Genomic DNA, 144,179 nt, shown 5'->3' with positions numbered 1-144,179 from the left:
AGTGTACAGTTCAGTGGCATTAGGAACTTTCACATTGTTGTGCAACCATCATCACCATCATTACTCCCCAGAACCTTTTCATTTTCCCAAACTGAAACTCCATGCCCATTAAACAATAATTTTCCAATCCACTGCTCCTCAGCCCTGGCAACCATTATTCTCCTTTCTGTTTCTATGAATTTGACTCCTCCTGGTACCTCATATAATAAAATCATACAATATGTGTCCTTTTGTCACTAACCTATTTCACTGAAAACAAACTTCCCAACATTCATCCATGCTGTAGCTTATGTCAGAACATCTTTCCTTTTTAAAACTGAATAACACTTCATTATACGTATACACCACATTTTGTTTATCGATTTCTCTATTAATGGACATTTGGGTTGTTTCCACCTTTGTCTATTGTGAATAACGCTGTTATGAATGCAGGTACAAAAAAAATCTCTTTGAGTTCCCTGCTTTCACTTCTTTTGGTATATACCCAGGAGTGGAATTGGTGTATCATATGGTAATTTTATGACTAATTTTTTTTCAGAATTGCCGCACTGTTTTCCACAGCAGTTACACCATTTTATATTCCCACCAGCAATGTAGAAGGGTTCCAATTCCTCCATACCCTTAATAACACTTGGATTTTGTTTTTGTTTTTGCTTTTTGATAATAAGCATCCTAAAAGATGTATAGTGGTATCTTACTGTGGCTTTGATTTGATTTTTTTCCTGATGATTGATGATTTTGAGTACCTTTCATGTGTTTATTGGCCTTTTGTATATTTTCTTTGGAGAAATGTCTGTTTAAAACCTTTGCCTATTTATTAATCAGATTATTTTCTTGTTATTGAGTTCTAAGAGTTCTCTCTATATTCTGGGTATCATTCTCTTATCAAACATATGATTTACAAATATTTTCTCCCATTTCTATGGGTTGCCTTTTCACTCTGTTGATAATGTCGTTTGATACAAAAAGTTTTTAGTTTTGATGAAGTCCAACTTAATTTTTTTCTTTTGCTGCCTGTGTTTTTGCTGCTATATGCAAATAATCACTGCCAAATCCAATGTTATGAAGGTTTCCCGCTTTGTTTTCTTCTAAGAGTTTTACAGTTTAAGCTCTTATATTTGGGTCTTTAATCCACTTTGAGTTTATTTATTCTTAAAGTAATTTTAAAATTTTAATTGAAAAACACATAAAAATTACCACCTTAACCATTTCAAGTATATAGTCCAATAGTTCATATATATTTGCACTGTTGTGTTACCGATCTCCAGAACTTTTTTGTCTGATGGTACTTGGTAACCACCATTCTACTATCTGTATCAGTGAATTTTACTACTTTAGATATCTCACATGAGTGGAATCATATAGTGTTTGTTCTTTTGTGTCTGGCTTATTTCACGTAGCATAATGTTTTCAAGGTTCATCTGAGTTGTAGCATGTGACAGCATTTCCATTTTTAAGGCTGCACAGTATTTCATTGTGTTTATACACCACATTTGGTTTATCAGCTCATCCACTGATGGACATTTGGGTTGCTTCCACCTTTGGCTATTGTGAATAGTACTGTTCTGAACATGGGTGTACAAATATTTCTTTGAGATCCTGCTTTCGATTATTTTGGATTATACCTAGAAGTGGGATCACTGGATCATATGGTAGTTCCACTTCTAATTTTTTTGAGGAAACACTGTAGTGTTTTTCATAGTGGTTGTTCCATTTTTCAATCCTCCCAACAATGCAAAATGGTCCAGCTTCTCCACATCCCTGCCAATACTTGTTATTTTCTGTGGCTTTTTTTTTTTGGTAGTATCTATCCTAATGGTATAAAGTAATATCTCATTATGAGTTTGATTTGCATTTTTTGTGGTGATTAGTGATACTGAGGATCTTTTCATAGTCTTGTTGGCCATTTGTGTATCTACTTTGGAGAAGTGTCTATTCAGTTTCTTTGCCCATTTTCTCATTGGGTTATTTGATTTTTTTGTTGTTTAGTTGTAAGAGTTCTTTATTTATTCTGGATATTAACCCTTATTAGGTTACAATTTGCAAATATTTTCTCCCATTCTGTAGGTTGCCTTCCATTCTGTTAATTCTGTCCTTTGATGCACAAAAGTTTAAACTTTTGATTTGTCCCAGTTGTCTATTTTCTTCTTTTGTTGCTTGTGCTTTTGGTGTCATATTCAAGAAATTGTCAAGTTCAATGTCATGAAGATTTTCCCCTGTGTTTTCTTCAAGGAGTTTTATATTTTTAGGTCTTACATTGAGGTATTTAATTCATTTAGAGTTAAAGTTTGTTTACGGTATAAATAAGAATCCAGCTTTCTTTTTTTGTACTTGAATAGTCACTGTCCTTTCCCCATTGAATGCTCTTGGCACCCTTGTTGAAAATTATTTGACATTTATTTCTGGGTAATTTATTCTATTCCATTGATCTATATGTCTGTCTGTATGCCAGTACCATTTTTTTTAACATGCTAGCTTTGAAGTTAAGTTTTGTAATCAGAAAGTGTGACATCTCCAACTTTATCCTTCTTTTTCAAGATTGTTTTGGCAATTTGTGGGTCTCGAGATTTTATGTGAATTTTAGGATGAATTTTTTTATCTCTGCAAAAAATGTCATTGGGATTTGGATAGGGGTCACATTGAATTTATAGATTGTTTTGAGTGATATACACATCTTAACAATACTAAGTCTTCCAATCCAGAAACATGAGGTGTTGCTTCATTTATTTGTGCTGTTAATTTCTTTCAGCAATGTTTTGTAGTTTTCAGTATATACAAGATTTTTGGGAGGTCCTGTTAAACAGCAAAATTACCAACAAGTACAAAATTTGGGCAGTGGCACTAATAAACTGCAAATGGTACACTTAATTACTATATAACAGGTGAAGCATTGCCTTGTTCCACCTCAGATGAGACCATATACCTTGGATGACTCAAATTTTTCCCTCCTCTGCACATGTCCACAAATGACTGAGAAAGTGAGATGATCATTGATTTGGGGGTTACAAATAAATTATAGTAACTAGGTGAATTAACAAATATGGAATCTGCAAATAAGAAGGATCAATTATATGGAGAAGTAAAGTGCATGTGACCATAGCACAGAAGCTGGGAGGGAAAGACAGAAGAATGCTGTTATAAGGATCTCCTGCAATAGATTAAGTTCTTACAATGTATGTGGTATAATATTACTTGGAGGGAGACTGACAGTAAGGATGCATACTGTAAACCCCAAAGCAACAATCAAACCAAGTCAAACCAAAGCAGAATAAATGACAAGAGGCATAATGAATAGGCTACCAAGGACGGTAAGATGGAATAATAAAAAGTAATTCTAGAGGGGTATCAAGGAATAAAGGAACGAAAAAGTTCATTAGTGAAGGCATAATGATTGAAGAAAGAAATACAGCAAATTTGACGTGTTGTTTCATATTCTGAGCATATTATGAGAAGGACAACTGGAATTCCTTATGGGAGGACAGCAGGGACAGGCAGTCTTTCTACTCGTGTCCTGGTCTCCTCTTCCCAAGGATGGTGATGAGTCTGTCCTCCCCTCCTGTAATCCTAATGACCAAAAGCTCACATTGTTGAGGGACGACTGGCCTGGGAAATGGCAGCTTTTAGTCTAGGAAAACTTTTTTTCCCCATGTGATTAGTTTGTGATAATTAGCTGGTGTTATCAAGCAGAAATGGCTTTAGCTATGTTTTAAATAAACGATGCCAGGCTACTGAGTAATACCAACATATTTCCATAGGATTAACTGAAAGCAAACTTCAAAAAACTGCTCCTGGACTTATGCCCAGAGCCAATGTGTATAGCTTCTCTAAATAGATGAGGATTATATTAGTAAATATGAAAAGTGCAGCTCAAAGAGTCCAAAGACATGGCTTTAGAAATTATACTTTTTAAAATGCCTGAAAATGTCGTCACCCAAATACAGAGATAATGCTTACTGAGACAGAGTTTTAGAAATGTGAAGTAATGTGTGTAAAATTGCTTCTTAAAACAGTAAACAACTAAGAAAATAATCACAAAGAATAAGCTTAATCAAAGAGTAAGAATAATCACAAAATGATTTTGGCTTTTATGACCTGTTCAGTTTTGAGAAGCATAGGAACAAGTTCACACTCAGAATGCATTCTTGGTCAGTGTCAGGGTTACTTTTATAATTATTTTTGAATTTTAGCTTCCTCTTCCCATACATACAGAGATATTCAAGACATGGGTACATACCAAATGTTTGTGTTTTCTAAAAAAACTTTCCTCCATGTTGAAAGCTTTATAGCACCAAACAATTTCCTTTTAATTGTTTTGGTTTCCTAGACTTTCCTTGTGGAGTTGAAGTTGGTAAATCTCTTTCTCAAAGCACACTGCACCAGGTCTGGTCTTAGAGGTAGCCATACCTTAGCCAAAATTCCTTTCTAAACTTCTATTTCTGATAAAAATTTTTAGTATGCTAGAAACAGAAAGAAATTGTTTTGAATTAATAAAGGATATTTGTCAGAAACTCATATCTTATTGAATGGTGAAACATTCACACTATCCTCATTAAAGTAGGGAACAAGAAAAGCTGCCCGTTTTAATCATTTTACTTAACCATTTTCTGTAGGTTCTAGCAAGCCATAAGAAAAGAAAGTGAATCAAGAACTACCAATATTAAAAAGGAAGTGATTAAATTATATATTATAGTTTCTATTTGAATATAAGTTATCTATAACATAATTAATACACTATAATCATATTATTAATTTATTTCTTATATTAATTATATAATATGACATAATTATTATATATAATCATGATGTATTATATATGTATACACAAAGAGTTAAACTGTTACTCAGAAGCATAGGAAAAGTTTCCAGAATAGTTTCCAAACTTTTGAACTCAGCAGTGCAATAGCATTTCTCAAAAACCTTATTCAATGCGCAGAGGGTATGGACTTTCAGTTTACTGAGAAATTCACACATCTGTAAGAAATTGTGCAAATGAAACTGAAATCACAGGAGGTGCATAGTCACAATGTACCAAATGTGTAGCTAAAAAGATTATACATTTTATTTTAATTATTTGTTGGGAAATAGTTCATTGTCTATAATGTATGAATTTTTGTTTTAATCTGTCAACTTCTGAGGAAGGGAGTATAAGAGGACACAATTTTTTAAGGTATATTTTATAACCCCTAGAACCCTTTGATCAGAGGAGTTAACAACAAAACATATCTATAGAACTGAAATTCAGAATACAGTATTAAAAAAAAAAGTGATTTTTGTGGGCCTAAGTGGATTTTGAATTTACAGTCTTGTTCTCTAATAGACCTTGAATTTAAAATAAAGAAATAGGATATCTTTTTTCTTTATATTGCTTTTGAAGCACTACAAATGAAATTATATCTTCCTTAGAACACTCATAAAGCTATACAATTTCATAAGCTATATTTGAAAATAAGGGTTACTTTCAAGCTTATCAAGAACTTCAAAACATTTCACCTTCTTTAAGGTGGAATTTGTGCATGAAAAGAGCATTATATAGAAAATAAGGGCCTACCTGGCTTTTTGCTCTGGCTCCTTTTCATATGAGCTGTGTGTCCTTGGGCAACTGTTTAATCTCTCTGATCTTCAGTTTTCTTCATCTGTAAAGTTGAGGGAGTGGTGGAAATTAAATGAGATGATACATGCACAGTGCTTTGTAAGCTACAAAACACTGTACAAATACTGAATTATGAGCCAGGTTTTTTCAAATTCCAACAGCTATGAGAAGAATAAAAATAGAAGACACAATATTTATATTATCTGTTTTATGCAATGAACAAGAAGATGGCCAGGATGGTGAAAGATGTCAAGACCTTAGTCATCAGAGATGTGGTTGAAGGAACTAAGGCTGTTAATCTGAAATATCTGTTTCATCCAGACATGTTATCACCTCTCCTCACCCATTTTCCTCTCATAATAACATTCCCTTAGTCTAAAAATCAGAAAGAGCAAAGGCTTACATGTTCAGGTGAGGTCCTTAGCTGACTTCTTTGTGCTTACAGAATCCTTTCAATCTGTAAGAGGGGTAGGGGGCATTTGGATATAGTCTTAAAACAAAAGTCAACAAGCAGATCTTGGGGGCAAGCTGAAGAAAACGGAAATGGAGCAGGAGGACATCAGACAGAAGTTGAACCTCTGAGGCACACTTGGACTGAAGGTATTGAGTGGCAGGTCTGGATGCCCTGGGGAATTCTCAGAAGACGATGGCTAGCAATGGTAATGTGGTATGGGAAGCTGATGTCTAGTTAGAAAATTACTCAGGAATGCACAAATTAAGATTGATGTTTGGAGCTCCAATTTCCATACTTTCTATTGTTTCTCTTCTCTCATAATAACCAGTCTCTCTTTCTACCTCTAATTCAATCAAGTAAGACACAGTGAGTTTAATGAGTTTTGATTTTTCCCAGTCAGGAAGACCTGTCAATATTTCATAGGTAAGCAGAAAGAGGCAGTAAAATAGCCCTATTAAAATATTTTAGTCACTTCTGAGGAACCAAAGACAGGTTCCTTTTTGCAAAGCTTTATTCTCTTTGTATGAATTTCTCTCTTTGCTGATTTGTCTTTTGTGATTACTCAAAGATCAGGCAGCTCACATAATGCACATGAGTCAGTTTTATGGAGACAGCGGGGCAGCCTGTTGGCTTGTCTTCATAGCTGTCAAGCTGTAATTAATTTGTCAAAAAAATTTCAGCTGGCTACCTGTTTACAGCACAAGCAAGTGGTTGCTGGTATCAAACTATTTGTGAATACAGAATTTTTGCACATTTCTTTGGCTAAAATGGCATCATTTATAAAAAGACTATTGGTATATATTCCTAGAAAAATTTGTTGTATTTCAAATGGACTTAAAAAAAAAAACACTCTTCACACCAAAGTCTTATTTGCTATTTAAAGACCTATTTGTTTTAGCTGCCTACCTGTGTTGGGTGACAAAGGACAGTACCTCTTCCTGTAAACCATTTTAATATTCCTGTTTCTCAAGAGAAATTTTCCCTAAGTAAACATGATTATTGGTGCTGGGGTGCTGTATTTTGTAATTATAGTTTAAAAATCACTCCTTGTCTTACATTCCTCTTCATATATATATGCTATATAATCTATATGTATGATATATAGTCCATATTTTTTTCATCTTTTCATACATCCTACATGCAGAGAACCACAATTCTACAAATGACTGAAGTGAACATATTTTATGATATATTTATTTCTGTCTCCAAGCTCTGAGAGAAAAACTGGCTAGAAGCCAATGACTATTAAGAACTCATTTCTTGCCAAGCAGCTACTGTATTTCTTCAAAACATCATAGACTTGCTTGTAACAACTTGGAAAGTAGATTAAAATCACTACCATCCTTTCCCACCCCACCAGCAATTTTACATTTCAATGCCTCCACTGAACACTTTAGGAATAATCCACAGGACTCAGAATTTTCAAATTTAATTTGCAGGCTAGAAAGTTGAACGATAGGGATGTAAACTCTTGGAAGGTTTAACTAAACTCCTTTTCCTTCTGCCCCTAAGTGTAGGCATTCCCTAAGATTCTGTCCTTCTCTTGTTCTTCATTCTTCTTCAGGGCTCTCACTTCTCCCATGGGATCAATGATGCCTTTTACAAGGACAATTGACAGATCTAAGATCTCTTTTTCCCGGTGGTAAAATATATACAACATAAAATTTATCATGTTAATCATTTTTCCAGTGTTTCCTTCAGAGGCATTACATACATTCAAATTGTTGTGCAACCATCACCACCATTCATCTCCAGAAGTTTTTGTCTTCCCAAATTGAAACTCTATCCATTAAACAATCATTCTTCATTCTCTCCTCCCCACAGCCCCTGGCAACCACCATTCTACTTTCTGTCTCCATGAATTTGACTACTGTAGGAACCTCATGTAAGTGGAATCATACAGTATTTACCTTTTTGTGAATGGCTTTTTCACTTAGTATAATGTCTTTCAAGGTTCATTCATATTTGTAGCATGTTTCAGACTTCTATTCCTTTTTAAGGCTGAATATTTCATTGTATGTATATGCTACCTTGCTTATCCACTCATTTGTTGATGGACATCTGGGTTGTTTCCACCTTTTGGCTATTGTGGATAATGCTGCTGTGAACATGGGTGTACAAGTATCTATTTTAATGTCTCTTCTAGCAACCTCTGTCCTGAGCATCATGGCCACATTTCCAAATGTTGCTGGATACTTTTGCTTAGCTGTGCCATGGCTGATCACTCCTTCTAAATGAAACCCATTCCCCTAGCAACTCAGGCTTAAGACATACAAGGTATCTTTTACTTTTCATCCACTTTTAGCAACACTACCTAAACACAGCCCTTAATATTTCTGATTAATATATTAATATCCTTAATTAATTAATTAGAAACCTCCATTAAATAGGCTGTGTGTTTTCCTGCCCCAATATCATAGCTATGCCATTATCTGTACTTGGAGAACCCTTCTTTCCCTCTGCATCTCTCACCATCTCCTTTAGACATTTCCTGTGCACTCTAGCACACACTAATTTCTCCCTTTCCTCCATCTCTTTAGCAATTATTACAAATTTTTCTTCTGGTCCTAGGCAAATAACTGCCTTGGAATTATTTGTCCATCTTGGAGATTGTACATCTTGGAGAGCAAGGACTACATCACTTACTTATCAATTCTACAGTGACTGGCTATCTACTATGTTTTTGGCTCTGTGCAAGCGTTATAAACTGGCATGCAGCATGCTTTTAAGATGCTCACATTTAAGTGAAGATGTAACACAAAAGCAAATCATTACAATTCAACATAAAAATGGCTTTAGTGTTAATGCTTTTTCAAGAAAATTTTTATTGAAGTATAGTCAGTTACAATGTATCAATTTCTGGTGTACAGCATAATGTTCCAGTCATGTATATATATACATATATTTGTTTTCATGTTCTTTTTCATTAAAGGTTATTACAAGGTATTGAATGTAGTTCCCTGTGCTATACAGAAGAAACTTTTAAAAAGTCTACTTTTACAGACAGTGGCTAACATTTGCAAATCTCAAACACCCAAAATTTATCCCTTCCCTTCCCTTTTCCCTCAGTAACCATTAGATTGTTTACTATGTCTATGAGTCTGTTTCTGTTTTGTAGATTGTAGTTTTGATTTGCATTTCTCTAATAATTAGCAATATTGAGCAGAAATGGCTTTAGAAAAGCCTTGGGCAGAAAAAGAGTCCCTAACTCTACCTGAAGGAATTGAAGGCGGCTTATATTTCTTGACATTTCCACAATGACAAATGGCCTGCTGAAAATCAGAGAAGTTCCTTGTAGGTGATAATTCATGATTTTCACAATGGCTTTTTTTGGTATCCCTAGAGAAGCCATTAGCCTTTTCATGCATTTGCCTCCAGGATCTAGCCGTACGTTTTGAACTACTAATTGTTAGGGGAAACAGTCTGGACCTAAGGAATTGGAATGATAACTCTCACCCACAATTTCACTTTATGATGGATACATGTAAATGCCCCTCCCTGGGAGGCAGTGCCCCTGTGGGCAGAGAAGGGTCAGGATACAAGGTCTACATCCCAGAATCCTAGACGGTTGATGCGGGACGTGTGATTTGGAGAGTAACACAGGTGGCAGCACTCAGGTATCACTCAGTTCTCAAGAGAAGGCAGGGTACAAATTAGAGATTGTTTTTTTTTTTTTTCTTCAGGGATTCCAGATATATTTTCTGGAGAGAAAGATATAATAATAGTGATAAACTTTATATGCTTGCTGACTATTTTTTTTCCCTTAGTGCCTATCAGATTGTCTGGCACATAACAGTTCCTCAAATACTGCTGTAGAAATTCCAAAAATTATCCTACTTGAATTCACTACAATTTCAGGGAGTCTAACTCAACCTTTTCATCTGTTTATTGTCTTTTTACAATCTCCTAGGTTATCTAATTAAGTGTTGCCATTATGAGTTCAAGTTCTCAACTATAATATCCTCCATGTAAAATTATAAAGTATTGATCTAACTTTGTCCTGATTTCTGGACATTCTTTAACTGTGATAGATTATGTCATTTCTGATGGGGGTGGGAAACTGATAAAGAGCTATCTTCACTCCACTTCTCTTCTCAGGAGACCCACACCCCAAAGCCTGCTCAATACAGCTGGTTTCATAGGTTAAAGAAGGATAAACCTTTTCTTGCCTCTGAAACAAAAAGCAAGCTTGAAAATCTGCCCCTACTGGGACATCATCCCAGCTCATTAATGCTGTGCCTACTGATGGTCCTCACCTGTCTGTTCAGTTAAATGTGAGGCTGTTCATTTCTCCATCCATCAACAATCACTTGAAAGTCTACATGAGGGGCCCTGGATAAATCAAACAAATGGTGTTTACCTTTACGGAGCTGATAATCCCGTGGAGGACACAGACAAAGTTAAGTCACAAGAGAAAAGAAATTAGAAACTGTGATAAGTTCTATGAAGGAAGCACAGATGCCAGTGACAGAGAAAAAGAAAAAAAGGGTCCTCTGAGTTTGCTCAGAGAAGGGCGTTCCAAGGAGGTGACATTTAAGTTGACAGAAAGATGAGAAGGTGTCAGACATCCTTCAAGTAGAGGGAAGATTGTCCCACGGAAGACAGAGCAGTGTGTGTGAGGGCCCTGGTGGGGTGGGCTGGTAGAGAGGGGAGCTACAGAGCACAAACCCAGAGCACAAGGGGCAGTATGTTATGGTTGATAAAGAGTACAGACTGGTACCAGAATCCCCAGGTTCGAGTCCCAATTCAGTCTCTTACTAATGTTGTAACCTCATATGAGTTGCAAGTTCCATGCCTCTGTTTCCTTATCTATAAAAAGGGAATTAAAAATAATACCTATCTTACAGGATTTCAAGAGAAGCCATAGTTTTTTATATAAAATTTCCCAATTTTTAAACTTTGTCCACTAATTTTAAAAGAATGTTTAAAGATACTGAGCGAGTGAAAGCTGTTTTTGAATTCATTATGGCTTGAGGCTTACCAGTTTGCAGCCTTTTTAAATTCAGGGCCTCCTGTGCCATACTACATGGTTTTGATTTTTCCCTCATGTGTTGTGGGAATTCACTGAGGTGACATGGCTCCATCTATGTTTTAAAGATGCTGTGACTGTCTACCAGAAATGGGTTAGAGAGGGCAACAGTGAGGCAGTAAGACCTTGGAGGCCTTTGATGCAGTTTCTGGAAGGACCCCAGAACACTTTAATGACCTAACTCAGCTTTCTTTCCCCAGTTGCTTTCGTTTCTATCTGACCCATCCAGAGTCCCTTTAGTCCAGAGTCATTCATTGTGAGATTGTCCCAGACCTTCAGTCGTTCACTTAAAAAAGAAAAAAGACTATATATATATTTTTAGAACAGGTTTAGGCTCATAGCAAATTTGAGCATAAGGTACAGATTTTCCACATGCCCTCAGCCCCTGTACATGCATAGTGTCCCCCATTTTCAACCTCTCCTACTAGAGGGGTGCATTTGTTCCAGCTGATGAACCCACACTGACACATCACTGTCACCCTAAGTCCCTAGCTCACATTAGGGTTCACTCTTGGTATTATCCACCCTATGGGTTTGGATAACTGTGTAATGCCACCATTATAGCATCATACATTCAACATGAGAATTCACACATGGTAAAATTATTTGTCTCTAAGTCTCACTGATTTTATGGTAGACTAGGAATTTTCAACAATCACGAGACTTATTAGGAAAATTTTACAAATGAGAAAATCTAACTACAACTAATTTTGCAACGCAGTGAAATGTGTGTGAATACTAAGTAATAGTGATATAATGCAATGTTTTTTAAACATTTAATTACCATTCATTCATTTTGATTTTATTAATTAAAAAAAATTCAGGTCTGAAATTTCTTCCATGCACCCTGAGCCCCCGAGAACCTTAGGCTTTGAGCCCAGTGGCCTGAAGCATGGGCTAGCTCCACACTCCCCAGTCCCAGTTCTCCCAGTCTGTCTATCCCACCTCTCCCAGTCCCTGCAGGCTGGAGCCATGTTCTGAATCTCTGCCCAGGGCTGGGCCTCTATAGCTTTGCCTTCCTTTTGCCAGCTGCAGGAGGCTGGAGGTTTGCCCCACAGTTCAAGGGACAGAGTCCTAGGAAACCATCCCAGAAGATCTGACCTGCTCACCTGCCTCCTCAGTATTGTCAGCCACTGGATCCCCCTCCCCTTAGCCTGGGAACCCGGGGGCCAGTAAAGGCCCAAGGGCCAGATCTATTATGCTTCTTGGACACTGTGCCTGCCCAGGCAGCACCATTTCAGTTATCCAGCCTCCCTTCAACTCTGAAACTCAAGGTTGAAATGGAACCATTCTGCCTTCTCTGAATCCTTTTTCCCACTTCCTCTCCAACTGACCATCTGGGACTGAGTTCCTTTACATTTGCTTGTGGGATTATTTGGATTGAAGTCTGTCTCCTTTGCTATAGTATAAACTCTGCAACGTCAGGGTCCAAAACGGGTTTCGCACAGCATTATATCCCAGTCTAACACAACGCTAGGTACTCAGTAGGTTCTCAAAAAATATTTATAAGATAAATGGATGATACTGAGATGCTTTTTCTATTCTGCCTTGTTCTCTTTTGTCTCTTCCCCTTTCCATGTTCTCCCAGTTCCTCTACTTTCTTGTCTTCCTCAAATTCTTAATCTAATCTCTTTACCTGACAAGAGATATTTTCGCTTTCCTTGTTAATGTATTTTGAAGCAGAGAACTGCTATTTTTCCCTCCAAATTTTTGTCTTCCTTTTCAAATGCGTAGTCTTATAATGCTGTTCCCCCACAAAAGTAACTTCAGCAAATGGAATCATGAAATGGATGCATAATACTTTGAAACACAGTAACATTGAAAGAAAAAATGAGAGGAAAAAGAGAAGAACTCTGCTTTGATCTGGAAAAAAGACAGTGGGAAATATGTGCCAAATTTTTAAAACTTAGAAACTAGAACATTCTGATGTTCTAAGTCTCTAAAAAGTTTATAAATATATTTTCCTTTGGAAACTGGTTGCATGTGAAATTATTTTCATGCTTCAAATTCATTTTGGTCTTTTAGCCTAAGTAAGCTACTGAAGCAGAAATTGTTAGAAAATTCTTGTCAGGGTTAGATATGGCAATAATCCATTAATCTATGCCTCTTTAAGATGAGACTATTTCTGGAGTAAAAGTTTTTAATTCCTAAAATGTTTGTCATCTGAGGACCTCCAATTAACAGCAGATACAAATGATTTTACTTTCTTGTGGACAAAATGTAATATTTTGTATTAGTAGTGTTTCTTCTGGAAGCTCTAGCCAAGTTCACTGTCAGCCTTGTGAGGCAGGGAGGGACGTATGCACTTAGACCAAGAGACTTTCTATTTTGCAAGGGAAGCAGTGGATACCAAAAAGTAAAGTTACCCGACAGCATTTTTTAGAGGAACAAATAAAACTATGGAGAACTCTAGGAAAGCCCAGATTTCCCTTCTGGGGATCATTAACTCTGAGGAATTAATGGAAAAGTGAAAGCTTGGTTTGTCCACATTGCCAAGTTTTTTAATCCTTTATCTTACTTAGAATACTGGACTATTCCCTACTCTTTTATACTATTAGGGCATACATTTAGAGAAGCTTTCCTGGCATTTGGTGTCAGTCAAACATGGAGAAAGCGGAGTGTGGCAGAAGCAGTAGGCAGCTGAGTTCCCTCGAGTCCTGGCTCTGCCAAAAATGGGCTGTGTGTCCTCGGACACGTCATTCACTCCTCCAACCTCAGCTCCTTGACCAGTAAGAAGAGGTGGAACAAATGATCATGAAGCCATTTTTTTTAGTTGTAACCATCAACACCCTGACTCTTTTCCTTTATTTACTTTTTTGTTTTGTTTTGTTTGGGGGGGGTAATTAGGTTTATTTATTTATTATTATATTTAATGGAAGCACTGGAGATTGAACCCAGGACCTCGTGCATGCTAAGCACACACTCTACCACTGAGCCACTCCCCCCAGGAGGCTGTTTTGTTCTTTATAATGGGCTTACAAGAGACACCTCATGAGAGAAGATGTGAAGTCACAATTGATACACATGCCTTTCTCCCTTCTGATTTTGTTGGGCATCTAATGACTCCTTGGTTCTAAAAAATGTTCTGCTTTTTGTGTTTCCTCACAAAAAAGGAGCAGCTAACCACCAGGCTGGGTCATAAAAGAGTGGCCATCCTGCTCAGCAGTGGGAAATCCTTTTGTGCGTCAGGGGCAGAATTGCTGGCTGACAGGTAAAGGCACTGCATGGGGTGCCTGAAAGTTGTTGCCCGGATTAACCAGCTGCCAGGATCTTGACTGCACACCATGGGGACAGTGAATGGCTGCCTTTCACTCTGCTTCGCTGTTAAATCATACCAATGTATGTGTACCAAATTTCTAGAGAAAAACGTGTACAGTATGGGGAACATAGTGACACCCAAAGGCACTGTCCTAGTGAGATCTGAATGGGCACAGAGGAATGTGCTCTTTCTCTTTGGGGTGTGTAGCTTGTCCTCCTTTTTTTTTTTTTTTCTTTTCTTCTTTCCTTTCTTCCCCAGACAAATAACTAAAATTGCTCTCAGCAAAACTGGGAACTCCACTGGTTTTTAACACTGAAGTGTTCAGTCATAGCTGGATTTCAGGTCTCAAATAATGTCACCAGAGTCCAGTCCAACTCTTGGCTAGACTTTTCCCTATGTTGGCCTTGCCATCAAACAGACCCTTCTTGGAAAAGTGAAGGCCAGTGGAACAGCCGGCCTAATCTTCAAAACTTGCACTTAGCAGCACAGAGAGTACCCACTGCCTGGTCCCTTCAGCAAAAGTTGTGGGACTGGCTCAGAGCCGGGCTGATTGGGTGAAATGCCATCCCTGAACCAGTCACAGTGGCTGGGGAGGGAGGCAGGGTGCATGGTTGCTCTGGTTGTCTGCATCTTAGTTAAAGATCAACACAAATATCTGAGATTGTGGTCGACTCCACCTATCTCAGTTGCAGGGACTGAGAGTCACGGGGGAAGGGGTAACATGTCCAGAGAGAAAGAAGGGATGCCATCACCCCAAGGACAGTGAATTAATGCTGGGCAGGCTAAGAGAAGAAATACTCACATTATCCCACAATATGAATCTCTTCATTGAGAACAATAAGTGAAGGAGGACTAGGCAAGCAGAGAGGACCAGGGGATTAACACGTATAGGTTGGATCCTTCACTAACCCGGGATTACCTTGGATCAAGTACTAAATCAGCTGTCCACATCTCTCATTACTGTCATCATATTACAAATTAGAATTCTTACAAATCCTTAGGAAAGCTGCTCCTTACAATGAGTACACAGAGTTTTAGTACACTATTGTTTAAATGTTGAAAAGGGTTTCTTTTTTTCTTCTTTCACTGCATTTTGTCTTTTCATGGTGTGCAATTTTGCTGCATTTATAATCATTATGTACTTTGTTTTGAGAGAAAGCATTTTGTCATAAAAGCTTTTCATACAACCAGAGGAATGATCAGCTTCACTATCAATATTCTACCACAACCTGTTTTTTTCCCTTGAGATTATTGAAAATTAGTTGCAAAACTCAGATATATAGCAATTGAAAAAGAAAACTGAAAGCAATTAGATTCTCTTAATCTAGAAATAATTAATTTGTGCATGACAATATTACATACTATAAAAGAGACTCCATGTATTCCTCTTCCTTTTCCTTTCATAGTTATCATTTAAATCTAGCTTTGTTTGTGATATAATAATGTAGAGCTTGTGCACAAAGTGAGACTAAATTAACGCAAAGACTTCCCTTATGAATAGGAAAAAATGAATGTTTTTTTTTTAATTTAAAGGAAACTGTATTTAAAATGAAATTTTTGGAAAATATAATAAAGTCAAATATAAATATTGTGAACAGATGTTTCTTAAGAAACTTCTGAAATGAATAGTCACCATCTGGAACCATTTACAATGAGAAGAAGGTAAGCATGCACCTGCTCCTTTCTTTAAAAAGATGTTATCTCTGTACCAAATTATAAACAAGTATGGCACTTTCCATAAAAATGCAATATTCAATTTGCCAAACTGTTTAGAAAAATATTGACAAGAATGTCGATGGTTTATAAAAGTGTGCTTCTAAAAGGCTTAGTCTGTTTTCAGATTTCTTTGCTTACATGTAATTGTTAAAATTTAATACTCTTCAAAGTGGGTGCATGTTCTACATTTTTAAAGACAAGCACAAACCTGGACGGACACTGCTACTGCCACTGCCGCCACCTCACTCAAGATGTCGATTTGCCCTGGACCACAATTTAGATCCTCCACAATATGAATTGAACCTATAATCCTTACAGCTTTGATAGAGTAACTGCTTTAGTGGCTGCCTTAATGGCTTCCTGTATCCACATCCTTTGCGATATGTCATTGCAGCAACTTGCACAAAGAGGTGGAGTCTTTTCCCCCATTCTTTGAAGCAAGGTTGCACTTGTGACTTGCTTTGGCCAACAGAACAAAGGAGAAGGGGCCGCGTACCAGCTCCAGGCAAAGACCTCCAGAGCCTTTGTATACCTTGATCTTCTTTCCTGGAGCCCTTCCACAGCCCTGTGAATGAGCCCGGGCTAGCCTGCTGGACGATGAGACCACATGGAGGAGGGTCCAGGTATTCCTGCAAAGGCCATCCTAGAACAACTCACAGCCAACCAATTCCCCATCCTGTGAGAAGGACAGCCAAAATCAGCAGAGTTGCCTGTACCACAGTCCTTAGCCTTTTGCCTACACAAGGCTTTTCATTTCTCCACGACTAATGAATGACAGGGGGTGATGCAAGTTGCTAAAGGATTTTGAGAGCCTCTGGCTGCTGTCCTGGAGGCAGGTACAGCTGCAGGGATATAGTTTAAATGTGAAGATGCTGGAATTTATAGGTAGATCTTGATATGCAGGTTGGAGGCTCTACATACATGAAATAGGAAAAACACACTGAGTGGATGTAGGAATATGGTTAATTTGCTGACGAGGATAATCTTTTAATAATTTCAGCATATTTTTAAATATAATTATAACTGAAGCTAATCTCTGCTGAAATCCATTCTTTCTAAAAGTAAATTCTTATTTCTGAAGTTGATTCCACATACTACGTATTCTTTTAAAATATTCAATTATTACTTATGAATTAATTCTACTTGTTTCCTAGCTAATTCAGCTTTATTAGAGTAGGTTTACTATAATTGTGTTGTGTTAACTCCATTATCAGACTGACCTGATAGCTATTAAAGCTGAATGTCAAAGAATAAAGCAATCAGAGGTTATTTTTTGTATTTGTGATGATCATTGCTAGTTATTTCCCTGGCATTCATCTTCCACTTTCCCTCTATCCATACTCCAAAATTTCTTTCCCCAAGTCTTATGATTTGGGTGGGAAAAATCTTACTACAGATTCCAGGGATGGGCTGATTGGCTTATATCCCATGGCCTCGTGTGTTGGTTCTGGGGTGAAGCAAAACACAGTCAAAGTTAATAAAATACAAGGAGATGCTTGTTGGACTTCCAATGTGGAGAAGCTTGCCTGTTTCCCTGCATGGTGTGAGGAACGGAATTATGGAAGTTATTTTTCTGTAAGAGTTGCAGAGGGCCACAAAATGGAGCCTAAGGATTAGGCTATACCACAGAAAGCAAGTAAGAGAGATAGGAAAAAAAAAAAAAGCTCCTTGGAAACATTGTTTAAGGGGCTGGATACAGCTTTGCCTGAAGTTAACATTGCTTCTGGAGTTTTTGTCCCTGGCAAGGCCCATTAACAATTCCCAGGAAATAAAAATGGAATCTGAGTAATAAAATAAAGTCTAACCTTTTTTTTCCTTTGTGCTTCACCTAGTTTCACTAGCTCGTCTGGTGCTGTGTGCAGAGGCCTCCCATAGCCCTTCAGACCAGAGATCCTCCTGCAGAATGGCTGCATTGACAGCTCAGTTGTTGGGGGGGGGGGGCGTGTGCAGAAGCGTGCACCTGGCACTGAGCTCATCCCTCGAGAACTCCACCCCCTCCCCCTTCTGGCTGATGAGAACCCTATAAAGCAGCCCCCACTACGGCTGCCTGGAGAGCGCGGACCCCAGAGCGTGAGCTCACACCTCTCCATTCTTTGATCCAAGAATAAAGCTTTCTTTTGCCTCTGAATCTCAGTTGCTGCCACCACACCAGGGCTTTTGCCCCCCTCATTGACCTCCAGGCTCAACGGAAGCCTTCTCCATAGTCACTTTAATCTGGTAGAGGAAAGTGGGCAGCCCTGTGAGCATACAGGCGAGATGAGGAAAAGGTCCAGGTAACGAGGACCACCTGACAGATGGAATGAGGACACTTGATGCAAAGTCAGGAAAGGTCCTCGGGGACGCCTGAGTGTAAAAGGGTCTCAAGTAGGTAGTGACGGGTGACTTGACCTCTCTTCCAGTTAGCTCTGTTCCCTCTGAAGGGAGTTGGGGTGCCCTGTGAGCCACTTGTAAGACCAGGAAACCCGGCTAAGGAAGCCCTGTGAGCTGCTGGCAAGAAGAGGAAATTCCAGACTGCCTGACCACTGTTCTTAATCCTCAGGGCTCCTCCCCCCTCTGCTTGAGAGTGAGGCTTGGGTGATTCTTACTCCACCGAGGTCCCCCTGGCTCTCCTCCCAGCTTCAGCACAAAGCGTCAACTGCCCGAGCGATCTTGTGGGTACCCTGTGGGATTCCCTTGCATTCTTAGCCCTCACGTGGTGGGAGATCCAGAAATTCCCTCTGAAAACAGAGCCACTGTGCTGCTCCCTAACGGACCACAGGAGTGGGGAACTGGAGGTGCAGGGGCTCAGGCCCTGAAGCCTCCTGCAGCACATTCTGAATGAGGGACTTACATCTCAAGCATGGGCCATTACAAATTCAAGGGGGACCCTCAGTTATATCAGAGTCCGCACCACTTGGACGCCTCCTATTTGGGCCTTTGAGGAATCCAAGAACAGTTGGTTCTCGTTCCAAATTCCCGAACTGGAAATCTTCTTTGGGTCAAATCTTGTGGTATTTGCCTGCCAACAAATCACTCCAACTGAGGGGTAGTTGAAAGCAAATCCAAAACAGAACATCTAAGGTATGGGCAATCCATTACGGTATATTTTTCAAAATTGGAAGTTTTTCAGGTATCATTCCCTGACCCAAAAACATTTAATCTTCCTGTGTAATACAGCCTGGCTCCAATGCCAGCTGGGAGAAGGGGAAAGTTGGTTCATCAATGGGTCTCTAAATATTACAGCACCATTTTATAATTGGACCTGCTATGCCAGACACAAAGGAAATGGGATGGAACTCCCCATAATGAGTTTTTCATGGCCTTATATATCCGAGTAAAGGCCTTCAAAAAGGATATGGGCTCTCCTCCACTGAGGTAATACCAGTCCTTGACCCTCCTCCTGAAGACCTTCTTGATCTCCTCCCCAGCCCTCCTCTTCCCTGCCACCTTCCTTCATATGTCCTGATTTGTGCCACCAGACAGAGGAACCCCCTCCAGACCAGCCCCCTGCCCCAGAACCCAGCAGCAAGTACAGGAAGCAGGACTGATCCCGGCCAGGGCCCAATAACCCACTAAGAAAAGTATCCCTTTGGCCAGGTTCCTGATGGAGGAGGACACATCCAGGTGTACGTCTTGTTTACCACTTCCTACATGTGTAACCGGAAAAGTCATAGTAAGGGGTTGAGGGAGAATCCAGAGGAGTCCTGAATCTAATTAGAAGAATCTTTCAGACCCATGACCCTACCTGGGCTGACATCCAGAGCCTCCTCAGTGTAGTCCTACCAGAGAAGAAAGGGCAAGAGGAAAGTAAAGCAGCAGACAAAATGCAGGTCATGCTATTTTCAGACTGGAGAACCAAGCAGTCCCAGATTACAAATGTAACTGGGACCACTGAGACACTGAGGAAGGGAGAGGCAGACAGAGGCTGACCCATTATAACAGCAAGATCCTAAAGGGAATCCAGGCAGCAGGAAAGAAGCCTGTCCATTGGAATAAGCTGAAGGAAACCAATCAGGAGCCAAGGAAAACCTTTCAGCATTCCTAGAGAGCCTCAGGGAATGCCTCGGAATCTACACTTCCACTGACCCTGCGTCATTGGAAGGGAATGCAATCCTGAAGTCATAATTCGTTTCCCAAAGTGCCCCCCAACCTTAGGTGTAAACTTCAGGAACTGGAATTAGAACTGTTGTCGAACCCAAGTTTGTGTGCTCAAAGCACAGTGAGGCCAAGCAATCTGAAACATCAGAGTCTGGAGCAGGGAAAGGTTTACTGCAAGGGCCAATCAAGGAGAGTGGGTGACTTGTGCTCAAAAAGCTGCAACTCCCCAATGGGCTTCGGGAAGAGGTTTTATATGCAAATTTTGGGGGAAGGCTGCTGTGTGTGTGTGTGTGTGTGTGTGTGTGTGTGTGTGTGTGTCCTTCCTCTGATTGGTTAGTGGTGAGGTAACAAACAGTTCAATCATCAGCCTTCTGGTTCTGACTAGTCGGGGGTCCACCGGCTTGTGCTCAGCCTGAAGTTACCATCGTCTACCTGCGTGGCCGCCTTAGTTCCTGTAGAAGACTCAGAGATCTGTGTCAGATTATATACGTCCCTTGAGGAGGAACCAGGACCTTGCCCCATCACTGCACTATTGTTTCTTGATTGCCTTTCCTTTGATTCTGCGTTTCTTCACTTCTCTAATTCATAATTGATTGAATCTGACCTTTGGAACTCAGGGAAGGTCTAAAAGGCTGAAAGCCTTTTTCCTACAAATGAGGAATGGAGGACACTGAAAAGCTTCTGTACCCAGGAGGGTCCCACAGGGTTCTGCTCAGTTTCAGAGCCAGACACCCCTACCTCTCGTCTGGTTGAGGTTGCCTACTGGGTGTTGAGTAACCAAGATATAGAGGAGGAAAAGCCAGGGAATAAAAAGGCCTGGAGCAAGCCCACCTACTGGCTGTTGCCCTCCAATGCCAATCAGTCCTCAGGGAAATCTAGCCCTGTGGAGACTCAGCTCTGTGAGCGACCCCCGCCTCGCACCAAGAGATAGCAAGCCAAGGAAACTAAGACCCAATCAGTGCACCAAATGTAAACAAAAGGGACTCTGGAAGGGAGAATGCCCTCACCGTGCCAGAAGGGGGGATGGAAATGGCAGAGCCCAGCCACTACCCTTGAAGGCAGATGGTCCAAAGAGATGAAGAATGATGGGTCTGGGGGCTTCTAAGCTGGCACTCTGACTGACCCCGAGGAGCCCTGGTTGATGTTGGACATAAAGGGAAAGCCTGTGAAATTCTTAGTCAACACCAGATCAGGAAAACCTAGTCACAAGATTTGTAAAATTATGACAGTATTAAGGAAGGCCCAAGACCAGGCATTCATAGAGCCATTAGGATGCAAATTGGATGAATACACTGTCACCTATTTTTTCCTCTATTTTCTGGAATGCTCTATACCCCTGCTAGGAAGGGCTATCTTACATAAATTGAGAGCTACTATCCTCCTAACAGGAGACAAACTGGAGACTGATATCCCCTTAGACAAAGGGCACAAGATGATGATGTTAATGGCTGAGGACAAACCTCCCTAGACAGAGCACACTGACTCCCCTGGAGTAAATCTCGAGGTCTGGGTCCAGGGATGGGTGAGACAAGCTCTAGGAGCCATCTAACACCCACCTAAAACCCGGACATACATGGCCCAGTAGCAGACAGTACCCTCTCCATCGGGAAGCCTTGTGGGCATTGCCCCTGTTATACAGGCCTGATGGACCAGGGCTTATTAGACCACGCCAATCAGCCTGTAACAGCCCATTCTCCTCGTAAACCCAGCTGAAGAGTGCTGGATGGTACAGGACCTCGGGGCAGTCAGTGAAGCCACTAAAGATATACATCCAGTAGTTTCTAATCCCTACACCCTGCTGGCCACTCTACTGTCTACTAGAACCTAATATTCTGTGTTAAATTTAAAAGATGCCTTCTTCTGTATTCCATTAGCCCCAGAATCACAGGAAATTTTTGCTTTTGAGTGGCAGGACCCAAATATGCAACCACAGCAACAATACTTCTGGACAGTTCTGCCCCAAGGTTTCAAAAATCCCCTCAACCATCTTTAGGGAAACTTTAGCTAATGACCTAAAAGATCTACATCTGGAGGAGGGAACCCTCCTCCAGTAAGTGGATGACACTCTGATTGCCAGCCCTACTCCGGAGGCCTCTGACAAAGATTCTGTAACCACCCTGAACCTCCTAGCTGATAAAAGATATAAGGTGTCCAAGAAAAAGTCTTAAATCTCAAAAGCTAGGTGACCTACCTAGGCTTCATTCTCACGGAAGATCAGAGAAGCCTACCCCAGGAAGGGAAAGAGGCCATTTGCAGCCTCACCTCTCCTAAAACTGGAAGACAGCTTAGGGGTTTCCTGGGGGTGGCTGGGTTTTGCCGCATCTGGATCCCTAACTATGGTCCAATAGCAAGGGCTCTATATGAAAAATTGAAAGGAAAGGATGATGATCCTTTTGAGTGGAATTCAGAATGTGAAGGGACCTTTCAAACATTAAAAAAGTGATTACTTCAAGCCCCTGCCCTGGCCCTCCCAGACTCAGCTAAACCTTTTAATCTTTATACTCATGAGAGAAGGGGAATCACCCTTGGGGATATTAGCTCAAAGACTGGATCCCTTAGTTGTGTGGTTGCTTATTTCTCTAAACAATTAGATCAAACGGTTAAGGGATGGCCTTCTTGCCTCTGGGCAGGAGCAGCTACTACAGCCCGGTTAAAGGAGGCTGAAAAGTTAATAGTCAATCAATGATATGGACGCCACACCAGGTTCAGGCTTTAGTAAGTTGTAAACGAACAGAATGGCTAACCCTCAGAAAGCCAATTCAAGTTCAGGCTGTGCTTTTAAACAGCCCATTAGTGACACACTTGCAGAAACACGGATGGACCTAGAGATATCATACTAAGTGAAGTAAGTAAGACAAAGACAAACATCATGTGATATCACTTATATATGAAATCTTGGGAGAAGGGTATAGCTCAAGTGGTAGAGCACACACTCAGCACCCAGGAGGTCAGGGGTTCAAACTCCAGTACCTTCTTCAAGCAGAAATCAGTGAAGAAGCCTAATGACCTCCCCCTCATATATATGAAATCTTTTAAAAATGGCACAAATGAACTTATTTATAAAACAGAAATGGATTCACAGACACAGAAAGCATACTTATGGTTATGGGGTGGGGAAGAGGGAGGGATAAATTAGGAGTTTGGGATTAGCAGATACAAACTACTATATATAAAATAGATAAACAACAAGGTCCTACTGTTTAGCACAGGGAACTATATTCAACATCTTATAATAACCTATAATGATAAAGAATATGAAAAAGAATATATATATATAACTGAATCACTATGCTGCACACCAGAAATTAACACAACATTGTAAATCAACTGTACTTTAACTTAAAAAAAAAAACCAAACAGCACAAAGAACCTGTCACGCACTAAATCCTGCCACCCTGCTACCCTTAGAAATGGGGCCCCTGCAGTATGATTGTACAGAAACCATAGCGATGATCTATCCCTGTTGCTCTGACCTGGAAAGTGAGCATCTCCCAAACACTGATGAGGACTGGTTCACAGATGGGGGCAGTTTTAGGAGAGAGGGAAAAAAAAGCTGCTATACAAAGTGATCTCCCAGACTCAGGTCATAGAGGCATGAAGCCTACCCCCAGGGACTTCTGCCTAAAAGGCTGAAGTGGTAGCCCTCACCTAAGCCTTATAGGTCAGGATAGGGAAGGTTTTAAGTGTTTACACAGACTCCCAGTATGTGTACGCCATCCTATGCACACATGGGGCTACTGGAAGGGAAGAGGTATACTGACTGCAGAGAATAAGCAGGTGAAACATGGCTTGATCGTCTTGAGACTCCTAGAAGCAGTGCAACTTCTGAAAAAAGTGGGAGTGATTCACTGCTAGGGTCATCATAAAGAGAATACAGAGGTAAATAAAGGGAAACAAAGCAGATGGAACTACCAAAAAAAAAAAAAAAAAGGCAGCCCTAGATCCAGTAACTTGGCAACTAACCTTCATACCTGAGAGGCCAGATCCATCTAACGACTCCACAGTCAATACAGAGGAAGAATTAGACAAAGCCCAGAGACGGGGCTTCAGTAGAGATCTAGGAGGCCATGCGTGGCTAGTTAATGAGCATGGGCAATACTTTCCCCAAACTGCAGACTGTCAAGGGAGGCTTGTATAGGTACTTGTTACGGGAGGGAAGCCCGATGTAACTGGTTAGTTGAGATCATGGTAACTCCTGGCATGAAAAGTATACTCGGTCGAATAGTTGAGACCTGCTGCATCTGCACAATGAACAGCGCCAACACCAGACTCCCCAGAGGCCCCCAGATAAAGCCCATTCAGACCAGAGGGACATATCCTGAGGAACACTGGCAGACTGATTTTGCCGTCATGCTGAGACATGACAATACCAGCACTTTTAGGTATCTCTTGGTGCTAGTGGACATGTTTTCAAGGTGGGTAGACTCTTTCCCCACTAGAATGGAAATGGAAACGGCAGCCTAAATGACTAAAGTATTACTAAAAGAGATAATCCCCAGGTTTGGGCTCCCAGGATCCCTACAGAGTAATAATGACCCAGCATTCCTTCTTCCAGTGACAAAAGGGATAACAGGTGCCCAAGGCATAAAATGGACCATGTACTCAGCCTTGAGACCTCATCATGGGGGAAAGTAGAGCGATCCAGTCAGACCTTATAATGGTCCTTAGCCAACTGTGTCAGGGGAACTCAAGAAGATTGGATCAAGTTACTCCCAATTGCCTTTCTCTGTATGTGGTTAGCCCCAAGGGATACATTATAGTTAAATTTGAACTCATAGATGGTAGACCCATCCCCCAAGCCCGAGAGAAGGGACACCTTAGACCCCTTGAAATGGAACAACTCAATATGCCCTCCAGGTAGGAGAAACCGTGAAAGCCCTCCCTGCATGTGGTAACCAGGTGCTGCCTGCACCCACTGACCTGGCCCTCCCCTTCTGGCCAGGAGACTGGGTGCATCTGAAAACCTGGAAAACCAGCAGCCCATGAGATCAGCTCACTCCTAAGTGTAACGGAGCCCACCTTGGTGACGCTAACCAGCCATTCTGCCCTGAAGTTGCAGGGGATCACTCCGTGTGTACATCACAGTCGAGTGAAGAGGGTCCCTGAGCTCCAACCTCCAGAGAGACAACCTGGGGCAACAGACCCTCTTAACTACTGGTTTGAGCCTCTCTCTGAAACTTCTCTTCCTGAAAAACAATAAAAGTGTCCCATAAGGACAGACTACTAATTATAGGAATCAATGCACTAATAGGGGTGCTAGTGACGTTGGCCAGGTGAACTGTATATAACTCTGTTACCATAAAAAAGAAAGGTAACAGCCACGATGATGTTGGTGGCCCATGTGACCAGTCTTGACTTCAAGCTATTACAAAAGTCCACTGCCTTCCTGGCCGGTATGGTTGGATAACCAAATTGCCCTAGATTATCTGTTAGCTCCCCAGGGAGGGGCATGCACTGGCCATTGTGCTGTTTTGATGTAAGTGGACTAATTTATGAAAGCACAGACAACTGGAAAAAGCAACTTGGCTGGCAGAAACCAGGCTGCATATTCTGGATGAACTAACATGGAGTGAGGGTAATCAGGGCCTCTCCGGTGTCACCGGGTTCCTACCTCTCCTGTGCCCTTAATGACCATTATTGTCTTGCTAATGTTTGGGCCTCACAACCTAAATCATCTGGTGTTCTGTGTCTCTAAAGATTAGACAAATGGTGGCGGCTCAGGGATACAGAGAGTCAGGGCTGAGTACTGGTGACAACCCAACACATCTAAAGGCAGCTGGCGGAAAGCTCTGCTCCTCTCCCCAGGGTTAGGACGATGCCCCAAATCAGCAGGAATCAATTACAGAAGACGGACTTGCACCTCTGAAGAATGAGGAGCAGGACAACAGGCAGGGGAGGGATTTGTCACCAGCAGAGCCCATTAATAATTACAGGAAATAAAACTAGAATCCGGGTAATAAACAAAGTCTAACCTTTTCATCCTTTTCTTTGTGCTTGGTCCAGTTTCACTTGCTCACAGGGAGCTGCTTGCAGAGTTCTCGCACCCAGCCCTTCAGGCCAGAGTTCCTAGTGCCAAACGGCTGCATGGACGCCTCAGCGCGGTGGGCTGCGTGCAGAAGAGCTGCACACGACACCCTGATTCAAGATGGCAGCCGTGTGCAGAGCCGCTGCGCCTGGCACCGCGACCTGAAGGGGGAGCAGCCCCACTGCGCCTGCGCCTGTGCCTGCGCCGCGCCTGCGCCCGCCCACCGGGAAGTGCGCCCCTCACTGCTGCGGAGAACCCTGCGAAGAGTCCCGCCCACGGCCTACGGGGAGATGGTGGACTCTGAGAGCTGAACCTCCCCATTTTTTGATCTAAGCATAAAGCTTTCCTCTGCTTCTGAACAGAACTCAGTCTCATTCTATTGGCACGAGTGACACAAGACAGGAGGACCCTGGTTGGCGACCAAATTGGGGGCATCGGTAACATTTTCACTTACGCGACTAGTAAATCCCCTTTATTATTTAAGCCAAAATGAGTTGTTTTCTTCAGTTACAACCGAAAGATGAATGACTGATATGCTCTCTCTCCCATTTCTAGCTTTGCTTTAAGCCCCCTAGTTCAGGGTCTTTCTTCTTGCTTGGACTATTGCAGGAGCCTCTTAATTACTCTCCTTACTTCTAATCTGTGTCCCTGTGATTTATAGTTTGTTACTGGGTTAATACCTTTTAGGCACAGCTATAATCAAACCCTTTTGCCCCCAAATAGTGGTGGTTCCCCAGTGTCTACTGCGTTAAAAACAAACATCTTTTGACATTCTAGGCTGCTCAGTGTGTGCCAGCAGTACTCCTTAGGGCTTCCTTTGACTTCCACTCCATGTTGGTAAGTACAGAAGCTGTTTTTGTATTCTTTTCTTTATTTAACAGCTCAGTAGTGTTTTTAATGTCGATTGCTCTCTCCTAAGACATTTCTCCTCCCTTTGTTTCTGTGATGCAGCATTCTCCACTTTTGGTCTTCTCCATCTATTCAATCATTAAATGTTGGATTTTTTCCAGATTGTTTTCTAGGACTGTTGCTCCTCTCAGTCCATACACATTTGCTGAGCTTCTCAACTCCTATGACCTAAAACTCCTTTTAAATGCCAATGACTCTAAATCTAAGCCTTCAACTGGACTTCACTAAGTTTCAGACACTGACAGCCACTTGCCCACTGGACATCTTAATCTCAGACTCATCACTTTCTCCTCAAACTTGCACTTCCTCTAGGATTCCTAGCCCCATGAATAGTTCTCACCATCTATCTAGGGGCTCAAGTCTGAAATTTGGAAGTTATGCTTGGCTCTTCCATCTCCCTAATCCTTCAAATAATTGAACACCAGATCCTGTCAACTCTACTGGCTAAAGATCTTTTTCTGTTCCTACTGTCATCCTCCAGTACAAGCCAAAATCCCCTGTCTCTGTCCTACTAACTAGACTCTTAACTGGTTTCCCTACTTCTACTCTGTCTCCTTTCTTCCCTCTCTCCACCTGAGCTATCTTTTAAAAATGCAAAATATGATCATGCCACTCTCTTGCATGCAATCTCTTAATGACTGCCCAATGCCCTTAGAAACAGGTCCAAATTCATACCACAGCCCATAAGGCTCCAATGAGCCAGCCCCTGCCGACCTCTCCAACCTCACCCTGGGGCTATTCCCCCTTTCTTTTACCCGGCTTACCACACTCTGCTTTGTCCTGAGGCTACACCAAGGCTGTTTTCTGTACCATCGATATTCTTACTAGCATTTCTGCTGCCTAACCCCAAGGGCCCAGCATAGGCATCATTCCCTAACGCCCCCAAATTGTCGGCAAACCTCTTCCTACCCTGAATCTCACTGCACCTCACTTTGTCTAAGAATCATCACAGTTGTGAAGACCTGTTCAAGGTCTGTCTACTCTCCTGGACTTTAAGCTCTGTGAGGGTGGAGACTGTGTCTGTTTTGTAACCTTTGCCTCTAAAACTTTCTTTTTCATTGGAAAGAAAATGAAATTTAAAAAAAAACGTAAAAATTTCATGTTTATATAAACATAAAGAATGAGAAATAAGCTTAAAAGGAAGGTAAATGTTGTGCATAAAGTGAATTTCCTAAATATATACCTAGCTTGTAAAATAAAGAGGTGTATACAGATGCCCTTTAAAAAAATATTTAAAACCCATTATTTAAATAAGTCTCTTATAAGGCAATAAACTGGGGAAAGCAAAGAAGTAAAAATTCTCAAACCTCTCAAACATTTCTGGTTTTTGTGCCTATTTGTTACAGCGGAGGAAACTGCTGACAAGAAAGTTAGATAGGTGATGTAAATAGGGAGGCAATTGCTAACTACAACGTTACAAGTTAAAATTTGAATTATAAACGTTGACTAATTGTCATTACATGTGGTTTCTTTTGATAAGATCCTTTTAAATGTAGTCTAAATTTTAGTTTAATGCACTTAAAAATAAAATTTATGCCATTTATCAAAAGAAAATGTGGGCTGATTGTTAGTTCAGCCTTTGTGTTTGGGGCAAATGAGTAAGAATCTTCCAGCGCCTAAGCTTTTCTTAGGTGGTAAACTCAGGTTCTTGGAAATCTTTATTAACTCTTTTTAGCCACCTGAACATTGTTCAAAAAGCTACCGTTTGAAAACTGTGCTGATGAAGAAGATGGAAGAGACCAGAACACAAATGATGCCATTCTCCTGATTCATTCTGTATTATTTCCTATGTCAGTAGGTTATTGGAGCTTTAGAATTTATATATCAAATACAGATGATCAGGTTTGTTTTTATTTTTTAATTAGCACATTATAACCACTTTTAGAATAAAAAATATACTAAACATAATATTAGGTATTTTGTCATCTTAATAATAATAATTGAGACTATTCATAGCACTATTCTAAGTGCCTCGCATACATGACGTTGTTTAAGTTTCACAACAATACAGTGGAGGCATTTGAGTCTCAGAGAGGTTAAGTAACTTGATCACAGTCACACAGCTAGGGATAGCTAGAATTACAAACCATATTTTCTAACTCCAAAGCCTGTAGATTTAGCCACAGTGATGTACTGACACTCATCAGATCATGAATTTGAATGTCACTATTCTGGAAAGGCATGGCAACGATGATTCCAATTTCTGATTATGCGATAATAAAAAAGTTTAATTTGATACTATATATAATGTTTATAATTTCCCATAGCGAATTTTTTTTTCTCATAAAGAGTTTTAGCAATCAAAAACATTTCCTTCTTCCAGGAAATGAGAGGACTTCTCTAATCAGGAAACTTGATGGCTATCAGTTTGATTTCCAAACACGTCTGTTTTAAAATCATTTAAATTCCATCTATGTAGATAAGCCCTCCCATCTATTTTCCTGTCTGTTATCTCCCTATCAGATATTCCTTTCAGATATCCTGGAAGTCAGGGTATCAGTCTGATGGGAAGAGCTTCACAGAGCACAGCTGGGATCCGCCCTGGGGAAGGTGAACTAGATGCGCACTTAAATATGGAAAATTTTCCCCCAAAATAGGTACAATTTAAGCATGGAATTGGGAAGCATAGAATTGCAGTTTAAGCATACAGTTGTTGGGTACCTATCAAGGGCCAGCTGCTGTGCTCCCGACTTCTATCTGGTTTTCCATCTTCCTATGGCCCTTCTCCCCGACCCAAGCCTCCTGTGCTAGCATCTGGGGTTCTACTGAAACATATGTAGATCTCACTTTTTCCCAGCCTGTGTGCAAAGTCTCCCACTGGCAGTGAAAAGAGAGGCAGATGGGCTGGTTTCTAAGCCCAGCTCTCAGTAGCAGGGCCATTAAATGAGTTTCCATCATCCCACCTCTATGCCTTGCCCCAGTTCTGTGATCACCCTGGATTACACCTCAGGACAGAAGTAGACTGGGTGAATGAGGGGAAGGGTATTCATAGGCTGCAGAGGTCCAGAAAAATTCCTACACAGCAGATAGGAGAAATAATAAAAGTCGTGAGTGCTTGGGAAATTTGCGACCTGCCCCACTCTACCTTTGTAACCACCAGCCCAAGCAAGATAATACTAGTGCATCACACAGAGAAGGAAACTGAGACTCAGATTGTGACACCCACGGTCTCCCGAGGACTGCAGGCTAGGATCTAAGACCTATAGCACCTGACTTGAATCCCACACTCCACTGCAGATCTGTGAAGGAGCATGAAGGCTGGCATCCAGGAACTCCTTGCTTATTAGAGACCCAGGATTAGGCAGCTCCAAGCCCAGACCTGAGGGCTGAGACCAGCGGGGCACATTGCCCTCTGTCTTTCTGGACAATATAGTCTCACTTCTTCTGGAACTCAGTCCAACAACTATTCCTCCTCTTGGTTGTACTTTTAAATCTCTTCTCTTCACTTATTCACAGATTTTCTTTATCTTGAAATCAGAATCAAAAGTCTTTCCTTGGCCTTGATACTCCTTTAAGCACACACCTTATCTCTCTGTTCTTTTTTGCCCAACGTCTAAACAGTGGTCCACACGAGGGTAGGGGAAGTGGGAGTTATTGTTTAATGGGTATAGAGTTCACTTTTACAAGATGAAAAGAGTTATGAAGGTGAGTGGTGGTGACAGCTGGCATTATAAATGTATTTAATATTACTGAACTGTATACTTAACAATGGTTAAGATGATACATTTTATGTTATGTGTATTTTACCACAATAAAAAAAAAAGTGGGAAAAAGTAGTCTCCACCACATGCCCCTACTAGGATGAGCAGTGGGGGTTTCCTGGGAGACAGGACTTTGGGTGTCCAGGCAACCAGGACAGTTACTGACAACAGCACCCCCTTGTTCATTCTTCACTCTGGGCTTTATTCAGATTTAGCCTTAGAAATCTGCCTTTCTCCTTCTCCATCCACTGAAATGGACAGTAGCAGCTAAACCTAGTGATCTTCTTCTTTTTTTTTTTTTTCAGTTCTACAGCATTTGATTGATGAATTTCTCCTTGAAATTTCTTCTTTTTTCTTTCTTTACCCTCAGTAGCCTATGATTTTCTTTCTCCTAATAACTTCTCTCTGTCTCCTTCATTGACTCTTTCTTCTGTTATCAAATTCATGCCTCAGACCACGTGGGATCAGGCAGGTCTGGGTTCAAGTTCTAACCCTTTATCTTTGAGCTCTGTGAATGCAAGTTGTGCAATCCCCCTTAATCGTAGCGTTCTGGTCTATAATACAGACCAGACCTGCCTACTACTTACTTACACTGTAGGATTGGGAAAGGAATATTTAGAATGTTTAAGGTAGTTCTTGCTAGAAAGTAAACTCCCAGTAAAAGGAAATATTGTTACTATCTCATCATCTTTTGAAGCTTCAACTTCCTTTTCTATGCAGCTAGCTGAACTGCAGCTTCAGTACTCTTTCTAGTGCCATGACCATGTTCTTATTGCCGTCTTCACCAGGCTGTCGTCCAGCTCTGTCAACTCCAAACATTTAAGACTGAAGCCATCATCTTCCCCTCAGACCAACTCTAAGATTCAGTGTCTCTTCCTGCTTCCACAGTTCCCAGGGATCCAAGTTCAAGCACTTCTGGATGTCCTTGGCTCACTCTTCCCTCTCCTCACCCACATCTAGCCAGTTTCGAATCTGATTAATTCCATCTGAGGCACATTTCGTATTGCCAGTGTCGCTGCTGGGCCCCCTACCTCCCACTTTAGTACCTCATTAGCTTGTAGCTGGACTATTTTCAGTAGCCTCTTAACTGACTTCTAAACCCATCGAGATACTTGGTGCCAATTTCTGCCTGAATAATTTTCCTAATGCAAAACTCTAAAAGACCTTCAGAGTCAAAGAAAATATAAACTCATTAGTATGACTTTCAGGGCTAAAGTTTCAAGCTTTTCCAAAATGGCTCCACAAACTGATTAGCCCACATTATTTGCTTATTTGACTATTCAGACTCCAACAAATCGCTAGAGAAATACCGCACTGTTTCCTCAGCATTCTTTTTTGAAGGGGCAGGAGGTAATTGGGTTTACTTACTTGTTTATTTTTAATTTTTTCATAGGGGTACTGGGGATTGAACCCAGAACCTCATGCATGCTAAGCATGAGCTCTACCACTGAGCTATACCCTGCCCTCTTGTTTCTTCAACATTCTTTAATCAGGATTTTGTCCCCACCCTCCAGAAACATTGCTCTTTACAAGGTCATTGCTGACCTCACACGAGGAAATCCTATAATCTCTCTTCCCGGCATCCATGTTACCCCCCCTCTTGGCTATAGGGTTTTGTCCTTCCTTATGCTCTTCCTCTCCTTTGTCACAGGGAATGGTGGCAAGGGTGATTCCAAGGTTGTCAGACTGAGGACCCAGAAGAACAGAGGTCTGAATGTGGGAAGAAAGGAGCTGGAAATATAGAATGGTGATTGGAAAGTGGGATACTTGACTGAGACTACAGGAGGGTGCATCACAAAGAGTATGGAATGACAGAATCTACAGATGACCATGGCAGTGCAGGACTAAAGAAGACAAAAAATCATTACAGAGGAAGAGATTAAGAAAATGAGAGTCCAAGATATTGGGAGAATATTGTAGGTATTGAAATCAGCAAGTATTATGATAGGACCGCATAAAACACTTAATACCTGTATAGTCATTTAAATGGAGGGGAAGGCATTATAAAGAGGTGCCCTGAGAGGAATGTGTAGACTAGGGCATTACTCTTAGAATGCATTTTCATGCTGTATAGTCTAAATCAGAGGTCAGCAGACATTTGCTGTAAAGGATTGGGTAGTAAATATTTGAACCTTTTGGTTCACACAGTCTCTATGGCAACTGCTCAGCTCTGCCTCTGCAGCAAGAAACAGCTATAGACATACATAAGTGAACAAGCCTGGCTGTGTTCCAATAAAACTTTATTTATAAAAACAGGTGGCAGGCTGCATTTGGTCCACAAGCCGTATTTTCCCTGGTCCCTGGTCTAGATCAGTGCTGCCCAATAGTTCAAGCCACAAATGCAGGTCACAGATAATTTTAAATTTTCTGTAGCTATGCTAAAATTGTAAGAATCATGCAAGGTTAATTTTCATAATATATTTTATTTAACACAATATATCCAAAATATCCTTATTTCTGTGTAGTGAACATTAAAAAGTGTTGAGTTATTTTACATTCTTTTTTTTTTCAGACTGAGTTTTCTAAATCTCGTGTATTTGTAGCACATCTCAATTTACAGAAGCCACATTTCAAGTCACATAGGGCTAGTATATTGGAAAATGCAGATCTGCTCTTTTTTTTTTTTTTCTAGCTTACTAGAGATCTCAAGCTAAATGAAAGCTAGGGAGAACTTTGCTGAATTTATATTGAACCATTGACTTTCAGTCTCTAAAGCCTGTTCTTTTTCAGTAGTAAGATATTATTTGTTTTTGGCAATGTTGATTTGGTTTTAGTGGAGTATCAGTTAAGGTAGGCTGTATCATGCTATGGTAACAAGCAGCCCCAGTGGCTTAAAATAAGCAAGCACGGTGTATTCTAACACAGCTTAACATAACCAAGCATGTAAGCAAAATGTCCAATGTAAGTCAATCATCCAAAGAGGTTCATAGAGGCTCCATTTTGACACATGATTCAAGTTGTCAGGGGCCGGAAAGGAACTTTTAAATTTGTTTATTTGGAAGTACAACGTATTTCCTTTGCTCACATTTCATTGGCCAAAGCAAGTCACATGGCAACTTCTAACTTGAAAGGTGGCAGGAAAGTGAAGTCTTACCTTGTGCTTAAAGATTGGAACTTGTGTGATTAGTCCTAATGTCTATTACAAGTTGGTGGCCTGCAGACTTCCCCAAATACCAAGAGTTGAGAAATAACCATCATGTAATGGGTGACTACTCTATGCCAAGGAGTGTTCCTTCAGTATTTACGACTTTGGAAGTTTAGCAGAAGGTTATTTCACTAAAAAACCCATTATCAGTTTGATGAAAATGTGGAAAGTTTGTGCCATATTGCCAGAGTATTCAGTCTTGTTCCACTTAGGATGAAGCATTCTGAGATAGATTTCCTTTAAAGCTGTAGCATCAGGAACAAGTAAGATGGCAATGGAATCCAAAACAGAAGGCAATTTAACTCTCTTTTCCACATCTGGTGTGTAAAACTCACACACTGGACAAGTAGGGTCAGGAACTTTTCAATAAATAATGCTGGGATAATTCATTATTCAAATGGGTGGAGGACGGGAAGTAGATTCTGATATCACCCTGTATTCAAATGTCAGTTCTGTGTAGATTAAAGACAAAAGCAAAACTTTAAAAGTTTTAGGGGAAAATATAAGAAAATATCTTAGTGAGTCCAAGGTTGGGAAGAATGTATTAAGACACAAAATAATAACAACAAAAAAGAAGACACAAAATGCACAAAGCATTTATCCATTAATTACTTTATTCATTCATTTTACAAATATTTACTGCGAATCTACTAGATGCCAGGCACTGATGTAAGCACTGGGAACAAGAAGAAGATAAGATAATTCTTCGTACCAGAGAACTTAGGGTCTAGTGGAACCATAAGGCAAGGAATAATACATTTAATTACAGGAAGATGGAAAAGCTTCTAAAGAACAAAAGATGTCACCAACAAAATGACAATGTAGGTCATAGGCTGGAAGAAGATACTTACAAGTTACAAAAAGGACTAGAATCTGGAATGTATGGTACCCTTTTCTAATCAAAAAGAAAAAGACAGACAATCCAATAGAAAAAAGAGCAAATGATACAGGAAAAGAAAGCTAAATGTCAATAAACATGAAGAGATTTTCAGCATCATTCATAACAAGGGAAATACAAATTATACAATCACAAGATACAATTTAATGCCGAGAAGATTAGCAAAAATCACGTCTGACAAAACCACGTGTTAGCTGGGTTGTGGACCAGTGGGGCTGCTTATGAAAGGCTGAGGAGAATGCAAATAAATATGACTATTTTGGAGAGCAACCTGGCGATTTATATTAAGGCTAAAAATATTCCTGCCCTCCCATCCTGTAATTCTACTTCCCGGTACGCACCCCAGAGAAATTCTTGTACGCTGGTTCAAGGGGAAAAACACTGATTATTGCAGTACTGTTTGTGAAGACACGAAAACAATAAATATCTTCACCAATAGGAAACTGAATGAATAAATACACTGTGAGATGTTCGCGCTGTGGAATAATATTAAACAGTTAAAATGAATGACCTTGAGTTGCCTGTACCAAAATGGATAAATTTCAAAAGCAGTTTTGAGTATAAAAACCAAAACCAACAATGAAAACAAACACCATATACTATGTTTTGGAGTTCTCAAATTTGTAGAACAGTGCTGTATCTTGTTTATGAATATAAATACAGATTATAAAAGGATAAAAACATACAAGTGCTTGAAAATTTTAAATTTCGGGGGCAGAGGGAGACAGGAAATGGGAAAGAAGAGGGATCTGTAATTGATTATAGTTGTTTCAAAACAATCAGAATGTTGCAGAAAAAAATTGAAATTATAATACAAACATTTTAAAATTTGACTCATTTAAGAATAAGTGGTTGATCTTGAATCTGTTTTCCATGAACCCAAATGAGGGAGCAGGGATTGTCTGCAAACAGACACAGGGGAATATTTTGGGGTGATAGAAAAGTTCCAGGGTTTGGTTGTGGTGGTGGTTGTACAACTTTTTATATTTACTAAAAATTGTCAGACTGTTCACTTACATTGGATGACTTTCATGGTATGCATTTATATACCTCAAGAAAACTTAAAATCTACATATCTGAAAGAACCTTTCCAACATGGTTTTAAGGCAGATTTTTGTAGGAGGGAACCCCAATATCTTGTTTCTCTGGCTGTGTTTTGTGTAAGTATATGCCTAAGAACGTCCTCTTTGGGAATTCAGTTTATACTAGTGAATCATATGTGTATGTTCATGATATTAGCATTTAACGGTAATGGACATGTTTGGCTCTCCATGGATATTTTTGTAGTAATTTCATAGAGTGAGAGTTTATGGAATACTGGGTTTCAGATCAAATTTTTATGACATTTAGTGTAAAAGTTAAGGAGAGGGGTGATTAAGCTTCATGGAAACTAGGAGTAATTGATTATTAGCCTTTCAGCAAGTAAAAATCTACATATTAGTGAGGAAAATTTTAATTATAATTAAAACTTACTAAAACTTTTGAGATTTGTGAAACCAATAAAAATCCATTTGAAAATTTCAAAAACAAAGTGGTTGATGATTTGTATACTTTCTATAAACAAGAACACCTTCCCATGTAACCACAATGCAATCATCAAAATGATGAAATTAATATTAACATTATGAAGTTTACTGTACAGGAATTGTGCTACAACAAGGGTGTTAAAAAATATTAACATTGCTGCTCTCTCATCTTCAGACCCCCTTCGAGTTGTGCCACTTACATCAAAAGGATTCAATTCAGAATCCAGCATTGCATTTCATTGTTGTGACTCTTTATTCCAAATTCTGCAGTCTTTTTTTGACTTTTATGACCCTGTTGCTTTTGAAGATTTCAGGTCAGTTCTTTTGTAGAATGTCCTTTAATTTGGATTTTTCTGGTATTTCCTTGTGATTAGACTGTACATCTTTAGCAGGAATATCACAAAAGTGAAGATGTATTTTTCTTATTGTATGTTGGATGGTGACAATTTCAGTTTGTCCTGTTACTAATGGTGTTCATTTTGATCACATGATTACAGTGGTGTCTGCCAACTTCCTCCACTGTGAAGGTACTCTCTTCTTTATAATTAATAGCTATAGAAATATCCCATTTCTCTTCAAACTCTCAAGTTATTCATTTATTTATTTAAGTCTATATGGACTCATGATTCCTGTTTTATTAAATAGGTTATAATTTCTTACTATTATTATTTAATTTTACCTTCAAATCATGTTCGTATTGACCATTGGGAGTCCATTCAAGCTCACATATGGTCCTTTAACAGGTTCTCATCACTACTTAAGCAGTTTTTTAGTTTCTAGCACAAGATGTTCCAGGCTCATCTTGTACTTTCCTTCTTAGTCCTAGTTCTAGAAGTAGCCAATTCTTCAGGAAGCCTACATTGCTTTTAGTGGAGAATAGTGTGTAGAAATCAAGATCTGAGCACTAGGTATGCTCATCTTTATTGAGGTGACATTGCTCCCAGTGAACAGAGCCAGGGAATATACATATGTACATGTGTATACACACATTTACATCTATATTTATTTTTTGTTGATCCATGCGTATGGAAAACCATATGTTCTCACTAAAACACAACTAATTCCAGGCCAACACTATAGAATTTATTCTTGTTCTCTCTTTCCATTGAAACCTGACTCCTGTTACTCTTATTATATTTGTTCCTTTGGTCAGTTCCTAGGAATATAGCTCATCTCCCATCTCCTCTATCACCCTTTCCTTCATGTGGAAGACCTCTCTCCTGTTTGGGCTCTGACTTCCCATACCAGGCCCTTCTGAGTAAGCACCCTCCTCACTGGTCCTGGGCCCTGACATTCCATGCCCTTCCCTTCATGTGGGCATTCCATGTATCTATTGTGCACAGACTTTGCTTCTCCGTGCTGGGCACTGTGGCTCCCTCTCTCCCAATCATGTTCTGTTCACTTAAAAGGAGAGAGCAGGGGAGGAGAAGGGAGAGAGGAGATGGGGAGGAAGGGAAGAGGAAGGAAGAGGAGAGAAAAGCAGGGGAGGGATATAGAGGGGAATGGAGGGAAGAAAGGGAAAAGAAAGGAAAGAAGGATGAGCAACGTGTAATATTTTATCTCTTTTAAAAACACAAAGGCAAATGTGAAATGTTCAGACTTGACAAACTCTGGCTAATTAATGGGTATATGAATGTTTTCTACAGTATCCTCTGTGGTTTGCTTTTCAAACTACACGTGGTAAAGTTTTTTTCTTTTAAAATTTCCAATCCATTATAGCCTAATATCTTTGTAAATATAATAAAAATTACTATCTAGAAAAGTGAAACAAAAACACAAAGACAAAAAAAATAGGCCCCCTAATTTTTATCATTAGATTCAACAGACTTAAGGTGACTGAAATGGCTATGAAAGTTTCTAAATGTTTTCTCTCAGTTTCCACATGCTTCTCGTTGTTGACCAGAGCACAGCTGTGTAAACAAGCAGCCCGTCCTGCCTACAGTTTGAGTAGTGCCGTAGCCCAGACTCTTCTCCTGCTTGACATGCAATATATGTAAAAAAAAAAAAAAAAAAGATTAAAAAAGTCATAAACCAAGGGCCTGGCTTCTACTTTGAAAAGACGCAGGTGTACTCTTGAATGGTGGATGTCTAGGTGAGGACTCCAGGTTGCCTTTTGCAGGCATTTATTCCACTATCAGAATACCTTGCCAAAAAATAATGGTGTTTAAGGACTGGTGAGGCTGCTCTGATCTTGACTTCCCAGAATCTAGGGAGGAAAGGAGGAAGGAGAGAGAAGATGAGAATGGCATGGCGGCGGGGTGGCAGACCAGAGCCATTAGAAAGCCTCCTACAAAACCGGAGAAGGTCTGTGTGGGGACGAAGAGGGCACACACTTGGGTTCCATTGGAAAAGCTGCCTGTGTGTCTCTGGAGCTTCCGTAAATGAGACCGGCTCCTTCCCAGTCCTGGTCGCAGTTCCTGAGTCTGAGTCACTGATGAGGGCTGGCGGCTGCTCTGAAAACCCCACCTTTGGCTCATTGGGATGCAGACCCCGCCAGCTCCCTGGGAGTCTTGTCTTCTGTCATCTGTGCAGAGATTCGACAGTCCCTGTTGTTCCTGGGACCCTTGTAAACAAAACCCTGGTGGAAGAGGAAAGATAAGGAACAGATGTGATCATCACAATCTGAAAAACAAAACGAAGCAAAACAGTTTTCTCCACTGGCCAGTACGAATAGGGCTCAGGCCAGCTTGCTACGGAGTTTGACTTCCTGGCACGGGCGCTCTGAGTGCACACTGAGCGTCCTCAGCCACAGAAAGAACCGGGCTCTCGTCTGTGTTTCCTTTGAAGGTGTATGTTTTCAGAGCAGCTGTTTTCATTTGAAAGAGTGTCAGGCTTTCCCCAGGAGCCTCAAAGATTGTTTCTTTAAAGTGTGAGTTTTCCAGCAAAATATTTACCAGAATTTTTTTAAGTACATTTAACTTGGAATTTTCCATAATAGTTGCAAGTGTTTTTTTTTTAAATGAACTTTTTAGTGCATCCATGTGGAAAAGATTATTTTTTATATTTCCTCTGCTAGAAGGCTTCAGATTGCATTTTCCTTCAGGCTAATGGTGTTGCTGGCTATTGGTGGCTGACAAGCCATCTTGAGTGGTGGCCTTGAGAATCTTCTAGAGGCCAGGGTGAGGCCCGGACACCACTCCCAGGTGGCCTGAGAGCAGGGTGTTCAGAAGCCAATTCCTAGCGTTTGGGTCTGGAATCATTTCTCAGAGCAGTACAGCTTGTTATAGGGGACTGTTTTCCTTCCAATGTATGAACTGGGATTTTTGGCTGCATGTGCTCATTAAGAAAACCCATGTCACTTGTCACAAGTGTGAAAAGAATGTTTTAAATGTTGCTGGAAAACTTTCAGCTCGTTCATGTCCCTGCCTGGGTCCTCTCTGTGATTTTCCCTGTTCCTCCCCTCCCAAGGTGTCAAGTGGAGTAATTTCTGATGCAGAATGATTGCGAGGTTTCAACCAGGTAATGGATGAAGTCATCCATGTGGATGACTAACATTGTAAAGTTCTTCAGGAATGGGTTGAGGGGGGTTCCTGGGCTGGGTTTCTGCTAGTGTGGCCAAGAAATGAGGTTTATAACAACCCCTCAAGGACTTAATACTCTCAAGGCCATGCCCCCAGTGGAATTTATTAAATACAGAGGCTTATTCTAAAGCAAAGACCTTGATGGGTATAAAGGTAGAGGAGGGTTAAAAAAAAAATACCAGCCTTTATTTCCAAATATTTGTTCAGGACAGGATTTTTCCTAATGAACCCCAATTCATATGAAATATTTCTGATGCTGCTTGAGCCTATTTATTTTAATTTCTAATTACCCCAGAAAATGTCTAATGAGATCCTTCTGCATTTGTAGCTAACATGGCTATGAACACCAACAACTGAAGACTTTGAAACTGTTCTGCGTTCCTTAGGATATTTTCATCTGTTTTTGTCTCTTCCTTCTATGTTTATTTTGTGAAAGAAGCTAGCACTAGTATTGAAACAATGGCATAATGGAAAACTAACCCTAGGTGATAAGTATTAACTTGCATTCAAAATAATATGATTCCTAAGAGAGTCAAAAGACAAGCCACAGATTGGGAGAAGTTGTTTGCAAACATATTTGATAAAGGACTTGTATCCAAAAAATACAAGGAAATCTTAAAACTCAGCAATAAAAAAGCAAACAATCCGGTTAAAAAATAGGCAGAAAATCTGGAAATCCACCAAAGAAGATAAACAGATGGACTAAGTATATGAAAAGGTGCTTGACATCTATCTATACCATTAGGGAAAATTGAAAATTAAAAAAACAACAATGAGATATCACTATACACTTCTTAGAATGGTGAAAATCGAAAACACTGACAACACCAAATGCTAGTGAGGATGTGGAGCAACAGGAACTCTCATTCTTTTTTAGTAGGAATGCAAAACAGTACAGCCATTTTGGAAGACCATTTGGCAGTCTCTTACAAAGTTAAACACAGTCTTACCAAATGGTCCAGCAACCACGCTCCTAGGTGCGTACCCAAATGGAAACTTATGTTCATACAGAATCCTGTACACAAATGTTTATAGCAGCTTTATTCATAACTGGTTGGAAACAATGAAGGTACTTGTGACAGGCAAATGAATAAACAAACTGTGGAACATCATGCAGTGGAATATTATTCAGTCATAAAAAGAATGAGCTATCAACTCATGAAAAGACATGGAGGAAATTTAAAGGTGTATTTCTAAGTGAAAGTAACTGATCTATAAAGCCTACATACTTTATGATTTCAACTATATGGTATTCTGGAAAAGGCAAAACTACAGAGACAGTAAAAAGATCAGTGGTTGCCAGGGGTTGAGAGGTGCGGAAGTGAGGAATGAATAGGTGAAGCACAGAGGATTTTTAGGCTGGCAAAACTATTCTGTATGATACTATAATGGTGAACACATGACAGTGTGCATTTGTCAAAACCCACAGAAATATATGACAGAATGAATTGTAATATAAACTATGGCTTTTATTAATAATAATATATCAATATTGGTTCATCAATTGGCCACACTAATGTAAGATGTTAATGATAGGGGAAACGGTTTGTCTGTATGGGAACTCTGTATTATCTGCTCACTTTTTCTGTAAACCTAAAACTATCCTAAAAAGTTATGTCTATTAATTAAAAACAACAACAAAGATGATATGACCCAAAGTGGCCAGTTTTCATCATAAAGGAGAACTCTGTCTTCTGCTACATCTCATTTCTGTACTGGTTACCTGAGGGCTCTTGGCTATGAGGTGCCCAGTAAAGACTGTCGAGTGAATACGTTCACCAAGGTGTAGGCAATAAAACTCTACCCTCATGTCTTTATGCTCTATTTAAACAGATAAATCTTGACCAAATGCAGACCACTGTAATAACAGTTAATATGTGTGGACCATCCAATGTCTGCCAGGCATTTTTCTAGACCCTTAATATGCTGTAATTCATTCTGTCCTCAGAGCAACCCTGTGAAATAGTTACGTGTTTTACAGGTGAGGAAACTTGACCACAGAGAGGACCAATAAGTGATAGAATCGGGTTTTGAACCCAGAAAGTCTAGCTCAGGAGGCCACGCTCTTTTGACAATTCTGCTAAAATAGGAGCTGTGGGAATAAGGACATGTAGCAGCAGGGACCTTTTATTCTTATAGATACCTGTTCCTTAGCAATGGGCCTGGCACATGGTAAACAATGTAGAAACTATGTTTGTTGAGTGAATGAGTAAATGAATGAACAAATGAGTGAGTGATGAATGAATGAAAACCATAGTAACGTGAAGAGAATGGAAATCTGAGAATGGGATGTGATTCCGTGTGCCTGTTATTTTTGCTTGGGATTAATTCGCAGACCTTCTCCGCTGGGATCCTGGCTGACATACACTTGTGGGGTTGACTGGATTATATAATTGCTGTTTTCTGTCTCTGACTACTGTGATTATGACTCAAGTAGTGGATACATTTACAGTGCTATGTAAATAATAATTATTTTAATTATGGTTTGACCTGTACGATATATTCTGAAAACATGGCTGACTGTGCATTTGTGTATATGCACTCTTGAGAGTGGTGGAAAAAATCTCCTATTATGAAAGTACAAAGGAATCTCCCCTCTATGCATGTGGTAATTTTAGAATTATAACACAGAGAAGTACAATACCACTGTAATTATAGCAAGTCTGCAGAAAGAAATGGCTTTGAAATAGTATATAATCTACGTGTATTGCATTTTGATAATATAAAGTTTGATTTTATTGGCAATATTTTATTTTTGATGCCAGGAAAAACTAGTAATGGCAATTTTTCAGGCTCTCTATAATAGTATGAAAGTACCTTGTAGATTAAAGTGCAATTTAAGCAACATAGTTTGTGTACGGTGCTTAGCCAAGTGCCTGGCATGTAGTAAGTGCACAGTAAGTACTAGGTATGGTGACAGCATATAGTCTAAGTAAGTGTTTGATGCAAACGATGTGCTGTATGCATTTTTAAAATGATCTTCACAAAGAACTCAAATTTGATCCACATGGCACCTAGGAGATCTTTATCAATGACAGTGACATTATTTTTTGCACTTGAAATGCACAAGGGACCATCTTAGACATTGGAGGGGGTGGAGAATGGTTGGGGCCCAGGGGCAGGACCCAAAGGTGCACAGCAAAGTACCTGCTTCTGGAGAATGTACAATGACATGAAAGAGACAAGACACTCATGGACAGTCATAGAGCTCTCAGTACTTAACGACGTGCCAGGCGCAGTTCTAAGTGCTTTGCTCATGCTGCCCCATCAAATCTTCACACAGATGAGGAAATGGAGGCACAGGAAAGGTAAGTGAGTTGTCACAGATAGCAAGCAGCAGATTCCAGTCTAGGCTGTCTGATCCAGAGTCCGCTCTCCTGACCTGACATTAAAGTGCCCTCCCCCTTAAGGGTATGCAAATAGCAGTAATACCAGAATAACCTTCAGGGACGGGTGAGAAAACCCACTGTGGGAACATTCTAGCCAAGCAATTGGGAAGACTTCTCCAAGGATGGGAATTTGAGTTGAATTTTGGAAGATTTGGGGAACAGAATATCAAGTAAGAGAGAACAGCTTCCTGGAGACTGACACACACCCTCCCACACACCCCCATTCTGGGGTAAGCTCCTCCTCTGAGCTCCTCTATCAACTCTGCTGTAACCCGAAGTACCTTTTACATCACTGCCTGTTTAGCTGTCATTCCCCTTGTTAAATATAAGCTCTTTGAGGACAGAGATCTGCCTGCCTGGACATTCTCTGTATTCTATGCACCTAGGAGACCCTCAAGGGTTTACTGATATGATCTCCCACCAAATTTTTTTTTCCTGAAATTAGCTATTTAACACAACAAAATGACTACATTTAATTTAAAATACCATATGCCCTACAGAAATGCCTGTTTATATAGTGTGAAGATATGTTGAACATGCAGCTCATTATTTGAAACATACTTTCATGGCTAAATCAGTAGGATTACTGGAGCCAAAGTAAACCTTTTAAATGTACATGCCATGAAGGATGAATGCCTTCCAATTATCTGGAAAGTTAATTTTAAACGAAAATGACAATAAAGCCTGCTCTTGTTCTCATTTGAATACTCTGTACTTTCCGTTCTCCTCACATCCAGAGGGTGCTTAGCCTCTCCAGTCCAGCAGGAAACTTACAACAGTGGTTGTCAGATGGATGCTATTAGATGAAGTAGACAATAGAGGGAAATCAGGTGAGCACAAGAGAGGCTGAACATATTTAAGACATGCACAAAATTACCAACTTATCATCATTATTGTATTCTCAAAATTCTTGCCAGGAACACTAATTTTTGCATTATCAAATTCTGTCCCCGTTGTTACTGAAATGTTAGAATATTTGAAGCATGTTCTTTCTTACACCAAAGTTACTGAGCCAGCTGACCCCTAACGCCTACACCACTCCCCAGGAATTATGTAAGCCCTTGAGAAAAGGGTGTTCCCTCTTGGAAGACATTAGGATGCTTCTTGCGGGTATGGAGGGTTATTTGATTCTTTAAAATATTTCATTTCCTGGAATACCCACACCTTCCCCCAGGGACTAAGACATTTTACCTCTCTTTAGGTAAACTCTGTCTTTTTCTGGCAACTCCTCACTCCTGGGCAAGCTATGGGCTGCTTGCCTAAATGTTGTCATTCATCCGTCAAGCCCACTTCTGGTCATGTTTTTTCCGTACACCTGCTTCCTTCAGTGGATGTCAAAACTCCACACTCAAAGATGATATTAAACACTACTTAACTCATAGTCTGAAATAGGCTGGAGTCATTCACTTGTTCTTTTGATAAACATTCGGTGAGTGTCCTGTCTGCCAGGCACAGGGGCTAGAGTAGTTTATGAAGCAGACGAGCTCCCAGTTTTCATAAACTTTACAGTCTAATGGGAAAGACAGAGAGAGAGGGGAAAAAAGGAAACACATGTGTAACAACAAACTGCTTTAAGCACTGTGTGATTAGCTCTGTGAAGGGAAGAATACGAGAGAGGGGTCGGGGACTCACTAAAGACAAGGACAGACTTTAAATCTGAGATTTAGAGGGCTGTCAGGAAGAGTTGGGAAGAAGGTGGGATAGAGTGAGGTTTTGCAGGCTTAGAGAGAGCGGTATGCAGGTCCAGAGTGGGAAACAGCTTGATAAATTTTAAGAAGGAAAAGACTAGTGTAGAAAAAGAGAAAGAGTGATATACAGTGACACTGGAGGGGTTCATGGGGTCATATTTATGAGTCTGGGTTTTGTTTTAAATTCAATGAGAAGACTCTTAAGTGGGGAGGGAAACTGGTCAGATTTATGAAAGAGCACACTACCCATGAAAATGGCTCAAATTAAACAAACATAAACATCAAGTGCTGGCAAGGATACAAAGCAAATGGAATACTCACACCTTGCTAGTGAGAACATAAATTGGTACAACTACTTGGGAAATTGGCAGTATCTACTAAAACATGCACACCCAACAGAAATGCACAGAAATGCACACATGGAGTCAGGCATGAGAATGTTTACAGCAGTATCACCCTTGATGCCTAAAAACTGGGAACTGTTCAAGTATCCATCAACAGTAGAACGAGTAAATAAATTGTGGCAAATTCACAAAACGGAACGCGTCCCAGAAATGAGCATAAACAAATTACAACTGCAAGCAACATGGATGAATATCATTAACAAAATGTTGAGTGAAAGGAACCAGAAACAGAATGTATGTATGATTCTCTTTATCTGAAGTTTTAAAGCCACCTGTGATGTTGGAAATTAGGACATGGGTACATTTGGAAGGCAGGCGGCATGGAAAAGGGTGTGAAGGGGTTACTGAGATACTGATCACGAATGTGTTCGTTTTATGTAAAATCACTGAGTTATATAGTATGGCTTGTGTTCTTTTTGTATGTATGTTATATTTCAACAACATATATATTTCATTTGCATAAAAATTAAGAATTTACATTTTAAAAGGAGCATGCTGACCGCTGTGCAGGGGATGAATTGACAGTAGGCATGAGCAGATGCAGAGAAGCAACTGGAGGGTGATTCCTAGTGAGAGGACTCTCTTGGGACCAGGTGGACAGAATGGAGATTGAGAGGAAAGAACAGATTTGAGATACTCTTAGAAGGTAAAAATCAATAAAACTTGCTAATGGCCTGAATATGGGGATAAGGGAGAAGAAAGAAGAAAATGAACTGCTAGATTTGGGACCTGGGCAACTGAGGGCTGGCTGGCTGGTGTCATTGCCTGAGTTGGGAAGACTAGGGGAGAATCAAGATTGTGTGAAAATCTTAAGTTTTTTTTTAATTGCAGTATAGTCAGTTTACAATGTTGTGTCGATTTCTGGACTACAGCATAATGTTTCAGTCATATAAATACATGTGTATTCCTTTTCATATTCTTTTTCATTATAGGTTACTACAAGATATTGAATATAGTTGCCTGTGCTATATAGCATAAACTTGTTTATCTATTTTATATGTAGTAGTTAGTATCTGCAAATCTTGAATTCCCTTTTTATCCCTTCCCACCCCGTAAAATCTATAGTTTGTGAATGAAGACTTCCCACCACCTCTACTGATGCAGGGCTGATACCCAGGGAAATGGAGAAGGTCAAAATGGTTCAGAACATTTGGAGCCTTGCCAGTCCTGAACTCTCTGGACGGAAAAAGGAGGACCATTCCTACTCAGAATGACATACTCTCTTCCTGGGAGTCCACCGTCTATCAAATTTCTTCGATCCCTATAGCTCTGGATCTAAAAAACTCCTGCCACCAGGAAGGTGGCAAGGATATTATCAGCATTACTCTCTTAGCCAGAAAGTAGAAAATTCTCATCTCTTTCCTTAAGGTCATAGAAAGTTGAAATTAAGACTTTTACTTGGAAAGAAAGGAAAGGAACCCAAATACCCACCAGAGGACATGAGGGAAGAAAAAGTGAAAAAGAGTGTTTTCTGAGTTGTCCAGGTTCAACCCAAACAATGGATGTTGAAAGAGCTGCAGAGCTAGGGTGGCTGGGTGCAGGCTAGGTGTCCAGGCAAGGCTGGGAAGCGCAACAGGCTTTATAGGTGATGCCAAGGATTCTGGAACTTGGTCTTATTGTACTGAGGACTACTGAAAGGCTTTGAGTAGCGCAGTCCGATTTGCATTTTAGATGGCTGTGTAGGGCAGCAGATAAGCTAGCATATTCAGAAACACTTTCAGAAGGTGTAAAATGGCATGGCAGTTTGGGGTCATTTACAATGGATTGGAAAAACAGAAATTAAAGAAAAGTGACATGACAGTGTAGCTGAATAGACTTCAATTTAAAAAATTAAATAGAGAATCTATTTTTAAAAAAAGAAAAGAAAAGTGACCCATCTTTCCAGTGGTTTGTCGGGATTTTGAAAGTTCAAAATAACTATAACATTTATTTTTCATCCACCCTTCGGGTAATCATGTAGACTCAGGGCATTTGTCTTCTGGATGGTATACATGATGGTGCTATAAGGGTGAGCCATTTGTCTCACAGCATTACAATGAAACTTGCAATGGTCACGGGAGGGCTGTGCATTTTAACCAGTCATCTGGGCAGGTCACTGCGTTCAGAGACCAGCAGCACCCATCAGAAAAGCTCTTCTCTCTTCCAGGTGGAGTGGTGGCAGGGAATTCTTGAGTGGCCAATTCTGCTTTCTCAAGTGTTATTGGAGGCTTAAGGGAAAGCAAACAGCACTCAGGTAGATAAGATAACCGCTACTTGAAGCATGAGCCTGCAGTTTTAAATTGTCTTTTATTGGGAAATACAGTCAATCTCATTTAAAGGCCAGGACAAAAGTGAAATATTCAAGCACCTAGCAATAGACAATTCACTTATTACGTATACAGAATTGATATGAATTTCTGCCTGCAGTAAGAGGCTAGTTTAATAGGCTAGGTATTAGGTTAAACTGTATTAATTCCTGATATCCAGTTGTTTTTGTACCTAGAGAAACAGCAGTTACAAATGCCAGAGTTGTCAAATCTAATCCCGATTCTGGCAAATTCAGGTGACCCACAGGAATCTTCGAAGGAATTTATATTAGCCATTCCTTACTTTTTGCGTGTGTGATAGTCTGGTGTGTATTTGATTATCCAAGGAGTGTTGAAATATATCTTAAAAACAGATTCACTTTCATGCATTTTACAAATAAAATCATGCCATTGCACCTTTATTTAGTAGAAGATGGGTTAGTAGTAGAGAATGAAATTCAAATATTGGAAGTCATCACAATCATATCTGAGTTCAACCAGAATGGAATAGGTATTGGATCTGAATGATCACGATTCTTCTTAAAGATGTGTGCATGTGTCAGTCAAGTATTTGTGTCTGTGGTAACATGACTTAACCATCAAAACGTGAGTCTATCAGCTGGATATATCACTTTGGTTCAATTGACCTTAACACTCCTAAGTTACATAAGGGAGCTAACCCACAGTCACGATATCAGGTTTTTCACAGGGCTGCCATGGAAAATTATTTGATAAGAAATATTGGCTGGTACAAACTATTACGTACAGAATAAACAACGAGGTCCTACTGTATAGCACAGGGAACTATATTCAAAGGCTTATAGTAATGTGTAATGAAAAAGAATATGTGTATATATACGTATAACTGAATCACTATGCTATACACTAGAAACTAACACAATATTGTAAAACAATTTTTTTAAGTTTTTCCCTGATGTCTTCCAATTTTAGAGTACCATCTTCCTGGGAGAGCCTTGGAAAGTTAAATCTTTTGGCTTCTCGATGCAGGAGAATTTTGTCAAAAATTTACTGTTCTTGCGGTAATAAATGCAGATCTTACTAGGACATTCCTCACCAGCAGCTAGTTTTTGTTTCAGTGTTTACGAATTCCAGCGACAGATGCAGACCAAGCGTTATGAGGCACTGATTTTTGTTAGAGGAGCTCATTTTGGGCATTTCAAATTTGAGTTGAACTTATGTTCAGGTCTTGAGTTGTCTCTTTGAAGTTCCTGGGGGTCTGCTGGATTTCAGTCTGCTCTAATGTTGGCCACAAAGTCAGGGGCTCTTAGCCCCTACTTCTGATGGGGTGCATCCCCGACACCTGGATGCCTTTGCTGAAGCTCTTCCCTCTACCACGGACACGTCTCTCACCTTTCTTCCCTGCTTATTTCTACTCACTCTTCAAATCTTAGCACACAGCTCCAGGAACTCCAGGAAGGCTTCTCCAATCTCTGAGGTTTGGCAAAGTGCCTCAATTCCATGCATTCACGGCCTTACATCCGTACCTCGGTGTTATCACTGAACTTTACACGGAAATTACCTGTCGACCTAGCACAGAGCCTGACATTTGGTTGGGGATGCAAACTGTCCTTTCAATTACTTCTTGCGCCTTCCTCCCCTCCCTGTTGTACTGATGCGTAAAACTTAGTATTTCAAGGATGACTCCAGACAGGGTCAGACCTGCCAGTGGAACCTCAGCTTGCTGAGGGCTGGACTGGAACTGAACCGCTTTCTAGGGGTGACTGGGGAGTCTTGGGGAAGGGAGAGGCCCTGGCTTCTTTCCAGAACACTGGGGAACACTTGGCTTGGTTTCAGGCACTAATTGTGGACGCACCCAGAGCGGGCTGAGATTCTGAGCTGGCCTCTTGCGCCCTCTGGTGGTTTCAAATCACAGCTGAGCAGAGATCGAGCTCATGGAACTGGCTGGGTTTTGGCCAAGCAGAAATCAGCATTAACCATTTAGGCTTCTACCACACAGTGAAGTAATTTCATAAATACGTTTAGGGAGCAATAAAATAATTAACCAAATGCACACAGTAAGGAACTTGGGACCTCTCATGGGATCCCTGTAGGGCCTTGGGTCCTTTATTTTGTAGCGCACAATCTAACAGTCTGTATCTACCCAGTGGATAATTGAAAATGTGCCTTAATCAAAGGCAATCACTCTGTCATTGTCAGCCTGTGAAACATTAGCTCTGGGAGCTGGATGACAGTATACGTTTCTCTATCTCCCCAGGACAACTCCACCCCCCAGATGACCAAGAAACCAGCTTTGCGCCTGTCACAAGAGTCTCGATTATATTCAAATTTCGTGATAACCAACCCCAGGGGGAACAAATTGTCCCTTCTGAGCTAGGACAGTTCCTTAGTTGAGGGTGTCCGATCATTCTGTGCTTCCGTCTCAGAAAATAAGCGTTCCTTTGGGGGCACTGAAAACTGTCATTTCCAGAAACAGGAGGGTGTGCTTTGCTACCTTTGTAACCACCCAAAGCATATACTTCTTGTGGGACCTATCTTTCCGAATGACTTAAAATAAGAGCAGAACATAGCTACTTTCCTCAGACTTGCCTGCAGCTTTAAATATCACTTTCCCAGGGAAGGGCCTTTGAGGCACTGGACCAGCTGAGGCCTGGGAGGCCGGCCTCCCGCAGCACCAGATGACTGCAGAGCCCTCGTCACGCCTGCCTTTTAATCAGGGCCTGGTCTGCTCTCGGCCTGTCTCCCCACACCCTCAGTGCAGAGATCTCGTTTGTGTCTCCAGCACAGCATCCCGTGTCTTGCACGGTGCCTGGCACACGTGGTGCTGAGTAAACACCTGTGCCCTGACTCACACGATTCAGTGGGCTGAGTGCTGAGGGGACAGGCCACAGAAGGAAGCTGATTTTGATTCCTATTTTAGGGCTCTGAGGGATGCTTTCACTCAAATGATGAGCAGAAAAATTATCTGATTAAAGACTCAATGACAGCTGGGTTGGAGGCTGAGCTGGGCACCCAGATGCCTTTGGACATCTGTAGCCACCTGAGGGCAGGGAGAGGACAAACTCTTTCAGAGTTTCGCTCATTAAATGCTTGAATCAATCAGAAACCTTCATCTCCTTGCTTCCTGGGGCTGCATCTCTCTGCCAAGAGCCTGGTGGAAGTTGGCCTAAAGTCTGTGGATGGTTTATCTGCAGGATTGTTCTGTGACCTCAACATGTGGGCATGAAGTTGACCTTTCTGAAGGCATATTACTTTTTTTTGAAGGCTTATTTTTAAAGCACTAAAAATCAAATGAGGATGTAAAGATTTTGAGGATCTGGGATGCAGTAAAGACAGAAGGCCAGAAGCGTGCTGACTGTAAGAATATAATGCAGGGTAAGAACAAGGTTATAATGAAGAATGAAAATACGAGACCAGGAGAAGGGATATAAAAAGAGAGCTAATGTGGACTTTCTTTTGTCTCCTTCAAGTTTCCTTTTGTGTCACTGACTATCCAAAGACAAATTAAGTTGAACAAGCAGTGTGTCTGAGTGAGTGTTGTAAAATACACACACACACACACACACACACACGCACACACTTAGAATCCCACAGGATCATCATAAACGTGAGCCCATGGGCAGGGAGACATCCCGTCTTGGTAGTCTTAATGGGGATGTTGTGCAGCTGTGTATGTGTTCTCAGCCCTTCTCTCCCCAAATGCTTTTCAGTTTTGAGTAAGCATGGTTGTGTTTGTGGTTAGAGTGAGCCAACCCTTTCTGACTTCATCTGTTAGGATCAAGCTTGGCTGCAAGTAACAGAAAAATTCAAAATAAGAGGCTTAACAAGATAGGGTTTTATTTCTTTTTCAAGAAGACAATAGGTAGTTTATCAGGGGCTGTTTGGAGCTTCACCGGTCAGGGACCTTCCGTCTTATCGCACAGTGTGTAGTTTCCATTTTCAAGGTTGTCTTATCATCTAAGGTGGTGGCAGAAGCCCGTCAGGCCCCTGCATTCCATCCAGCAAAAAGACTGGATTGAGTAGGATGTGCCCTGTATTATTAAGGACACTTCTTGGCAGTTGCCCCTGCAACTTCTGCTTACATCCTGTTGGCCAGAACTTTTCTTCATGACTACAGCTACTTGCAAGAGAGACTATGAAAGGAAGATTTTGCCAGGAGGCAAAAAAACCTAGAGGCTCAATTACCAAGTGAGAAGGGAGAATGATCACTGGAGGACAATATGCAATCTTTTTTTTTTAAGGTGGCTATTTTTATTGATTTATTTATTTTAAAATTATTCTTTTTTCTTTCTTTTTGGTTTTGAATTATAGTCGGCTTACAATGTTGTGTTAATTTCTGGTGTACAGCATAGTGATTGAGGTATACATACATGAAATCTTTGTCCCTGGACTAATACATAATTTTTTGTAAAATTGACTGAAAGTGAGTCCTGCCTCAGTCCCTCCAGGGCTTAGCAAGGGCCGGAAGCTGGGGGGTACAGAGCTAGTGCTGAGTATCCTTGGGACCAGAATCTGGAGTCAGCCTGTCTTGGGTCTTTGGGTGATCTGAAATCCAAGAGTGAATGCAAATTTATATTTAATAGTATGAATAAGGGAAAAAATAATCTAGTATTGCTAGTCATCTAAAAAAGCTCTCATGTTTTCACAGAATGTTTGTAATCTCTCATAAATACAAAATCACCAGGTATGTCTGGCCACAATTATTAGATGGTAAGGGCAGGCAACTCTTTAAATTCAACTAATGCCAACTGTGTGGATTCAGAGACAATAGCTGCACATTCAGGAGATAAAGGTTCCGAGCTGTTTCTCAGCATCTTCTCTGCACATCGGGAAATGCTCAGGACACTCAAGATTCTCGCTGAATTTTCTCCTCATTTTAATCCTTCCTTTCTTGAGTTTTTTCAAATGTATCATGCTGAAGAGTAAACTCATCATTTTCCTTCCCAAATTTGTGTTCTTTTTGTCCCCCAACTGAGTCAACAGCACCAGCTATGACCTAAGTCAGGGACTGCACTTTCCCTCACAGCTCACAGTCCACATTTGACTTCCCTCTGTCTGATTCACTTTCTCCAAAACCCCTGCCCTCGGCCCTGGGGCCAGGGAAGCATCGCTCTTGCTAGGTTACTTGCTAGCTTCCCTGCCTCCTGGCATCATCCAGGCTAATCTTGCCTGAATTTCATCCCTCCTCCAGTCCTGCCCCTCCTTAAATCAATTCGAGGACTTCCAGAGAATGAAGTCCAGACTCTCAGCGTGGCCTGTCTTCTCATTTTCAGTTGTTTTCTCTGATCCTTCCTGGCTCCTTCTGCCTTCCTGCCTGGGGTCCATCTTTTGAGAGAGCCTGGGACATTGAGGGGTAATAGCTGGGAACCAAGTGGGATCTGGACTTTCACAAGTGCCAGTCATTCCAAACCTCTTTCGGTTCTGACAGCCTCATGCTCTCTCACCGCCAAGCCGGTGCACGTGAGCTAGATTCTGTTCCTCTTAGGTTCACAGAGATGTCCCTTCCCTCTAAGAAGCCCGCTCCGACCTCCAGGCTGACTCCTCCTATGTGCTCTGCTCTGTGATCACCGTGCACCCCTAACACTGGCTTACTGCACCATATTGCAGCTTTGTGTCTAATTGATTGTTGGCTCAACTAGCTATGAACTCTACGCAGGCAGGGCTGAATCCTTAGCGCTTGGCACAGAGTCATAGGCATTTTAGGCTCAGTATTTATTATGTTGAATTGGATAAAGACAAGCTTCTCCCAGGCCAGCCTGGAGATCCCAGTTGCACACATTCTGGAGAATTTGGGGAGATTCTGTGACCCCTGATTCAAGACTTTGCCTGGTCTGCCTCCTCGAGCTGTCTTCTTCATAACAGTCTCATGAAGAAATGAGTGTTCCAGTGCAGCTCTCTCAACACTGCGCCGTGAGACTCTCATGGGGGACACTGGTGGCTGGACAAGAGGAGTCTAGCAAACTCCCTGAAGGCAAGGACCATATCCATTCTGTTTCCTACTGTAACCCTGATGCGTAATATAGAGCCAGACACAAGGCAGACGATCAATGACTGCTTCTTGAATCAGTGAATCACTCTCCAAAGCGGAGAAGAAACTCTGATGGGCACATGTCTTCAGTTTTTGATGAGCTGAAAAATGGAAAAAGAAACTCTTCCAAAGTCAAGGCTGGGGGAAGTCTGGTGGGGGAGGGTGGCTACGTGTGAGATGCATGCATGGGACACCTTGCCCTGCCAAGTGCCTCCTCTCAAAGTCTGGGGGTCTCGTGCATAAGCCTGCAAGACACATCCAAGTCTCCCTCACTGAGCCTCACCCCGAGTTCCTCGACTGAGGCCTCAGCTCCCCTTTCTCCTTGTTTCTTACAGACCCTCTAGTTGGTGATGCCAGACCTGTCTTCTCATTTTCAGTTGTTTTCTCTGATCCTTCCTGGCTCCTTCTGCCTTCCTGCCTGGGGTCCATCTTTTGAGAGAGCCTGGGACATTGGGGAGTAATAGCTGGGAACCAAGATGCCCTGTCCCACCCTTCATTGAGAATATGAAATAAAAAACTAGACTGGCCTCCACCCAGCTCTTAAGACCAATCCAAGGGAAGCAGGAAACTGGAGATGAGCGTGATTGGCTAAGTCTATGGCAAAGCCCGAAGAAAGAAGAGAAAGATAAAATGTATTGAGTACCTTCCCGGGCTTCTTATACATCATCTCATTTAATCTTCACAACTACCTATGAAGGGATGTAGTGCAGGCATTATGCCCATTCGCACAGATGTGGAGACTGGGGCTCAGAGACATGACCTGTCTTGACTGGATCATACTGTCAACTGAAACCAGGTCATGGTCAGGCAAATCCTGGCACTGCTACATGCAAATTGCTTAACCCCTCTGACTTTGCTTGCACATCTATTAAATTGGGGTAATCATGCACAACCCACAGGGTTGTCTTGGGGATTAAATAACAATATCCTGATTAAATAATGTGGCTCATATTCAAACTTATGTACTATAATTAATGTAGTTGTGGAACCCTGATTCTACTGGCTTTATACTTTACAAGGTTTCTGCTGGAAGTTTTTTGTTTTTTGCATCACAGGGCCTTGCTGTACTCCTGTACTCCTGAGACTTCCAGAGGACAAGGCCCTTTCTTCAGTCATGCTGACCTAAACAGAGCCAGCCCTCCTTCCCCTCCCAGGCCACAGCTGTGTGTTGGAGAGCTGGATGCAGAGGCCCCTAATAAAGAGCAGACCTCCCAATCGCCTCGTTCCCTCCCCCTCCCCTCATGTGGGTTTTCAAATTAAAAGTAACTAAAAGCTAAGCCCCAAAGAGAAGGAGAGGGGAGTAGGAGGCGCAAAAACCTCCCCAGACTGAGGGAGCAGGGCTCTCTCCCTAGGAAAAGGTATCCTCCAATCCAGATCCAGAGGTGCCCCAGTCATCCCCCATCTTTCCCAGCTCTGCAGAGCATGGTCTTCCCTGGGCTGGGCTGGCAGGAGACCCAGCTCACAGTCTCTGGTCCTCAGGTCAGCATGCAGGCTGAGGTGTTAGGAACCCTAGGAGAGGGTTCTTCTGGTCTCAGCTACAGGAAACTGCTTTCTACTACTCTGGAGACAAACCCCTGGAGAGCCCCAAGGAATCTAGAAGAGACCCTACAGCCTTAGCCAGCCAGCAACGGAGAAGTGGTGTTCCAGAAGTCCATGAGGGGGTACCTGTCACCCCAAGTTCCACAGGCCAGTCTGGACCCTTTTGGAGAACTCTTTCTTTTTCTAAGACGTATTCCCTCTGTATTCTGAGCGTGCAGAGGCTGGGAGCAAGCTTCCAAGCGTCAGCTGGGGCAGACCCGAGGCAAGGGTGGGGTCCTCACGGATCTCCCCGCGGGGACCCCACATCTGTGCGCCACATCCACAAGCCTCCTCCTTGCCTCCCCGACGAAGTTCCCTTCGCTAGGCCCAGGGAGGCGTCTCTTCCAGGGTCAGTCAAGAACTGAAGGGGGTGGGGGAAGAGAGAGTTAGCGCCTCCCTCAACCCCAACCACCAAACGGCCCTTCATTTTCATTTCAGGAAGCTAGAAATGTGCCCCCACCCCATCAACTTCATTTGAAAAAACAACTGCAAATTTGTTTAAATGTGATTTTCGCAACTAACGGCTTTGGTAACTGCTGAAACCATAGGTCTTCTAAAGCCGAAGGACCTTCTGAATCCTCCGAGGAAAGCAGCACTGGGGGCTGGAGCTGGAGAGCAGGGGCGGAGTAGAGGAGAAACAAAAAGCCAACTCAGCGGGAAACGCCCACCAAAACCAAAGGTGTGACGCCCGGAGCTGGAGCGGCGGTCGCCCGCCAGTGGGGCGGGGGCCGAACGCGCGAGCCCAGGAGGCAGGGCAGGGGGAGATTTTGTTTTTTGTTTTTGTTTTCAGTGACCGTTTTGATTTGGTTGTAAAAACTTTGCAGGGCTAGTTCTACGATATCTCTTTATACCCTAGCCCCGAATTTCATAGTCGCCTGCGGGCCTAGACGTGGGAGGCCACGCAAGAACCGCCACACTCTCCAAACGTGCCCGCCCAGCTCAAGTCCCGAGTTGGGACTCCTTCCCAGAGGGTCGCAGCCTCCCAGACTCCGGGTTTGGGGAGAAAATCCCAATTCTTAACCTCATGATGATGGCTCAAGGGAAAAACACAAGAAGTTGAAAATCAAAACCCAAGTGCAGGCTGGGACCTTGGCCCAGCTGCCCAGGCTGGCGAAGGTCACTCCTCGGGGCGCACAGGGTGGCCTGGTCCCCTGCGATGCCCTGAGCAGAAGCCAACGAGACGAGACCCCCTCAGTTCGCCTCGCCCAGGAGATGCTTCTTGCCTGCTGCGGCTCCAGGACCACCCAGGACCCTGGGCGTCAGGGGAACAATCTGGAAGGATCTTAGAACACCGGGAGAGCCAAGCTCGGTTCGCCCCACCTTCCTGCGACTCGGGGGGCTGACTGACGCTCACAGACCCAACCTCTCCAAGCCTTGGACCCGCGGAGGGCGGACGGCAAGATTCAAACCCGCCTATGAGCGGTGGGAGGGGTGGGTATGCAGGACTCGTTTTAAGGAAAGAACCGCCTCTTTTCGAGGGCCTCCAGCCTCGAGGTTGCTCCTGACCACTGGGTTTATTTTGCTTTTGCAGGAGAGACAGATGTTGACCTCAATCCGGTTTTGCTCGCCGGACTCGGCGAAATCTTTCCCCAACCATTTGCTTCCCTGAGCCACCCCCCACCGGTGCTCTATCCCGGGAGTCGGTTCCCTAGGCCTTTAAACCTTCTGGAATGTCACACATGGAAACCTTTAGCAAATGTTTGTTAATGATCATAACAAAGGCATCATTCAAATTAGGCAGGTAATTACTACCAGAAGGACAACTGGGTGCTCACTTGCTCATCCATGCTCTCAGCTTTAAACTCGAGAGGACTTATGGCCTGAAGACACCCCCGCCCAGTCCGCTTTTTGGGCCCCTTTAAGAGTCTCTGAAATGAACTGTGAAGTTACCATTTGTGGGCGGGGAGCGCTGGGGCCCTGCATTCTGGAGACCCCAGGATGGGAGTTTCTCATCGACAAAGCAAGCCTTCCTGGGTAGGCTCCGTGCCTCGCCTCCCACCCTCTTGAGCACTTAGTATAAAAACGTATATCTCAGCTTGTCTTTATTACTAGCATGAAAGCCGGCACCCGCTTTAACCCTGTTATTGCGCATTCCGATTTTTTTTGGGGGGGTCTTTAACTCTTGTTCATTATCTACAAACATTACGGTATCCTGTTAGCATTCCGAACAAGGGGCTGCTCATATATTTGCCTTCAATGATTTCCTGAAGGAACATGTGGAAGTAATAGTGAGCAGTGCAGTCACCCGAAGTGAAGATGCACGAGAGGCCGTTGCGCAGAAGGGCTGGGGGAATGGGGCCTCTAGCCCAGCCTCAGGCGTCTTCCCAAGCCTGACACCCCAGGAGCCCGCCCCAGTTAAATACAGCACTCTTTGGAGTACTTCTCTGTGACCATCCCCTGCAGGCTGTCCCGTGTCCACCTTAACGAGGGAGAAGGTGATGGCTGTCCCACGTCTCAGTCTAAACCGGGCGGCCCTGGCCATTCTCAAGAGTGAGTGTGTTAAGTTGTGGGGGAGGGAATGAAGGGTGGGGATAAGGGTGAGCACCCCCACCCAACAAGAGCATTCAAAATTAGAGAAGGCGGGGAAGGTGAACGCGCCCCCCTCCCCCTCCCTCGCTTGGAAGCCCCATTCCATCCTCGTTTGGTTCCTGGAGCGTCAGCGCCCCCTTTCCTTCGTGAGCAGGATCGCTCTCTCCTGGCGCTGACTCTTGCCTCGCGCGCCGGGCACAGCGTTTCAGCTCCGCTCTCTACCCCAGGGCATTAGTATGGTCCGACCCCCGCGGCGGGAGGGAGCGCGGGGAGAGTCAAATCGCACCCTCTTCCTGAACGCGGAGGTGGCAGGCTGGTTGTAGACGATTCCTCGAACGCTCAAGCTTAAGCCTTTTTGTGTGCGTGATAGAAGCCAGGACAACCTCGCCCTGATAACCATGAAAACAAAGGCATGACAAGATAAGTACTCCAAGGGAGTAAAGGTCGTTCTGTCGGAGAACGTGCCAAACCTCCGCAGACCCTCGACTCTCTGTACCCTCCTTCAAACTTGTTTTCAAAACTATACAAAACCCCAAACCAAAAAACACCCATCATCTTCATATTAGACTCAACAGTTTGCTTAATCCCGTTAAAGGATTAGCAACTACACGGCACTTTCCCTAAAAGACCCCAGGTTCAAAACGAGGCAGCAGCTTAGAGCCTCTTCCGACGGCCGCATTTCTAGTTGGGCTAGGAATTCTACAGAAGGGACAGTTTTCGATTCCAGATTTATATTCCCTCCGGGCATTGACTGCAATTTTACATGTTCTTTTTTTTTTACTTTCAAAGAGGCTACAAAGCTACATAGCGTAGGAAAATCAGGAGGCAAACTCATTCTGGAAATGATGGGCAGTTTGTATTTTCACGAACCTCTTTCCCGGCAGAGCATCAACACCTCCTCCTTCCACCACCCCCACCCCATCTGGTCTCCTTCTCCCCGCCCCCAGTTGTTGTCGAAGTCTGGGGGCTGGGGCTGGACCCCCTGATTGCGTAAGAGCGAAAAACGAAGGCGCAATCTGGAGGCTGGACGATTCAGAGCGCACGGAGTTCGGGGGAAACTTTTATTTTGAAGAGGCCAAGGGGAGGGGGGGGGCTTCATTTCCTGACAGCTATTTACTTAGAGCAAATGATTAGTTTTAGAAGGATGGACTATAACATTGAATCAATTACAAAACGCGGTTTTTGAGCCCATTACAGTTGGAGCTAGAGGGAGAGAAACAGAGGAGGGGACTACAGGAGAGGACTGAAGGCTGTGGACACAGTTTTTGCTCCATATGTAGGATTTTCATTGCGAATTGACATAGGAGGAGAAGGTAAGGGAGGAGAAAAATGATTTTTGTTTCTAAGAAGCCCCAATCAGGCCCTTTGGGCTAGAAGAAGTGAAGTAACTTCACTTAAACTTTAGGCGATGAGAAAAAGAATATTGGAGTCGAATTCCAGTTGTGTGTCCAGAGAGTAATTTATTTTGAATAAACTTCACTTGGAAGGAAGATAACCATAGAGTTCGAAAGTCTAAGGATTTTTAAACACATTTTCCAGGCCTATTTTTAAAAAGCAGTGTTTTTCTAACAACTCTATAGCCTCCCAAAGAAATTGTTTAGGCTTACATTTTTGAGGTTTCTTTTGGGATTGGGGGTGGTGTTCGTGTATACTGGGACGAGCACCAAGTAATGCTGGGAGTCGGGGCAGAGGTGTTTGTCCTCTTCTTGGCAGTGGGTCCTGGAAGGCGACAGGTTTTTAATGAGTATTTTCATTCCTGCCCGCGGTTTGGCGGGACCGCGCTGCAGCGGGTGGTGTGGAGCGCGGCTGGAGGACGGAGGGAGGTGGGGAGAGAAGAGCGCAGAGTGGGGCGCAGAAGGAGTTGCGGGGAGCGGAGGCGTGAAGGGCCCGGCTGGAGAGGGCCGAATCTTGGGTGCCGGATGGGTGCACATGGGGCTGACCCAGGGCGCGTAATTACTGGACGGCGCTGCGCCCGCTGCGAGCCGGGCCAGACTCAGCACAACCGTGGCGGCTGCGAGACGAGTAGTGGGGGCAAGGATATGGGCGAGGGTTTGGGGAGATCCCTAGTGGTTTGTGGGATCAGTGAAGTGTGAGGAAGAGCGGGCGCCAGCCCCGCAGTGCGCTCAGGGTGCGCGCCCCAGCGCGGGGGCGACGGCGGCGAGGGCGGGCGGGCAGGCAGGCGGTCTGGAGTAATGACAAACACATTTGGCCCCGAGTGAAGAAGTCGTCGTCGCCTCGCATTCCAGCAACTAGGATTTGAGGAATTCGAACAGTGCTCCAAGGGGATCTCATTGTGCGCGGTGGTCTCCACCCCCATTCATTTCTGCGCGCCCCCTTTCTCGGTGGAACCGTTTCTGCAAATACCGGGACTCTGCTGCTGCCCAGTCCTGGCCGCGGGAAGGAAAGAAGGAAGGTCGCCAAAAAAAAGTGCAAAACTTCTTGTGAGTGAAGTTAGGGACAACTCGAAACGGAGAAACTTGGCTTCCAGGTAAGACAGAAAGGTGGGAGGCGAGCCGCCCTCACTACCTCCCTCGGGGCAACCGAGCCCCGCACCCCTCCTCTCGTGCCCTTTCAGACCGGAGATGCGTGGCACTCGCCGCCTGCAGTCGCCCTGCACTGCTTCACCCTCTCTAGTGTCCCTGTTCCACTCTCTGTTCCTTCCTCTCTTCTCGCTTCGGAGCCGTCTCCTCGCGCCCCTCCTTCCACCACCGTCTATCCCCATGGAAATCGGCTTTTATACGAGAGATTAACTTCTCCAGGCAGCGCCAGGGGAGCGGGCGGTGTCCATTTGGCTCGGAAACAACTGGGATCAGCGGTTCCGTTCGGAAAGGGTCTGGGCCAGCTCAGAGCGAGAGGGAGTGTGGCCCGACCGGAGTATAGCTGCTTGAGTGGGCCAGGGACCCGGACCGCCTGGCCAGGTGTGTAGGAGCTGCCAGTGCCCTGGCCAAGCGTCTCGGCAGTGGAAGAAGCGCTGGGTTGTCTGTCCGCTGTCCGTCTCTCCCACAGTCAGAGCGCCCGTCCCGCATTTTACTCCCCTAGCCCTGCTAGGAACCCAGGATGTGCAGAAAGAGTGCCTGGAAGAACTTGCCACTAACTCCGTCTCTAAGGGTGAGACGCAGACCCGGGCTGGAGAGGGAGCATGAATGGCCCTTATCAGGTCCGAACTGCCCCGCGCCCGGCCCAGCTGCCTGGAAAAGCCCCGGGCTGCACAGTGTGGGAAATGGCTTTTTGGCTCCGCAACCGAATTGCTCAACGTTTTGGACAGGCTCGCTTTGCCGCAGTCTCTCTCAACCAGAACTAGGCAGCTTTTTAGAGCGGGGAGAGACACCCAGGGCAAACGGGGCACGACAATGAGCCTCACAGTTCAGGGGACTAACACCTCAGAGCCCAGGGAGCCCCAGGGCCGCCAGAGGGGAGCAAGAGGCGCCCCGGACGTGCGCACCCCATTCGCTGCTGCGCTGGCTCAGGTTTTAACATTCCCTCCTATCCCCAACCCCCACCTCCCTCTGACCCTCCCGGACCCTGTTGCTGCTGTTTTGCGTCTCTTTCCTCTTGGCTTCCTCCTTTCCACAGTCCTCACGATAAAGTGGGCCCTTACTCCACTCCCCGACAGGCTCAGGCCCGATCAGCCTCACAGACCCCCTGGTGAGTCCCTGCTTCGGACTCTTGGACAGTCTTGCTTTTGGTTTGACCCAAGTGTAGCTGGACTCCAGGACTGGAGTCCCGAGAGCAAGCAGGGTGGCGGGTTGGAGACAGAAATACGAGGTGGGAGGAGGAACCGGGAAGGAGCCCTTAGCTGCCCCTCGGTCCTTCCACCAGCCCTTGTACCAAGAGGGACGCGAAGCGAAGCCCGACTCCCAGTCCCAGGTCCGCTTTCCTCCAGGGGCGATGACTGGGCGGGGGGCGGGGGTTGGGGTAGGGGGGAGGGGCATCGGGCCAGGCTTTCCAGCTGCAAACGCGTCTGGCGCCGAGGCGGGCCCGTTTTGTGCCTCCTGGGGACCGGCCGTGGGCGGCGCGCAGCGTCGGGACGCGTCCTGGGGACGTGGTGGCCGGCGCCTTCCTGCAGACCCCAGTGGGTGGGACTCCCTCTGGCCCCCAGGGGGCTATGACAGGGTTATATGTTGCTGGTGGAAAAGCGGCAATTCTGGGGGAAAACCCAAAAGCCGGCTCGATGACCGAAAGGTGCGGCTCTCAGCTTCCTTTGCATTTGGTCTTGTGGGGTCCTCGCGTATCATCAGCCGTCGGGGTGCAGGTAGGGGAGGTCCTGCGGTCTCGCCTCCCGCGCGGGATGCAGTCAGGGCAAATTTGTTTTTTTCCCCACTGCTCTCTAGTCCGGGCTCTGCTGGTGCTTGTCTTCTGCTGAAGTGGCTCGTTGGCATTTCTTTTTGTTTTAAACTGAGCAGTGAGCCAAGGATCCGTTGGAAAACTAGATTGGAGTGGGTAGAGCACCTCGGAATCGGGGTGCTTCCTTTCCTGCCTGCTGCAGTCTTCCCGGCGAAAGGCGAGTGAGGGGCGCAGGCGGCGCGCGTGTGCGCAAGGCAGCCTCGGCAAAGCGAGCGTCAGGCAAGTGGGCTCTGGGGGAGACTGGGTTCTTAAAAGCGGAGGGGGCGCAGCCTTGGTTCGAGCGGCCTTCTCCGCGAGTAGCTGCCCGCGGCCGTGGCGCTTTCGGGCCCATAGGAGGCGCTGGCGCGCGACTGTAACCCTAAACCCCCCAGTCCTTCTCCCTCCACCCCGTCCGGCCCCCTCTGAGGTCTCAGCCGAAAACAATGCAAACGCTAAGCGTCGTGCCTGGGGCGCAGCGGCCGCCGCAGTTCTGCGGCTAGGAGTGCGGCGGACGCGGGCACTAAACCCGGGAGCCGGCGGTCGTTGCTCCCGGCCCCGGGGTGACCGAGCCGCCGAGGCCGTGGACCGGCGGGAGGTGGAGCGGCCCGCTCCGTGTTTGTTTGGGTGTGGTGGGTCCCGAGGCCGGACAGTGCCAACGCAGAACCTCCCCGGCGAAGGTAGACGAGCCGCGGTCCCCGCTGCGCTGTCGGGGACCCGGAGCCTGAGCGGCGGGCGGGAGCTAGGAGCGAGCCGGGTAAGATTCGCGGGGCTGCCGCGCCCTCTAGCGGGCGTCCGGAGCACCGTCCCGCTCTCCGCCAGCCTCTGGCGGTCGGCGCCGCCGCGGGGTCGAAGCGCAACGCTGAGACCCAGGGGCCCCAGGAAGACCAACCTCGGTCAACTTGGCGCCTCCTGGAGGCCTCGGATACACGCCTGGCAGGCACTGCGTGTGCCGGGGAGGAGCTGGGAGGGCGAGAGGGTCGGAGGTTACCGGGTTTAGGGATGTGGGTGGGGGCGTCATAATAATTAAATGTGGTGGAAGCGGAGGAAGGCGGAGGACATAGGGTTCCGGGCGCGTTTAGGGGTGCGTGGTCACCGATTTTTGTTTTTCAAGCCCCTCGAAAGTTCTGCCGAGCAGGCGGCCAGTTGCTGTTTGTTTTACGACCCTGTGTTATTGTGCAACAGGAACAGTCCTTTCCAACTAGACCTCATTTGCAGGGCTGCCCGGCCCCCGCGGCCCCCGCGGGGGGTTTACGAGGTGGGGTGACAATGGCCTGCTAACAGATTGGGTAGCGCAGGCCGGGCCACGGCGTCGCGGCCCCCACCTACCACGGTCCAGGTGGTCTCCCTCCCCCGAGTGGGCGGAAACTTCGAGGTGGGGAGAGCTTTGGCCAAACAAAACCCTGAACCACCCAACCTCTTCCCTAGTGGCTTTTCCTGCTGAACCTGGGACTGGCAGCGCCATTTTCCTGGCTCCCGAGGCCCAGTCGCCCTGGCGGATCCGCTGGCAGGGATGGTGGTGATGGTGATGATGATCATGATGTTTGTCTCCCAGCGAATTCTCCTGGGGCCCTGTGGAGTGTTAGGCCTTTTTCATCGGCAGTTTTCCTATTCCTGCCTCTATTCTGCGGGCTTTGAACTGAGGTCACCATGAAACCCAAAAGTACAACGCAAGAAGGGAAGAGTTTGGAAGTAAATATTTGGGACATTTTAGCACAGAACTTGTAGCGGCATCTGCGTCCTCACACACCCGGGACCGCCCATCCCTTAAACCAACACTGCCACCTGCTGGTCGCATTTGAGAACGGCAACAATTCTTTGCTGGAATGGGTTTCGCCGAGTTTCTAAGCAAGCCGTCGCTTCAGGAAGATGAATTTTTCTCTTGGTAGGATCAAGTGAAAGATGATGACTCATTTTCTTTTCCTATAAAGTTGCAAGAATCATTGGGCTGCCAACATTTATTTTATGGACTTTTGGGTAGTCTTTCGCCTTAGTTGTTAATCCGTTGCATTTACGTAGGGAGCAAAGCGCTGACCTCCCATATCTGATTATCAGAGCCCACCTGGGAAGGAGATACGTGGGCATTTGCATTTCCTTTTACGAGTGAAGCCCTAGTGCTAGGGGCTTGGTGAGCTCAAGTGTACTGCAAGATGCTGTACCTAAGGCTGTCCCATTAGGAGTCATACCAGTTTGTTGACAGTTAAAAGGAAATGTCATTTTAATCTCCCATGGTTAAAATCTGGTCCAGAGAGAGCAGAAAGGTTTATGAGCTCAGATTGTCCCATAAAATATTCCCATGTAAAAATATTTCAGCCCCCACCCATCACTGGAATGTCTAAGGGAATGCAAGGAGATAAAAACAAAACAGGCTCTGATGAGGTGCAGATCCCAGTAAACACACCCTCGCTGAAGTCGCCACCAGGGTGGACCAGTGTTTGGATTGCCTGGGCTGAAGTTACAAGACCGAGTAGAACGTTTGTCACAGGGAAAAAACAGCATATATAATTTTCACAGTTAGAATTAACTTAGGAGAACTGAAATTAACTGAACCTTGGAAATCTGAATCTTGAAGTCGTCAGTGGCTTTTGGGACTGTGAGAGAGTCTTCTGTGGCCTCTAATCATGCCAGGGTGGGGTGAAATTCAATATTCGGTGGCTCTGCCGCGGGTTGCATTGTGCAGTTGGTGATCAGGAAGCCAGCTCTCTGGCTTCATGAGAAGAGTGCTTGCTCTCTCTCCTGGAAGCAGTGCCCTTGCATTGTTTGGCCTCTGTTTGCTCTCTGGCTTAGCACGTTGTCTTTGAGTTTGGAGTCACAGTTAATGGCCCTTCACTTCTGTTTGCAGAGAAGAGATGGCAACTTGTTAAAGAGAAAGAATAGTGGCTGCGAACAGATTTGTTTCTCTGTTTACAACTACGTGACTGTAAATAATGGTTCAACTTAAAATGGTCTCGATAGCTACACCAGTCTCCACTGCATACAAGTTCAGATCCTATTCTTCAGTATGCAGGTGGTGCAGGGCTGGTCAGGTGGCCTCTGCTGGACTACCACAGTAGTTAGAATTCAAAGTAGCCACTCTGCTGTCCCTCTCATCTAAAACATCTTCCGAGTCTGAAAAAAAAAAAAAGAGTCAGTATGAAAAACAGTAGGGAACAGTTTCTGAAGCGCATTCAATTAAAAGCTAGAATTTAGTCTTTGTAGTAATAGTAATACAGTCAGGCAAGCCAGCAAAGTCGGGTGTTCTTAGTCCTGGTTTACAGAAGGAGAGACTGGGGTTCTGAGAGTTGGACGAGGTGTCAGATGTGAGATCACAGCCTAGTCCAATGCCATCTCCATCATGTCTTCTGAGAGAAGGCTTGAAGGACAAGAGAATGGGGGTGTGGGAGTGAACATGACAGAGATCTCTTTTCTCTGATGGTTTCTCTAACCTATGGCAATGAGTTGTGATTATAGAAGGTTGACGCAGAAGTCCAGTATATCCAACATATAGTTGGCATAAGAGCTATAATTACAATTAAAAAAAAAGATTTGGATGAAATCCATTATTTCTCCTTGCAAAGTGATTTATTCTTGCTGGCTCATAATGTGCAGTGTTTTTCTGAATCTGTAACCTCAACTGTTTATATTTGTACATCTGACTTTTGGATAAGCTCTAAGACAGGGGTTACTGATTAAGGATGAGCGTTTACTCCAGGGTAGAAAAGCACTGGAAGCAGCAAGACGGACTCCCAGAGAGTCTCACTCCAGGACAGCAGGGAAGGTTCCATTCTGTTCTGTTGTTTCCCGTTACCTCCCTGTAGGGCTAACACTCTGCAGTTATTCACCAGTAAATTGAGTTACAGATGAGTAATGACATGAAACTTCACATATACGCCTGGATTTCTAGCCAGAGAACCACTCTTATCAGAGAAGGGAGTTTGAAATCTTAAGCAAACACATGTTGGTTCTCAGTATTCGCATCATTATCGCTTGCTGTGGGACCCTGTTTTCATTGCCCACTTTGTATGTCAGTAAGTAATCCTTCCTGGCAGCGGGTCTCCCCTATCTGGATGCACAGTAGGAAATCTGGTGGGGCCTGGCCAGGGCAAAATGCTTCTCAAAGCCTGCGCTGTAAAAGCAGGGAGCCCCTCTCTTAAGCTCGGGAATGCTTTAAAGATGCATCGTTGGCAAGGCCTGCTAAAGAAATGCAGGATATAAATGTGATAAAACCCAAGACATCAAGCTGGCTCTGGAGGGCTCTTTTGAAGTTCGCTAAGTGGATTATCAGTGGGAGGCGGATATTTATATGCACAAATACACAGACCGTTACTGCTAATTGTGGTAAATCAGGCTGGCTGGCCTGGCTCTGGGGCCCGCTGTGCCCATCACCACAGCAGTGAGGAAACCCTGTACCCCGGGTACGTGCCAGGATCCTCTGAAGCCATCAGCCAGCCAGCACTGTGCAGATGACATTTGGATTCACAGCACACAGTGCTTCTCTCATTGCAGTGAGCAGAGAAGGAAGGCAGGGCCCCAATTTGCATTAGGCAATAGGGGTTGGGGGGTAGGGGGGTAGGGGTTCGCACACAGGGCTGAAACACTGACCTTCCCTCGGGAGACCATATGGCGAATTGGAGAGAGCAGGGCTTTTGTATCACACACACTTTGTGTTAGAATCCTGACTTTATTACCAGCTGTGTGACTTCCGGTGTTTCGCTAAACTTCTCTGAGCCTCAGGCGGCACTTTTTAAAATCAACTATGTCACAGGGTTATTATTAACAAACATGGCACACGCACGACAACTTTGGCTTAGGAAACTACTAGGCTACTATTAATCTTCTGGATCCTCTCCAACCAAAAAACCAAAACCAATCAAACAAACCAACAAACCAAAAAAAGCGGGGTGGGCAAACAAGGGCTAAACCCAGGCATACATTGAATTTCTCCTTTTTTTGATTTTGTTTTTTACACAGTTTACTTAGGAAGCATGTACACACATCTTAGTTTCCAAAGTCAGTAATGGAACAAATTAAGTCCTACAAACTCATTCCGTAGCACGAGTTAGAGTTTTGAGCCACTCAGGAGCCTGGTACAGCCCAGGCCAAGAGGCTCAGTGGAGCCTCTTCAATTGAAACTTGCGTGCTCAGTGGCTCCTACACCTGCAAGCTCGTTCTCGACTTGGGGAAGATCATTTTTTCAATGACTTCACATGGGAAGTGAAGGGGGAGATGATAAAATGTGTGGGGTGTGCATGCAAAGACAAGGAGAAAGAAAAGGGGCCTTTTCAGAGGGTGGACCAGAAGAGACTCTTCAGTGGTTTTACTGCAGGGCAGTAGGATCTCTCCTTTAATTTTTCCCTTCCTTAATTTCCATTATTCTTCCTTCCGCATGCACTGCTTTTCCCTGTTTGTGTCTGAGGGACATTCACTGTCCATCTCTCTGTTTCTCTTCCATCCCCCAGAATTTGTTGCAGGACATCAGAGCAGAGAATTTGGTTTCTGCAGGTACTGTGTGTTACCTGTATGAAAACGAGTCACCCAGCGAATTTTATCCTCTGGTTTGCTGCCTCCCCAAAACACAGGAATTTAGTCACAATTTTCTCTCTCATTTCCTCTCCTTTCACTTCCTTTAGTGTTCCTCCTTCCACGCCTGTGCCCTGGGCTTTCTGTACCTTGTCGAGCCAGACCGCGAGTGCAGCAGGTCCTAGGAGAACTTGTGCTGGGAGCCCAGGCCTGAGTCTGGTACAGGCCTGTGTATCACAAAGTGGTATCCTCTAAGTGACACTGCCTAGTGTGACTTTCACAACCTCTAGACCAGAATGGCTCTTAAATATTAAGATATTTGTTGGCAGCCTGAGCATCTTTCCCAAAGGTGGTAGAGGATTTGACCTTCATGTACTTTCTGTAGTGAAACACGAAGCAAATGACAACCCATTTTGAGTGAAAGCAACTTGAATTTGGAAGTTGAGTAAATATGTAGGTTTATTTGTTTTTTGCATTTTTAATTTAAATGGTTTAAAAAGAACAGTTCTTCTGCGCTTTTGGACACACTCCAAGACAATAAAGCGAGACTTTGCGGAATTTGAAAGCTGCATGCAATCAAAAGGGTTTTGCCTTCAGACGGCTCCTGTCATGATCCTGGGGCTGCACCAGGCTATCCCATTCCTGCTTCTTAGGCATTTGACTGTTTTAACTAGGAATCTTTTTTTTTTTTCTTTAGTTGGAGTATAGTTGGTTTACAATGTTGTGTTAGTTTCTGTTAACCAGGAATCTTAAGCCAGGATGTGTGTGTGGGTTTTTTTTTTTTTCAGTGGAGGTACTGGGGATTGAACTCAGGACCTTGTGCGTGCTAAGCATGCACTCTACCACTGAGCTGTACCCTCTTTGCCAAACCAGAATGTTTTTGACTAAAATAATTCTGTTAACATTTCTACATAGCGCAAAGCTCAAAAAGAACTAGGCTCAGGGTTCGTTTCATTGGCTAATCCTGTTTCTGTTTGACTTTTGACTTTTTCAGTTTTCCAGAACTATGGGGACTTCCCATCAGGCACTTCTGGTCTTAGGCTGTCTCCTCACAGGTATGGATCCCAGTCCTCTCTGAGTTCCTTGTCCTGGGGAAGGTCTTGATCTCTAAGTTCTGTGTTTGGGTGGGAGTGGGGGCGGTGGGGAGGGGTAGCTTACCTGTACTCTGCAAATGGTCCAGAAGAGGGAAGAGAGGTAGAAACTACAGGTTGTGATCTAGAAAGACCTTCAGTCCCCTTTGCTGTACTGCACTCATTCCAATTCAAAAAGAATGCTCTCCAGTGGCAATTTTCGTATATGTATAATCACGGCATTGAAATATTGTGAGGAATAATGGTCTAAATTTGCCTACCACCCTCTTCCATTTCCTGGGACATGGATTTCCAGTAGAGATGGATCTGAGAAATTCAGGAATGTTCAAAGGAAACAAATACTAGAAAGTTCTCATCCAGGAAATCATACCTGCCTTAAGTTATACCTGTCTTAAGTGGAAGATGCTTTAATTGCTGCAAAATCTCAGAGCCACTTTTTCTCTTGAATTGAATTGAATGATTATTTGACCCTTGGGGAATCTTACTAACTCTTTTCCACCAGGAGATCGCCATTGGGGCCATCTGTTGAAATATTTATTGTACTTTCTTAGTTTTCATCCAGATATTTATGAATTACAGATGTTCACCATGACACCAATGTTCTTCTAGCTCAAGGAGTCAACTTAAGCCCATTAGCATCTTCAGGTCTTATCTAGATGGAGACGGTGGAGTCGAGCAAGATCACTGATATAATAATTCTGAACTCCACTCAGTACACTCCATCTACAGGACCAGATGCACTTACAACTTCTGTCTTAACAAGCTGCACAGATCATAGGACACACTGAAGTTGGGTGGGATTCCCACATCAGGCTCCAAGGGAGGTTAGAGAACATTTATTGTGAGTAAATTAAGTCACAGTATCTCTTCCATCAGTTTTATCTACCGGGGAAGCTGGACTGACGTTTTAGGTTCCAAGATGAGCTTAGAGTTTTCACTCTTGGGCTTGACTCATTCTTTTTTGAATTGGAATCCACATCATCCAGCTCTGGTTTCTGGAAGTCATTAGAGAGAAGGCATGCCAGAGTGTTGTGAGAAATGGAAGATGCAGAATTCTTGAGCACAAATCCGCCTTGTGCTTTGTTCAGCCAGTCTCCCGGCCCCTGTTCTCATCCTGTTTCTCTGCAGGGAACGTGGACAATAAAGAACCCATATTTGCTAGAGCCTTGCCATCTTGGGATATTTTAGGGTCACACATAAGAGTGTGAAATACGGAATTGGAGTCAGATGTCCTCTATCCATTTGAGTGTTTGGAGGGGTGAATCCGGGGCAGGGGGCGGGAGTGGGGTGGTCAGTGGGGCTGTTGAGGCTGTTGGAGCATTTGCAGCACTCAGCAGATGCAGTGGCTGTTATAATGGGGGGCCTTTCATGGGCATCCCGGCTAACGGATTTTTGCGTAGAAAAGGTCATTGTTCATAGAAACTGCTCCGGGTGAGATCGTCCTTTTGGGCTGCGTCCTATTCAGAGCATGTTTCCTTTTCCAGGGCCCAGCCTAATACTCTGCCAGCTTTCATTACCCTCCATCCTTCCAAATGATAACGAAAAGGTTGTGCAGCTGAATTCATCCTTTTCTCTGAGATGCTTTGGGGAGAGTGAAGTGAGCTGGCAGTACCCCATGTCTGAAGAAGAGACCCCCAATGTGGAAATCAGAAACGAGGAGAACAACAGTGGTCTTTTTGTGAAGGTGCTGGAGGTGGTCAGTGCCTCGGCGGCCCACACGGGTTTGTACACCTGCTATTACAATCACACGCAGATGGAGGAGAGCGAGATCGAAGGCAGACGCATCTACATCTACGTGCCGGGTGAGCCGCCTGCATCCCTGGGCCATGCTTGCTGTGGGCCCGCCCCACCAGTTAACTGTATGAAAATTTTTTAAAAGTATAAAAATAATAAGTATTCATTGGAGGGAATCTGAAAACTGCAGGCAGACATACAGACTAAAATCAAGATCACTCATAACATCATAATCCCGAAATACTTATTGTTAACATTTTGGAACTGTATTAAGTTTTGAACGTCATTTTTATTGTGGCATCTCTTATTGGCATGGTGCAAAAAAATCTGAAATATACTCATTTCTATGCAGTTCAATCAAATGCAACAAATATTAACTGTATTTACTGAGTGTTAGAAACTGTACTGTCAGAGACACAAAAATTAATTCTGTAGGCTTTGTCTTGGAGTTGCTTATAGTTCATAAAATAGCTCCCAAATAACCATGCTGTTTTTCATATTCAATGAAACATATACAGGCATACTTTGGAGATAGCGTGCATTCGGTTCCAGGCCACCGCAATAAAACAAGTCTCACGATAGAGTGAGTCCCACAATTTTTTTAGTTTTCCAGTGCATATAAAAGTTATGTTTACATTATACCATAGCCTGTAACTGTGGAACAGCATTGTGTCTACAGAAAGTGCATGCTTTAATTTAAAAATATTCTATTGCTAGAAATACTAACCATCATCTGAGCCTCCAGCAAGTTGTAGTCTTTTTGCAATAGTAGCATCAAAAATCACTGATCACAGATCACCGTAACAAATATAATAATAACGAAAAAGTTTGAAATATGACAAGAATTACCAAAATGTGACACAGAGACATCGAGTGAACAAAAGCTGTTGGAAAAATGGCACGGATAGATTTTCTCGGTGCAGCGTTGCCACAAACCTTCAGTTTGTAAAAAATGCAGTATCTGCGAAGGGCAATGAAGCAAAGTGTCAGTGGGGTGACACTTCTGGATATATGTGTGAAGGTAAAATTCATACCTGACACGATTAATGCCAAAGGGATAAACTTTCGGCATGTATGTATAAAGGTGGAATGGAGCCCTGATATATTTTTCTTTCTTTTTTAAACCTCAGACCCAGATGTAGCCTTCGTACCTCTAGGGATGACAGATTATTTGGTCATCGTGGAGGATGATGATTCCGCCATCATCCCTTGTCGCACGACTGATCCGGAGACTCCAGTGACCTTGCTCAGCGGTGACAACGTGGTGCACGCCTCCTATGACAGCAGACAAGGCTTTAACGGAACCTTCACCGTTGGGCCCTATATCTGTGAGGCCACCGTCAGAGGGAAGAAGTTCCAGACCATCCCATTCAATGTTTATGCTTTAAAAGGTACTTGTACCCTCTTCTTCCCTCTTTAAATAAGGGTTACAGACAAAATAATCAGATGCATGTAGGATTGTAGGATTTAAAAAAAAAAAAATCCTAGTCCCCAATGATGGAAACTCCAAATTCTGATATGGGGGCCTTGGGACCTCACCTTTACCACACAATGTTAGGCTGACCTCTGTGGCTGCAATATTACGAGGCTTAGCATTACCAAAGGAAAAAGCTTTCCTAGCCCTGTGGGATTTTGTGTTTCATCAGTTGACTTCAAAATGCTGTAAGGAATTCTTTTCTTGCCTAAGCCTCTTACTGTTTTAGTCACATTCCTGACTACAAAGGCCCTAACAACACATACACACACCTGCGGGGATTGGACGTGTTGGTTAATTTTAGTAACTTAAGAAACATGATTTTGATTTTTTGGAAAAGCTTATAGTTGTCGACTTCATCGCTTTGATGTGAGTGGTTAATGCGAATAGGAAAGTGTACACCATGTTTGGGTCAACAGATTTATCAAACACTTACGTGTAGGTATGGCGTTAGCAAGAGTGCGCTGCTTAACTCTTGTGAAGGTTTTATTTTAGGCTGTGCTATGTTCTCAAAGGGCTTAGAATAACTTGGGGGCAGTGTGGGAGAGAAGAGGAGAATAAATGATGGGGCAAGTCCCTAGAGGGGTACAGGTCAGTAAAGACTGGCTGAGTAATGAGTAAATCCATCAATAAAGGTGATTGCAAAAGTCCAGTTGTAATTAACCCAAATGCTTGGGAATGAGATTGTGGTGTTCTGTCCAACTGAAATTTATTTTTACTACTGTTATTGTTTGTTTGTGTGTGTGCATATATGTGTGTGTGTGTGTGTGTGTGCCATTTTTTATTATAGCTACCTGCCAAATTATGTATGTCAACCCAAATCAAGGCTTCTGAGATTTTAAAAATTTTGTCTTGGTCAAAATGGTTTGCAAATTATTTTTCAGGGTTTTCTTAAAAAACAAAAAACCCAAACTTTGTAAGATGCCAACTATACTATGAATATTTAGGCCTTTGTATTTGTTCTTTTTTTAAATAGCAACATCAGAACTTGACCTGGAAATGGAAGCTCTGAAAACTGTGTATAAGTCAGGGGAATTGATTGTAGTCACCTGCGCCGTCTTTAACAACGAAGTAGTTGACCTTCAGTGGACTTACCCTGGACAAGTGGTAGGTGGCCTCATGGCTCCTGGTGGCATGGTGTGGGCACAGCAGGGCTCTCAAGACCCGTCATAGGTGGGGCACGACACTGACCTTTTTAGACCTCAACTTCCTGTTTCTACATTGAGCACGCATGATGAGATGACTTTACGGCTCCTGGAGCAATGGGAGAGCCTGAGATGATGAGGGCTCAGCCAGGCCCTTCAGAATCCATGGAAATTTCCCACTGAGCCTCCCTTCTCATAAGTCAGAGAGGAACAGGAAGGTTCTATGGCTGCAAGATCACAGCTCTACAATTAGAAAGCAAAGAATGAATGGATTTTAAAATTTGCTAATTGCTGAGAGAGCTATGAATTCTCCTTTTCTTGGCTCCCATGCCTTTGGGTTTTGAGGCATTGGATAATGTTGATTGCCTGCCCCCTTCTGTTTCTGCTTTGTGGACACCCACGAGAATTCTGCCTCCTGCCTGCCTAGTCTTCCTTTGCATGATTTCCCTTCAGGGAACAGGCATAACTTGAATCATTCAACAAAGATTTAGTGATGTTTGCTAAATCCCAAGTATGCTGTGAGAAGCTGGCCCATGCACAGGCAGAGGGTGAAGGCAGGAGTGGAGATGGACATGCGGATGGGGAGCCACTGTGCTCTCTGGTCACTGGGGGTTTGCAGATAGGGTCTCATTCATTCTGATGTATTGTGGTAGGTATGTGTGAACCGTGTGTAAAAGGCTATGATGGTGCCACGCAGATACAATGGACAGGGTTTAACGTGGTGGCTTTACGGAGCACAAAGCCCAGATATGTATATACATGGTGATTTTTCTTTCCTTCACTCCTGGTTTGCAACTTTCTGCTCCTTGCTCTTTTTTTGGCATTTGATAATCTCTCCTTTTATCCATTCCCCGCCCCCCTTGCTTTTGCTGCCCTGTTCCTTTCTGTCCGGGGCATGTGGTTGGAAGTTGGGCATTTTCACATACGGCCTTATAAACCTCATGTACTGAAGAGACATTCATAGGCCAATATGCACACATCTTCCCTGAAATATGAAGCTATTTGATTTTTCTGTTCATGCTGGATTGTCTTTAATCCTTAAAACATAAGCATTTCATTTATTGGAGATAGACATATCCCCACCAAAAACCAAAGTACATGCTGTTTGGCCCCAGAATATATAATCAAAGTATTGGTTTATAAATCACATTTTTGGCTTGATGTTAAAAATATTGCAGGTTTATTGTTGTAACTTCATATAATTTAGAGAAACAGGAAAAGCCACTATTTAGAACACCCTCATTATAATTTTAGGGAGAGAAATCTTTTAAATACTCTGTATACATAGATACATGTAATAATTAATAGGTATTGTACTTTAAATAGTGCTTTGTTATATATTTTTCTTTTGGCAGTATGGCACAAACACATTATGTTATTAAATACTCTTTCAAAACAGGATTTTCAAAGGAATAAGCTTTAAAAAGATTTTTTATTAGACTATTTTTTGGAGCAGTTCTAGGTTCATGGCAAAATTGAGCGGGAAGTACAGGGCTTTTCCGGGTAACCCCTGGGCTCACCCCTCGCCCATCACCGGCATCCCCGCAGGGCGGTACTCTTGTTACAACCCACGAACCTGCACCGCTGCATCGCGACCCGCCAGTCCGTAGCTTACGCGGGGGTTCACTCTGAGGAGCTAGCTTGTTAAAGTCGGCTTTCCTCCCCTCCTGCTGCAGAAGGGCAAAGGCGTCACGATGCTGGAGGAAACCAAGGTCCCGTACATCAAATTGGTGTACACTCTGAGGGTCCCCGAGGCCACGGTGAAAGACAGCGGAGATTACGAATGTGCTGCCCGCCAGGCCACCAAGGAGGTCAAAGAAATGAAGAAAGTCACCATTTCTGTCCATGGTACATTCTGCTTTCTAAAATGTCCATCGGCCGTGCTGCTCGGGGTCCGCTGTGTGGTCATCATTGTTTAATGGAAATTCTCCCCTGTACAGAGAAAGGGTTTATTGAAATCAAACCCAACTTCAGCCCATTGGAAGCTGTCAACCTGCATGAAGTCAAACATTTTGTGGTAGATGTGCAGGCCTACCCACCTCCCAAGATATCCTGGCTGAAGGACAACCTGACTCTGATTGAGAATCTCACGGAGATCACTACGGACATAGAAAAGATTCAGGAAATAAGGTAAAGAAATACCCTCCGCAAGTATGCCTTTTTGTTTTACTGGGCATCCCTAGGCAGACTGAGGATTGTGGGTGTCTTACAACCCAAACCAAGAAAATCCAGCGATCGGAAATAGGAGGTACTGGGACTCGAGGACCTTTGACGATAACATTGCAATGTGTTCATAGTATGTTGGTAAGTATTTAACAACGAAATGAGAAGAAAGAAGAACTGAAAATCTCTGCTCCCAATGAAAGACAGGTCCCTGGATTCAGCAAGGGGTGGAGGAAAGAAAGTAAAATTGGACCCACTTGGACTGAATATATGTTCTCTGATACCCATCACCCATATTGCAAGTAGACATGTATGGTGATTCCAGTTCCAGGGCAGTTATCACACAAAGCTACATGAAACAAAGCATCATTGGCTTGATTTGAAATGCATTTGCCCCAGTGAGGCCTCCACGGGAAATAAGAGCAATGTCTGGCTAAATCTGGTTAGGAGAAAACATGCTATGGGTAGTCTAGATCCCTGCCCTCTGATGAGACCGTAGACCACTCTCATCTCTTCACTAGTGGTGGTGTTTTGTGTAAGTCACCCTTCAGCCTCAGTTTCCTCATCTGGAATGTAGGGTTAGTTATACCTTATGTCCTTCAAGGTGAGGAACTGGTTCAGATGCTATTTTGAGGTCTCTTGCAGTTTTAAGCTCTGATTGGAGTCTAAGAGTAGAAGGTACCCCTTGAATGGCCCGGCTAACCCAGCCCTGTGCCCTTGTCAGAAGCCATCCCAGGGAGAAAAAAGTCACTCCTCTATTTCAAGCCTTCAGGGAAGAAGAGACAGAACCTCTCTCATTGGTTCACTTTAACCTCAGGATTTGCTTTCTTCTTCATGAACTAAATTTCATGTGTAACTGAGAAGTGGCATCTAGGGAAATGGAGTGTGACAACCTCTGTGGAACAGGGATGGAAAAAGTGGGATACTGACTCAGGAAGGCTTTCTGATGGCATGAAATGGGGATGCACAGAGAGGTGGGCGATGCTGAACTTTCCAGGAGACTGTGAGGCCAGAGAGGACTAGGGGGAGCCTGTCTGCCAGCTGTCCTCGGTAGCAATGGCCAGACGGTGGCCGCTAACTGAGCGGTTCAGGAAAGCTGCCTGAGGTGCTTCGTGGGTTCCTCCAGCACATACTTTTCTGGTTCCCATGACAGCCCAGGGAACAAGGATGCACATGATTGAGGGTATCTGGCTTACCCAGAACTGGCGGATCCACCAGTTTTCTTGAGTGAATGAGCACAGAAAATGAATGACAGAAGTCTGGTCCTCGGCAGGAGGGATGCATAGGGGACCCTAAGGAAGTCCATTTGGGAAGTGTGTCCAGTGTGGTGCAGCAGAGGGAAAGCCAGCCCAGCACACTCTCATTGCAGGTTCCAGCGCCTGGCATCTTGGGGTGGGAGACTCTACATTTGCAGGGTATTTCTGAGCCTCTGAAATGTTTTCACGTAGATTATTTCATTGAATGAATTCTCACAATGACACTGTGCCTTGCATAGTTATTCTATGCTGCACATAAGGAGACTGAGGCTTGGAGAATTTCAGTAATGCCCAGTATCCTCCCTCCATGACCAGTGCTCTTCCTCTCCACTCCACCTGCTGATCCAAATTTTTTGTTTGTTTGTTTGTTTTGGTTAATGGAGGTATGGGGAATTGAACCCAGGACCTTGTGCATGCTAAGCGTGTGCTCTACCACTGAGCTATACCCCCACTCCCCACTGTGCTTTTTTGTCTTCAAACGGGTAAATACTTTATTGATACGCGCACGCGCACACACACACACACACACTCATTCATGGCCAAATGTCATTTATAATATGTGGAAGAGATCTTTTGGGGAAACTTCCCTTTAATAAAGTATGAAGGAATATTTTTCTCTATGTTTTTTAAGAGGTGAATCCTCTGCTTTAAAAACATCCAAGCATAAAGAAGGTGCATTGTAAGAAGCCTCACTCCACTACTGTCCCCGTGTGCCTGGTCCCACTGTTCCCCACCCACAGGGGAATACTTCTATTAGTTTTTTAACGTTCTTACGAAACTTTCTAGAGTTTCTTTAAGCAGGAATTTTATATCCCAGCGACCTCTTCCTATCAATACAGAGACTGTGGCCTCATTCTTTCTTCCAAGGATGCTCTGTTGTTTAGCTGACCACTCAAATGATGGATAGAGGAAGCAAAATTTTTTTTTTGTTTTTTTTAAGATAAAAATCAAGGGCTTAAAAAAAGTTGGTTGCATGTGTTTATTGCCATTTAAAGGTCAGGCCTTAGCAGAGCTGACTGCTCTTGTAGTCACATAAGCCACTGTTCTTCTCAGACTGTCTGGTATTCTGTTTAAGAATTAAGCATCTATGACTCAAGATCTTCCATGTGCAGAAAATGTATCAAAAATCCCAGTAACGTGGTGATAAGAACAAGGACAAAAGACATTTTTACTTTTTTATGAAAACAGAATTTAAATTGGAGACGGACATTGCGGTTGGAATTTCGTTGGCTACTCCTTGCTGAAATGAAGTCCTCTTCTTTTAAGGTATCGAAGCAAATTAAAGCTGATCCGGGCCAAGGAAGAAGACAGTGGCCATTACACCATCGTAGTTGAAAATGAGGACGACGTGAAGAGCTACACGTTTGAACTCTTAACTCAAGGTCTGGAAGGGCCGTAGGAAGATGATGCCAGCTTGGCGAGGGGAGCCTGGCATCTTCTCCCAGGTCGTGGAGGGAAAAGCTGCCCTTTTAGGGGAGAAGCAGGGACCGTGGATGTCCCATGTCAGGGACAGCTCTGAACTCCAAGGCTCCAGTAGCTTCTTTGTCACCACCTGCTTCTCAGTCTGATACCTCTAGTTCTGGGAAGAGCAAAATGATGCTTTTTGGTCTACATGACCTTAGACTGTTCTGGAGTGTTTTGGCCTTTTTGCTTAGCTTTCATTGTAGACCTCGTACAGCGGCCCTTACCAGAAAGCAGTGCCCAACTCTATTTAGATTCTGGTGCTGAGCACACCTGTTCCCTGAGTACCTGCCTTGGGCCAGGTACTGTCTTAGGTGGGCTCTTCTGCCCCTTTGTCAATCTGTGATACAAGTACCAGCATATTTCTAACTTATTTGATCACATATTAAAAACAAAATCTTTAAAACCTGATAATATCCCACAGGTGCACTTTGGTAAACGCTGCTTTAGATTACACCGTTTAGATGAATCCATTAGATGAATCCAAACTATCATATAGTTTTAAGAGCCTCCTCGCCTTTCAAGCCAAGTAACCACAGGGCTTTTTGCTTTCTTCACTCCAGATTTAAACACCGCAGGGCACAAATGCCAAAACACTCAAACTGACCATGCTCCTACCAAGTGGGTCTGTCCAGACGGGAGTGTTACTGTGCACACGACTGGTCCCAGCCCCCTCCCGGGTGGTCACTTGACTTGTCGGTTTGAGTGTCACATGGACAAGTTCTGAACTCGTTCCACTTTGTTGTGCCCACAAGTTCTGGGACAGGAACCATTCAATGCTGATTTCTTTTCACCTCTTGCAGTTCCGTCATCCATTCTGGACTTGGTCGACGACCACCATGGCTCTAACGGGGGCCAGACAGTGAGATGTGCGGCTGAAGGGACCCCTCTTCCTGACATTGAGTGGATGATTTGCAAGGATATTAAGAAGTATGGAAACTAGATGTTCCTTTTTGTGGTCAGAATGTTTCTTCCTTGGCACAGAGGACTTCAAATGCATTTTATTTCTTTTGCTGCCCTCCTCCTTTTTTTTTTTTTTGCATTTATGTTTCTTATTTGGCCTGAGTCTCATAAACTGCAAGATAGGGTTCTGAACATGGAACTTGTGTGTGTGTCTGTGCACATATGTGCACTCTGTGTTCATGAATAGCTGTAAGAAGAAGGTGTATAGTTTTCATCAGATCATCAAGAAAGGGTGAATTTAAAAAACTGTGGGAAGAGGATTGTTGCTACCCTGGCCCACATTTTCACCGCACATTTTGCATATGGTGAACTTTATTTGGTGGCTAGATTGGCGTTTGAATGAAATTGCTGCCCAGATGACTTCTCATTACCTGCTGCGTGGTGAGGGTTACCTGACTGGCTCCTCCTTCACCTGCCTTCCTCCACCTTCCCCCATGGGCACATGAGCTGCGTGTTCATACCTCCACCCCTGGCATGGCGACTGCGGTGCTCCCAAGCCTCGACTGCTTCTCCTGGGGGCCAAGCCTCCTAGACCTACTCCCTCTTAGGCCTAAGGCACCGACCAGACTTGGATCTTGGCTGGAGCTGGACTCTAGTTCTCTTAACTTAGCCAGGGCATTGCTCCAACCCTAGTGACACCTGAAGCGGTCTTCACAGTGTGGGTGGAGAGAAGGCCTTTTGGAAGGTGTGGGACGTTGGGATAGTTAAATGTTCTTGAAGACCAGCTTGTTTATGGGCTCACGGCTTGTGATGGGTAGTTGTATTTGATTGAACTTGTTTATCTCCACCTTGCCTTCATAAACAGCTAACTTTTAATTGTCCATGTGGAGGTTATGCTTTCTTGGAGAACAGGTTTTAATGTTAATCTGCACATAAAATAAGAAAATCAGGCTGTAGCCCCTCCACCCTAATGCAGACAAGGTCATGACCACTTGCCGTCTTAGCTGATTCTAAGCTCCACTCGCCCCGTGACTCCCTGTAATTGGCTCTATATCCATGTTCTTTTTCTCTCTCCAGATGTAATAATGAAACTTCATGGACGATTTTGGCTAACAATGTCTCCAACATCATCACGGAGGTCCACCCCCGAGACAGGAGCACGGTGGAGGGCCAGGTGACATTTGCCAAAGTGGAGGAGACCATTGCAGTTCGATGCCTGGCAAAGAACCTCCTTGGGGCTGAGAGCCGAGAACTGAAGCTGGTCGCGCCCAGTGAGTGCTCATGAGTCAGGACAACACTAAGTCACCAGCCACGCCCTTCCTCCTTCTGGTGGGACTTTGAATCCCAGAGGGTCCGGTGGGAATGAAGGTCCCTTGGCAGAAATTCAGCTCTGGATGCTCTTAAAGGGCCTTCTCTGGGCATCCGTGTGGGAGCCTTGTCTTTTAGATTCAGATCCCAAACCATATCCGGTAGTGGCCCCTCAGCATTTTGCTTGTCTAATTACCCAGTCTGTTTGATCTGAGTGTAGCCCTCAGTCTCATTTACCAATCTTTATATTCCAATTCACATTCTGTCCACAAGGTTAATGCTGGAGGCCCTTAGGAAAAAGTACCGTGTTCCCGATTGAATGTTGTCCCTTTCCCTTCTAAGGGAGGAGTTGGCGTAGTTTCATGCATGTAGGTAATTGAGAGCTGGTCTCGTCCATCCCTAAAATAAGCCAGGCAGCTCTCATACTTCCCCACCAGCAGTGAGAGATTTCTGGCCCAGGAACAGCCACCCCGCCTTCCTGCCCTCCTGCGTGTTCATACAAATTCTCCACCATGCCTCTCTCTCTGTCTCGTCCTCCAGCTCTGCGATCTGAACTCACAGTGGCGGCTGCAGTCCTGGTGCTGCTGGTGATCGTGATCATCTCCCTCATTGTCCTGGTTGTCATTTGGAAACAGGTAGATATTTTCGTAGAGAGCTAAAAATCTCTGAAACCAATAACAAGAAGAAAAGCATCCTAGTTCAGTGCTCGGCACAGAGGAAGAGCCCAGTAATTATATGATGAGTGCATGTTGTTGAATGCACCATGTCCAGTCATTTTGCTGCTGTGGTTAAGCGGTGGTACATTTGGATGTGGGTAATTTACCAGTTACCTGTCCTGGTCATTTATAGAAACCAAGGTATGAAATTCGTTGGAGGGTCATTGAATCAATCAGCCCCGATGGACATGAATATATTTATGTGGACCCAATGCAGCTGCCTTATGACTCGAGATGGGAGTTTCCAAGAGATGGACTAGTGCTCGGTAAGCTCTTACCAGGGAGTTCTCCCAAGACTCCCTCTGACACAGCTTTACTCTTTACAGGCCTGCAGTGGAATAAAGGATCTGAACTTGTGCTTAGTAAGAGCTTGGCATTAGAAATCGGCTTTCAGAAACATTTCTGTCTTGAAAATGAGTTAATTGAATCACTGTAATGATTTTTTTTAAAACCTCATCCATAACAAGTTATAGTTAAAGAGCATTTTACAAAAAGAGAAGAGAATATGAGGAAGCGTGCCAAAGATACCCATCAAAGTGGCTTTGCTTTGGAAATGGTACCAATTGAATATGAGATGAATTTCAGTGACTGAAACGGAACGGATGAGATGAATGAGAATAATTGCAAAATATATTTTGATCCAGTACATCCTGAGGATGTATTAGATACTTCTTTAAAATACAGAGTATAAAAAATAGGTACATCTTAAAGCAAAGTATGAAAAAATAGTCATGCCAACTTATCACAAACTTTTCAAGTATTTCAATCTTGGGTCTAGACCAAGTGCATGAAGCTTTAGTCCAAGGGATTTTTTTTTTCAATCTCATTCTGAATGAATGAAAACAGGACAAAGACAAGTGAAAGTTAGAGCTAGAGGATGTGTCATCATGAATATTCTAATAGTATGTACTTTGGAGGATGTCAAAGGCATTTTTAAATTATCCACTTGTCTCATTCCAAAATACAGCAAAGGTGGGTCTTCTTAGAGAGCTACTTAATCTGAGATCGAACAAGACACCCTGGCTGCTCCCATTCAAATACTTATACCTGAGAACTAAGCTTTATTATATTTTCTTTCTTGTTTTACAAAAAGGCATGAGGAGCTTAGGGAATAAAATACAGAGAAAAAGGGCAACCAATATCCTGAAGGTGCCAAGAGGCATTTCTGCATCGCTCTGCTCCTGTGTATTGTCGAGTTGCTGGGGAAGCAGTACCCTTTCAGGAATGATTTCCAGCCACGCAGACACGCAGTCACAGGCAGTGTTGGCTGTCAGTGTCCTTTATGAGTGGAATCGCTTCCTGGCTTGGCTCTATGTGATGAGACTGACCACTCTGGGAAATGTCCCTGTAGGCTGTGAGCTGTTTAAGAGTGGCGATGACAGCTTCTGTTTTATTTTGTAGCCCCCAACATTGTGGCAAAGTGTGTTCCTTGGGTATGTTTTAGTCTTTGCTCCTCCTGGTCTTCCTAACAAACGGGAAGCAAGGGCGCCAGCCCGAAGTGTATTTCATCACTGCTTGGAATCGGTGATGTCTTGAATATTGAAGAAGTTCCAGTGGATATGGGCTTATTGATGCAAAAGATGCCCCTGTTTGCGTGCAGAAAACAGAAGGGTAGGAGGTTTGGGCGAGAGCCACAGAAGGCAAGTGCTTTCTGAGCGCCCACGATTTGGCCCAGCTCTCTAGCTGGGAGACAGAGTGCTCACGCCAGGGAGGGCTGCACCCTCCTCTCTCCCGTCTGTGTTTTCCTTTCCTTTGCAAATGTTATTTGACAAAAGCAATTATACTAATTTCCTTCCCTGTGGCTCAATTCTGGTTTTGACATGATGACTTGGAGGGATCATTATGCTTCCTCCATACGGGAAAAACACCACCCAGCTGTGCACCCACGAGCGCTGGCCATGGTAAAGAAAGCTGATGAGATGCCTGACTTCTGTGCCTGTTGATGGTTCTGGTCGCCCACAGGTCGTATCCTGGGGTCTGGTGCATTTGGGAAAGTGGTTGAAGGAACTGCCTATGGATTAAGCCGGTCCCAACCTGTCATGAAAGTAGCTGTGAAGATGCTAAAACGTAAGTGCCCCTTTCTGGGGACTTTTTGAACATGGGGAGATTAAGTAAATGGCTCAAAATCACACAGCCAGTAAATGTCAAATGTAGGACTAGATCTTGGTTCTTTTCACTCTAGGTTTTATGTGTATTTAGATTCTTTTGTCAATTAGGTTTTTTTAGATTGTTCTTGTTGCCTGTATGTTGGAAAATCAAGAGTTATCTTTAGTGACTTCTTTTTATGTTAAAGCCTGGGGATGAGCTATTATGAGTCACTGATCTGTTTCTCTTTTAGACCCTTGGTAAATAAAATGATATCTAGTCATAGGATTAGCCATGTTTTGGGCTTTTTCTGGGTAGTAGATTGCTTGGTTGAACTGATATGTGATTTATTTCTTCAACAGCCACAGCCAGATCCAGTGAGAAACAAGCTCTCATGTCTGAACTGAAGATAATGACCCACCTGGGGCCACACTTAAACATTGTGAACTTGCTGGGAGCCTGTACCAAGTCAGGTAGGCTTGCTCACCTGAGACTGAGAACTTTCATAGAGCACTGTGCTTGTGAAAACTGTCCAGGCTTTTTCACCCCCCACCCTGTACCTCCAGACATGGCAGTGAATACAAATTCCTTGGATGGAGTCGTTGCCTGGACTCCATTACTTGAGGGAAGCTCACTGTTTGAGCAATTTCTCTTGCCCAGGCAAACACAGTGACTCATGGCTTTTCTGTTCTTTGTTTTTATACTGATCTCTGGCTGGTTTTGGTCCCTCCAGGTCCCATTTACATCATCACTGAGTACTGCTTCTATGGGGATTTGGTCAACTATTTGCATAAGAATAGGGACAGCTTCCTGAGCCGCCACCCAGAGAAGCCAAAGAAAGAGCTGGACATTTTTGGATTGAACCCTGGGGATGAAAGCACACGGAGGTAGGTGTGCAGAGAGGTGCTGCTGTGAATCACGATCTTACGAGCCTCACCAGCGAGAGAACCCATGTCCTGATAGAGGCCATGTCTGAGATGCAGAGCCTGGTGGTAGCAAGACTTAGAGTCACCTTCCCTGCTCCGTCATCCCATAACGTGATGCTGATAGATACCTGGTGTCTGCAGGTGTTTTGGACCAGGTTATCGTGTTGGGGATAGGTTTGCTGATAGGTTTGAATGAGAGTGGGAGTTGGAATCATTCTGGGAGCCATATTGCTGTTTATGTGTGGTCTACTCACGACCTCCACATGCGTCTCCGCCAGGGATGTCTCAGTGCTCGTGTCTTGTGGGAATCTGAGGATTTCCAAGCTTGAGACGCTGGTCCTTGCTGAACCTGGGCCTGTAAGTCAAGCCAGTGAAGTGATGATCCCCACTGTGGAAACCTATACATGTCTGCAAAGATCTCTGTAGATAGGAATTTCTGTCAGATCAGACAGTATGTGAGTTCACTTCATATTAAATTATTCAACGGGCACCAAATTGGTGCTAAACTTATTGAGTAGCAGGAGTTGTCTGCCCAAGCCAGTTGGTCACGTGGTGCAGGTTTGTGGCCTGTAAACCGGAAAGCAGAGCACAGACACAGCTGAGCTGAGCTGAGCTGCTCTGCGTGTTCGTGTGGTCGTTGCCGAGCTCCCGTTCCCCCCCCCCCCCCGCTAGACCCCACGTGAGGGCGCGGCTGGCTGTGCTTTTGCTCCCCCCGCCGCCCCCGCGCCCATCGCTGCCTTGCACAGCTGATCACCATCTACCAAATGTGGGATGATCGCTCCAGAGGGGCACCCTGGATAAGGTTTCTTTTTGTGTTTTTACAGTTATGTTATTTTATCTTTTGAAAACAATGGTGACTACATGGACATGAAGCAAGCTGATACCACACAGTACGTCCCCATGCTGGAGAGGAAAGAGGTTTCTAAATACTCAGACATCCAGAGATCACTGTATGATCGCCCAGCCTCATACAAGAAGAAGTCGATGCTAGGTAAAGGTATCTTTGTTCCTGTTTTGGGTGTTGCGATCGTCCAGTGATTTAATATGATGCTTAAAATACTGCCTCCGAGCAGGCAGGGTAAGCAGGACTGCCAGGCCGCAGGGTCCCTAACCGCAGACCTACAAGGCCAGGCACGGGACATGTTTTTGAAGGTCTGCGGCTGTGAATTGAAAAAGAAGAAAAAGAATAAAGACAGACCTAATGTAACGAATTTTTCAGACTCTAAGTGAAATTATTTTATTTTATTAGTTTAATTTTATTGTATATTTTTACTTTTTTTCTTACAGTTTTTTTTGAGATATAGTTGACATATGGGACTGTGTAAGTTTAAGGTGTACAGCGTAGTGATTTGACTTACATACATCATGAAATGATGACCACAGTAGATTTAGTGAGCATCCATCATCTCATACAGATACACAGTAAAAGAAAAAAAATTATTTTCCTTGTGATGAGAACTCAGTATTTACTCTCTTATCTTTCATATAAAACATACAGCAGTTTAATTATACTAATCCTGTTGTATATTACATCCCTGTAATGTGTCTTTAAATGTAATTGTTTAAAGAATTATTTGTTTGAATATAATGATACTCTTTTTCTGGGTGTTAACATGTTTTTTTATTTTTCCTTTAATTGAAAGTATGGTGATGATTGATGTTTTTCCTCAGTGCCCTTACTTGGCAAAATTAAAAGCTGACAATCTTACATTGGATCCTAATGTTATTTTTTTAATTTAATTACATAAATCCCTAATATCTGTGAGTTCTATAGCCTTTGCTTTTAGCTTTGCTGATATCCCAGTTTGTGACAGAAACTGGAAAGTGGACAATTTGAGGTTATATTTTCTGACAAAGGGGTTGAGTGTTTCTACTGAATGTCATTTGAAGGAAGATCTGTTTTCAAAGCAGACGAGCATGTGGCAAGGTTGAATTGATTTATAAACTCCGGGGAGCCTAGCTGATGCCCATACCAGATGGACCACCCTACATCTGCTGCGGGGGTGGCCCCTCCAGGGTTCTAGTCTAATCACAGGCTTGGAGCCGGGAGGAGGCTGTGAGATGGAGCTGGTGGTGACTTGCTCCCTAATCTTGTATTACTGGGTCTGAGTCCTCCCATTGGTCCATGCAAAAGGCATTGAGCTGCCATGGAAATTGTTTTGAAAATCACTGATGTACTCTGAATGCTTTCAGGGTTCTTAAGTGAAAGGTACAATTCATTAAAAAAAAAAAAGAAAAGAAAAAGAAAAAGAATGTGCTTGTTTTGCAAAGTATAGTACATAATAATATTTTCTACTCCTGCAGTTCCAAGTTCCACTCACTTCTCATTGCCAACTGGGGAGACTTCCAAGCCCTTTTTAAAGATTAGCCAACGATACTTGTCGGAACCAACACTTCCTCTCCCCTCCTGTATTGTTAAAAATAGTTTACATTGCTTCCCAGGCTGGACCTGGCTCCAGATGTAGGGGGGACCTGATTCACGCTCAGCCCAGGCCCAGTTGGCAGGCAGACCATAGCTTTCTGGCTGGAAAAATGTGAATGGCTGCAGCTACTCTGCAGTTGCCTGAAATTTTTCAAAAAACACTGAGAACTGCTGGCCTAGAGCGCCTCCTTCCTCGAAAACCCTGGGACCCTTCCAGATGGGACCAACTGGGGAAAGGGAACTACATGCGAAGTCTTTGGCGCTACTCGTTAAGATCGCCACCTCTAGGGGCTGGTGGCTAATTTTATTCATGAAGTAAGCCAAGTACTATGAAGGTGGCTTTAAAAAGGAAAAAAAGCAATTCCTAGAAGCTGCTTTTTTTTTTTACATTTTTTATTGTTTCATAATCATTTTACAGTGTTGTGTCAAATTCCAGTGTTCAGCACAATTTTTCAGTCATTCATGGACATATACACACTCATTGTCACATTTTTTTCTCTGTGATTTATCATAACATTTTGTGTATATTTCCCTGTGCTATACAGTGTAATCTTGTTTATCTATTCTACAATTTTGAAATCCCAGTCTATCCCTTCCCACCCTCTACCCGCCCCCCCCAGAAGCTGCTTTTTTAAAGAGCCTTCATGTACATTCATCATGGGAGATTGGGGCACATGTGTGCGTGCGTGTGTGTGTGTGTTTTAAAGGTGGCTGAGGGGATTCGTTAACTAAGGTTGAAAAAAGAAATTTGGGAGGCAAATGGCAAAATACATGTAAGAATCTTGAGACTGGTCCTCATGGAGATACATATGCATTTAAACCAGGTATATGTTTCTGCAGATGTATTTCTTTTTAAAGAGAGAACTTTTGCATAGTTGACACACCCACCTGTGATGTCTAGAAGTTCTAAAAGAAAATACTTTGGTATGCTCTTTGAGTAAGCCTCCACAGCCTGAGTGGTCCAGCCGTGCGGGAGTGTCATGGTGGGCAATGTTTCATGTCGTCCGCCAGCTCCAACACGCTTAATTCCTTTCCTGCAGACTCTGAAGTCAAAAACCTCCTGTCAGATGATAACTCAGAAGGCCTTACTCTGTTGGATTTGTTGAGCTTTACCTATCAAGTTGCCCGAGGAATGGAGTTTTTGGCTTCAAAAAATGTAAGTGTGCTCAAGGGGGAAATCTCTCTTGAGACTCAGGCCACAGATCTGAGTGAGGTCAGCGTAGGAGGGAGATCTTGGAGAAGCCACTAGCAAAGGTTGCATCTCTCTTCCTCTTCGCCAAAGCAGGGCAGGGAGTTTGACATGATCAGGTGTCTACTTTTCTCCGGAGCTCTCTCCTTGTTGGTGGTGGAGGGTGAGGACTGGGACTAAGGCTGGGAGAGGTGAGCTCTTCATGCCAGGACAGCCTCCCTGAGGTCTGCCTGGCAGCTCCAAGCGCCCCCATGAAGTGGCCAGTCTTGCAGGGGTGATGCTGTCCAGCAGCAGATGGACTGACCTCGGCATTGTTTCTTCCCATTTTCTGTGCAGTGTGTCCACCGGGACCTGGCTGCTCGCAACGTCCTCCTGGCACAAGGGAAGATCGTGAAGATCTGTGACTTTGGTCTGGCCAGAGACATCATGCATGATTCGAACTACGTGTCGAAAGGCAGCGTAAGTGCTCTTGCCACCTTTTGCGTGCTCACCCTCCCCGACATGAATCTCTGAAAGCAGATGTTGCTTCTAGCCATTCAGAGCCTAGATCTTTAACACGGAGCCCATGAGCTTCACAAACAGACTCCGGGGGTCAGTTATGAAAAGCGCAGGTTCTGCAGGTGGGCTGCCCGGCTGTGGGCAGCAGCCCCAGCACTCACTAGTGTGGGCACTTGGGGCAAGTGACCTGGCCATTCTGTGCCTCAGTTTCCCTGTCTGTATCAGGGAAGTGACATTGTACCTATCTCTTGAGTTGCCGGGGGAATTAGATCAGTGGAGTCAAGTAAAATGCTTAGGACAATGCCTGGCCCACACAGAGCACCCAGTAAATGGTAACTATCAATGTGGAGATTGTGCATTTATTTCCAAGGAGAATGCCTTTAACTTTTATCAAAATCCGGATGGCATCCGTGACCCCTAAAATGTTGAAACCATTTGTGTTAATATATCTTAGAAGCATAATTTCCTTAAAGATACTCATTCTGGTTTCCCCCTCGCCCCCCTTGTTGGAGGCACTGGGGATTGAACCCAGGACTCGTGCATACCAAGCATGTGCGCTACTCCTGAGCTATTTCCCCAACTCCCAAGGTCATCATTCTGTACTACACTTGAACCTTCTCCCTACCCTGTCCAACTCTAAGCAGAGGAAGTAGCTTGGGATACATCTGCCGCCTGTAGGTACAATTCCAAATCACCCCACTGCACTGGTTGTGAGTCTGCTCACTGCGTTGCTGCCCAGCCCTGCAGGACTCTGGTCTCCGTCTGTGCTCTGCATGTTTTATGTACTGTGTGGCCATGACCTGTAGCTTTAGGCATCTTGAACAAATCAATGGACTGTTCAAAAAGGTCATGGATCTCTGTTGTCTCCTCACAATCTTAGGCGGCTGAAGGATGCTACTTGTGGCTACTTTCTATATTTACCTCAGTTTAATATTTCCACTGATGTTTGGACCAGCGTCTCAAAAGAGGCTGCAAAATTATCACAATATTATATTTTTGTATTAGTAGGAAATGATTCTTACAGTTCCAAAATGTAATTAGCTCTCAGATCACTGGGTCTGTTCTTAATTTTATTTCTAAGAACACCAGAAAATAGGGGACAGGTCCATTTAGGGCTCACACTTTTTGGGTACAAATTCAGGATGAAGTATCTTTGGATATTAGTCCTTGGGAGGGCATAAGAGGCAACAGTGACCATCCATCATTCATCAGATATGTACTGAGCACCCATTAGGTGCCAGGTACTCTCCTGGGTGCGGAGAATACAGACGTGAACAAAACAACAGAGACACGCATGTGGGGCAAGGTTACTAGGGTGTTCTTACTAGCATTATTATTAGCCCAGAGAGGACGCCTTTCTGCTTCTGCTGCTGTAGATCACTGGTGCGTACACCGGGTTTAATGTCCTCCCCTCTTCCCTGCAGACCTTTCTCCCAGTGAAGTGGATGGCCCCTGAGAGCATCTTCGACAACCTCTACACCACCCTGAGTGACGTCTGGTCTTACGGCATTCTGCTCTGGGAGATCTTTTCCCTTGGTATGAGCCTGACATCTCTGCTTGTTTGGGTTGTTCTGGAAAAACGCTAGGAGGGAGACACCGTGTTTTCCCCGCTCCAGGGTGTGAACAATGTTATGATATCTGGTGTGAGTCAAGTGCACTGCAGCCGATTTACGTCATGTTGTGCGCTTAACGATGTCTATGTCTGCCGGTGCGGATGGAGAAGGGGTCTTGGGCAGCTGCACCCTCACCCCTGGCCTTTGCACCTCCTCTCCTTTGGGCTGCATCAGAGAGACTTTCTCCTACTGGAGATGCTCTTGATGACATCCACTGACTGTCTGCTTCTCCGTCTTGGACTTTGGGTTGAGTGGGTTCACCAGTGAGAGTCGCCCATCCCTCACCATGGTGAGGGATGCTTGGTGAGAGGTAGTGCAGTGAGGGCAAGGGCATGGCTCCCTTCCTGGTCATCGCTCTGGAGGAGAGAGACCTAGTCATTCAGTCAGTCAGGCCCCAGGTCCTGAGCAACCAGGTGAGGTTGCTCCGTGCCCCGAGCTGCCAGGTGAGGGCCCTGTGTGAGGGGTGATTCAGGGCTCTGACCTCCGGACACTTCACCTGGGGAGGTATGACTTACCCACTTAGTGGTCAGCTGTGTGGTCCTGATTTAAAACTGTAACAGAAGCCCAGAGGAAAGAGGAAGGAGTCCTGGAGTAGTTTTGGAAGGAAGCTAAACTTGACCTGGCCTTGGCCACAAAAATGTGAAATGTTTCATGAATTTACTGTCGTCCTGATGTGATAGTAAAGGGCTTCCCTGCCTGGCATCCCTTTTCTGTCCCTCCACTGAGGTCACTGTGGGTCATCCTAGGGTGTGGCATAACTGAGGCTCGTGTTCCATTAAAAGCAGAGAATTATCTAGACATTTCAAGACTTTTGCCTTAATTATTTGAACATTTCTGATGAAAATGAGTTTTTTGGCCTCAGTGATTCATAATTTCTCTGGTTTTTCTATTTTGCTTTGTATAGATAGATCCAGGAGTCAGAAATATTGAAAAGCACTCTTTTAGACATGTAGAATTTTTGCCAGGGGTGTCTGAACTTGACCAACCTAGAAATGCTGGTTAAATTTAAGAATTGGTGGGGGAGGGTATAGCTCAGTGGTATAGTGCATGCTTAGCATGCATCAGATCCTGCATTCAATCTCTAGTACCTCCATTAAAACAAACAAACAAACAAACAAACAAACAAACAAACAAACAAACCAAATTACCTCCCCGCCAAACAAAAACCAAAAAAGAATTAAATTTAATTAAAAAAAATAGTTGGACAAAAGTTTTAAAAATTAAAAAAAACAAAAAAAGTTGGGCAGGGCTATGAAATCAAGGAGATAACAGTTTCCTTGAAAGAACCAATGCCTTGAAGTGGGGATCCCCAGACGATTTCTAAAGATGCTGTATCCCCCTAAGTGTTTCAGCAACATACCACGTGGTTGTCAGTCCTGCTGTTTTCTTCTTGGGCTCTCAGGTGGCACCCCCTACCCTGGCATGATGGTGGATTCTACTTTCTACAATAAAATCAAGAGTGGGTACCGGATGGCCAAGCCTGACCACGCCACCAGTGAAGTGTGAGCCCCCTCCTCATCCTGTGGGCCTGTGCTCATGCCCAGTGGGTCTGTGGGGGCGGGCGGTGCCCGGGCATTGCTCCCTGTGCCCACTCTGAGTCCTGTGCCTCCCCAGCTACGAGATTATGGTGAAGTGCTGGAACAGTGAGCCGGAGAAGAGACCCTCGTTTTACCACCTGAGTGAGATTGTGGAGAATCTGCTGCCTGGACAATATAAAAAGGTTTGTCTGGGCCTCAAAAGATGGATGGGTGGAAAGGAATGGGTAAAGGAAGGGAACAATAGCCGGTCATTATGCTGGCAAGCGGTACTGTTCAGCAATGTTTTAAAGGGATGTTTTCAAAGGAGGAAAAAGATTGTGTGATCCAGTGGCTGGAGCTTCATGGAATGCTCCCCGGGGCCCCTGGTAGTAAGGATGAATGAAGACTCTCCCCTTCCTGCATGGTTCCCTTTCATCCTAAGTGTGCAACACCTGTGAGCACTTTATTCTCCACATGTTTGAGTAGCTGAATCTACTGTGCAGTTAGAAGTCTCAGGGCATCTGCAGCCATTAAATGGCTAATTTGAATGCACTTAAATCCATGCGAATTTGGCTTTTACCAGCTGACTGGAAGGAACAATCTCAGCTGTTATCTGTGGCTCCAGCTGGTTTTTTGTGGAATAGGAAGTATTGTTCAAAGGAACAAATGTAATTTCATGGAACCAAGCAGGATATGATAATGAATGAAACAACTTTTCTGCTGAGATGCTGAGAAGGAAATCTAGGCACACTTGTATCATAAACTCAATTTCTTACATTCAGATTAGTCACCATGTAGAGTTTCCATACTTACTGCTTCTCTTCCTTCTTCTCAAGGAGGAGCAGTGTTATCAGAACTGGAAGTTAAATATTTTTGTTTATTGATGATCTCACTGCCCAGTACAGTTGCTGTAAGTGAGACAGAAGGACATTAACCATAGGTTAGTCAAAGACACTCTAGTTGGTGAAGATGTGTTGATGGGGATGGACTGGTACTATTGTTGAAAATAAGGTCTTTGTAGATCAATGGTCCCTAAGTTTTGAGTCAGATTTCCCCAGTGTTTAGGGATCAGAAAGGCTTCAGATTTGGTGCTCCCAGTGGAAGTCCTCATCACCTCTTGGACCTATCCAAACCCTGGAGAGACTACGTGATATGTAGAAGGGTCCATGCTAGTCCCAGTAGAAGGGCGTGTATGTGTAGGGGGCATAGTTGTAGCTACTGTCTGAGAAAGGGTTCTTGGTATCTTAAGACTTGCCAGCAGGAGATCTCTGCCATTCGTGGCCCTTTCTTCATGTCCCACATTTCTGGGGACAGCTGACATCTGACTCTCCTTCGGTTGTCAAAACCCACATCTGTTTGGAAACACAGGCAGTTAAACAATAGTAAGTTCTGAGGGTCTGCATTCTCCTTTTCAGTTCTGTCAATTGCACTTGAGTAACTATATGAAATGAACGTTTGCAGAGTTACGAAAAGATCCACCTGGACTTTCTGAAGAGCGACCATCCCGCCGTGGCACGCATGCGCGTGGACTCCGACAACGCCTACATTGGCGTCACCTACAAAAACGAAGAGGACAAGCTGAAGGACTGGGAGGGGGGCCTCGACGAGCAGAGGCTGAGCGCAGACAGCGGCTACATCATCCCCTTGCCCGACATCGACCCTGTTCCTGAGGAGGAAGACCTTGGCAAGAGGAACAGACACAGGTAGCTGGCGCGACCTCAGCTTCGGGCGGAGCCCCGCCCCTGCCCCAGCACACCTGAAGGGGCGACGCCCTTGCCCCTCGTGAGGCCCTCCCCGGGGTGAATCTGTCCTGGGAGAGCCAGTGCCAGAATCCCCCAGGGATCTATTTAGTTTTGGAAATGCTTCCCAGATGATTTTTTTTAATTAAGAAAAGTTTATTCAAATATAGTTAATTTACAATGTATTAGTTTCAGGTGTACAATGTAGTAATTGATATTTTTTATAGATTACACACCATATGGAGTTATTATAAAATACTGAACTATGTTCCCTGTGCTGTACTTTACATCGCTGTGATTTATTTATCTTATAACTGGTAGTTTGTACCTCTGAATCCCCTTCACCTACTTTGCCCCTCCTTCCACTCCTCTCCCCTCTGGGAACCCCTAGTTTGTTCTCTATACTTGTGAGTCTGTTTCTGTTTCATTTGTTCATTTGTTTTGTCTTTCAAATTGCACACATAAGCGAAAACATACAGTATTTGTCTTTCTCTGTCTGACTTACTTCATTAAGCATAATACCCTCCAGGTCCATCCATGTTGTCACAAATGGCAAGATTTCATTCTTTTTTTATGGCTTAGTAATACTACATTGGGGTGCATGTATCTTTTTAATTAGTGTTTTCATTTTCTTTGGCTAAATACCCAGGAGTGGAATTGCTGGATCACATGATAGTTCTATTTTTAATTTTAAAGGACCTCCGTACTGTCTTCCATAGTGGCTGCACCAATTTACATTTTCACCAGCAGTGCATAAGGGTTCCCATTTCTCCACATACTCACCAGCACTTGTTATTTTTTGTCTTTTTGATGATAGCCATTCTGACAGGTGTAAGGTGATATCTCGTGCTTTTGATTTGCATTTCTCTGATGATTAGTGATGTTGAGTATCTTTTTATGAGCCTGTTGGCGTGTATATCATCTATATGTCTTTGGAAAAATGCCTATTCAGGTCCTCTGCCCATTTTTAAATTGGATTACTTGTGGTTTTTTATTTTTTTTTGGATACTGAAGTGTTTGAGTCCTTTATATATTTTGGTTATTAATCCTTTATCAGACATATTGTTTGCACATATCTTCTCTCATTCGGTAGGTTGCCTTTCATTGTGCTGGTGGTTTCCTTTGCTGTGCAAAAGCTTTTTAGTTTGATTAGATTTCATGTTTATTTTTGCTTTTGTTGCTCTTGGCTGAGGAGACTGATCCAAAAAATATTGCTGACACCAATGTCCAAGAGCGTACTGCCTATATTTGCCCCCTGGAGCTGGCAGAGATGTAGGACAGGGAGGGATGTGCTTCCCTGGTGGAGAATCTTTGATCTAAGTCCTCAGGTAATTTGATCAAACTGACACAGCAACTGTGATATTGAAACTGTATAGGCCTGTCTTTCTGTTTTCTTAATTAGTCATTGAACTGAGGAGAAAGCTGAGAGTCTGGCTATACTGGGCTGTTTGACACTATGTCAGCAGTTTTTTTTTTTGTATATATATATTTTATTGAGGTATATAGTCAGTTTACAATGTTGTATCAATTTCTGGTGTACATCATAATGCTTCAGTCATACATGAACGTTCATGTATTCATTTTCATATTCTTTTTCACCACAAGTTACAAGATATTGAATATAGTTCCCTGTGCTACACAGTATGAACTTGTTGTTTGTCTATTTTATATATATATTAGGTAGTATTTGCAAGTCTTGAACTCCCAAATTTATCTGTTAAATATTTTATTTATTATTTAAATGACTTTATTTTGGTTGGGGGGTAATTAGGTTTATGTAGTTTTAAAGGAGATACTGGGGATTGAACCCAGGACCTCGTGCATGCTAAGCACACACTATACCACTGAGCTATACCCTCCCCCTGTCAGCAGTTCTTACTCCTTGCTGCAAGCTGGAACCACCTGGGGAGATTTGGAAGCTACTAATATCCAAACCTCCCCTAGACCAACAAATGTGAATCTTTGGGAGTGAGGCCCAAGCACTCTCTGGCTGATTTGTTCTTTCTTTCTAACTTTGTAGTATGGGAAATTTCTAACATGCATGGTTCAAATAGCATAGTGAACTGTCAGGTATCCATCACTCAACTTCAGTGTCTATGAATTCATGGCCTGTCTGCATACATATCCATATCTACTTCTTCTCTACACTCCCCTCTGGGTTATTTTGAAGCAGATCCTAGCCGTCACATCATTTCATCCATAAATATTTCAGCATGTATCTCAAAAAGAGGCTCTATTTTTTAAAATAACTAGTTATTAAAAATAACAGTGATACTATTATCTCACCCCACCTCCACATCCACAGTAGTTAAGAACATCAGATATCCAGTGTTCCAATTTCCTTAATTCTCTCATAAATATTATTTTATGTTTGGTTTGTTCTATTCAAGACCTTCATAAGAGTCACACATGGCCCTTGGTTGGTAGAATTCTCTAACTTCATCCTGCCTCTTTTGACCCCTTTGCATGTTATTTGTGTAAAAACCAGAGCATTTGCATATAGAGTTCCCACATTTAGAACTTTGCTGATTGCATTGCCATTGTGTGTTTTATCACATTTTTGTCTCCTATATTTGTTGTAAACTGGTAGTTAGTCTAAAGGCTTAATCTGACTTGGCAGATTTTTGGCAAGTGTGCTTCAAAGATGGTGCTGTGTACAGGAGGTGCATACTGTCCAGTTGTCTCTCTTTTTGCGACAGTACTAGCCATTGGTGGTCATACATTGACTCATTAATTTATTACCAAGGCAATGCTAATGCACAGCCAGGACTGGACCTAGTGGTGTACATGGGCCAGACGAAGGGGCCATGCCCCAGTTCTTTGTCCTCTATGCATCGCCCCTGGACAGAGGCAGGAGAAGATGATGATAGAGTGCCCCCTGGTTCAAGGTCCAAATTGCTTATGAGTCTCTCTTTTTTTCCCCCTTCATTCAGGATATTGCTTTCTCTGCCCCATTCAGCAGACTACATACAATTATTTAGGCAGAAGCACATGGCATTATTTTGGAGGCTTAGAAGTGTGATTTCTCTCAACCAATTTCAGTATAAGATATAGACAGCCCTTGTTTATTTGTATGCAGTGGGTAATTTTAAAAGTATAATTTTTGTTTGTCTTTGTTTCTGGCATGTGTTAGAGATTTGGAGATGGGGAAAGTGGCCTGACTTACCTTTCTACTTATCCTTTGCTCAGAACAGTTTTTAAATGTACTTATATTCCTTTAGCAAACAGTGTTTCTCCAAGCTTTGGGTAGTTCTGGGGTAGGGGGCAGGCTGAGCAGTGGGTCTTGGAGCCCCGTCCCCCAGATCTGTCATCTATCTGGTTACTTTGTGTTTGGGAGCTCTGACTATTTCAACTGTAAAAGAGGGTGTTGCTTCTAAATAAAGTTAGAAAATCACATTGGGATAAATAACATAAGAAAGGTGCCAAGAACTTTTCTAGGGGTGCACAAGGCTGGTCTTTAGAACTTGACACATATTCCAAGAGAGAATAATTCTAGTTGATAGGTAATTGTTGTATTAGATAACTAGAACTTCTGCAAGGGCGATGATACATTTGATCTTCTTTGAACCACACAAAGTATGTCCCAGATAACTATACCAGGTCAGACTGTGGCCCAGCTGGGCTGAACGTGGTGAGGGTCTTAGCTTGGGCTGTCATGACACAACACCACAGACTGAGGGATTTGAACAACAGGAATTTATTTCTCGTATTTGTGGAGGCTGCAAGTTCAAGATTAAGGTGTTGGCAGGTTTGGTTTCTCCCGAGGCCTCTTTCCTTGGCTTGCACGTGGCCACCTTCTCACTGTGCCCTCACTTGAGCTTTTTCTATATGTGTATTTCTGGTGTCTCATCCTCTTCTTATAAGGACACCAATCCTGTTGGGTTAGTGCCCCACCTTTATTACCTCATTTAACCTTAATTACCACCCTAAAGGTCCTGTCTCCAAATATGGTCACATTGGGGGTCAGGGTTTTAGCCTATGAATTTGGGGGGACACATTCAGCCCATAAAAGTGAGGGGGGATCCCAGACTTGGGCTGCTCTGGGTGTAGGCAGCCAGGAGTGAGCATGGTGGTCCTGTGGAACCCTCTCCTCAAGGCTCAAGATGTGTGGCCTCGGGAGGGGAGTGGGCCTAAGGAGTCAGGACTTGGGGGTGCTGGGTCAGAGCCTACCAGGAGCCAGGCCCTGGGCTCTAAGGGGGGCACCGTGGCTCGGGGACCAGATATAAGCCCAGTCGTCAGCATGAGGAACCGCTCTGAAGCCTGACGAGCAGCGAGGATGATGTGGGGTTGGGTCATGGGGGAGTTAGCTCTTTCTGTGCCCATACTCCTGCCTTCCTCTGTGAGATGCACTGGCGGAGAAAGGAGTAAGCCAGGCCCAGGGGAGCCAGTGCCAGGGAGACTGACTCAGCCACAGGGCCCAGCTGTGAAATTCGTCCCAAGAGGGAGGCTGGTGGTCCAAATCACAGCATCCAGGGAAGTGTCATCAACACAGGTGCTAGCTGGGTTGGGGTCAATATAATATCCAAGGATTGACTCAGGCCTCCAGCCATTGGCCAAGATCCCAGGAACTGGGCCTCCTGGGAAGAGGGGTGGTCAGGACTAGTCAAGACCAGCTAAGGGGACGGGGGTTTAGTGAGGCCTTGGGACCAGGGCGTAAGTGGGGAGGGAGGGTGGAGTACAAATAGGAACTGAGTGAAAGCTCAGTCTTAGGGAAGGGCCCAACCTGGGGAGTTGTGGAGGGGGACCTCCGTCCAGTAGTCCCATACGTTCTAAGGGTTCTCTGGGCCGCAGGGGCCTGTGGGAGGATGGAAGCGCCTGTTTCCTGTAGGCTGCTATTGGCCGGGCTCAGTTCTCTGCTTGGAAACTGACATGGAAAGGAAGGGAGAGAGGCTGAGGGTCAGGCCTGGCCTGCCAGGCAGGAAATAGCTGAAGGGGTCGAAAGCCCCTATTTGATGTGTGTGTGTGTGTGTGTGTGTGTGTGTGTGTGTGTGTGTCTGAGGTGCCTTCCCACCTTCGCCAGCCGATGCTATGGCTTATATGCTGCGTGTACAGCATTGTGCTGCAGCCTCACAGGGGAGAGGTGAAGCATGGTCCTGCCGTCAGCAGATGATGATCGCTCAGAGCAAAAAGAGATCCATGAAAATTTAGCAACACAAGACAAGATAACAATGAGACAGTAAAAGTTCAGAGACAGGAAGACCAACAGGCCATACTGACAGTCTGGAAATTTTAGAGAGGATTTAGATTTTTGTGAAAAATTTTAAATGTCCAGAAAAAGTGAAAGAACACATCTACCACTTAGATTTAGCAGTTGTTAATATTGTGCTGTGTTTGTCTTGTCTGTCTGTCCATCTGCCTACCTATATGCATAAAATAGGTGTCGTGTGTATCACACACTCATACTTTTTTTTTTCTTGCTAAATCATTTGAAACTCCACACACCTCCTAAGGGGATACTTTCCTATGTAGCCATAATAGCATGATCACATGTGAGAAAATTAACAGCTGTTCCCTAATATCTAATATCCAGGCCCTATTCACATTCAGGTAAGAGCTTGAATAATAATAGCAATGTCATAGCTAACGTTTACTGAGCACTTACTATGTGCTAGGCACTGTGCTCAGTGCTTTATGGCTATTACCTCATTTAATCACTCCAACAAACAGGACTATTGTCAGGCACAGTTGTCATGCTGTTTTCGAGGCAAGGGGGCAAGTTCAGGAGGTTAAGTGACTTGTGTCATGTCCCACAACTGATATGTGGTTGACCATTCTAGATCTAAGGTTTTCTGACTCTAGAACTGCCCCCTCAGTAAGTAAAGAGCCTTCACCTAGGCCTTCAAGATCCAAAGAGCGTGGATGTAGGAGGAGAGAAGAAGGGGAGGAGGGGAGAGAGGGCATTTCCTGGGCTTGGGTGAGATCCTGAGACCACAGTTTAGACGTTCAGGAGGTTTCAGAGCAAGCAACTGACTGGCCTGGCTGCACTTTGCCCCTGGTTTCATCCTTCTGCTTTTTCTTTCCTAGGCTTTTTGTTCAGGCCTTGCTTGTTTTCTCTTCCACTAGGATTGAGCAGAGAATGTAGAAATTGTCACAGCTTGTTAGCAGCTTTGGTGAAAGGCTTGGCAGAAGAGAGGGGGCGCTCAGGAGTAGGGATGCCCTGCGGATCCGGGTTTCCCATGTGGCCCGCTGCAGTGCAGTGGGTGATGGGTCTGGCTTGGTGGCAGAACCTTGCCCGACTGGGTAGCCCGAGTTTGAATGCAGAAGGATCTCACAGGAAGAGCTCCTCTGGGGGAGCCTTTCCAGCAGGCCACCCTGGAAACGTCTCCATGGTCTCCTTGGTCTGACCTTGACCTTTCCTCCTCCAGCTCGCAGACCTCTGAAGAGAGTGCCATTGAGACAGGTTCCAGCAGTTCCACCTTCATCAAGAGAGAGGACGAGACCATCGAGGACATCGACATGATGGACGACATTGGCATAGACTCCTCAGACCTGGTGGAGGACAGCTTCCTGTAACTGGCAGATTCGGGGGGGACCCTCCACTCTCCTGGAACCATCTTGGATCCTTTTAAGAAAACCACTTTATTGCAATGCAAAATTTGAGAAGAGGACTTGGATGATGTGTGAAGAAGAGTTCCCGGCCAAGGGCCTCAGGGAACCTTCTAAATAGGAAGGAATGGACTATTTTGAAATGAACTTTTTCAGCATTGCCTCTCGCAATGCTTCAGTAGCATCTCAGCGGCGTGCGAAGTTTGGAGGTAGATGGACAAGGAAATCATGGGCCACGGAAGACGAACTTTGTGTTTCAAGGGCATTGGTGAGATTCCAACGTACACAACTTTTACTGCAACAAAACTCCAGCATTGTAATTATGTAAATAACTCTAACCAAGGATGTGTTTTGATTTGTATTAACTATCTTCTCTGGACTTCTGAAGAGACCACTCAACCCATCCATGTACTTCCTGCTGGAAACCTGGTATCAGCTGCTGTTGAACTTTCTTGTGAAGTACATGCAAAACCACTTTTGAACCTTAAAAGGTACTGGTACTATAGCATTTAATTTTTTTTTTTTAGTGTTAAAGAGATAAAGGATAATAATTAACCAACCTTGTTTATTAGATTTGGGTCATTTATAAACCCAACAACTCATTTTCATATTGTAATCTACGTTTATAATAATACTACTGTTATCGGTAATGCTAAATGTGTAATATGTAACACATTTTCCCTACAAAAAAAAGCACAATTAAAAAAAATCCTTACTAAGTAGGTGACAAGTTTGACAGTTTTTGACATTTCTATTAAATAACATGTTTCTCTAGAAAATACGGTTATAGCTTTAGTGGATTAAATTTAGCTGAACATAGAGAACAAAATAAAAGTAGTGTCTTCCAGGAAGTCAGAGTTTTTAACCGTGTACTGAATAGCTTCCCTAATCTGTTGTACTAAAAACAATTAACTGCCCTCTGAAGTAATGGGATTTAAAATAAATAAACAAGCCCCTAAATCCTAAATATTAAGGCATGAGTCTACGCCTAACATGACTTGTCATGTTATTACTCGGTGGAAAAGATAATCATCAGCAAAAAGACTGGATTTGCAGAGGCTTTTTTCATACCTGGTGATAACTCTGGTGGCTCTCAACATATATATATATTTGATTCTGTGAACCCTAAAAGAGTCAGAAGGATGCCCTGAACAGGAGCCCCCTTCCTTCATCTCTTACCCCCAAGAGAAATAGTTTGAAATTCTGAGACAATAAAGGCTTTTAGTGAAGGCTGTGTGCCTTAGCCTGGACTTGGTCTCCAAATGTAACTGTCAGCCAGGATCACCAGACTCTAGGTCCTCATCCCAGAGATTCTGAATGGTGAGGTCTGGGGGAGCAGAGACCTGTATTTTCGCAAACATCCTGGCTGTTCTGATCAGCCAGACATGGGAAACACCAACATAGATGGCAGAAAGTTGCCATGGGAAAAAAACAATTTGAAATTAGGATCTGGGCTAGAAATCAGCCATGTAGGAAGCCTACTGTTTAAATCTTGGCTCTGGGTCAGTGATGTTTAATGCCATTTATCTATCAATTTGCTACCCTTCGTTTAACTTTCCAGTCTTATCTGAGGCTGAGCAAGTGAAACCTTGGCTTTTCCGATCTTCTCACTGCATGAGGGAACTGAATTCCCTCCCCACCAACTTCCCCCCAAAAGCATGTACAAATGATGCAATTCAGTGTACCAAGTCTCTAAAACCAGGTTAATATTTTGGTGCAAAAAATGGAAAGTTTTACTGGTATCTTGGGGTTAGATGGGAGGACAGATTGTCACATCCATCCAAACTGTCAAACCAGTTGGTGTGGGTTCATCGGCATTCTCTGCGATGCCGCTTAATTGCTGATACCATATGAATGAAACATGGGCTGTGATTACTGCAATCACTGTACTTGCTCCTGGCAGGTGATGTGTTGGAAGATGTAGAAGCAATCGCAAGGTACTTGACTACCTACTGGTATAATCTCAATGCAAGCCCCACCTTTCTTACGGTAAGCGTGAAGACTGAGCCATATTGGGCAATTAAAAAAGAAACCCTGACTAGGTTCTGTAGAGCCCATTAGACTTGAAATACATTTGTGTTTCTAGAATCACAGCTCAAGCACTCTGTTTCTCTCTCCCTCTCCCTTGTACAGCCTTCTTTTGTTGGTGCTTTGCACTTTGATGTCCTTTGAGTCTTGAGTGACATCATGAAGCTGGATGAAAATTCTCAGACCAGCAGGGTCTAGTCCTCACGAACGCTCTCACCCGAGTTTGTGTGTGACTGCATTTTTTTTTTTAATGTAACAGTGTTTTCAGTGTATCGTAGATTTGTTTCCTTTTTGGCCTCCTGCAAAGTCCCCAGATGAAAATTTGTCAATGCTTCCTGCTTTCTATTTTTATGAAGACAATCAAAGTTGGCCTGAGAAACACAATTTGTGACTTTTCAAATGATCGATGATGTCCTTAAAATGTGGTCTGCCAATCTGTACAAAACGGTCCTATTTTTGTGAAGAGGGACGTGAGATAAAATGATGTTATACATCAATATGTATATATGTATTTCTATATAGACTTGGAGAATACTGCCAAAACATTTATGACAAGCTGTATCACTGCCTTTGTTTATATTTTTTTAACTGTGATGTTCCCCACAGGCACATTAACTGTTGCACTTTTGATTGTCCAAAATTTTTATTTTAGAAATAATAAAGAGAAAAATATGTACGTGTTCCCAAACAGTGGTGTGGTGAATGTTCGAGAACTAACTCTATAGGAAGGGTCTGCCAATACAATTGTATTACAAATGCCCCATTCATGTTTTTGTTTTAAGACATGTAAATGAAGATCTTTATATTTCAATAAATAAGATATATATACGTATAATTTAAAGTTATGCTGAAGTTCCAGCATTGTTGTCTTTAGTTTAACCATAAATTACAGCAATCCTGTTTAATATACTTTCTTAGCAAAGTAGGACTCTGTATTGTGGTTTTCATGAAGCTGGTAGGAAATTTTAGATTTAAATATTATTTGAACTAGTTGGTTCTCAGACCCAGTATTTGACTTCAAGATGACTGGCCCTTGGCTCATCCTTATCCTGTCTTTTCTTTGTTATAATAGTACTTTCATGTGTGGTATTTTTTCCCCTACACAAATACAGGGTTGCATTTACTGTGGACACCATTCAGACTTTGCAGAAGGACGTAAAGTGAAAGGTTAAAGTCTTTTTCACCATAGCTTCTTCCCTGTCCTGGTCCCAGTTCTCAGAGATGGAATTGCATCTTTTCTCTTCCTTCCTTCCTTCTTTCCTTCCTTCCTTCCTTCCTTCCTTCCTTCCTTCCTTCCTTCCTTCCTTCCTTCCTTCCTTCCTTTTTCTTTCTCTTTCTCTCTTTCTTTCTATTTTTTCAGAACTGCGTCTTCTGTGTGTTTTTATCCTTTCAGCCCCTTTCGGTGCATCTGCTTATATACATATATATACATCTCTATTTTTGCTTCATATTTTACCTAAATGGGATTGTATTTTATGTAATACTTTGTAATATGCTTTGTTCTTTTTCTTTTTAAAAAAATAGACAATTTTTTTTAGACCAGTTTTAACTTCACAGCAAAACTGAGCAAAGGTACAGAGATTTCCCTTCTTGCCTCCACTCCCACACATGCACAGCTTCACATCCCCCCCAGAGTGGTACCTTTGTTACAGTTGATGAACCTACATTGACACGTCATTATCACCAGAGTCCACAGTGGTTTTTTCTCTTAATGCTGTATTTTAGAGATATCTGTCAGAAGATAGACAGACCTCCCTCATTTTTTATCAGCAGCATAGTATCCCATTATGTAAATATACCATAATTTATGCAATCATGTTCCTGTAGATAGATTTATAGTTTCTAGTCCTTTGCTATTTAAATGACTCATGAAAATCCTTGCACGTACACACATCCTTGTGCACATATAGTAGTGTTTTGTCAGGATAGATTCCTAGAAATCAACCTGCTAGGCCAAAGCAGGTGCAGAAATAAGTTGACATTGAGCCCAAGCCTTCAGATATGATTGTCACAGTAAGTTCTTCAATGGCTGCAAGTGAATCACCTGCTCTGCCAGTTCCCTGCCGTTTCCTAGGATTTCCTCTGCCTCACATTGCTCAGTGGGATGTGATGTGTGTGGCAGGATGTGGGTTTTTGTGTTCTAAAGCATGCCGAATCAAAAGACTTTAGGAACTAAAAAATCAAAAAACAAAAAACAACTCACCTCGTTTTCAACTCATGGATAATGGAAGTTGATTATGCTAATAATTGGAATATAGCGCCCTGTTCCAGCATAACTCCTTGTTGCCCAAGTTCAGGTAGCCTGCAGATCAAAGCACACTTCCTTGCAGTTAAGGCTGGAAGGAGTGTGGCTGCAGGTTGCGTATTGGATCTGCCTCTGTTCCAGCCCCAGGAGGGAGGCAGATCGTAGGGAGAAATAATCCTGCTGATGAAACAATAGCGGCCTAATCTAGCATCAAATTGGGGCTCCAAGCCTGTGGAGAGGTCTTTTTGTTCTCCTTTTTAATGTATAATTCTACCTCTTAATTTAATGCAGACAGTTCTGCCTATTTTATACAGTATGGTAACAAAAAATGGCTTTTACTATTGGAAGATTTTAAAACTGTTTCAAGATCCTTCTCACTTTTATTTATTTTGATTCTTACAATAGTGCGTTGAGGAAGGGAAGACTTTATAGCTGAGGAAATCACATGATTTCTAAAAATCATAACAATTCCAGCAATGAGAACCTTGGGATTAGAAATTCCAAATACACTAATTCCAATGTTGTTTGCACTACAACACACAGAGGAAAAGCAAGAGTTACTGGGAAATGTCAGTGTTCAGAAGTAAGTTGCTTTGCTTCTTGAAATATTTCAAAAGACAATTGATAGACTAGCTGGCCTGCAGAACTGTTTTGCATGTCTGTGTAAGAGCAATTTCTTTTCAGGCTCTACTACAACAGTTCTAATAATGGATATTATGATTTTAATAGCTATGTGGTTCATAAAATGCAGTTCAGGAAAATGGCTTAGAATATCCGAAACCATCATAAAACTAGGCAATTTTCCCTGGGTAACAGAGTGATAGAAATAAATGCTTCATTATCTCTGACTTCAAATACATACAAGGATTAAGTCCAACCAGATTGTTACAGCAAAATTAATATACTGTGTTTATAATAGACACAATTTTTCACCCTCACCCTTAAAATATATGTGAAAATTATATATATATGTGTGTGTATATATATATATATATATATATATCTCCTTAATTAGCAGATTACAGCATTTTGTTCCACCCAGTTACATAAACATCATCCGTGTCCTGAAGAATAATGAACGCATCCCCCGTGTATTCCTACATGGATAATGTTTCCATCATCCACATTCTTGTCTACATATATAGTGACAGAGACATCAAGGACACATGGTCTCACATGGCTGGGGGAGTATATTTGCTCCCTGTTTCTGGTAATAGGCTAATTGGAATTTTAAAAAGATTTGCCACATTATCCTGGCAGATGGTATTTTGCTTTATCATTATTCATGGGTATTAATGACTTCCCTCTGGAGCATGTGTATCCTGTCTATTTTGAATTTCATTACATTTCATGCTGACTGCTCCAAACAGAATCAGATCCAGTATTTTCTGTGCAGTGCCTTAAGCTGCAGATTGTTTGGTTGGTCCAAGTTTCAGGCTTGATGAGGAAGTAAGTAACTTTTCTTGGAAATGAAGAAAACCTTTTTTTCCCCTGTCCTGAGGATGGCATTACATTTCTTATTTTGTTGAGCTTGCTATCCCGCAGGATGGCGTGCGATATCTGGTGTATTAGAAGACAGTTCCAGAGTGGATGCATCTTTCACTAGCCTGAGGTTATTGGACATCCTTTCTTCCTAGAGAGGCTGGGGTTTGGTTTTCTAAATAGAGAAAATGCATGAGAACATGATGCAGTGATCCGGCCCAAGAAAGTAATTTTTAAATTAATTCCTTCAACAAATACATATTAGAGAACAGCCTTTCCTTTGTTTTGTTGATCTCTAGAATGCTTATACCTAAATTAGGCAGCTGGCAGGCTTTCCACCTGGCTAATTACCTGAGGGGAACGTTATGTGACAGCAGAGCAGCAAGCAGAAAATTGTGGTGGGAGCAGGCCAGAGTCCTTGCTCGGGAGGAACAAAGAGCCTGGGGAGTAGGACATACAGTATAGCTTACTGGAGCCTTCTGATAAAACGAAAGCTTTTCTGCAACCAGAGTTCACAAGTGTTGTCTGAACATTTGCGAACGGAAGCTAGGGCTGGGGGAGCCAGACCGGGCGGCCTTACTTCCTGCAATCCCTGTCCTGGTTTGATTCCAGACAACACGGCCACCTTCACATCCAACCTCCCAAACTTTTACCCCTCTCTTCTTTGGTGTTATTGAGCTAGGCACTGTTTTAGGTACTGGGATTCAGAAATTAATACAATAGACAACCGCGTCTCTGTATCATGGAAGACAGAGAGACTCCAGAGCAGAGGGCAGATTCGTTGGATGGCCAGTTTAATAAAGACAATGTCTCCTTCTGGGATGGAAGTTGGTCAGATTTGCTTGCAATTTTAAAAGATTGGTGTTTCCTAAGCTTAGGGTTCTGCAGCTGTGACACAAACCCATTCCCTGTGTACCATCCACCTAGGCCACTTGTATTGTCCCCATAGGGCTTTGGGGGCAGGGCAAACTAACATAAAGTTTGTGCTGTTTACTGTACTGTAAGTACAGTAAATCCTTTGTTTCTGAACCAGGAGTCTTGTATCTTTTGACAGCATCCATGAAACTATGGGGAACTAACTTATTAGCTTACAAGTAGAATAAAATCTCAGACCCTTTACATTCTTGACACTGACCCAACAGAGTACCAGTCAAGTAAGATCTCTCTTATCTCCTTTATTTCTTCCCCAAATGATATCCCTCTCCTCTGAACTTTGGAGGGCCTGGTGGTAACAAAGTGAGTATGGGAGGACTTAAAAAGAAAGCTCTAGTTCGGGAAAATAGACAAGGAATTCATCATATCCATCTCTTTACCACTGCAGCCTTTACTTCTTCAGGAGGTCCAAGGTGGAGAAATAGAAATTAAAACTTCACATGAAGTCTAGAGTTTACAGTTACTATACTGGAGGAAGTGGAGAATATTTTATTGTCTATGCATGGCAAGAAATGTCAGTGAGTTGATTCTAAATTTTATCTAAAGGGACAGGAAGAATGAACTTTACAGAACAGGTATAAAGGGGGATTTTTTGGGACACCAATAAGTTAAGATTATTTTCTATCCTTACACCTGTCCAACCCAACCATTCTACTTCAACTCTATAGAAAACAGGAAGGGAAAAAAAAAGGCAATTTCCCATTCCTATCTAGAATGATTGTGTTTTAGTGCCGCTGTTTGGCTTCTATTATAACTCCTTTTGCAACCAGAGTGAGACTCTAGTGATGGTTGAGTCTAAGAAATGTGCCTGGTGAGGTGACAGCATCACCATGCAGTAAGGTTGTGACACTCCAGTTGTGATTTTAGAAACAAGGATCCTTCCAAATTAAACCATAAAGTGGTATTTTGGCTGACTTGCCTAAAAAGACATTTCTTTAATCATTATTCAACAATCATTTTCCATGTATTATGTTGAGTCCCAGGGATACTGATGTCACTAATGTTCAGTGAACACTGTGGTGAATCGAATTATACTTCACAACTATATTCCTCTCCCTCATCTTCACAGGAGGACTAGATGTTTTCACTTTGTTGATGTTAGGCTTGACCATGTGGCTCTCTTTTATTAACAGGATAATAACAGACGTGATACAATAATACTCGAAATTTGCTTGTGTCAAAGGGCTTATGCTCTTGACATCTTAACAATATTGAGTCTTCCAATCTGTAAACATGCTACATTTCTTCAACTACTTAGATCTTCTTTATTTTAACAGTAATATTTTGTAGTGTTTGGTGTACTTACATATATCTTGTTTTTTTCTGAATATTTCATTTTTGATGTAATTATAAATGGCATTATTTTCTTTTTCTGTTTGAAGCTAGTGTATAGAAATGTAATGATCTTATATTCTACAACTCTGTAGATTCCTAACAATTTTTTTTTTAACATAGACAATGATGTTATCTGTGAGAAAATGCAATTTTAATTCTTCCTTTCCAATTTGGATGCCTTTTATTTATTTTACTTATCTTATTGCAGTGACTAGGAATTCTAGTACAAAGTTGAATGGAAATGGTGAAAGCTGATTAGGAAAGCTTTTTTCCGCATCTGATGAAATTATCATAAAAAAATTGAGATTATCATTCTTTTTTCATTTGTTAACATGGTGAACTATATTGACTGATTTCCAAAAGCTAAGCAATTTTGCATTTCTGGGTTAAATTTCTCTGAGTTGTGATTATTATTCTTTTTATATATTGCTGGACTAATTTGATAATGTTTTAAGGATTTTAAAATTTATGTTTATAATGAATACTGGCCTGTAGTTTTCTGTTCTTGTCATATCTTTCCTTGGTTTGGTGTCAAGGCAATAATGGCCTCATAGAATGAGTTGGGACATATTTCTTCCCTCTCTAGCTTCTGAAAGAGTTTTATGTAGAATTGGTATTATTTCTTTTTTAAATGTTTGATATAATTTACCATTAAATTCACCTGGGCCTGGAAGTTTCTTTGTTGGAAGGTTATAAATTAGGAATTCAATTTCCTTAATAGATAAAGGGCTATTCATGTTATTTATTTATTCTTGAGTAAGTTGGATAATTTGTGTTTTTGAAAGAATATGTCCATATCAATTATGAATTTTTTAGCATAAAGTTATTGAATTTATTACCATAAAGTTGTTGATAACATTCCTTATTATTCTTTAAAATTGTAAGTTTTGTAATGTTATCTCCTCATTTATTCATGATATTAATTTGTGTCTTACTGGTCATATTGATTAGAAGTCTATCAATTTTAGTGATAGTTTCAAAGAATCAGCTTTTGGCTTCATTGTTTGTCTTTTCTCTATTGTTTGTTCCATTTCTATTTCATTGATTTTTTTTTTAACTATTACTTCTTTTCCTTTTTTTGTTTGAATTTGCTCTTTCTTTTCTAGTTTCTTAAGGTAGAAGCTTAGTTAATTTATTTGAGACCTTAATATTTTCTAATGTAAGAATTTAGTGCTATACATTTCCCTCTAAGTATTATTTTAGATGCATCCTACAAATTTTGATAAAATGCAGTATGATATATAATTCAAAGTACTATCAGAGTACAGAGAAAAGAGCTTTTAATTAATCTGGGGAATATTGCAGAGAAGCGTTTGAACTGGGCTTTGAGGGAATTTTTTCTAGGCAGAGAGGAAGGTAGGAGCATTCTAAGCCAAAAGAACAATATTCCAGGCTTCATGAATAGACCTTTCCTTTATAAAGTGTACTGGTGAATATTTAGTATCTATAGTCTACAGATAGACCATGTCTTTGAAAGGCAGGATCAGGAGGCTGAAAGTTTGGCTCTTGAAGTCATCCTCTTAGTTGATATTATTTTAAATGAGAATGGTATTGGTCCAAAAAAAGTCATAAAAAGGACTGTCATGTGTAGTTCTTGGGTACTGATCAGACTAAAGGCAAAATGAGGTACAAATGGAAGCAAGGGCAGTGGTCTGGTTACAACTCTTAGATATGGGTACAAAGTCATTAAGATGCATACATTTATCAGAGAAATATTACCTTGGAAGCTCCAACTTCTGATCTACTTTTACAGCCATGAGATCTTTATCTCTGCATAATTTCTTACCCTCTGCAGCAGAAAATTATAGATTGGTTCATGCAACATCTTTTCTATATATTGTTTTTATTGCTTTTTCCTAATATGAAAGTTGGAAAGCAGCTAGGATTTGCCATGTCACAGGATTGTGGTCAATACAATGTTGGTATAATTTCTGAAGAAGACTTCCATGTTGCACTAAAAAGGGAAAAATTTCAGAAAAAGTTTTTTCTCTCTCACTTTGTCCTTCCCATTTCTTCCTGCCTGGAACTTGAAGACACTGCATGGAGTTGCAGCTGCCATTTTTTGACCAGGAAATTAAAAAGCACACACTAAAAATGGCAGTCCAAGAGACGAAGTCAGTCTCCTTGATGACATTCTTGCACAGGTGCATTAGTTCTGACCTACATACTTCCAGATTCCTTTTTTGCAAGACAGACATGCATGTTTAAATGACAGTTTTTATGTTTTCTGTCACTTGCAACAAATGCATTCAAAACTCAAAGTGATGCAACCCTTTTGCCACAAATGAGAAAGTTGTATGGGAATGTTTGTAATTCCAATCTTTAACGTACTTTCTTCACTGGGCTTCCAAGACATCAACCTCCCTTGGTTTTTCTCCTGCACTACTGATTGCTTTTTCTCAGTCTCTTTGCTGATCCTTCTCTTCTCCTGGCCTCTATTTATGTTGGAGTGCCCTAAGGCTATGTCTTTGAATTTCTTTTTTTGGTCTCATCTATCCTCATAGCTTCACACAGAATTGAAATGCTGACAATTCTTAAACATCTATTTCCAACCCAGTCCTCTCTCCTGAACTACAGATTCTTGTGTCCAACTACCTACTCAACATCTTCATTTGGATGTCAAAGAGTTGACCTCTTAACCTCAAAACTTGACTTCTACTTCTTCCCTTAAGCTGGTCTACCTCAGTCTCCCTCATCTCCATTGATGGCAACTCTAATCTTCCAGTTGCTTATGCCCCAAATTTTGGAGTCATTCTTGACAATTCTTTTTCTCTTTCTCACACTTTTCATCTAATATGTCAAGACTTTGGCTCTACCTTAAGCATATCCAGGACGTATTTAGAATCTGACCACTACCTCCATTGTAAAGCCACCATCCTGTGCCAAGCCACCATCACCTTTTACCTGGACTCCTGCAGTATCTTCCTAAAACGTTTATCTTGCTTTGCTCTTTCCCCTTCCATGACAGACTGTTTTCAATATAGCAGCCAGAGTGACCCTTCTAAGATGAAGTCAGATCATGTTCACCCCTTTGCTCAAAATCCTTCAGTGATTCTTCATTTTACTCAAAGTAAAACATAAAGTGTCTAAAGTAGCTGTCAAAGTCCTGTAAGATCCAGCCTCTGCCACCTCTCCACCTTTTCCTGTTCTCTCCCTTGCCTTCTCCCTTCCAACCTTACTGGCCTCATTGCTGTTTCCAGAACACAAGGGCAAATCCATGTTATGGCCTTTGAACTGGTTGTTCCCTTTGCCTGGAATGTTCCTCCTTTAGCCATGCTTGGATAATTCCCTCAGTTTACATGTGTGCTCAACTTCACCCTTTCCATGAAGCTGGCCATCACTGCCGATTTAATATTGACATCGGCACCATCCACAACCCAACCCATGCTGCCCCTGCCCCCAGTACTTCCTGTCTCACCCTGTTCTACTTTCTCTCCCTGCCAAGCCTGAATCCAACTTGTAACCTTCTAACTCAATATATGGTTTATCAATGAGCTCATTGCTATTTTCTGTCTCCTCTGCTAGATTGTAAGTACATGATGGCAGGATTTGTATCTGCTTTTTCACTGATGCATCCTCGGTGCCTAGAATAATGTCTGTTCCAGAGTAATTGCTTAGTAAATATTTGTTGCAAGATTAAATGACTCCCTCACCCACAAAGGGAGGAGTTACAGTAGGCTTTAGGGCAGCAGACTAACTGAGAAAGCAACTCTGGAGGTCAAATTCAATGTTGACCCAAAGCTCCTGCCCATGTGCCTCAATACAAATGCCTATGACATAATGGCTGGGCTTTTCTCTAGTTTAAAAAAAATAAAAGGGATAGCAAACACTATAGCAAATGTGTGGGATGTTTTTAGCAGGGACAACACATCTGAAAAGTGCTGAGAAAAGTGTTTAAGTAGATTGTCTCTTGAATCCAGAAAAATCAAACCCTCCATTGAGGGCTATTTGCCACCATAACATCCTTTATAGACCTATGGGAAGAATCACATTTTTATTTTAAATAAAATCTGAAGTTTTACTGGCCATTACTCTGCCAAGGAAAGAAAATTAAAATTCAAGTTATTTGAAGCCTGGACACACTTTCATGATTAGCTAGGCTGTGTAAAAGTTGGTGGCTTTGTTCTTCCTCCTGTGTAAGTAGGTCCAGGCCCTAGAAAGATGGGACCAGGTTATAATTGTTTCTGAAAAGTGTGCTACAAAAATGGATGGTCTGTCCAAGCCTGGAGTGAAGCAGAAGCAAGAAGAGCCGGAGGCAGAGGAATTTCTGGTCGTGAGCACTAGTGGAATGAAGTGTGTGGGTGGCCTCGGGTGGTGGCTGTTTTCTTAAGAAATACACTTGCGTATTTGTGGAACTTGAGGTGAATTTCTCAGAAACACTGACTTTTACCTCACTAAGATTGAGAATTTGTTCCACTTCTGGTATGAATAAGCAAACATTGTTTAGTCTCAATTCCTCTCCAGATTCAGAACTCTGGTTAGGTTTCGATGGGGGCTACTTGGCAAAGAACCCAGTCCATCCACAGAGGCGTGCTTCAGCGAGGAGGGCGGTACACAAGGGTCTGCATTATGGTTTTGCTCCAGCTGAGGGCTGGCCACTTGATAGCGCTCTTCTGTGTTAATGACACTACAGTGGAAATTCTTTATCCTTGTAGCTGTACTGTAGGATGGGGACCAGGGGGACCTCCACAGAGCCGGGAATCCTGAGTGCCTCCTTAAATTTTGCATCAGAGGCATCTCACTGGCCTCACCTTGTCGTGGTTCTGCTATACTCTGTTCTCATTCTGAACCACTGGGAGCTGGCATTAAATGCTCCAGGAAATCTAGAATTTCCTCATGCTGAGTTCCTTTAAATAGTGTCACCATCTTGATTCTGATGTCTCTGATCATGAACAAGCATTTCCTTATTAGCATCTTGAAACTGTGGAGAGCTCTTGGTGGAAATTGTTATTTTTTAGAATAACAATAGTAACATTTTCTGCTGGAAAAGGGCATTTTCCTTCTACTTCCTTTTCTCCCCCCAACAGTTTATCTTTCCTTTTCCCTTAAACATGATTTATTCCATTTCTGTTGCCAAATCATTGTGTTTATAACAATAATAATTAAGAATCTGATGGAAAGTTTTTATAAACTAGCAATTGGCTTTCAATAAAGGCTTAAGGGTCAAAATCTGTTTAGCTTGACTCCTGAAAAGTTCTAACTAGAATGATCATAAATCCAGTGTTTTTTAAAATACATTAGGGGAATCTTTTATTGATTTTTCTTTTTAAATATAGAGTTTTGTACATGATACCACATTAAGAAAAACCAACCAGTCCAGCTTCTTGTAGTTCTATCCCTATTGCTTAGATTAGATTGCAGAAATTTACTCAGATTATGATAAGAAATCCTGCACCTGCATAGGGTTGATGCTCCATAAATATGATGCATGGACCAACTAGATCATCAGAAAAAATTCATAAGTTGGTTTTGCTGGGGAAAGTCACTAGCCGATCAGAGTCTGAGGGCTAATCATAATAATGAATATGCTTATAATATGCAAAGACTGCTATCACATATCTTTTTTTCATTTTTCAACTTTATTAGGTAGTACTGTTACAATTTGACTGCACATATACAATATATTGCATGTAAATACATATATACAATATACTGCCCATTTTTTTTTAGTTTTACATGTATGTACTGATCATTGTTTCTAAGAATAGTTTAAAGCTTTAGCTTTTTAAACTTACATAGTTATCAAAGGAATAAAGCCAACCACAAAATAAGAATCAACAGAATGTGGTAATCCAATCATAAAGGACAGTCAAATGTGCTTACACATATTCAAGAAATTAATCATCTAAGTTATAAATAATAGGTAGTTCATTTGTGTCCCCTTTTTTTTAGATTCCACATATAAGTCATATTATATGGCATTTTTCTTTCTCTTTCCAGCCCACTTCACTTAGAATGATGATCTCCAGGTGCATCCATGTTGCTGCAAATGGCATTATTTCATTCTTTTTTATGGCTGAGTAGTATTCCACACAATCACATATCTTAAATAAGGCTTATGATAACCACATGAACCAACTCTTATTATTATTATTCCAATCAGCTGACCCTTGAACAACACAAATGTTGGGGTATCCACCCTCGGCCCAGTTGAAAATCCATGCATAACTTGTAGTAGAGCCTCCATATTGGAGGTGCCTCTGTATCTGCGGTTCTACACCCACAGATTTATCCAACCTTGGATTGCATAGTGCTGTAGTATTTATTATTGTGAAAAAATCTGTGTATAAGTGGACCCGTGAAGTTCAAACCCATGTTATTCAAGGGTCAAAATGATTTATTTTAGAAGCAAAAGAAAATTCAAAGAATGTAGTAATATTTAGAATTATGAAGGAAGAGTTGTGATTTGTGACCAGGCCTTAATTTCTAAAGGGCACAGAAAGGTTAATGCCATTGAAAGAAGATTTTTATTACTTACATTTCCTGAGAGGAGGGAGCACACATCAGGCCATGCAGGGCCATATGGAGAAGCACCAGATTCGGTCAGGAGACAGAATGAAAATGGAAAAGCATAGGCACAACCTTACTGGGGCTTGTGTTGGGAAGGCAAGGCAGGATAAACAGTTTGTGGTTGGCTAGTTTGGATAATTTCAGCAAACTTGGGGGCTTAAGGGCTCTTCCAAGATCAAGATGTCTGCTATCTGGCCCTGGGTTGATTTATAACAGGGGAAATATGACTTGGTTTGTGAGAGTGAGATAAAGGAGATGGTTGGGGGTATGGGCTTGAGATTTGAAGAGTTTGTAATACGATTTTTGTGCACCTGAGAAAGCTGGATTGCAGGGAAGATGTAAACAGCTTTGGTCATCAGTCTGGCCCTGTGATTAATGAATGCCAAACAGACAAGTACAGCCCACGAAAATTCAGTTAGGACAAAAGGGCATCAGTGCAGGAGCCTGACTCCAGGTGCCAAGCTCTTTCCATGAAACCACCTAAACTCCATGAAATTCTCCCCATCCCATCCTCTGCATCCCTTTCCCAACTCCAAATCTTCTCATTTGCAACATCCTTTACTGACACTTCCAGTCACTGGTTGCTTTAGTTGGAATCCTGACCCATCTGCTACATCTTTCAGTTCTACTCCCAATTATTTCTTAGATTTGTCCTCCTCTTTCTCTATGCTTACTACCCTGGCCTTGGGACAGCCTATCTTGAATTCTAAGTCTTATAATCCTATACCTACACCCAACCCTGCTTCATCCTGTTTCCAGAATGAGTTTTTGTAAATGACAGGTTTGATTGCCTTGCTTCCTTGCTTACATCCTACATCCCTCCTTATCACCTTCAAATTTCTCAGCAGAATATAAAGGGTCTTTCATGATTCATTTCTTGCCCATCACCTATCTGGCTGTCCTACAAAACTATGATGTTGTGTCCATCTACTGACCTGAGCCACAATCCTAGGACTAGTGCATTTTACTGAATATTTGGAGAATGAAGAGATAGAAAGAGATTGAAATTCTTAACCAAACTGGTTCTCCCAAAGAATTGAGTTTCAAAATCATGACCCTTAAATAGGGCACCATGGCTCTCTTTCTTACCTATGGTTTCCCTGTGGCTGTGACCACAGCCCTAGACAACTGTGGGGTTTGGATTTCAGAGCCCTAGGCCAGGGGCTGTCTGCATCTGGTCACTGATGGTAACAAGCTGGGGACAGACCTGGGCAGGAGCTGCTGGGTTGGAGAGAAGATCCAGAATAAGGACACATCTAAGGAATCCCTGGGTGAGGGTGGAGCGTCAGGATATGTGAGCGGGGAGAGGGGGGCTTGGAGAAGGGGGGCCCTTAAAGGGTAGGTCCTGGGGAGCAGGCATACAGAGAGGACATTTTTACAAGTTCCTAGTTATATTTATTTGGAGTTTTCCTCTGACCATTTGAAGCTGTTAAGCAGGGGAAAAAAAAAAAGGAATTGAGTCTCATTGGTTAACAGGAAATGGACTCACGGGTACTTTTATTTTGGTTACTGTTAACTTTCTCTTGCAAGGTCTTTAAGATTCTTGTGCTTAGAATAGGGATTATAATGCATTCAAGGTATCAGTTTCTTCTAGTTTAAATCTCTTATAGTTTATGAACCAGGCCTGGAATAGTCATTGGACTGCAGATTGTTTCAAGTACCACAAGGGGTTGCTAGAGAGCAACAAAGCTTTAAAGAAACTTGTTTAAAATTTCCCCTTTTGGCCACATCCTCATTTCCTTAGTCTTGGTAGAAAGCAAGATGTTTTCTTCCATTTGGGGGTTATATTTACTTAGTAGATACGGCTCTGCAGTGGGTTATCCATACTTGTCTGCTTGTAATAATTTTCTTTATACCAATCCCTCAAAGAGCTTTATCTGTCTTTCCTCCTATTTGGAGGGGGTCCCAATATGCTTTCCTATTCCTCAACTACTTGAATGTGATCTAAATCAACATGGTCTTCAGAAGAAAGGAATAAGTTTGGCCTCATGTATCCACCAGAGAAAAAGCTAGCTCACCAACATCTCTCTGTCAGTTACTAAAGGATGCCTCTTACGGATGAAGAAATTGTGAAAAAGTACCACTGCTTCTGAGGTGATCTAGTCTGACCTTAAGGAAGACTTTGGGAGCTAAGCTTAGGCTGGATTTCAACCCTCACTCACTCCCTTAGCCAGGCAACCTGGAGACAAAATTCTGGAAGAATCAGTAGACCAAAGGGAACTGAGAATAACATGAGGTTTATTTACATATTTTTTAAAATTTTTTTCTGGAAATTTTGTGAGGGAACTTTGTACAGAGTGTGTTTGCAGCTGAGATGTTTGCACTTTCCACATGGTCTGAAACATCCTAAACGTTGCAATTATTCAATTATAGCTGTTAGATCTTAATCACAATGAGCACTGTTTTTGTATTTCTTTTATGTTTGTGGAATTAACATTCTCTTGTGATTCAAAGATGCTCAATTGCTAACAGACTCCCAAGGGGAGGTATTTAGGATGATATACTTTGGCTGTTGTGTTGCCAGTTCAAGATATTACAAGAAACATAGAAAATTTCCCTGATGATATATGAAAGAGCTTTTTGTTCCTTCATGCACCGGCCTAGCCTGATTTATTCCTTCCTGTGCATCCCTGCACAGTCTCCTTCTTGAATTCACTCTTTCGACTGATTATGACAAGAATGATCTATCAGTTAGATTATGTATGACTGCATAAACTACAAAATCCAAACATCAGTAGCTTATCCAGCATAGAGGCTCATTTTTAATTTCACATAACAGAAGCCTGGGAGTCACCTAGGCTATAGTAATTCCACAGACATCAGAGACCCAGAAACTCTCTTCCTGTCCATTTCTCCCCACTTTATGTGCAGCTCTTACCTCCAAAATTACCTCATGGTCTAAGATGGCCACTGGAGCCCCAGCCCTCAGGCCCGAGTTCCAGGGAGAAAATAAAGGAAGGTACATGCCTCCTTGCTGAGTCAGACCCCTCAAGAGTCTCATTCAGCAACTTCCATTTATAACCCATTTGCCATCCCTATCTGCAAAGGATGCTGGGAAATGTAGTTTTCTGGCTAGACACGCTAAGAGTCTTGACAACATATGAGCCTGTTATTAAGGCAGAAGGGAGAATGGACATGGGGTAGGCTACTAGCAGCCTCTACCACATATAAGAATTCAATCGCCCGGGAGAATACAGAGATTAGGAAACAAAATGCAAGCGGAGTAACACATGGAGGGTTGCTACGTTGTCCTCACAGTCACAGAATGGCTATCTATTCAGTGGCTGTTAGGTGGAGTCCCTCCACCTCTCTTTTCTTGACCCCAACTAGCCTCACTTACCATCAGTCTGTTCCCTAGTCCCAGTGCTGTCCTCTCTCCTGGGTTCCAGATGCACATAGCCAATTACTGACTCCATAACTCCTCCTGGAGGACACACAGGACCCTCAGTTCATGAGGTCACCAAATGAGCCTGGAGACCTGCTCCTCCTCCAGTGTCCATGTACCAACTGCTCAAGCCCCAGACCTGGAAGTCACTTTGACTCCTTCCTCTGGCTCTGCACTGTCCATGTTCTGCTTCCTCATGAATCCTCCCCCAACTCCAACTCCACGACCACCACCAAGGTCAAGCTCGCATCACTTCTCACCTGGACAGCTGCCACAGCCTCTTGACTGGCCTAGCCTTGTCCATTCTGCCTTCCTTCTAATCCACGCTCCACACAGCAGCCAGACAAATTATGGTTTAAAACTCCCATAAGCCCAATTATGTCACTCCATAGCTTGCTGCCAACCAGTGGCTTCGTGTTGCCCTTAGGGAGAAGTCCAGTCAATAACGAGGACTAACAGGCCCTGAGTGCTCTGGCCTCTCCCACATCTCTTTGCACCACTCTCCCCTTCACTCTGGCCCAGCCTTGATGGTCTTGGCCATGAGCTAAGTTCTTTTCCGTCTCAGATCTTGGCACGGGCAGTTCTCCCTGCCTGGAATGCTCTCTCCTGGGATCCCTACCTCTTCACTTAGTGAATGGCCATGCATTATGTGAGATCTCAGATCCATACCAGATTACCTTTGGCCCCCGTAGCTCACTGTACTTGTCCTTTGACTCCTTCATCTGCTTTCTAATTACCTGCTAAACTGTAAGTTCATTGAAGGCCGCCCCCCTCTGTCTTGTTCCTTTCTGTATTCCCCAGGCCTGGCACAGAACTTGGCACATATTCATTCGATGACACGATCTTTCATTCATTTACTCATTAACTCAAAAATATTTGTTGATCTCCCTGTCCTCATTTACAGTTCAGTGGTGGGGAAGGACTTGGTAAACTAAGTACCCAAATAGTCACTTCATAAGAGTTCTGATCAGGGCTGCAAGTAGAAGAAGGGGATTAAGAACATACATTAAAGTGGGATCCGGCCTTATCTTGGAGGGATGAGGAGGAGGGAAAGTGAGCTGTCTATCAAGGACATAAATAGGAATGTTTTTGCCATCGCAGAATTTTTTTTTTTAATGGAGGCCCAGGGGATTGAACCTAGGACCTCGTGCATGCCAAGCATGGGCTCTACCACTGAGCTATACTCCCCACTCCAGCCATCTCAACTTTAACCTTCCCCCGCACCACAGCCCCTAGCCTTACAATGGACCAACAATTATAAACCCAGTGTGAGACAGTTCAATTCAATTGAAATCTTTTCTAAACCCATTGGTTACCATAGTGCTGTCTTCTTAGAGCCTCCGATTTCATAAAAAATAATCTAGGAATTTGCTGCTAATTCCTCTGCCTCTCCCTCCACCATTTTCCTGTGCAGTTTTCTACCCTCAGACTCTCTCTGCCATCTTAGGGTGGTTCTGTGCTTGTTGGAACCTGGGTGGAACAAGGCTCCATACACCAAGCTATACATGCCCCCCCATCCACCACCCCCTGGGCTCCTGAACTGGGTCACCATGGAGAAGGGAGATTGTGGTGATCCTTTTGAGCTTGCAGCCTGTGACAGCCCCAGGACAAAGAGCCAGAGGGGCTCTGAGAGGGTAAGGGAGCGGGCAGTCTTAGGGTACTTGCCTTAAAGCTCTCTTTACACCAGTAAAAATAGTAGTTTCTAAAATTGCTTTTATTCAAGTTTATATACAATTGATATACATAATGAAAGAATAAGAACACTGAGGAGGGCTTGAGGGCAGCTCTGATGACGATTAAGGGGTGGTTAGCAACCTACTAATTCTCCTCCACACCAGCCATTCTTTGACATCAGTTGTTGCTTACAACCTGCTAATATCCTCGAGATGCGATGAGCCTTTGCTGGCAGCCAGGCGCTGCTCTGTCTTAGAAAGTCAGCCCAGGAACAATGATAAAGTTCCTGGCTGGAATTTGGCGATCAGAGACTTCATTTTATGGGTCTTCATCTTCGGACAGCCCGATTTCTTGAGCGCAAACCTCCACCTCCCTTACCCACAAGGTAAGAATTTCACGGGGGAATCTTTGGGCAGAAGGCTGGGGGGAGCCCACCCCACCCAGACCCAGCCAGGTCCAGGCTTCTTACCTGAGTGGATACGTAATCCCCATGTACGGACACCCTTTGGAGAATTCTTTACTTCCTGTCCAGAGCAACAAGCTGGCCACAAGGGGGAAGCATCACACAGAGAGAGCGCTCTGGCTGGACCTGCTCTTTGTTCTGACTTTCTATTGTCATCCAGGAAAGGGAGGCAGGTGAGGCCCACTACAGGCGGCTGCTGTTCAGCTGTGACCAGGTCTGCCTGCGGTCTGATCATGGCCATGTAGCTCATGGACACTCTATGAATAGTAATTAACATTCATAAATATGCAGGATCTAATTTATTAATGAAATTAAGCAAATCACTGAAAAAGATGAGGATAGGTGGCAAATTTGTAGATTCAGAAGATTCATCATTAGTTGAAAACTTGGAATCAGAAGATCTGGTTCCAGTGCTGGCCCTGAAGTGAACTCACTGGGACGTCTTTTAGCCTCATGGTCCCCAAAGTCTCTTTTTTATGGTCCCCAAAGTCTCTGTCTCATTACAAGGCTGGTGTGAAGACGAAGCAAGAGAATATGGGCGAAAGCACTTAGAAAAATGGCAAAGCAGGACTGGAAGTTTACTAGCACTACGATTTAGGTGAGTGAAGAAACTGCAGCTCATTATTTATACTGTTGTGATCTTTCCAAGGTGGGTAGTGCTTGTGTGTGTGTGTGTGTGTGTGTGACTCAATTTAGTTTAAATCTAACTTAGTTTAAATAGCTCAATTTAATCATTTAGACCATTTCTTTGGACCATGGTGCCAATTGTCCTGGTTCACCAGGACTTTCCTAGTTTTAAAACTCAAAGTCCAGTGCCTGGGAATCCCCCTCAGTCCCAGGAAAACCAGGACTCAGCTCAACACAAGTCTCTTTGGGACCAATGATCAGGCTTCCCAACCCCCCTCCTCCTCTCTTCTTTAAGAGGGCACTGGTGGTTCGCCTGACTCAGCAGTGAAGAGGAGCCCAGGTCTTTGGGTCCCTGTGGAATCCTCTGGATCCTGTCTACCTGTCTTGAGGGTAGCAGACCGGGGCAGCTTCGGAGACAGCTTGGACTCCCACCCTCTCTGGCTCTTGTTTGGGGCCTTTGATCTCAAAGTCTCTATCTACTCCATCTAGCTTTGCCCTCAGGCCAGGTCCCCAGCCCTTATGCCCCTGAAGGATGCCTCTCTAGGCTGGGGCACCTCTGGTCACCTGCTCACTATGCGGGGGACTGGGAGAACCAAAAGTCCTGCCTTAGGCTCATTTGATTACCCTCCACTACCACAATGTCCATCCCTGCTCTTGTCATTTAGAAGTGACAGCATCAGGTGTGGGCTTTTCCCAGAGACTTGAAACCTCCCCCCAGGATGTCAAGGGGAAGTGTGCGCTAGCACAGATGTATTCAGTCTTCCTCGTTCGTATCTGGGTGTTTATCACTGCCTGGGATAGGCAGAACTCTAAGATGACCCCATGGTGATTCCTGTCCCACGGTGAACTCACACCTGCTCCTAGTACTCAGTAAAACACTAATCCAGGGGCTGCTGTGAAGGGATTTTGCAGATCAGTTGACCTCAAGAGAGAGAGATGACCCAGGTGGGCCGGATCTACTTACATGAGCCCTTTTGTGGAGGTTGGAGACAGAGCAGTCAGAGATTGAAAGCATGAGGCACACGACAAGGACCTGAGGGCAGCCTGCATTGCTGAGACAACCCCGGGTGACAGCTAGCAGGACAGCAGGACCCTCATCCTCCAACTGCAAAGAAAGGAATTCCAACAGCTAGAACAAGCTTTGAAGCAGATCTTCCCCTAGCTGATCCTCCAGGTAGAAACAGAGCCAGCTGGTCCCTTGACTTCTGCTTCACGAGACCATGAACGGAGGATCAGCTAGAACATGCTGGGCTCCTGACCCATGGAAACTAAGATAATGAATCTGTGTTGTTTTAAGCCACTAAGTTTGTGGCAGTTTGTTACACAGCGTAGAACATCAGTATGATGCCCTTCCTTAGGGAAAGGACCCCAAGATGGGGAAGGAAGTACTGTTTTACCTTCCTTCCTTCTCAACCCTTTCCTCCCTTTTTTCTCCCTGTCATTCTCCCAGTTGGAAGGGGCAGGCTTTCCCTCCCCTAGAACAACCAGCCCTGTGGTCTTGCTGACACGTGAGAAGGATTCTTCTCTACAGTTCCAAGGAAATCTATGATCCAAGACCTCTAGACAGGAATCGACTCCTGCTCTGGATGTTCTAGAATGATTTGGAACAGAAGACAGCCAATGGTTAATATGGTGGTTTACTAGTCCCCAAATATTTTCCCATTATATGCTCGCTACAAAGATGTAAATATTTATACGTGACTGGTAAATGCAGAAAAGCTGGTGTTGTTTCTGAACAATGAGCAAAATAATTTTTACTGCTTACCACTAGGGGCACTCAGCAATGTTTTAGGGTCTATTAGAAGTCACAGAATCAAAGTAGTGCTTTATACTGGAGGGTTGATTTTACTCATAGAATAAAAGAAGCTAAGTGCTTTTGATATGTCATTTAAAGCATATTTGTCATATTTAAAAGAAATAGTTATCGGTTTTGGAGAAGAATGGAATATATGCATGAAATTTCAAGACAAAAACAGGTGATTTCAAAGTATTCATAGGCTTGTCTTAGGCTCTGATGTGGGACTCCAGGACCACGTGACCCTTCTCTTCTACCATTGGCAACCCACTGGGAGATATTTTTAGAAGTCCATTGCCCATCCATATGGAGGAAAGGAAAGGGGAGGGAGAAAGGAGGAGGAGCTGCCACCTAGGAATTTATGGGAAGACTGAAGAATTGGTTGCAGTGAGATCGGTTCACTGCCATGGTTAAAGTCACAGAATCATAAAATATTCAAACCGAGAGCTTTAATTATGAGCTAGTTTTTGGGTACATAAATGATACTATGCTTTCTTTTGGTCCTTTTTTGGTACATTTTTGGGGTACATTTTTGAGGTACATTTGGTACATTTTCAAATATTCAACCAGAGGCGCCTTTCCCTCAGGGAGGGTCAGGATTTTATGGTTGGAATACACAGAGAAATAAGGAGTCAAAGTTGAGGATTTGGTGGCCAAAATAGACTCTTGATGCTCGTTGCAGCAGTAGCATTTGGGAAAGCCACACATTGAATTACAAGAGCCAGGCCCTTGAGAGAAAAAATAATGTATTTTTCCAAATTCCAAAAGCTTGTCTTTAAATATTCAGTACCAGAGCTTGGAGGACTGAACATAATTCTTTTTTTCCTCTAAACTAAAGAGTTAGAAGAATGTAGGCTATGACAAATTCAATTTCCTGCCATACAGGAAGGCAATTTCAAACTTTCTGAACTAGCAGGAGGAGTTTAGGGGGAAAGGAGAGAAGAGAGTTAGACAAAGTAAAGGACCCTGGGAGAAGGTGGGCAAGGGACACTCTGTAGGCAGGTTTAGGGGTGAGAAGACAGAGGAAGTTTCTACCCCGTATCCTGTGGGGAGGGAGCTTGGCAAATTGCCTATACGATGAAAGGTTAAATTAAATCCTTAAATTCTGTGAGATCTTCCAGGTCTGAAATTCTATAATTCTAAATCTTCTTATGTAGATTGGGTGGATATTTTAAAAATCCAGATTATTAGCTTTGCTGGGATCTTCTGAGTTTCTTCTAATTGTAAACTATCTGTCGTATTGAGGTTATAGGAACTACAGAGGGGTGTGAGGTAGGGATCAAGATTTCTCTGCTCATGAATTCCTTTTCTATCCTGAATTGAGGTGTGGATCGTCAGCTCTGAGGACCACTGTGGGAACTCTGAGTCTCAGAAGCATTTGGATTTTCTTCTTTGTACTTAGAGAGTAATTCTAGGAAGCATAACTGTGATCAGTGGGGGAAAAAAATCCCAGTGAGGAGATCCACAGGAACTTTTGATCAACTCTTAATTTTATACTTCGTTTTTTAAAAAGAGCTGGGATACAGGTTATGTACCCTACATATTCACCATTTAAAGTGTACAATTCCATGGTTGCTGGTATAGTCACAGATATGTGCAGCCATCACCACGGTCAATTTTAAAACATTTTCATCACCCCAAAATGAAGCACCATATGCCTCAGCTATCATCCCCCTTCCTCCCCAGAACCTTCCTCCTTCAGTTGATTTACAATATTGTGTTATTTTCACCTGTCCAGCAAAGTCATTCAGTTATACATATATAGAAAGATAGATACATGTTTCCCAATTCTTTTCCATTATAAGTTATTACAAGATGTTGAATACAGTTCCCTGTGCAATATAGTAAATCCTTGTTGCTTATCAGTTTTATATATAGTGTTGTATAATCCATCGTATTGATATGCCATATCTTTTCTATCCATTTGTCAGATGATGGGCATTTGTATTGTTTCCAATTCTTCATTTTATGTGTCCTGTAGTGCCTGGGATTCTACCACTAGGCACCAAACAATGAAACCCATTTCTCTTTCCTGAAGACATAGGTGGCTTAGGAAAATCTGGTATGTATGGGACTCAGACAAATCAAGTTCCATATTGTCAAGTGATGTGTCAAGATGTTGCTCAGGACAGAACTTCAAGGATGTCGAGGGTCTCATGTTCCCTCAGAGGTGATCAGGATCAGGAAACTCGACTTACATTTACCAAATTTACTAGAAACACTAACCAAAACCACTTAATAAGTCAGGAAGATATTTTATGAATTTGCAATATCTCCAGACAGACCTGGGATCAGGAGTTGGCTGGTTAATACATGCTCTGCCTGTAGGAAAGTCTACATGAGAAGTCAGATGACTACCAGAAGGTTGCTTTGTGAGTATCGCTGCAGGTCCAGAGGACTGGCTAACTCTAAGGAATTGACATGTAAGCTGTAATAACTGAACACACTTTGATGTGTCTGATAGGTATTCTTTTGTTCAGGACACTCTACTTCTCAGTAGTGCTGGATTAACACTGACCAACTCTTGCTGTTTTCACCATTTCCTTCCCATTCCAACTTGACCCCTGGCTTTCTTTGTACACTGAGATTTTATTATGTAATCACTTAGAACAGTAATAGCCAAACTTTTTTTTATTGTGCACCCCTGTGATTAAAACTTTTTGGGTGCTAACCACACATATATTTATTTATTTGTTTATAAATTATATTGCATGTACTACTATCAATTTGTATATTAAAATGAATGTTTATTTATTTCTCTAAATTAAAATGAATCTAAATGGAAATGTTATTATTTTTTTTCCTATGCCCTAGATTGTCTTGTCTTCTCCATTTAAACAACACGGTTTTAGAATTTTGTGTTTTTGGGTTAAATCCATCCCAGACCTAAAGTTACACTTTAGTCATCTGATTTTTCACTTGGATTGACTCTTATTTGTACCAACCTTACAAATCCATCTTTTAAAGCAGGTTATTTAGATGAGATCAGAAAGGCTACTTTATCTGTTTTATATTAATTCCATTACTTTCTATTTTAGGTAAGGTGACATTTTCTATTCATTTCCTGAAAATCCAAGGGGCAGCCTATTGTAGCCATCTAGTCACAGACTAAAATCTTACAGGGGAGCTAATGTTCTGCACTTAGGCTTCTCTGAGAAGAGAAATGGTGGCAGATGAGTTTCTGGGGGTGGCACTCCTAGCAGGAATGTGAGTTAATGGCACCAAGGTGGTGAAATTTGGGTTAGTAATAGAACTTGGAAGTTAGCAAGAATCATTGAGAGGGAAAGCTCTCAGAAGCAGACAGCACTCTGCCTGCCTAAATATGCTCCCAAATGTATTGATTGAACTGAAGAGATGCTCAGAGGAACTGAAGTGAAGTGGATCCCCAGAGCAGAGAACATGATGGTTCCAGAAAATTTGGTGGTCATAATTGAGAGACACCAGTAAATTTGGATTTAGGAACCCTGGAGAGAACACTTCGGACTCAAAATAAAGGATGGGTTGGGTTCCAGATGAAAAGGAACCTGCTTCCTGAGAGACCAAGCTTGCTAAAAGATAAAATTCTATCCTTGGACTATATCAGCAATTTTTAATGATGGTTGCAAATCTGAATCATCAGAGGAGCAGTTAAAATTCCTGACGCCTTAGTCACACCCTCCAGAGATTCCGACTTCATTTGTCTGGGCTGAGGCTTGGCTAATGGGATTTTTTTACTTTTTTAAACTACAGATGATTCTAATATGCCAAGGTTGGGAACCACTGGACTAGAGGGTAGAAGAAAAGAGTTACTTAAGAAGTAACAGGAGGAAACTTGGAGGGAAGAAGAGGGACCCGGAACAGCCTAAGCAATCCCAGAAGTGTGAACCACAGAACATTTCATGACCTCATGGAAGAGCTTTCCATGACACTGTGAAGAGGGTATTTGGAAAGAGAAGGCAGTGGGGGAAAGGCTGGGATTTCTATGGCACCTCAAGAAGGTGGCCATGGAACTTTCTACTTGGGGGCTACCGTTGGTCTTGGTTACAACAGTAGCTGGGACCCAGTACTGCTTTAAGAGTATAGTGCAGGACGCAGAGAAGAGACTCCATCAATGGCATCTTCATTTGGATTCTTTTCCTTCTCAGTCTTCTCTGGCCTCACTGCACAGGGATACTCCAGCCTGACATCTTATGTCCCTTCCATTCCACCATTTTCCAGGCATAGGAAGGAAGGCAAGAGAATGGCTTCTCCTGATCTAGAAAGACCTGGGAGCATCTGGTGTATGATCTTCAGTAGGCATGGGAGTGAGTATTTAGCAGCTGCATTTCCCAAAGTGAATTCCTTGTATGTTGCTTCCTCAAGACGTTCTCCTCTGTATCCACGCAAGCTTGGGAAATGCAGGGAGCTTCAGTACCCTCGTTGAGATTCACACTGCCCCTCAGGAGAGAAAACGCTCTGAGATCTCCCGCAGAAAGAGACCTGTTTGTTTTTCTTTAACCCTCGTGTTCCAACTCATCTGGCCGTGGAATTGTTTTTTTCTGTTCAGCACATTAACATCTTGCCTCTTTCTCATGACACACTTTTGGGAAACTGCCCCAGAAACTACAATCAGTGGCTTCATTCACAAAGGACAAAGAAGGCAGCTGCATCCTGTACACACGAAACAGGGCAAGAACCCCAGTTGGGCCCTGGCCTCTCGCTGAAACCGTGCCCTTTTCCACCCCCTCCGCCGCCCTCCTTCCCGTTGCCATGGCAACGCCTCTAGAGAGTTAGGACCAGGCCCTCTATTTCTTTCCTACACCCCTCCTCCCTACCCCCCTTTGTGTCTAGAAGAGCGCTGAACACGCAGTAGGTGATGTTTTGAAACATTGATTGATTGAGAGTTTGAGGGGGTTCATTTGAACCGTCTGCAGGTGGGCTGGGGAGGAGGAGACAGCATCCCATGGTTTGCTTCTCTGTATCTGGGAGAAGAGCAGGCGAGAGGGTGGGAGAGTGCAGGTCTGGAAGCTCACACAGCCTTGGCATTGCCTGGGTCTTGTGTTTTGTTTTGTTTTTAAAGTTTGATCACAAATATTTCACAAATTGAGGATGGCGAAGGGCACATCCAGAAAAGAAAACATTTTTATTTCTTGGTATGTTTGGTTCAGGGGTGAATTTTTCTGTCAATAAAATTTCTGGTCATGTTGCTTGCTAGGATGTTGTTTTTATAATAAATAATTTTCTTTTAAGTTTGGGAAGAAAAGCGTGTCCTACTTTCTCCTCTGTCTCTAACTGGTGACCATGTTTTCAAAGACCCAAACCAGGACACAGCCTGATACATGGCCTCGTAGGATATTTGACATACACAGTGTGTGTGTGTGTGTGTGTGTGTGTGTATGTGCTTAGATTTATTTTTTTATGGAGGTAACATTGGTTTATAACACTATGTATGTTTCATGTATAAAGCGTTATATCTCTACTTCTATATACTTATACTCTACAGTGTGCTCACCACCAGAAATTTAGTTTCCAGTTGTCACCTAGTGACCCCCTTTACCCATTTGGTCCTCCTCCCCGTCCCCCACCCCTTTCCCTCTGGTAACCTCTACTCCAATCTGGGGTAGTGTATTTGAAATGAGGATGCCAGCCTGAGAAAATCAAGTGTCCTAGCTGTCATGCCTGGATGCCTCATGAGCGGCACCGTTTCTGGACTACAAAGACAGTGAAGCCAATTTTGGTATCTACTGATGAAACCTGGTACTACCCATATATCTTCTAAATTGATTCCACATTTAAAAATTTATTTATTGCTGCAAAGTCGAGAGCAGCCTTCCCAGAGAGGGGGAAAAGACAGAAATTCTATTCAGTGTATAAGTGCATGAAAGACCTGGTTATCTCCAGTCTGCTCTGCTTCCCCAGCCCGGGCTCAGGCACGCTATGAATGAAGGGTCTGTGGGCATCTGCTTGATGCAAACCCAGTGCCTGGGAAATCCTCACACTGCAGGTTCTGTCTCCCGGTCGGCTGAGAAGGCTTCCCAGAGTCTGAAAGTGCCAATTCTTAAGGCGTGAGCTCTGGTGGAAGATTATAATTTAAATCAGCCAGTTCTCATTTTCTTAAGTGTGAAAAAAGGCGGGAGATTAAAAGTGTATGCTGTGTGCATGTGATGGGCTAGCATTTGTGGAGTATATGCTATGTGCTGAGAATTTTATCTATATACCTATAAGATAAGATATCTATATCTAATAAATAGATACCAATTTACACATCTCTATCTGTAGGTCTCTATATATTTTATATATAGAGACATACAGCTATATATGTTTATTTCAGATACATATCTGTCTATACATCACTATATATCTGCATATGTATCAATATACCTATATTTCTCATTTTATTTTATGTTTACAACTTTGTTTTTTTAAAAAACATTTTATTTTTTATTTTTTGATTGTGGGAGGTAATTAGGTTTATTTTATTTTTTATTTTCAAACAACTTTATTATGGTATAAATTCTGTACAGTAAACTACACATATTTCAGATGTACAATTTGATGAATTTTGATAGTTGTATACATCTGTGAAACCACTGCCACAATCAAGATACCTAACATTTTCATCTCTCCCCAAGAGGTGCAGATTTTGGACTCCCCATTTATCCCTTCCCACCCCCTTTACTCACTGGTATCCGTAAGTCTGTTCTCTATGTCTGTGAGTCTATTTCTGGTTTGTGAATAAGTTCATTTGTGTCTTTTTTTTAGATTCCACATATAAGTGATATCATATGATATTTCTCTTTCTGGCTTACTTCACTTAGAATGATGATCTCCAGGTCCATCCATGTTGCTGCAAATGACATTGTTTTATTCTTTTTTATGGCTGAGTAATATTCCATTGTGTGTGTGTGTGTGTGTGTGTGTGTGTGTGTGTGTGTGTGTACACACCACATCTTCTTTATCCAGTCATCTATTGATGGACACTTAGTCTGTTTCCATGTTTTGGCTATTGTAAATAGTGCTTCTGTGAACATTGGGGTGTATGTGCTTTTTTGAATTACATTTTCCTTCAGGCATATATGCCCAGGAGTGGGATTGCTGGGTCACATGGTAAGTTTATTTTTAGTTTTTTAGGGAACCTCCATACTGTCCTCCATAGTAGCTGCATCAATTTACATTCCCACCAACAGTACACCAGGGTTCCTTTTTTTCCACACCCTCTCCAGCATTTATTGTTTGTGGACTTTTTAATCATGGCCATTCTGACTGGTGTGAGGTGATATCTCATTGAAGTTTTGATTTACATTTCTCTGACAGTTAGCAATGTTGAGCATCTTTTCATGTGCTTGTTGGCCATCTGGATATCTTCTTTAGAGAGATGTCTATTTAGGTCTTCTGCCCATTTTTTGATTGGAAATTAGTCCCTTATTGGTCACATCATTTGTAAATATTTTCTCCCATTCTATAGGTTGCCTTTCATTTTGTTGATAGTATCCTGTGCAAAAGCTTTTAAGTTTAATTAGGTCCCATTTGTTTATTTTTGCTTTTATTTCCATTACTCTTAAGAGCTGGTTTGAGAAAAATATTGTTAATTTATGTTAAAGAGTGTTCTGCCTATGTTTTTCTCTAGGAGTTTTATACTATGTGGTTTTACTTTTAGATCTTTAATACATTTCAAGTTTATTTTTGTGTATGATGTTAGAGGATGTTCTAATTTCAGTCTTTTCCAGGTAGCTGTCCAGTTTTCCCAGCACCACTTATTGAAGAGACTGTCCTTTCTCCACATTATATATTCTTGCCTCCTTTGTCATAGATTAATTGGCCATAAGTGCATGGGTTTATTTCTGGACTTTCTATCCTGTTCCATTGATCTATGTATCTGTTTTTGTGCCAGTACCATACTGTTTTGATTACTGTAGCTTTGTAGTATAGTCTGAAGTCAGGGAGCATGATACTCCCCCAGCTCCATTCTTCTTTTTCAAAATTGTTTTGGCTATTCAGGGTCTTTTGTGTTTCCATACGAATTTCAACATTTTTTTTTTGGTTTCAGCTCTGTGAAAAATGTCATTAGCAATTTGATAGGGACTGCACTGACTCTGTATGTTGCCTTGGGCAGTATGGCCATTTTAATGATATTGATTCTTCTAATCTAAGAATACGGTATATCTTTCCATCTATTTATGTCATCTTGAGTTTCTTTCATCAGTGTCTTATGGTTTTTGGTGTACAGATCCTTTGCCTCCATGGGTTTGTTTGTTTGTTTGTTTGTTTATTTAATGAAGGTCTGGGGATTGAACCCAGAACCTCATGCATACTAAGCCTGTGCCCTACCACTGAGCTATACCCTCTCCTCCTTATAATTTTGTTTTAATACTTACAAGGAAAAAGGAAATGGAGGCTGAAAGTGGGTAAATAAAAAACTTCCCAGGGTCACACAGAGGATAAGCAGTAGGGCCCTGTCCCCAGCACAGGTCTGGCTGATGCAGAAGAGTTCTTTACTGCATCATGTTTTCTACCATATCAACCTTTAGAATCACCAGAAATTTATGGATTAAGGCAGGAATGAGACTGCAAACATCAGCCAATAAATAGTGCAGTCAGCCCAATCCCCACCTGAAATTCTTGTGTGAAAATCTCACTTTCTCCTATCCTTCTGCTGACTTTTAAAGACTTCCTGCATTGAAGCTGGCTTTTGACCCCAACTGTGCCCTCCAATGCATGGACCCTTCCCCTGTCCCATCAGATTCCCCTGTCTTTCCTAGATTCATTTTTATAGCTTTTCTCTTGTAAATACAGCCAACCCCTTCTGTTACCTTTCTGTCCTACCTGTCTCACAATTCTGGAAAAACCCAGCCCCAACCACCTGCCTTCTCCATGCCTACTCCCAAACGATTGAGAGATTCAGGAGAAAATCTCATAGATTGATATCATTTCAAATATGCTCATTTCAGTAATGTTCAATAATCTCTATGCTGCCTGGTAATCTTATTGTGTCTTTCTAATCTGCTTACTCTCCTTCACTCCACAGATTCCAGACCTCTCCATTTCTCCAACACCCCTCACTCCGGGCTGATAACTTAGCTTTAACCGCTCAGAGAAAACAGGTACGGTTCAAGAGGAGCGCCAGCCTCTTCCCACCGCCATATCCACACATCTCACGGCATCTGCACCTCCCTCACCTGGCCAGTGATCTGCTGCTGTCAGCTCAGCCAGGGCTGAGGACTGGGGCCTCCGTTCTCCACAGGGGCCTCCCTGGGTCCCAAAGGCAGCTTGCAAGAGGGAAGGGTGATTGGATGACTCACTACCTTTGGTGACCTCCCTCAAAAGTCATGCAGCATCTTTTCCAATGTGCTCTACTGGCTAAGGCTGTTGCACAGACCTGCCCAGGGACTAAGGGAGAGGGGTATTTGCTTCACCACTTGATGGAGGAATGGCAGGTTCTGGAAGTGCCTGTGGGCAGATCTATAATCCTGATCATTCTAGGAAAGAACTATCTCCCATGACTTACTCTTTTTCTTCCTAGTCATCATTGAGGGTCTGGTTGCAACATCACCCTCCTCCCTAGATTAGGTGCCCCAGAAATAATCAAGGCATTTCCTTTGCTTTTTTGTGGCTCTTATCATGATTTTACAGCGTACAGTGTTTTCTGTGGCATTTTTGTTTGCCATCTGTTTTTTTTAATCCTTATTTATTATTGAAGTGTAGTTGATTTACAATGTTAATTTCAGGTGTATAGCAAAGCAATTCAGTTATACACATACATACATACATACATACACACATACATACATGTATTTTCAGTTTCTTTTCCATTACGTGTTTGCCAGCTATTGCTTCTTGTTTGTCTCTGACATAGACTATAAGCTTCTTGAGGACAGGACTGTGTTTTTCTCATTCACCACTGATCTGCAGCACCTATCTCAGTTCCTGGCACATGGCAAGTGCTAAATAAACACTCATCAAATGAATCATCTAATAAATACTGAGTAAAAATCTGCCTCTCTCCAACCCCCAGCTCTCCCCACCAAAAAACCCCATGAATTAAAGTGGTATTTGGTCATGAGTTCATTTTGAATTCATACATTAAATGACTGCAGATGGAAAGAAATGGAACACAACTTGCAGTTACGACTTTGTAAATGGCTAAAAACATCTTGGTGTTGATTCTACTGTTGTTGGTAGATGTTCAACCCAGAAAACCACAGCATCACACAGGCATTACTCCAAGGGAGGCTCTTTTTTTAAATTTTAGTTTTATTGAAATGTAGTTGATTTATAATGTCAGTTTCAGGTGTACAGCAAAGTGATTCAGTTGTACATATAGATACACACACACACATATTTTCAGATTCTTATCCATTATAGCTTATCACAAGATATTGAATTTAGTTCCCTGTGCTATACAGTAGGTCCTTGCTGTTTATTTTATATATAGTAGTGTGTATCTGTTAATCCCAAACTCCTAATTTATCCCCCCTCCCTCAAGTGAGCTTCTTTTTAAACCAGAGGGAGATTTTATTTGAGAGGCTGTTGGCTCAAAGAGCCTGGTTGTTACTCAAAGGGTGGATGTAGTAACCTCCAGCCAGAGGGGATCTGGAGATGTCATAGAAGAAACTCCTCTCCCTGAATTTTCAAACTGCACACCTTCAGAGACTTTTGACATCCAATCAAATTAAAGAGGTATAATTAATTTCTTTAAAGTCAGAATCCTAAACTGTTAGGGAACAAATAGTACAGTTTTAGGGGGAGATGAGATGAGGACATTGGTGGGTGGGGACCCTGAAGAAGGGGGATCTGGTGGGATGGGGGATGGGGAAAAATATTGAATAAGGACAAGCTTCTTGCCAGGTGCTTCGCATCATCATTTCATCTAAAGCTTGCTGCAGTCCTGTGAGGTAGGGAGTGGTACTCCCGTGTGAAAGACGGAGAGGTAAAAAAGTGTCAGGAATCTTTTTCCCAGAGGCAGTGGTTCCCGAGCCTGCACATTTTTTCCTGTACCAGACCCGCAGTGTCAAACAAGAGGCATCAACGAGCTTTTATTGTGGGGTCTCAGGCGCACTGAGCACTGAGTGAATGGTGGTCCAGCAGGAACCACACATACTGCATCCACTTGGGATATGGTTGTGATACAGGCCAATTTTTCCAAGTCTTGAAGTTACAAGATTCGACAGATGCCAGTGGCAGAACAAAATAGCATGTTATTTCTGAATGTTGATTTTCCAAAATGTAGCAAAACCCTGAAAAATCTTCTTATCCTATTCTTCAAGGAAATCAGAAATGACCAGAATTATACATGAGGATGGTCACTGTGGTGTTACCTACAAAAAAAAAAAAAAAAAAAAAGGAAGGAAAGAAGGAAGGAAGGGAAGGAGGAGAGACTCCAAGATGCTACATGGGTTTCTCTCTGATAAGTTGAATTATGGGCATTTTAAATGATTTTCTTTTTGCATTTGTAGTTTGGATTTCTAACAAGCGTGTAATATTATATATTTTTTCTAGTAGTAGGTGTCATCTCCTAGTGTCCTTTCAGACTGCTCATAAAGGTGACCTTAACCAGTCCTGCCACTTACCCTTTGAATGTTCTCGAACAAGTTGCTTACATTTCTTTGTGTCTTGGTTTCTTTATTAGTGAAATGGGGATGATAATGTCTGTGCTATTTAATCTACTGTGTTGGAAGAGCATTGCATGAAAAAATGTATGCAAAAATACTTTGGAAAGAATCAATATGGCATGGATATAAAATGTTCTTAGTGTGGTTATTTCTGGTCTTGGTAGGGAAGTAGGACACAGGGGTGGGATCTAAGAACAGGATGGAATCATTAGTTCACCTCTCACAAGCTACGAAATTGTCTCAAGGAAGAAAATGACTTTTCTGATTCAGACAGTGCTGCATTCTTTTATCAAGTTTCTGATTAAGATTAAAAGATTTCTGCTAAACTCTGGAAAACAAAATATGAAATGTGTTTCTTTTTCTGTTACATTAAGTTAATTTTATTATCTGATGCTCAAAGTTAAAATGTCTCCTACTGAGCCGGGTTTTTCTTTTTGGCTTCAGATACATTCATTGTGACATTTACCCACATTTTTGCATTTGTATTCAAAACCTCCCAGAGAATATATAACCATGATTATTCTTTTGTTATTTTTTTTAAAGTTACTGTGATTGCATTGTTAATATGCTTCAGCTCTTGGGCCCTGCTGGTTTGTCATCATTAGACACCTTCATAGAACTCTACTAAATAAAAAAAAAATCACACGATGAAGATAAAACCACTCATTTAAGGCACTTTGTATGAATTAAGTAATGACAGTGGAGTCACATAACTCTTCCTCAAGTATAATTCTGAAGCGCTTTTGTGTTTCTTGGCATTTGAATATTTCATTGTCAGCCTCTAGGATTATGGAATGAAAAGACAATATGAGTTTTTGCTGTTGTATAATGTGTACAATATTGAAGATAAATACTCATTAATCTTTGCTTTCAACTTATTTACACCTCCTCCTTTTTTATTGTTTGACAGTGTAACTCCAGCATTACAGACCATTTTGAAAAATGAGCAAAACACAACCATCTCATCATTTGAATTTAACTACTTTCCCTTTCTCGTATTCACCGTCCATCTTTCTCCCTTCATGTACACAGCTTTCCATGGCTGCAGACTTAGTATGTATACAGTTTTTGTAGGGGGGTGGTAGGAGGTAATTAAGTTTATTTATTTATTTAATTTATTAATTTATTATGGAGGTACTGGGAATTGAACCTAGGACCTTGTGCATGCTAGGCATGTACTCTACCACTAGAGCTAAACCCTCCCCCTTGTATACAATTTTGAATATGAATTTTTGGAGTTGCATTTCAAAGAGGGTGCTTTTCAGGTACAGAAAAATTGCCCAAGTTATATCTCTACATTTCATCAAAACTTGACTATGTTCGAAAAACCCTGAGATCAGGAGACCTTGTGGGAGGGAAAACCCTCTGGATAGGGGGTCGGGAACAAGCCCTGATGCGGTGGTGACTGATGTCTTCTCAGATGGTCCTTGATTAAAATTTTGAGTATGTTTAGCTCCTATTTTGATGAAAATCCTCTGCTTTGCAGTGTCTCAGAACAGTTTCAACAACGCAATGGGTTTCGCATTTAGGGTGAACTCACATGCTACCGTGTTTCAGGTTTGTGGTAGGTGGACTGCAAACATGGCCCCAATCTTTCACCCCTCCTTATATCTTCACCCTTTGCAACCTGACTTCACAACTATTCCCTCTAAGATATAGAATCTGTTTCCCCATCCCTGGAATGTGGGCTGGGCTCCTGGTAAGCTTTGACCAATGAGATGCAGCGGAAGCGACTGAGTGGTAGTTCCGAGCCTAAGACTCAGAGATTGTGTGCACACACACACTAGCCTGGGCTAGCCTGCTGGAGGAGGAGAGACTGCGGGGATTAGGGCCAAGTCAGCCCAACAGAGATCTGGGCCCCAACCAACTGCCAGCTGATCAGAGATGCTTAGGTGAACCAAGGAAAGATGCGCCAAGGCTGACCTAGATGAGCAGAAATGTGGCGAGGCTGGCTTAGCTGAGAAATCATTACCTAGTTGCTATTTTAAGCCACTAAGTCGTGGGTGATTTATTGTACGGCATTATTTTGGTAATCCATAACTAATATAAAGTTCTATCACATTTTGACATTTTGCACAATTCTAATTTATCCCTTTGGGTTTCTATTGTTACAATAAGTTGTCATATTGGAGTGGGGGTTGTATAGAGAGGACATATACTTTGCTTCCATTGTCTTCATCCATCCTCCACAAGAGGCTAAGGATTGGTAGACACTATAGATTGAGAAGTATTTCGAATCCCTATTGAATACTGCAGCTCAGACAATCTACCCTCAGGCTCTCAAGATTCTTTCTTCAATAGGGTGAATGTGAGGCAGGATTGACTTTATTTTATTTTTTCCTTTTTTTTTTTATCAAATCTATCAAGCCTATAATCTCTTCTCAACAGATTTTCAAGTGAGCGGGAAACTGGAAAAGACAAATGAAAGCTGGAGTGGTGTTGTTAAAGGAGAAATGATCTCCATAGCTGCCAGGTACCATCTAATGAACCTCAGAATCAGGCCGGGGCCCTGATAATAGAAACGCCCAATTCACAGGGATCTAACAAAACCACCTGGAATTTAAGCAGTTCATCCTTTTGTAGGGGAGGTGCTGCTGCTGCTTTTATTTATTTTCATTCTAATTTTAAATGATTTAGGGTCTAGATGTACCTTCATTCAGATGCAGTATTTCTCAGTACAGTACGTGTAAGTCAGATTCCTCGTAGGGAATTATGTTGTTGGTGGGCTCATCTCACAGGCCAAGCAAGTCCCCAGACAGAGCAACAACCCCTCAGCAAGCAGCGAGGACAGCAGCAGCCAGTCTCGTCCTGCACATGCCACTGCGTCTCTGATTTCTTGTGAATATGCTCTGATGAAGAGGTTGGTACGACCCATCTGAGGAAGAGGGAGAATGAATTAAATCTGCTCTTCCTCTATTTTTAAAAGATTCATTTTATTTGTTCCATTATAAAAAATAGCATACAATTATTATCCTGTTTTAATTAGAAAAACTATTTCTACTGCTTTCACACATCTTATTGTTGAGGAAACATTCTTACATGTATAACTGAGGTAACGTACTGTCACACGCTCTGTTTAAAGGCAAAGCACCCCAGGTAAAGCTGATTGGCTGTCCAGGGCACACACCTTATGGGATCTCACTTCCTGATTTTACATTAATTTCTGAAAGTCAGAAATGTCATCTCCAAACAGTATGAAGTTTCCTTAAAAAACTAAAAATAGACTTACCATATGATCTAGCAATCCTACTCCTGGGCATGTATCTGGAGAAAACTGTAATTGGAAAAGATACATTCACCCTAGTGTTCACAGCAGCACTATTTACAACAGCCAAGATATGGAAGCAACCTAAATGTCCATTGACAAATGACTGGATAAAGAAGACTTGGGGTGTGTGTGTGTGTGTGTGTGTGTGTGTGTGTGTGATGGAATATTACTCAGCCATAAAAAGAATAAAATAATGCCATTTGCAGCAACATGAATGAACCTAGAGATTATCATACTAAGTGAATAGTCAGGCAGAAAAAGACAAATACCACATGATATCACTTACACGTGGAATATAAACAAAAATGACACAGATGAACTTATTTGCAAAACTGAAACAGACTCACAGACATAGAAAGCAAACTTATGGTTACCATAGGGGAGAACAGGGAGTGAGGGATAAACTGGGAGTCTGGGACTGGCAGATACAAACTACTATGTACAGAATAGATAAACAGCAAGGTCCTACTGTATAGCACAGGGAACTATATTCAATGGCTTGTAGTAACCTGTAATAAAAAAAAATATGAAAAAGTATATATATGTATAACTGAATCATTATGTTGTACACCAGAAACTGATACAACATTGTAAATTAACTATATTTCAATTAAAAATGTTAAAAAAAGAAGTATCATCTCCAAAAATGTTAAGGGGATTCCAAAAAAATCACTGCATTCAGTATTATAGCTGTAGTGATGGAGAATATTTTCTTTAAGAAATGAAAAACTAAGAAGAAAATGCCACGGAACACCACTGGCTTGTCAGTCTAGGTACGCAGAAAAGGCATTGCTGTAAGCCTGGCTACTTGATACCTGGAAGACACTCTAGTCCAAGCTTTTAACATGCTTCCTATGTTTTCACTAGATGTTTCTTTTCTGCTGCTTTTCCCTCATCCTTTTCCATATTTCACACCAGAGGACGTGGTATAGCCTTTAAACTCCCCGAACAGGAGCAAATCCAGTATCCTCTGATTTCTTCCCAAAAGGCACTCTAACCCAGCAAATAGCCCAGCGCTTCATTCTCCTAAATGCTCTACTCCAGTCATGAAAAAACTCAATAGGACCCAGATGAATCCAATGAATACAGGAAGAAATCTATTGAGTTTTGAAGTGTTATGTGCCTCGGATCAGTCAGGGATTATGAAGCCCAGACCTCCCACTGTAGACAGGGAGCTGGACGTGAGTCCTTCATAGCATTTTGTCCATTTACTCCGTAGGCAAAGACAGCTGTGCGGCTCTGCTGCGCATGCTCATCGGTAGTATCATAAATTATCCCTCCGGCAATAGGGAACTAAGACATCGCCATCAGAGTGCATACCGTCACTGCCTAGGGCGTGTCCACCCAGGGCGGCGTCTTCAGCCTTGGGTTGGGGCGATCGAGCACTAAGAATGGACTCCGTACAAAGCCTCTGTATTGATGGCAGCAGGAGTGGCGCCCCACAATTATTTTTTTTTAAGTTGTAAAATACAGAAAAGTTGAAGGAAGGAAAGTAGACCCTCATAATCCTATGAGTAGTTTTGGAGCATTTATTTCCAGCCTTACGGATTTTTTTCTAGACATAATTGGAAATGCAAATGAATAAACAAACGGAAGACACTCACATAAAACCTGAATAAGGGGAAGAACAAAGTCAGAAGTTCAAGTGGATCTGGAAGCACATGGTCATTCCCTCCTCTAGAAAAGGAGGGCGATCACAGTGTCAAAGGTGGTGGTGGACACAGCAGAGTGAAGTTGTGGACGGATAGGCTTAGGGTGGGACCTGGCAGAGAACAAAATTCACTGTTAACAACAGAGCGATCATCAATGTGGAGCTTCGTGAGTGCGAGGTCCTGTTTTGGTCACTTTCTATATGTTGACTCATTTGATCCTCCTGTGAGTAAGGTGTTACTATTATCCCCATTTATACAGGAGGAACTATTAAGTAAACTTTCCCGAGGGTGGAGCTGGGGTTCAAATCCACGCCGTCTGTTTAGTGTCTGTGCTCTTAAACGCTCCGTGATGATTTTATTAGTTTCTTTATTATAATTATCAATCTGAACTCCCCACAGGAACCCACAGCAGGCACCTTGGCGGTTTAGGAGCCCATTTGACACAGCTGTGGAGAATTTCACCTGGCCATTGCAATCATTTATTGGCTTGCAAGCACGTTCCTCCAAATCTGAAATTGGCCATTTGTCATTACTATTCATTTCTTCTATCGCCTATCAGTACCTTTTCTTCTTTGCACTTTTCTTGCAGAACACATTAAATTATATTCAGACGGCAGTCTTGGGGGAAACTTCCCTATCCTCCCTCATCAACAAAGCTGATGGATGGGCGCGAAAGCCCCGGGGAAGCAGCATCTGCTGTAACTCAAGGATCCCCGCCCGAACTGAGGGTGAAATTAACAGACATGGAGCAGTTTGCAGCTCAACATTTGTGCAAGTCTGGCACATGCACACATCATTAGCAACTCTATTTGAGAAGCAAGATCAAGGAGGTGAGCAACTCTATTTGAGAAGCAAGATCAAGAGGGGATCTCATTAAAGGGATAGTCAAGAAAAGAGGAAATTCAGAGCGTTTAGGTAAAGCTTCATGGCTAAAATAAATTAACCAGGGAGCAAAGCAAATGGCCAGATACATTTGGGAGGTGTCGACAAGACAATTTGGATAATTTTGCCTCTGCACCTCCCAAAATAAAGTCATGTCGTGCATTGAACTCCCCAGAATGGCTGCCTCTTTCACCTAGCTCCGCAGGCTAAAATGAAGCCTTTATGAGGACAAAGATTTTGCTGTCCTGTTCATTGCTGTAATCTGAGCTCATAGAACTTAGAATTAAATATTCATGGAATAAATTAATATATACTTGTTCAAAGCTTACCTTGACCCGAGCTAGGCAGATAAGGTTTAGGATGTTCAGCAGGAATCAAAGCAATATGCATGCCGGAAAAATGGTAACCTCGAACTAAAATTGATTCTTAATTAAAGTATATGGAATCAGTGGTGGAATATTAGTGGAATGCCTTTCGTGTGCCCACCATTATTCTAGGCGATGGAGGAGATAACAATAGAAGCACAATCACATTGTGACTGGCCCGGCACGTTCTAAGTTTATTACTGATGGCTTCCTATTGGCCAGACATGTTATAAGTTCATTACTAGCATTAGTGTGTTCTATTCCCTCAACAGCACCTATGGGGTAGGTAGATAGGTACGTAGGTATGAGTGTAATCATCTCCATTTGAAATACTAGGCAATCGGTGCCATGCCAATTTAGTAACTTGCCCAGAGTCTTAGGCTAGCAAAGGTGGAGCTGGTAGTCCCTTGGCCATGCTCTTTACTGCTGTTGTCTGTGTTCTCAGCCCATCAGGAATTTACTTTTCATTTGAGGACACAAAGGAACACATATGAAGCAGAGAACAATTAAGTCTTACACTCTGTGGCCCTGGCAGCAAAAAGGGAGAGCAGCAAGTGTAGGCTGGAGTTTTGAGAGAGAACTTCTGGAAGGATGCTGTACTGGATCTGTTTTGAGCTTCATCGCTGGTGTTTTCGTACATCCATCTCTCCACCCACCCATCTACTATCCACTCATCCTCCTGTCCACTTAGCTAACAAGCATTCACTGGGCTCCAACTATGTGCCAGGCCCTGAACACAGAGGTGGCGGATTTTGTGCTGTAGTAGTCATATTTTAGCAGTCTTAGCTTCTCTGCCTGAGAGGGCTGAGATGAAACCACACACACACTCACACAGAGGGCCTTCCCTAGGAAGGACGGTGTGGTGCTGTCTGCCAAAACCGAGAATGCTCGTACCTTAGTCCAGCAATCCTACCTGCTGGAATTTACCTGTGGTGAAGGGACCTGTGCACAAAGGCATTCTCTGCACTACTGTTTTCAACATCAAAGTATTTGAAAAGCCACACACTCATCAAAAGGGAACTGCTTATCTATTTCATATATGGTAGTTAGTATTTATCCCTCCACTCCCTCATTTCCCCGCCTCCCCACCCCTCTGCCCTGTAACTGCAGGTGTGTTTTCTGTCTGTGAGTTTCTGTTGTACAGCACAGGGAACTATATTCAATACCTTGTAACAGCCTATAATGGAAAAGAACATGAAAAGGAGAATATATATATATATATTCTGAGTCACTATGCTGTACACCAGAAATTAACACAACACTGTAAACTGACTATACTTCAATAAAAAAAAATTAAGAAAGGGAACTGCTTAAATAAAACAGGGTAGTACACCCAAAGAGATTACTAAGCAGCTATAAATAGGAGTGAAGAAGCTAAAATGAGAATATCTTTAAAACATTTAAATGAAAAAAAAATAACAGAGCATATGGGTAGTAGGCTACCATTTGGATAAAAGATGGAAAATACAAACATGCTCAGTAGGATATCTAGAGAATATCTCTAGAAAGATACACCAGATACTGGTAACACCTGCAGCTTTCAGTGGGGAGAGCAGGTAGTTGAATGGCAGGAGGGGCAGGAGGGATTTTCACTGAATACCCTTTTGTGTGTTTGGAATTTTGAACCTTGTAAATGTATTGCCTATATTCTCCTTCCCCAAAACGTTTTTTTCTTTCAAAAATGCATGCACCCAGACCCAAGTATTCGTGGTACATCTGTGAGTGCCAGAGATTTTGTTTTGGCCCCCCGATCTCTCAAGGCTCTGAGAAAGGTGTCCTGGGTACCAGGATGGGGTGACAGTCTGGAACCCACAACAGCTGGACTTGCGCCTGAAGTGCTGTGACACTTGGTTTTCATCCTCGGCTGGCCCAGGTACTCTCTCAGGGCTCCTCTTCTTCCTCGGCCAGGGAGCTTCTTCCCACACTTTGGGTTTGCAAGTTGGAAGAGGGTGGTTAGGGTGGGCCTCATGGAGAAGGTGACATTTGTGCAAGGCTTGAGGTCAGTGACAGAATGTGTTCCGAGGTCTCAGGGGAAGGGGACTCCAGAAGGATAGAAGAGCAAGTTCGAAGAATCGGAGGCAGATGTGTGCCTGGCTGGCTGGCAGATGTGCCTAGGATGGAATAAACAAAAGGGAGGGGAGAGACAGACAGAGGAGTAACCGACACTTCGTGTGGGGATGATGTGGACTGGAGGGCCTTCCACCCCCTGCCTTGAGATTCCACATCCAGATACTGGCTGTTTGTCCATCTCATGTCCCAACTCTACTGACTGCTGCCTGGTTCCTGAGGCCTGAAGTGCACTCAGATCTGGTATTGGTGTCCCAGTGATCGGTCCAGGGAACTGGTCTCTCCCAGGGCAGGGTGTGGAGACGTGAATTCTGGTCTGGGCTAGAGGATGCAGCCACTTCAGTCCCTGGTGGGCTTCCTGATCTTTCTCAAACAGCACACCTTTACCTCAGGGGCCCCTGCACTTGGGATTCCTCATCCTCAGTCCCTCCTCCCCCACCTCGTGTGACTCGCTCCCTAGTTCACTCAGATGTGATGTCTCCAATATCATCCTCAGGCCTCAGGAAGGCTTTCCCCAACCTCCCGATGTAAGACAGCGCCTCCAACCCCCCATCCCCTTGCTCGCCTGGACGTTTTCACTACATATATGGACGTGTTTGTTGTCTGTTTCTCCCGCTTGAATACCAGCTTAGGGGCAGTTAGGACTTCATCGAGAAACCTGATGCCAGCGGGTGGTTTGGCCTCCTGGTACTTGTCTCAGTGAGTGAGTCAGGTTCCAGATTTTGGTTCCTCCCAGTCAACTCCATCCCCCTGGAGAACTAGCCTCTGCCCGTGCTGGAGTGGACAGTCCCAGGAATTAGGAGGGGACACGCAGGCAGACAGAAGGGCACTATGGACAGCACCCCAGGAACAGCTTTCCCCAACTCCATTCTCCATCCCAAAGCGAGGAGCGTAGAGATGGAAGGCGGCGTTCACCCACATTTCACGGGAAGCAAATACAGCATGCTTTCACCTGCTCAGAATCCTACTTCCCTTGATCTTAGCAGAGCTTTAAGAGGAGTATGAAGTGCTCGTAATTTATTTAAGAGTTCTGATGATTGTTGTGAGGCAGCAATCTACTTTATTCTTACTGATTCTTCATTCTTTTTTTTTTTTAACCCCCTTAACATGGGCACTGGGGATTGAATCCAGGACCTTATGCTTGCCAAGCATGCATTCTACCACTGAGCTATACCCCCTGGCCTCTGAGTCTTCATTCTTGAGAAGCAGCTTTGACACTAGTAGACTGGAATTCAAATTCTGGCTCTGACACTTGCTGACATTGGGCAAATCAAGCCTTTCTGGGCCTGCCTCCTCACCTAAGACGGGCTGGGGGGAGTGGGAATCCGAGGTAGTCTCTACCTCCCACCATTGGCAGATGTGAAGTGTGGAGTACTGCCTTTGGTATGTAGTAAGTGCTTGTTTAAAGTTCAGCCCTCTCCTCCTTCCTCAGTCTTCATCCACCTCTCCCACCTTAAAAAGTCTTTTCCATGTTCTTAGTGGTCCAAGAAGTTAATATTTGCCTGTAAACTGTGAGGATTTGAAAATACAGCACATGATCCTTGAGTTCTTCATCATTCATTATGTACTTTGATGTTCAATGTCCTGGTCACAGGTCTAATATCTGAAAGAGCAGATCATTTAATATATATATGTATTCTTGCTGTTGGAGTCACCCTAAATTTTAGTCAGTCTTTTCACAAATGTGTAGGTATGTTAGTCAAGGTATAGGCTCAGATGCTATAACAAAATACCCCCAAATACAAGAGCTTAAATATGATAGGAGCTTGTGTCTTATATAATACTCTAGAAATAGGTGGCAAATCTAGGAGGCCATCCAGAGACCTAGGTCCTTCTCTCTTGTTGCTCTGCTAGCCTCTAGGTGGTGTTTTTGTTCACATGATCAAAGCTAGAGCAATACCACTCCATAGACATCCCATTTAGAGAGAAGTAGGAGGGAGAGGAAGACCACAATGAGTCATTTTCTTTTAAGGAAATTGCATTTGAATTCCTTTGGCATAAATGTAGTCATATGACCATGACTGGCTGCAAGAGAACTCTTGAGGGCAGTTCAGGGAACTTCCTGCCTTCTCCTGCTTGGTCCATTAAGCTAGAGAATGGCACTGTCACTGTGGACAGTGTCCTGTGGGTAATGTCTCACATTTGTTGGCTGCTCTCTCATTGATAAAGCAGGTTCACATGTATCAACAAGGCTGTAAACTAACCAAGGATGGGGCCTGAGTCTTATTTCCCTCTGTGGCCATGGCAGTGCTTTCCACATAGTAGGTCCCTTCTGCATTTCCATGGGATGAATGCTCGCGTTGGTTCTCAGGACAGCTGGGAAGGGTGGGCAGGACAGGTGCTCTCCCCAGAGAATAGGCCCGGAGACTCTGGCTCAGGGAGGCTGAGGGACAGACTGCATGTCACAGAGCTAAGAAGCAGTGCAGCAGGGAGCGGGACAACGGTTTCCAGGTTTCTCTGTGTTTCTTACATCGCCCAGTATCTCGTTCAGTCCTTTGGCTGCCTTCTCTCTGAATCCAAAGCACTCACTCACAGGCACTTCAGAGGGCCGTGTATCATTTTTTTC

The 144,179-nt window shown here is 42.9% G+C and overlaps 1 protein-coding gene and 2 long non-coding RNA genes across 6 annotated transcripts; 2 read left to right on the top strand and 1 right to left on the bottom strand.

The window, feature by feature from the left end:
* Nucleotides 1-4,056: 4,056 nt before the first annotated feature.
* LOC140687361 (uncharacterized) lies at nt 4,057-26,287 on the bottom strand. The gene is made up of 3 exons (XR_012061607.1): nt 26,098-26,287; nt 5,549-5,633; nt 4,057-4,457 (listed from the first exon to the last, which is right to left on the bottom strand). It is a non-coding gene; the product is annotated as an uncharacterized lncRNA (long non-coding RNA).
* Nucleotides 26,288-26,414: 127 nt separating this feature from the next.
* LOC140687362 (uncharacterized) lies at nt 26,415-28,819 on the top strand. The gene is made up of 3 exons (XR_012061609.1): nt 26,415-26,587; nt 26,928-26,987; nt 28,735-28,819. It is a non-coding gene; the product is annotated as an uncharacterized lncRNA (long non-coding RNA).
* Nucleotides 28,820-58,853: 30,034 nt separating this feature from the next.
* PDGFRA (platelet derived growth factor receptor alpha) lies at nt 58,854-102,208 on the top strand. Of its 4 annotated transcripts, none has more exons than XM_006198137.4 (23): nt 58,854-59,043; nt 68,544-68,604; nt 70,125-70,442; nt 71,505-71,765; nt 72,825-72,955; nt 74,670-74,841; nt 74,934-75,123; nt 77,679-77,794; nt 78,677-78,803; nt 79,854-80,047; nt 80,625-80,719; nt 80,934-81,066; nt 82,763-82,867; nt 83,248-83,358; nt 83,619-83,772; nt 84,636-84,802; nt 87,274-87,389; nt 87,759-87,881; nt 89,345-89,456; nt 90,936-91,035; nt 91,148-91,253; nt 92,512-92,753; nt 99,155-102,208. In XM_006198137.4, exons 2-23 carry the CDS (start codon nt 68,556-68,558, stop codon nt 99,300-99,302), a joined length of 3,270 nt encoding a protein of 1,089 aa, XP_006198199.1. In that variant the 5' UTR covers nt 58,854-59,043; nt 68,544-68,555; the 3' UTR covers nt 99,303-102,208. The 4 variants fall into 4 exon arrangements, with proteins under 4 accessions (XP_006198199.1, XP_015105809.1, XP_031543759.1 ...); XM_015250323.3 differs by lacking the exon at nt 58,854-59,043 and adding an exon at nt 59,661-60,218; XM_031687899.2 differs by lacking the exon at nt 58,854-59,043 and adding an exon at nt 61,743-61,912.
* The last annotated feature ends 41,971 nt before the right edge of the window (nt 102,209-144,179 follow it).

Source organism: Vicugna pacos, chromosome 2, assembly GCF_048564905.1.
Source record: "Vicugna pacos chromosome 2, VicPac4, whole genome shotgun sequence".
NCBI classification, from domain to species: domain Eukaryota; kingdom Metazoa; phylum Chordata; class Mammalia; order Artiodactyla; family Camelidae; genus Vicugna; species Vicugna pacos.
This window is presented reverse-complemented; position numbering and strand designations above follow the sequence as displayed.

Excerpts from the sequence above, each read along its gene's own strand:
- PDGFRA (XM_006198137.4), top strand. The coding sequence starts at position 68,556 with ATGGGGACTTCCCATCAGGCACTTCTGGTCTTAGGCTGTCTCCTCACA. Across the intron at positions 80,048-80,624 it reads ACTGAAGCTGGTCGCGCCCA|CTCTGCGATCTGAACTCACA; the intron begins GTGAGTGCTCAT and ends CTCGTCCTCCAG. Across the intron at positions 84,803-87,273 it reads CAAGAAGAAGTCGATGCTAG|ACTCTGAAGTCAAAAACCTC; the intron begins GTAAAGGTATCT and ends CCTTTCCTGCAG.